Source organism: Canis lupus, chromosome 37, assembly GCF_003254725.2.
Source record: "Canis lupus dingo isolate Sandy chromosome 37, ASM325472v2, whole genome shotgun sequence".
In the NCBI taxonomy this organism is placed as follows: Eukaryota; Metazoa; Chordata; class Mammalia; order Carnivora; family Canidae; genus Canis; species Canis lupus.
In genome coordinates, this window is record NC_064279.1 from 9,397,614 (window position 1) to 9,541,792 (window position 144,179).

The 144,179-nt window shown below is 38.9% G+C and overlaps 3 protein-coding genes and 1 long non-coding RNA gene across 6 annotated transcripts; 2 read left to right on the forward strand and 2 right to left on the reverse strand.

The window, feature by feature from the left end:
* Window positions 1-24,156: 24,156 nt before the first annotated feature.
* On the reverse strand, window positions 24,157-41,283 carry LOC125754520 (uncharacterized). Its single transcript, XR_007409008.1, has 3 exons — window positions 41,151-41,283; window positions 37,038-37,105; window positions 24,157-24,421 (listed from the first exon to the last, which is right to left on the reverse strand). It is a non-coding gene; the product is annotated as an uncharacterized LOC125754520 (long non-coding RNA).
* Window positions 41,284-41,474: 191 nt separating this feature from the next.
* Window positions 41,475-55,634, forward strand: C37H2orf69 (chromosome 37 C2orf69 homolog). The gene is made up of 2 exons (XM_025441986.3): window positions 41,475-41,900; window positions 52,350-55,634. Exons 1-2 carry the CDS (start codon window positions 41,565-41,567, stop codon window positions 53,172-53,174), a joined length of 1,161 nt encoding a protein of 386 aa, XP_025297771.3. The 5' UTR covers window positions 41,475-41,564; the 3' UTR covers window positions 53,175-55,634.
* A 3,371-nt stretch (window positions 55,635-59,005) lies between these two features.
* On the reverse strand, window positions 59,006-79,261 carry TYW5 (tRNA-yW synthesizing protein 5). The gene is made up of 8 exons (XM_025441987.3): window positions 79,096-79,261; window positions 72,592-72,746; window positions 68,260-68,329; window positions 65,720-65,764; window positions 64,517-64,654; window positions 62,699-62,786; window positions 62,190-62,306; window positions 59,006-59,544 (listed from the first exon to the last, which is right to left on the reverse strand). Exons 1-8 carry the CDS (start codon window positions 79,171-79,173, stop codon window positions 59,288-59,290), a joined length of 948 nt encoding a protein of 315 aa, XP_025297772.1. The 5' UTR covers window positions 79,174-79,261; the 3' UTR covers window positions 59,006-59,287.
* Window positions 79,262-79,398: 137 nt separating this feature from the next.
* MAIP1 (matrix AAA peptidase interacting protein 1) lies at window positions 79,399-89,599 on the forward strand. Of its 3 annotated transcripts, none has more exons than XR_004812388.2 (5): window positions 79,399-79,960; window positions 85,519-85,590; window positions 85,998-86,124; window positions 87,312-87,413; window positions 89,210-89,599. XR_004812388.2 is itself a non-coding variant. In XM_025441988.3 (5 exons), the coding sequence occupies exons 1-5, from the start codon at window positions 79,511-79,513 to the stop codon at window positions 89,286-89,288; spliced, it is 876 nt and encodes a 291-aa protein (XP_025297773.1). In that variant the 5' UTR covers window positions 79,448-79,510; the 3' UTR covers window positions 89,289-89,599. The 3 variants fall into 3 exon arrangements, 1 of the variants encoding a protein (XP_025297773.1); XR_004812390.2 differs by lacking the exon at window positions 87,312-87,413 and adding an exon at window positions 87,451-87,604; XM_025441988.3 differs by having other exon boundaries at window positions 79,448-79,960; window positions 87,266-87,413.
* Window positions 89,600-144,179: the final 54,580 nt, after the last annotated feature.

A 144,179-nucleotide genomic window follows, 5' to 3' on the forward strand; every position in this document is an offset into this window, starting at 1 on the left:
CGCTGGAACTATTGGAAGAGCAAAATGTTGCAAAATTAGGGAAGATTGTGAAAGCTGATAATGTTATATAGAAAAAGAATAAGAATTTTTAATTGTGAAATTGAGAAATAGATCGACAGAAATATGAATATTTGTGCCTGTACCAGACCAAACTTTAAAAATTCCATTACCGACATTTTTTTAATTGTAAAAGTGTAATTGTGATTACATTTCACATTTCTTCTTCTTCCAACAGTTCATTCTATTATATCTAGCTTCAGCATCTGACAATTGTAATACTAAGCTGTTTGGCATTCAGCCTAAATATGTATTTATATAAATCTATTCTAAATCTAAAAGGAGAGTAAAATGAAAAGAAGATTATGTACAACATAGTATATTTGAAGTTTCTTCTCTTTTTCAAAATGTAAGTTTTCCTTTCTGACTTGAAAGAAAATATTCAGCACAAGGTATCAGGAGCACCAAATGCTAAGGGCAGTGTGGGAAGCCTACATGGGATTATTGATATAGAAAAAGCATTTATATTAATTACATTTATAATTAAATTCTAATTTTATAGGCAAATGCTCAATTGGTTATAATTCTTATTTGTTTTTCCCATCTTAATAGACAATCGTCCTCTCTGTCTCCCTGAAAGTAAGCAAAGCCATACCCTGAAAGGTTTTGTTACTTAATCATCTCCTTTGTTCATCTCTTCAAATGGAAACACCAAGAATGGCTAACGAGGTTCAGCCAAGGGCAAGTGGGTATCCAAAGTCCATTCTTCTCTAAGTTACCCTTATTTTGGAAAACAGGAGAAGGCAAGAGTGTTAAAAAGAGAACTTTTCCTGCAGGAATCTTCACATAATCGTTTTGACCCCAAAGTAACTATTTTATGTTACAAGAGAGTAGACTACTTTGCTTGCCTGTGTGCCTTAAAATAGAGCCCCAGCAGGTGGATAAAGGCGGTGAAATCTAACAACCACAACGACAATAATTGTAATGGCATTCAGGTCCCACATTACTTCTGTAAGAAGATCATCAATGTTATGAATAACACATTTTTGGTTTTGAATTGATACAGCTATGTCCCTGATTAGTAATACTGCATAGTGAAAAGAACTCTGGGCCAGTGATCAAGAAGCCATGTATTTATTCCGGCCTGTCAACAAGTGTATAACATTAGACAAATGGCTTAGGCTCTCTCTCTGCTCCTCAGTTTCCATATCTGTAAAATGAGGGAGTTGGACGAGGAATCCTATCATGTCCTTTCTAGTTTAATAGTTAAGTTTCTATGAAGTGCCCTATTGGGTAAAAACATAAACCCATTTTCATATTCTTTCTGAGAGTGGGAACCACAGGATGAATTGAATAGTGTTGCCCTGCACAGTTTAGGAATCTAACAAGATAAACCACCTATTCCTGAAGAGGTCCTACAGAGCATTTACTACCCAAGGTATAAGTTTTCCACAATGCAAACAAGATTGGGTCTCACCACATGGTATATTGTCTTCTTGGATATGTACAACAGCCACTACAATTTTAATGATTAGGAAATCCATTTTTATCTTTATTTTCTTATTATTCTTGTCTTGGGGTAGTTTATTCTGTTTTTCTTAATCTGGTGGGGATTTTTTTTGGTGGGGAAGGGGTGAGCTATTACTTCAGGAAATGGCTTTATCTTTCTAAACCTATCATTTTATCCTGACCTGACACAAGTCATTCCTGTGAAGGTGTGATGCTTCTTTGAATCTTTTTGTTTTTATTGTATTTAATTATGTCTTCCTAGAAACAAGTAAGAGCTTCTGAACTTTCTCTTTAATATGATGGCTGTTTAAAGATAAATGAACTACCTCAGTCCAACATTTATGTATTCCTAATGATTCGGGTTATCTCTTTTATTCATTGCTGCAATTATCATTTCTGTATTTTCTATATTTAATTCAAAGGTAAACTAAAAACATTTGAGACGAATTTGGTGGGTTCCTTTGTGCAACCTTGGTCAAACATGGTTTTGGTAGTGAAAATCCATGTGTAATATTCACTGGAATCAAAACTATTTGAGTCTGAGAACTTAATACACATATACGTACACGAAAGTTATCTATTTGAGAACTGAGGTCAGTGAAATAACCTAGAATCTGAGGCAATAAGAAGTGAGAAGGGACATTTTAATTTAAAAAATTTGTTTTAAGATTTATTTATTTGAGAGAGAGAACAGGAGCCAGAGGGGCAAAGGGAGAGAGAATCTCAAGCACACTGCACTGAGCAGAGAGCCCAAAGTGGGGCTCAATCTCATGACCCCAGGATCACAACCTGAATTCATGTCCTGAGATCACCACCTGAGCTGAAATCAATCAAGAGTTAGAAGCTTAACCAACTGTGCCACCCAGGCACCCTGAAGGAATAATATTTTTACGTAATGCTAATGTCACACCCTACTCTAACCTCTCACCTACTGAATAATACACTAACTTCATAAAACCAGAAGTCTGAGGTGTTTTATATTGAACATTTGTGGCAAAGGTAATGAGCCAGTTAATCTCAAAGTTAGGCATGATTTACTTTGAGATTAACTGGCTATAGACACATCATAATGAACAGTTTTGGGGACAACCAACATAACTTTTTTTTTCTTTTTTGGTATCGAACATGAAATTATATTCTCAAGTATTCTGGTAGAAATAATCAGTCAAAATATTTTTGATAAATGAACTTCACACCATTTCTATGTCTTTATTAATACTACCCATTTTAGTATTTTATGACATTTCCTAATAACAATTTTATTTCTATTTAATATTTAAGAGAAGCTTTAAGTTCTCTTCAAGTTATCTTATACACATGTTATTTTTATCTTATTTACAAATTAAGCACATTTAAATTACTAATCTACTTTTAAATTTTAAATGAGAAATGCTTTTAAAAAAAGCAACAGGAATTAGACATCGAATGCCCAAAATATTGAAAACATAATCCCTTTAAAAATATCCACCATCTCTCTCCTCCTTCTCCTTCTAATTCAAACTAGTTAGTTTCCTTTGAAGATGTCTTTTGCCAATGTTTCTGCAAACTATTTTTGTTTGAAAATTTCAGGGTGGAATAGTTTTTTAGATGAAGGAAACTGTATTTGCAATTACAGCTTATAAAGTAAAGAAAACCATAAAGTTCCTTTGGCATCAGTTTGACTCAAGGTCAAAATTAGATTTCCTCTTCCTATAATATTTGAATTATAAACCTCTCTTCTTGTAAGTAGATTTGAGAGGTCAGATGGAAACTGTAATACATTGTATGAATACGAGAGTTATGGTACAATTTGAAGTGAACAGCTCACTTAATTTTGGCTTTCTTCTGTTACAGTATGATTTTTCAGTCTTAGTACCAAACACACAGTGGGTGGGTTTCAATTGTACAATGATGCCATTGTGTATTTTCTTAATTCAATAAAAAGATAGGCTTAAAAATTTTCAGATTAACACTATTAAAGATTGGAATTATTTATTTTCACAGCAGGCTGTGTGGTGATAGTGATGGTTAAGAGTGCAAAGAAAGGTATTGGGGCCTACCATGCAACAGAATTGTTTATTACGTGCTATGAGAAAATTAAAAAGATCCCTGTGGAGAGATAATTCCTGCCCTTGATGACCCTATAATACATAGCTTTTTTTTTTTTTTTTTTTTTTTTTTTTTTTAAGTTTTCAAGCCAAATATTTGTAAATCAATCTCAATGAAAATACTCTTTGAGTAGGAAAACATGAGGATTGGACTGGAAAAATTACCTCATTTCCTCTCATCAACTCTTATTTGAATGCATCACATTACTTATGATGGTGCCTGAAGACACACTGAGAATTCAAACTCATTTTACCCTAATTACTTAATATATATTAGACTGTTTATTTATGAAGTTACAAATCACTGAGCTGAAAAAGACTTGAAAAAAAAATCCTCTGAAGAGGGAGGGAAAAACATGTGTCCCTTGTTAAAGAATTAGACTTTAAGAGAAAAATAAAATCATTAAACGGTTTGCTATGGTCTGAATGCATCCTCATCGAACTCATATGTTGAAAAGCTAATGCCCACTGTGGTGGTATTAGCAGGTGGAGCCTCTGGGGTATGATTAGGTCATGAGGATGGAGCCCTCATGAATGGGATTAGTGCCCTTACAAAAGGATTCAGAGAAGTCTACTGGCCTTAATTTGGAAGGGGGCTTCATAGAACCCAACCACACTGGCACTCTGATTTCAAACTTCCAGTCTCCAGAACTGTGTGAAACAAATCTCTGTTGTTTATAAGCTCCCCAGTCTAATGATATTTTTTAAAGATGTATTTATTTATTTTAGAGGTGGGAAGCAGGGGCAGAGGGAGAGAGAATGGTTTTAAGCAGACTCTGTGCTGAGTATGGACTTGGACCAGGAGCTGGATCTCATGACCCCAGAGACCATGACCTGAACAGAAACAAGAGTTGGCCACTTAACCAGCTGTGCCACCCATGAGCCCTTGGTATTTTTTAACAGCAGCCTAAATGGACTAAGATAAGGTTGTGAGGCCAGAACTAAGATTAATTTTATTTGACAGATAAGTCTGGCTTATGCTCAAACAATGAGAATAATGTAAAAGCACTTTAAAGTAATAAATTCCAGTGCCCAATGAGAGGGCCAAACCTAAGTCTTCTGCAAATGGTAGCAGTAAGTGGGTTTCCGAAGCTATCTTGGTTACTTGGTTACCTTCCCACTAACCTCCTTGACTTCCTCAGCCCTCATCTAGCTGAATGTCAAGATGTGCTGAGGATAACTTGAGCTTTGGGTAAACATAAGCCTATGCTCCCTAGCTTTCCCCCGAGATTATTAAAAACCTGTTATCAGTGATATGATAATGATTTACATCATGATTTATTGCATCTAGAGCTAAAAGCAATTTTTGTCATGAAGACAAATCTTTTCAAAAATTTTCTTAACCTACATGATATGAGTAGGCCCTTCTAAGATTAGACTATGTATTGGGCAATATAAATGTTTATTATGTCACGCTTAAGTGGAGGGTTGTGTGTTTGCTGACTTTTCAAGTTTCAAGCATAAAAGTAGAGAAGAGTATGATGGATCCCATGTACCCAGTTTCAACCACTATCAACATGAGTAAATTTGATTTCATCTATACCTCATCTATTTTTTATTTCATCTATACCTCATCTATTCCTCTCCACTTTAGCTCTCAAAGTATTATTTTATTTTATCTGTAAGATTTTATTTATTTGAGAGAGAGAGAGAGTGCATGAGCGGGGTGGGGTGGGGCAGAGGAATAAGCAGTCTCCCCGTTGAGTGGGGAGCCTGACCCACGGCTCCATCCCAGGACCCTGAGATCATAACCTGCGCCAAAGTCAAACACTTAACCAACTGAGCCACCCAAGTATCTGATCAAAGTATGATTTTAAAGGAAAGCCCAATTATCATATTTCATCCATAAATTTAAGAAGAGATTTTCACGTCAATAAATCAATGGTCTCTCCACAACTTACAACTACTGTGGAAAAGTTCAGGTTGCCCAAGTGGCCATTTGTTCTCAAGAATCCTTGATCCCAGCCACAGTTCTGTTCTCTCAAACATCTTCAATGTGTATACTTCCTATACCACTCACTGTCAGTGGGATTACCTTCAGTTTACCCATAATTATTAAGGTTAATATGGCAATTTGATTTAAAATATATCTAGAAGAATCACTGCATATTCATTCATCTATTCACTCATTTATTCATTTAATAAGTATTTGTGATTCTAGACACCAGAGGAGCAGTGTTGAGCAAATTAGACAAAGAACTTGTTCTCCAAACTTATATTCTAGAGTTTTGATTTAAAAAAAGACAACCATTATGTAGAAGAGTACTTCTTTGTATGAGCATTGGTGTTCCTGATTCTACTTTATTTTCCCTTTGGGAAACTCTTTATATCCTCCCAACAAGCCCACACATTTTATTTAAGAGTTAACAAGTTTTACATATGTCTATTGCTTCCTTGGTCCCCCAGCTCCCACTGCCTGCCCTATATATAGATTGCTCCAGAAAGGTCTGGGAAAAATGTGAATGACCACATCTTCATTTCAATTAATAAAGTATTAATAGGAAAAAAAGTAACCTGTGTCTCAAATTCATAGCTTTGAAAATGAAATTTCTACATAATTACATGACAGCATTCAGAAAATATGTATGCCTCTACATATAACTGTATGATTTAGTAACTATGATGTGTTATTTTAAAATGAATGACTATGCAAAATCAGTTCCCTTATATATCAATCTCTAATTTTATAAACTAGATGGTTAGAGCTACAAAAGTTATCACTGTTTTTTGCAACATTGAATACTAACTCAAATTCTTTAGAAAGCCATCTATAGTACTTTGAATTTTTGTTGTTCCAAAATGGCCTTTCTTTCTGGACAAGTACTTGATAGAGAAAAACTCAATATTTAAGCACGCAATATATAGCTGTCATTAAAAAAAAAGTAAAACAATAAGGACTCATAGAAGTTTTCTCCCTTTTTAGATTTAAATTAATGTGGTTTTAGCTGTTTATTCTTACTTCCTCAGTCAACAGAAATTAAATTGTAATATGCTATCAGGCCTGTTCTGCCATTGTTTCCTTGCAGATTGAGAATAGAAATGATTTCTAATTTTAAAGATTGAAAAGATTTAATAACTGGATGAATTATATTTTAAAATTCCCATTAATTTATTTTCAAATGAGGAAAACCCACAACTGGGAGAACTGATTATTATGGGGGGGGGGGGGAAGGCCTTGATTTGTAATTGTACCCAAATATGAAAGCCTACATTTTGTAAGCATAAAGATTACATTCTCTTCAAAAGATTTGCAAATTCTCATAGGCACATAACTTAGAGAATGAGAAGATTGTAATTTGAAAAATTACAGATTTCATTGTTTTTTTGATGTGTGAAACCTATAAACAAATATCAAGAGATTGTATTGCAAGACTGAAAATCCCTTGTTTAGTTTTGTAAGGGACATTGCCCTATGTGGGTTACAACCCTGACTTAAAAGAAAAATGCAGAGTAATGCAAAAGACACTCTAATCACTGCATCTAATTACAAAGAAGAATACACAGTAAAAAAAATGTAAGTATTCTTGGGCAGGCGTGTGGTCTAGTGGTCAGAGCATGAGATTTCAAGTCAGTAGTCTAAATTTCTATTTTAAACACCACTTCTAAATTTCTCCATGACTTTGGGCATGACATGAATTTTATTTTTAAATATGAATCTGAGATTCATGCTTGATAATTATAAAGTAGTCTTTTAATCCTCTATTAGAGGTATAAACCTAATGCTATAAAAAATTAACAGAGGGACAGGTGTTTTCTTGACTTCTTGGTAATAAAAAACTTACTTGACAGAAAGTCTAGGTAAATATAAATGAATTCAGAAATGTTTTCTTTACCGTTTCCCAGTAGCACTACTATACTCGTGTGTTATTTCAAAATTGGTTCAGGGCATTACTTAACAACCAACTCACTGATATAGTGACTAATTCTGATAACTTTCCTCTAAATTGCTCCTTTGGTTTTGAGGAAATAGTAGTCCTCAATGGAGCCAACGCTGCTCTTTTTATACTAATTGTTATTGTCACTCTAAGGAACTTGTACTCCACCGTGATGTGCCTGCTTTGTGTTTTGTTTATGTGTAGTGTTTTTTAAGTGTTCCTCCAAGTGTAATAAGTACAGACAAATTACCATGTAAGTTTTCTTTAAACTACTGCTAGATTTCTAGGGATGAATGTAGGTAAGTGATTCAAATTCTAACATACATCTATAAATCAATTAGCACAGTAATTTTCTCTGGGAATAATTAACATTTGAATTCAAGGAATGTGACCTGACTTACAGGACTGTTTTCTTTCTCTCTCTCTCCTTTTTTCTTTCTTTCTTTTCTTTCTTTCTTTTCTTTCTTTCTTTTTTTTCCTTCTTTCTTTCTTTCACAGAGCTTAAGTACTGAGAATACAATAATTTTCCCAAGTAAAATAATATTCTGATTTGCTTTTTAGTTCTTAGTTTAGCTAAAGAGTATCCTTTATCATTGGGAGAATCTACCCAGTCTAATTTACTAATATAGCCAGTATACAAATTAGAAACAATGAGCAAAATCAGGAATATCATGGGGTATTAGTACAGCATGCAGTAAGGTTATACAACATGTGGCCAAAATCTCAACCCCAACAAGAACCTTCAGTGTCTGACCTATTACACATTTTCCAGGCAAGAAGTGAGCTTTAAAAAACAGCAATTTATCAAGATAATGCCTCATGAAAGGAAATGGAGACCATTATAAGGAAAAGTAAAACAGCTTAAGGACAAATCTTGTTTTATGTTTCCCTGATTAGAAATGCAGTGTTAGAATGCCTTGCTAAAGTACTTAGAGCATGATTATATGGTCCAAATCTCAGGTGAGAAATCAGAGTTAAAGGATCAAATCCTGACAGGGTCAGTTTGGTCTTCTGGCATTATATAGAAGGAAAATTAGAATGGAGTTTTCACTAAATTTGTCCTCTGGGGGGATCTTCAAATGGAATCCTTGTGTAGTGGCTTTTAGTAGCTCTAATAGCTTCAGAGAATGCCTCTAGATTTTAACATTTATTTATGTTAAATTAAAAAAAGGGGGAAATCCAACCTATAAAGATCCTGAAATTAAAGTTATCTATTTTTTTTTTATAAAACTTGAACATTTAGGAAAATATTAGTAGTTTCTATTTTAAATGCAGAAATTTCGTCTTGCATTAAGTCCACTGAAGTCCACTTTGCAATTTGCTCTTTGGACCTGTTCAATGCATCTTGCATTCAAAAACAATAACAAGAAAGAGCAATTTCCTAAAATTTGTTACATTAGTTATAAAACACTACATTTCTCCTTTTTAAATCAAAATATTTGATTCTTCATGTTCTCTCCGGGTTTCCAAATCCAACCCTACTTTACCTATCCACTCCCTAAATATACAATAGATACAGATTAAAAACGACAATATCTTCTTACACGTGTGATGCTGTCCCTCTGAGAAGAGCAAGGTGGAAAAAATATTTTTAAATCATGGGAATAAATTCTGCTATGACAGAATTCGGTATAATGGGTCAACTTCTAGAATAGGGAATGAAGGATTTTCACTTCATTCTTCAGAAGATATTTTTCTAAGTATCAATTATAATGATAAACTGTGATTCTTTGACTGGCTTAGTTGATACTTGAACTTTCTCCAAGAGTTCATATTTCCTCCCATTAGTCCCAGTTTTATCCAGCATTACAACGTAATTCTTGCATTCCAATCCTAAATCTGCTAGAGTACTTTAAACGGATATAGGACATTTGGCTTGGTGCAATAGAGCCAGAAACCTGGAAACTGGGAAAACAGAGTTCCTCTGTTGTCTCAATGTATTACTCATCCTATAAAATTCAAATTTTGTTTTTGACATAGCAAAGTTATCTCTAAAAAGTTACCATAGAATCATAAATAATTATCTTAACAGCGGATTTGTCATTTTCATTTTGAGTTTATTTTAAATTTGAAGTGTGCTACAAACAATTCCTGTATGATTGCTAAGCACAAAACAGAATTTTAATAGCTATAACTGAGAACCAAAGAATGACAACATATGCATTATTATTAAAATATTACATTCTCATTGTTGATTTATCCTTTTGAAATAATACCAAGTATAGCTTTGTTAGCTTTTACAATCATTAACATTTACATGATAGAATTTGTTAAAATCTAGAAAGCAGTTCAGGGTGTTATGGATAGACATTCAGACTCAGACTTTTATTACCATCCTCAATATTCAGTTTCTAATTTGCGATTTAAGGTGGTGTCTCTACCTCTAGCTATTGCATTCGTAGTCCAGATAGCAGGAAGAAAAAAAAAGAGGCATTTCCCACACAGAACAATGCATTGTAAATTTTATGACCAAAACTTGATCGTGGTTCTTTGACGTAATTAGTATATTCATAATTTTTAATTCTTTTGTCATTGTATTTGATTATACATTTTCTATATTAAAAGATAATTTTCAAGAAAAAGTAAACTCATGACTCACAACAAAGCAATCTTGAGAAAGAACAAAGCTGAAGGTATCACACTTGCTGATTTTAAACTATATTAAAGGGCAGCCTGGGTGGCTCAGCAATTTAGCGCCGCCTTCAGCCCAGGGTATGATCCTGGAGACCTGGGATTGAGTCCCACGTAAGGCTCCCTGCATGGAGCCTGCTTCTCCCTCTGCCTCTCTCTCTCTCTCTCTGTCTCTCTCATGAATAAATAAATAAAATCTTTAAAAAAAATAAAATACATCATAAAGTTCTAGTAATCAAAACAATATGGCATTAGCATTAAAAACAGACACATAGATTAATGGAATAATAGCCCAAAACTAAGCCCATGCATACACGGTCAACTAATTTATGACAAAGGAATCAAGAATACATAATGGAGAAATAAATGATCTCTTCAATAAATGTTATTAGGAAAACTCCACAGCTACATGCAAAAGAATGAAACCGGATCACTATCATACACCATACACAAAAAATCAACTGAAAATGGATTAAAGACTTGAACATAAGACCTAAACCATAAAAATCCTAGAAGAAAATATAGGCAGTAAGATCCTTGATATCAGTCTTAAGGACAATGTTTTTTCAATTTGATACCATAAGCAAGGCAACATAAGCAAAAATAAACATGTGGGACTACATCAAACTGAAAAACTTTTGCACAGAAAAAGAAACCATCAACAAAATGAAAAGACAATCTACTGAATGGGAGAAAATATTTGCAAATTATGTATCTGATAAGGGATCGATATTCAAAATATATAAAGAACCCGTACAACTGAATAGCAAAAAACTAAACAACTAAAAACATGTGCAGAGGATCCGAATAGACATTTTCCAAAGAAGACGCACAGATGGTCAACAGATACACGAAAAGATAAATCACCACAATGAGATGTCACCTCATCCCGGTTAGAATGGCTATTATAAAAAAGATAGGTGGGGTGCCTGGCTGGCTCAGTTGCTACTCTTCATCCTGGGATTGTAAATTTAAGTCCCACATCGGATGCAGAGATTACTTAAAAATAAAATCTTTATATTAAAAAAAAAAAGACAAGCAATAACAAGTTGGGATAAGGATGTGGAGAAAAGAAAACCCTTTTGTACTGTTGGTAGGAATGTAAATTAGTGCAACCACTATGGAAAACAGTGTAGACGTTCCTCAGAAAACTAAAATTAGAACTACTATATAGGGCAGCCTGGGTGGCTCAGCGGTTTAGCGCCACCTTCCCACCAGGGCCTGATCCTGGAGACCTGGGATTGAGTCCCACATGGGGTTCCCTGCATGGAGCCTGCTTCTCCCTCTGCCTGTGCTTTTGCCTTTCTCTCTCTCTCTCATGAATAAATAAATAAAATCTTAAAAAAAAAAAAAAAAGAACTACTATATAATGCAGCAATTCTACTTCTGGGTAATTACCCAAAGGAAACAAAAACACTAACTTGAAAAGATATCTGCACCCCCACGTTCACTGCAACATTATTTACAATAGTTAGGATATGGAAGCAACCTAAGTGTCCATCAATGGATGAATGGAAAAATAAAATGTGGTACATATATATAATGTAATATTGTTCAACCATAAAAAAAGAAGGAAATTCTGTCATTTGCAACAACATGGATGGATCTTGAGGGCATTATGCTAAGTGAAACAAGTCAGACAGAAAGAGACAAATATCTCAGTCATATGTGGAATCTAAAAAAAAAGAAAAAGAAATTGAAGTCATGATACAGAGAACAAATTGGTAGTTGCCAGAGATAGGAGCTTAGAGATGGGTGAAATGGGTAGAGGTGGTTAAAAGGTACAAACTTACAATTATAAGATAAATAGGTGCTGGGGATATAATGTCCAGCATGGTGACTATAGTTAATAATACTAGATTATATATTTCAAAGTTGCCAAGAGTAGATTTTTCATTACAAGAAAAAATTCATAACTATGAGTGTTTATGGATGTTAACTAAGTTTATTATGGTGATCACTTCACAATATATACAAGTATCAAATCATTATGTTGTGTACCTGAAACTAATATAATGTTTATGTCAATCATAGCAATAAAAAAGTAGACATATTTGAGTGAGTTTAATCGATTCATGTTTTTATAGTTTGCAGTATACTAGGAGATGAATATAATCCCATATATATGGTAACATTATATCTGATAGCTATTTATGCAACATTTATGTTTTTTTTAATTTTTATTTATTTATTTGAGAGAGAGTGAGACAGAAAGAGCATGAGCTGGTGAGGAGGGGCAGAGGGAGAGGGCGAAGCAGACTCCCTGCTGAGCAGGGAGCCTGGGGTGGCCCAATCCCAGGACCCTGGGATCATGACTGGAGCCAAAGGCAGATGCTTAACTGACTGAGCCACCCAGGCATCCCTATTTATGCTACATTTAAAACATGTACCATGCCACAGTTCTTTTTTTTTTTTTTTTTTTTTTTTAAATTTTTATTTATTTATGATAGTCACAGAGAGAGAGAGAGAGAGAGGCAGAGACATAGGCTGAGGGAGAAGCAGGCTCCATGCACCGGGAGCCCGATGTGGGATTCGATCCCGGGTCTCCAGGATCGCGCCCTGGGCCAAAGGCAGGCGCCAAACCGCTGCGCCACCCAGGGATCCCCCCATGCCACAGTTCTTAAAATCCAGAGTAATGGAGGTAGGCATGGACTCTTTGTGTTACCAGCTGAATGACTTTGGCTCAAACCTCAGTTTCTCTACTATAAAATAGATTTAAGAAATCTAACTCAATAGATTTTTATAGAATTAATAATAAATAATAAATAATAACATGTCTATGAAAAAATAGACCACAATACTGGATGCACACAATGTGCACAAAAAGGTTAGTTACTTCACTACTTTAGGTAGCTGAGCTACAGTAGTAGAGCAGTGGCTTTTTTCTTTTTTTCAATTTTTCCTTCCTTCCTTCCTTTCCTTCTTTCTTTCCTTTTTTTCTTTCTTCCTTTCTTCCTTCCTTTCTTCTTCCTCCCTCCCTCCCTCCCTCCCTCCTTCCTTCCTTCTTCCTCCTTCCTTTTTACTTTACTGTACCTAAGAATGACTGTGGGGTTATTAAACATGGAGCTTTCTGGGCCTTATCCTTTGAATCTGAATACTTGGGTTTAGAGCAGAAAAGTGAGGAGGATGACTTGATGTAGGTAGTCCCTAGATTTCTCTTGAGAAAGAAGTGGTTCAGGTGATAGTGTATCAGGTGGTGATAGATATGAGGCCAGTTGATCCCTGACCTAATTTGCCTTTCTAACAGACTTAACATATGGCTTAAGGCAAGATATTTCCGTCTACCCTTCCTTTGGCTATCTGTAAACAAGAATGTAGAGATCAAATCTATTGGCTTCGCTCCCAGGGGAAACTTTTGTAAGTTTCAAATAATATAATAACTTATATATTTTGTTAAATTTTCAAATGATTGCCAAGAAAAAGGAGAGTTAAATTTTAAAAAGGAGTAAAACCAAGAGAAAATGTGTTTGGCAAAAGGCATAAAATTATGTTTGGAATGAGACAGGACAAAAATTGAAAAGAGATTGGAGACAGGCAAAATAAAGATGCAGCAAAAATAGGGGGCAGATTAGCAACCAAATACTAAATCTCTTATGTTTATTTTGGGAATTGGGGAATTAATAGCTACACACTCAGAAAAAGGAGGGAGTTCAAAGGAAAAGTAGCGAAAGGTATAGGGAGAAATAGAATGGATACACAAGAGAGGAAAACTGAAGATCAAATGCAAGAAAAGAAAGGCAAGGGGGTTCTGAAATTTGTCCCTTGCCTAATTATTACCTTAAAATCCATAAAAGAAAATTCTGCTGAGGGAAAAAAACTAAGCAGAATTTCTGAAGGGAAGAGCACAGAACTTAAAACCTAGAGGGCAATTTGTAGTTGGGAGATTTCTAAGTCAGCAAATACCCACACAAGGATCTCATTGAAGGAAATTCGATTATAAAGTCACGAGGGATGATTTAAGGCTCTTTTATTGACTCAGATGCCAGGATGAAAGACTGACTTTCAAGAATAGACTGATTTTTTAAGAAATTTTAAAAATATTTGTGAAGGGAGAGAGAAAAGCTTCTGGCTGTTAATGCTATTAGAATAGCATATGGCCTTTTTAAATGAACATATTATTTATAACAAACTGATAGGAAGGGATCACATAAATGGTAAAAATCCTGAAAAAAGTTGAATGGTAAGAGAAATTATAAATGTGTAATAAAACATCTATAGCCAGGTAATTTATTAGTTTGTGCTTGTCCTCTCTTTATTTCCTTATATTTTTCTTTCTCCATTTCAAGCAGACAGTCATGCTTTAGATTCCCTTTGTCAGGGAAGTTTTGTGGCTATAGTTCCCTTTGTCAGGTTGAATTCAAACGCAAAAGTTGCATATATTCAAACTCTTTCCATCTTTTGTAAAGGCTGAAATTCATAAATAATATTACGATAGGAACCCCACTAGAGGGGCAGCCCGGGTGGCTCAGTGGTTTAGCGCTGCTTTCAGCCCAGGGTGTAATCCTGGAGACCCAGGATTGAGTCCCACGTCAGGCTCCCTGCATGGAGCCTGCTTCTCCCTCTGCCTGTGTCTCTGCCTCTCTCTGTGTCTCTCATGAATAAATAAATAAAATCTTAAAAAGAAGGGAACCCCACTAGAGAGGACAGAAAGAAAAGTATGAACTGTGCCAGTTGAGTTTTGAAATGTTCTACAGGGTTCCTATGGGTGAAAAGGGCAGCAGTACTTAATCACTGTTGTGCTTTTAATAGCTGTCAATTTATTCAAGTGTAATGTAAAGTTACTTTTTTTTTAAGCTTTGAGACATAACTTGGAAATCGAATAAATTCACTTTATTGTGAATTTTTAAAATTATGAAGTAGTTCATGCTTATAAAAGAATATATGTATAGGTGCATATATACACATATATAAACTGATACATATAAAATAATATGCATGATTTAAAGAACAACAAAATAAACATCCATATAACTACCACCCAGTTTAAGAAAAGGAACATTACCTTCGAAGCCTTCCAGACTCTCTGTAATCATCCTATCACCTCTTCCAGAAGTAGCTACCTATTTTATTTTTGTGTTTACAATTCCTTTGCTTTCCATAAGTTTTATCTACAAATGAGTATGTCTATTCCTAAGTCATATTTAGCTTGATATGACTTTGAACTTATAGGATATCATACTTTATGTTTGTCTGTAATTTGTTTTACTAACATTACATTTCTGACAATCACCTAAGTTATTGCATCTGTATAGTTCACTCATTTTTCACTGCTATATACTATTCCACAATTTGAATAAACAACAATTTATATACCCATCCTTCTGTCAATGAACATCTTGGTTGTTTTCAGTTTTTGTCTTGTTTTGTTAAATGTTTTTTTGTTTTTGTTCTTGTTTTTTCAGAAAGAGGGAGAGAGAGCACATGCCTGAGCAGGGAAAGGGGCAGAGGGAGGTATAGAGAGAGACTCTCAAACAGGCTCCACACCCAGCAGGGAGCCTGACATGGTGCTAGATCTCACAACCCTGAGATCATGATCTGAGGTAAAATCAAGAGTGAGACACCTAACTGACTGAGCCACCCAGGCACCCTGCTATGAACATTCTTAAACACATCTCTTAGTGTATAGATGTATGAATCTTTCTTGGATAAATAACTGAGTAGAATCACTAAGTTGTAAGGTACAGCAGATTGTGTTCCAAAGGATTCCATCACTTTACATTCTCTTAAACAAAGTGGTCTCCATCCTCCCCAGACTTTTGGTATAGTCAGACTTCCTAATCATTATCAGTGTACTGGGATGGGAAGTAAAAATCCTTTATAAATCACATTCATTCATTCTTTGATGAATGTTCAATTAATTCTTAAGTTCAACAGATTAAAATTCCTTAAAAAGTTAGTCTCCATTTACACACATAAAAATAAGCCTTTTAAACTATATTGACAAATTTAAGACATCTGATTATCCCTGCTACTTTACATGACTGACAAGACAAACTTACAATTCAACAAGCACTACAGCTGCTTAAAAACTCCCCCAAAACTTAGTGGCTTAAAACAACTAAAATTTTGTTACGTGGGGTGATTTTTATAATCATAAATTCAAGCAGAGATTGGCTAAGAGGCTCATCTACTCCATCTAGCTTTGACTAGGTAGCCACTTGGTGGTATTCAGCTGATTGTTGAGCAGAGTTGGAGAGTGAAAGACAGTGTAACTCACTCATCGTGTCTGAATATGGATGTCTAGAAGGCTGGACTTAGGTGAACACTTTCCCATGCAGTTTCTCCTGCAAAGTAACCAAACTTCTTACATGGCTGCTCAGGAGGCCCCGACAGAAAGAAGCCCCTGAGCTTTTAATGACTTAGCCTCAGAAGTTCCGGAATGTCACTTCCACCAAATTCCATTAATTAGGCAGTCACTGAGTCCAGGCTAGATTCAAGAAGTAAGGAATTCAACTCAACCTCTCAATGACACAAATTTCAAAGAATTCGCAGCCATCTTCAATCCACATGGTAAGTAAGTTCTGCTCGCTAGGTCAACCCACAACCCTGTCTAACCCTATTTAACCTACAACCTTGTCTAACCCTGTCTACATTATATTCTAGAATTTGGTTTCCCAGAAAATCATGTGTGGCTAGGTATCTTTTTGAGTTTCACAGTTTCCTAATTTTTACTGTAAACATTATAAATTTAATCACCTGATCTGGGAAAATAGGATTCTGAACTTCTTACCCAGGTTGCAGTTAACCTCTTAGTATGTGACAACTTAATTTAATTTCATACACCATCACTACCCCCAATCTGGCTTGTATGGATTTACTTAAATTTTGTTTTTAATCTGCCTCTCCAGTCACAATTTTAAAATCATTGCATTACATTCTGTATTGGGAAAGGTCAGAGGTCCACAGATCCCAGAGTGTCCATGCCAAGTATATGAAAATGCATCAACAGGCATACAGGTAGACGGGATTGGGGCCATAGGAGCTATTAACTAGCAAAAGAGTCTTATTCCCAAAACATGCAGCAGAGTTGCCAGATCTGAAGGATGGCTCATGGGTTGGGCAGTGGTTATTTCAGTACTAAGCAGAATGAGCCAATAACTTAAATCTACTTTTCTGGAGGGGTCTCTAAGGTAGCGGCTTTTGTACAGTTCTCAGGGGAGGAGGTTGGGGAACCCAGTAATAATTGAGAATGAATTACTCTCCAGCTTTATTAATTTGAGGCTCAGAGGTAAATTTAAATTAGCTTAAAAAAAATAGTGTGGTATTTTCTGCAGACCTGAGTTTGTGGATAAAGATTCCCACTGGCCTCAGCCATAGCTATAATACTAAGTACCAATCCTTTCACTATTCCTTGGTGAAAATTCCGTCTATCATCCCACCTACCACCTCAAGCAGCTATTATAAACTTCTACCATTCTCCTCAGGGCCTCAACTCTTACATTCTCAACTGATGTTCTTGTTCCCAAGAACAATCTTGTTCCCAGATTTCCTATCCATCTTCTCCTAAACTTACCGATGCCATATGCATTCTTCCCTCCAGGGTCAGAGGAAGAAGCATTCCTCTGTCAGGAGAAGTAAGCTACTCCTCTTTAAAGCTGATTACCCTCCTGCCTTCTCTAGTACCTAGACTATCGATACTGTAAATTTCTCCAATCTGTTAGCCTCATCTATAAACTGGTGAAATCTTTTCCAGTCTTAATAAAATTTGTTTGGTCCTAAGTTCCCCTCCAACTATTCTGCTTCATCTCTCTCATTTTCATTGCTGAGTTTCCAAAAATACTTATTCTAAACTATTCCATGTCTTTAGTCTCCAATCCACTGTAGCCTGGCTTTAACACCCTTCCTACTTCTGCTAAGATTTCTCTTGGAAAGATAGCAAAGGCCCAGACCCTAACTTTGGATTCCTTTTGACAGTTTTCAGTGCTGCTTCTACACTGTAAACTAAACCTTCCTTAAAGATCTCTCCTTCCTCTCCTGTCTCAAGGAATTCCTATCTCTCTGACTATTCATTCTCAAGTTCCATCATTGAATTCTCTCCCTGGAAATAATTCTTATAGGTTCTTCAGGGTTCTGATCTCGCCCAACACTGTTTCCACTTATCCAACATTGACTATTTCCTTGGGCCATCTTATATGCCTCCGTATGTTTAAATTCTAATTAGCACACGCCTTCTCCTTTGAGGCCCAGATCAATATATTCAAGTTAAACTCCACAAGAGGCAGACATAAGCATAATAGGACGACAACCTACCTTCAATAGTGAAGCCAGGGAATACTTTAGAGAAGCGTTAAGTCGAAACCTTAAAAAATTAAGAGCCAGCTGAAAGAAGAGCAGAAAAAGAAGTGAATCAGGCAGAGAAAGGCCAAAAACAGGAAGGTACCAAGAGTTGGGTTGTTCTAGGAAACCAAAGACCAGTATGGCTGAAACACCACTGGCAAAAGAAAAAACAGAAATGAGTTTCCTAATACTGAACCCACTCACCCAGCGCAGTGCAGAATTAGCCTGCTTACCCAGCACAGTGCAGCACTGGGACAGACCAGGCCTCTTCCAATCTTTGCACAGGACAGAGCCTGCCTTTAGAGGGGCACAGGGGAACATGTGCTTTTTGTGGGCAGGTTTATCACCCACGGGGCAAGGAAAGAGTTGAGCTGAGCATGCTCAGTAATTCTTCACAAATTTTCCAATCAAATAAGTTTTTCTACCTCTCCAGGCAGAATGAATAAAGAGGCAAAGATAGGTATTATCAAAGGAGTCATCATAATAACTATGATTATTATAATTATAATCATATTATATCAATTATTATGATTATAATAATCTCTATGATTCAATAATCATAGAACTTAAACCAGGCAAAAAGGTAGAAGGAAAAGGGGATTAAATGATAATGAAAATGTGTGGGGTCAGGGTACTGGAAGTCTCAATTAAATCGACAAATTGTGGCTGTGGTAGTTCTACAGAAAAGGGGAAAGAATAAAAGGACAATGGCCCGGAGCCAGATATCTACAGCCCAGATTTCAGTGGTACCAAACTTTGGTTCTGAGAGATTCGAGAAATGGCTGAGGTAGTGCAGCTGCAATGGAACGGAGGACCAGGTGTTGGAGGTGAGAAGATCCAGGAATAGAGACAGCAAGTGGAGATAAATCACCCACATAAATGACACAGTTCCAGAGATCACATAGAAAGAGGTGAAGAGAAAAAATGAACCAAAAGCTAAAGTCTTCAGTGGTTGAGATGGGAAGGAGGACATTAAATATTGGTGATGACGAGGGGAAGAAATGGAAATGAGTTTTGAAGAAAGAGAAGGGCATGAAGTGGTTTGCAAGGAGCTATGGATGCAAAGCCATCTACTCCACCTCTTAGCACTGAGGTGCTTTGGATGTAAGAGGAAAAACAGTTTCCACATGGACAGGCTGCAAGAACAACAGGATATCAGAGCTTTCAGTTAATGCAAGGAATCATTTAAACAAGAGGTTGAAGCTGTAGGGCAGTTTGCTGATCACACAATAAGACATTCTGGAGGGCATTTTGAAGGTCACAGTGAAAGGATTTGGGAGTTGAGGAAGGGGTGAGCAGGGCATCATTCAGCTTGTACCCTATGTCCTATTTGCACAGAATATAATGTAAATAGTACTCCCTGAGTTTTGCATCCAAAGGGCCCTGGAGATAATAACTTGAGCAATATGAGGGTGAGCATTTGGGGAAAGCTTAGCCCAAATAGAGATAAACAGGTAAACAGAGGTGTGAGACATAATAAAACTAGTTCTTGTGGTCCCTTCCCCCCCCCCAAAGATTTTATTTATTTATGTATTCATTCATTCATTTGAGAGAAAGCTAGAGAGAGCATGAGCCAGTTGGGGCCAGGGAGAGGGAGAGGGAGAAGCAGATTCCCTGCTGAGCAGGGAGCTGGTGGAGGGGCTCGATCCCAGGACTCTGAGATCATGACCTGAGCCAAAAGCAGATGCTTTACCGACTGAGCCACCGGGGCGCCCCCTATGTCTTGTAGTCTCTTAAAGAGGAGGTGGGGTTTTGATTCTAACATGATGTTTTCAGTATCTTTGTTGCTAATGCAGCCTTGGCAAGGGTTCATAATGGCTTTCTCAAGAGGTACTAAATCCTGATATTCTTACTTTCCAGCTATTTCTTAAGTTAATCCTCTTCTCTCTCTCTCCCCACTTGTCACTGACTTAGCTGGGGATTTTTTCTTTTCTCTGGATTTTTGCAGAAACCAACATCATTACTAGCCCTGTGCCACCTGTTGAGTCCTTTATTTTGCCACTATGTCAATGTACATGGCATTTTCTACCCACGCCATCCTTCTACACCTCTGCATGCCTTTGGACTCGCTCCTTTCTGCACTGTCTTTGCTCTCCTTGTTTGCCAGATAACAAAAAAAATTTGCATTTTGAGACCCACTTTGAGTACCATTCTTTCATGCTTTTACTGACCACCTCCACTGCAGTCTTACAAATATTGTTGTCCCTGGCTTCTGACTCTGCTACCTTGCAGAACTGATTTATATTTCTCTCCCCAGTTATGCTATAAACTCCTTGGGGCTGAGAGTTATTTCTTACACATATTTCTATCCATAGTGCTTCATACATAGTAAGGTCTCACTAAGAGATCATTGAATGGGTGGTACGGTTCATCAAATAGCTCATCCATCTAGCGTGTTTTACACCACAGGGTATCTCTCAATATTTTTCCTTTTCCTGCTACATTAACATCAAAGGATGGTGGTCCCCTGATTTCCTGTCCTGTTCAATCACAAAGCCTTTACCCCCTAGCTTTTCAAAAAGATGCTATCAAGTCTTTTGCTCCCTCATTTATGTCATCATTCTTTCTTTTCAACTGCCTTTTTCCTCTCTGCTGTGAAATATATTCAGGTTTTAATTACTCATCCATGATATCACCACCTTGACTCTGCTGCTCCTTGTAAATATTTTATTGTTTGTCAGATCTTCCTACTAATGTGAGTTGCAAAAGCATCTCTTTATTTTATTTTTTTGCTTCCTCAGCAGCAGCTAACAATCAAGACTGGATATACAGAGAAACACTCAAAAACAAAAAATGCAACTCTTAAGGAAGAAAGGAAATATTTTCCTAATACTCCATAATTTGGCAAGGCTAATGTGCAAAGGAGAAGCCAAATTTTAGAAATAACTACTTGTTTTGGCCCATTTAACATTATAGATAAAGGCCATCTTTCTCAGGCTGTGACTTGTAGGTGATGTCTTTGTTCCTCCAGGCACATACATAAAGTCCAGAAGGATGGAGAGTTCTGATCTTTGAATGATAGCACTTTGCAAACCTGATGAAAGGTATATAGTCCCAAGGAAAATGCACATTGTCTTTTTTTTTTTTTTTTTTGCTTTAGCGTCAGGGGTTCACGGATCTTCTGAAACCCAACCACAGACCCAGTTTTGAAGTTCCAGTTTAAAATAGCAGTTATTAGAGATTGTTTCAAGGTTTCCTTTTTGCTCTTTATTTTCTAACTTTCCTAGAATGAAAATGGATTGTGTTAAAAATATATGTTTTCTAAAAACCACCCCATGCTATAGGTATACTTAAAAGATCTTGAAAAATAAATTCATTATACAGTGAACCCATCAAAGACTGACAGGTTTTGAGTTAGAAATGCTTGGCAAATGAGGCACTCAATTTTCTCATCTGTAAAATGGAGTAATTAATATTAATCAGTTGTTATGTTGTATAGATTAATACTCGCAAAATCCTAATAAATGTGATTTTTCTAAGCTCCCTCTGGGTAGTCTGTTATTTAGGTTGTACTTTTCTTCTCTGGATTGAAACAGATACAATGCCACAGCTGCTTCTTCAGCTATTCTGTTATTTTGTGTGTGTGTGAAAGAACACCTGCTTAGAATGTACCTAAGGAGTTATTTCTTTGTTTTTTGATAATTAAAGCACTGCTATGGTGATGGCTGACATCTGGATTCACTTTTAAAGACTTCACTGTGTTTTTCTGGCTCCTGGGAGATTCATGAACTATAATGCATTAGATGGAAATGTGGTGATGTGCTTCATTTTGCAACAGCAATTTTACTCTTGCTTTGTTATTTCCCTACTGCAATGAGTGAGAGCTGCCACTCTGTTACTGCTGCTAAGAGATTAAGGGAACAGAGTTGAGCTCTAGAAATTTAATATGCCATATAATGCCTGATTTATTTTGATTCCGGCTTTGACTTGAATTGATAAACTCACTTGGGACAGCTCTGCAGAATCAACATCCAGGGATTACATATATATATATGGTATGACATAATTTCTTTTGAGGGGAGCATGAAAATCTACTTCTCTTACTTATTTCCAACAGCAACAGAGAAACTAAAACTTGGCAGAAATATTCTAATATTACAATTTCCTCAAAAGTTATATTCCTCAATCTCCACTCATTTATAGCTCCTTAAATTTTTCTAAGATTTGCTTCCGAGAACTATGTGCTTTTGTTTAAGGCGATTATAACTTACATCATTACTGCCTCTACCTTGACAGTCTTCTTGGGATCTCACTCACAGGTATTAATACCAATGGAGACCTGTGGATCAGTCAGGGCTCACGGTTGTAAAGGACGTAAGCTAATTCTGGCTGAATGAGCAGAAAAGAAGCTTAAGAGGAGATGGAAAGACTCAGAGAGTTGCCGGGAGGCTGGAGGGACAGGTATGGAACTCAGCTTCCAGGAACAATGCTCACAACCGCGCTGTGGAACTGGCACAATAAGGAGGTCACAATACTACTAGCTACTGCCCCACAAACACTAAAAGCAACTGCTGCCAATTCCACTGCCCACTAAGGCCACTTCTGTACGAGGAATTTAACCTTGCAAGCACTTCCACCTCCAAAGGTCAGATGCCTTTGCCAGCAAATTGCTTTCCAAGCAGAATCTTTCCTTCCTTGAGCTATGAACTTCCAGTCAAAGTCTTATGCAGGTGTGCTGAATGTTGAAGGCCAGGTCATATGTCTGCGCCCTAGCTGTGAGAGTCTGGAAATCTCGTTTTCAGAGCTTACCTTGGGGAAGCAGCACTGACATTAAGATTGGGAATTCCCTAAATGTAGCGAGTATATTCAAAACAACCTGGGCAGCCAAAAAATCTGAAAATGTTTTTTGCAGGAGAGAATTCATATTTTGAGAATATCTGCTAAGGGCCAGGTGCTTTAAATAGATTACATTGTTTAACCTTCAGCAAAACAGATGTTTTAATCCTGTTTTAATGATGGGGACACTGAGGCTCAGAGAAATTGTTACTAGCTCCAGATCATTTTGTTGGTAAAATGGAGAATATAGATTCATGTCTAGACTTTTTACCTTCAGAATTTTTCTTGTCTTACGACATACCTCTAATTTCCACTTCTCAACTGCTAATTCATATATAAACATAAGTGGACCAAGTAGTGGAGCAGAAAGGGGGACTAGAAATAATAGCTCTAGGAGCAAGCAACAAGAGATGCATTAGTTGCAAGAAAACTTAAAGACAATAATAAAACAGACTACTTCCTCTGCCTGTGTCTCTGCCTCTCTCTCTCTCTCCCTCCCTCTCTGTCTCTCATGAATAAATAAATAAAATCTTAAAAAAAAAAAAAAAAAGGGCAGCCCGGGTGGCTCAGTGGTTTAGCACCTCCTTTAGCCCAGGGCCTGATCCTGGAGACCCGGGATGGAGTCCCAGGACGGCTCCCTGTATGGAGCCTACTTCTCCCTCTGCCTATGTCTCTGCCTCTCTCTCTCTCTCTCTCTCTGTGTCTCTCATGAATAAATAAATAAAATCTTTAAAAAAAAGACTAAAAGTAGGTCTACCTTATTATTATTATTATTACCATTAACATGTAACAGCAAGTCCAAAGAATGTCAACAATAAAATACTCCTTTTTGCTGAGGTGAACTGTTCCCTACATCTTGGTACACCAGTATATAAGAAGCCCTCTACTTAATTTCCAAGGTTTTAAAAAAGAAGGTTGTTAATAAATTGTCATTGAAGTGCCTTAAACAGTTATATCTTCCTACAACAGACCGTAAAGAAAAAAAATAGACCATTTAGCACATGATATGCCTGGGTACCTTTTAATATTATTTCTAAAAAAAAAATGAGTTCTAATTTTCATCTTAGAAGCACATCTCTCCTCACCACCACCCGCCCACAAAAGAAATACATCTCTCCCAAGTTTAGCAGTGCAAGCAGAGGCTCTTTTACCTTCTAGTAGCACCAGAAGCTCTGATAATGAGGCAGAAACTCCTTGGAGGGTCCCTTTGGTAGCAGATGCTGTTTTGGCAAGGTGGTCTCGGTGAAAAGGAAGAAAGAAGGAGATGCACTACAGTGGAAGAGGAAGAAGGATCTCTTTAGGTTGGCATGAGAAAGACACTGTTTAAATGAATCACAGGCACAGAGAATTTGAGATCTTAAAGAATTACTTTTACCCCATCACCAAGTTTTATAAATTCTGTCTCCTAAATATCTCTCAAGTAAGTTCTCTCTTCACCTTGGCCTATTCAGGTGCTAATACTATTTGATCTAGACTACTGCAGCATTCTGCTAGCTGCTCTTCCTGCCTGTCATTAGGCTCAGCTAATTCCAATCTATTATCCAAATAACTGTCAGAGTGATCCATGTAAGCATGAGTGAGATCATAGAATTTCCTTGCTTGAAAACCTTACAATAACTTTTCTGTCCTTCAGCAGATGCCATGCAAACTCCTTTGCATGGCTCAGAATTTTTTTTAAGATATCATCCTTCCCTACTTGTTTGGCCTCATCCCTTGTCGTCTTTTAACTCAAACACTGTAGTGTAGCTAATCCGAGCTACCTGCACTCTAAATGCTCTCTTAAGGCCTCTCTGCTTTGGCATGTGTTGTTCATTCAGCAGCCTATCTCCTCTTATTTGTTGACCTCCGGTAAGTCTTCTGTCTTTTCCTGATTCATACTGCATTAAGCACTTCATACTCTTTGCTCCATTCCACGATAGTGTAGGTTTATTTTCATATTAGAATGTAAGTTACAGAAAAATAATTGCATTCTGGTCTGGCTTCTCCTACCATACATTTTTTTTTTAAGCAGTGGCTATGCCTTTTATCTTTGCCACCCCAGTGGTCAGTGAAGCTTTTGGTATACATATTATATACTCAATAAAATAAAATAAAACATACATGCCAGGTTCTACTCAGTATAGAAGCTGTCAGGGTGGTGGCAGTCTAGTAGCAAGGGCAAGTCAAACTAAAAACACAAGGCATAAGATATGCCATTACTGAGGTTTATTATTATTATTTGAATATTTTATTTATTTATTTATGAGAGAAACACAGAGAGAGGCAGAGCCACAGGCAGAGGGAGAAGCAGGCTCCGTGAGGGAACCTGATATGGGACTCAATCCCAGGATCCCAGGATCACACCCTGAGCCAAAGGCAGACGCAGAACCACTGAGCCACCCAGGTGTCCTGCTACTGAGGTTTAAATGAAAATCTCTGATTACTTTAAGGAGAGAACTCTCAGCTCTGGTTTTAGGGTGAGGTGGGGGTACAAAATTGACAAGGATCAAGGGAAAAGATGGCATTTGAGGTGGACTCTGACAAGAGGAACTTTGATACTTGGAGATGCAGCAAGTATGAGGAATAGGTTAGGTTACATACTGATATAATAAAGCAGAGGGTGTAACACAAGATCATAGAGTAGTCCCACTGAGCATGTAAGAGAATGTAAGAAAAAATCTGGAGAATCATTTAGGCTTTAAGTGCTGGCTAAGGAGTCAGTATTTAATTTAGAAAGCAACCGTAGTGTAATTAAAAGCAGTAATTAGCAGAAGAAAACTATTAGAGCAACCATAATAGCCTGAGCGAGGAGTTACAAGGTCATCTTTGACAGGTAGTATAGTATAGACAGGCAGACAGACTTGGGTCACTTATTGGTGGTATGATCTTGAACATGTTATTCAAATTTACAAACCCCAAATTTCCTCATTTATTTCAAAGGCTGTTGTGATTAAATTTATGTGAAGAGATTAGCACAGTGCTTGGCATGTACCAAGTGCTTGAATTAATCAGTGATAATTCGGCAGCAACTGATAAAAATTCAATTCAAATCAGCCTAAGCAAATAAGGGAAATTATTAAAAGGTTACTGACAAGATCAATGGAACAGAATAGAGAGCTCAGAAATAGAACCACACATAGATAATCAAATGATCTCTGACAAAGGAGCAAAGGCATTACAATGGAGTAAAGATAGTCTTTTCAATAAATGGTGCTGGAACAAGTGTACATCCATATGCAAAAAAAAAAAGTCTAGAGTCTAGACATAGATTTTACACCCTACACAAAAATTAACTCAAAATGTAGAATAGACCTAAATGTAAAATACAAAACTAAAAAAATCCTAGAAGATAACATACGAGAAAATCCAGGTGGCCTTGGGTTTGGTGATGACTTTGTAGATACAACATCTGAAGCACAATCCACGAAAGATGATTGATAAGTGGGACATCATAAATATTAAAAATTTCTGCTTTGTGAAAAACACTGTTAAGAGAATGAAAAGACAATCCATAGCCTGAGAGAAAATCTTTGCAAAATACATATCTGGTAAAGGACTGGTATCTGCAGTATATATAGAACTCTTAAAACCCAGCAATGAGAAAACAGTTTAATTTAAAAAGGGCAAAAGATTTGAGCAGACCCCTCACCAGAAGATACAGAGACAGCAAATAAACGTATGAGAAGATATTCAACATCATATGTCATTAGAAAATTACAAAATAAAACAATGAGATATCACTACACATCTATTATAATAGCTGAAAGCCAAAAACACTGACAACACCAAGTGCTGGTGAGGATGTGGAACAGCAAGAACTCTCATTCATTGTTGGTGGGAATGCAAAATGGTACAGTCACTTTGGAAGACATTTTGGCAGTTTCTTACCAAACTGAACATACTCTTACCATATGATCCAGCAATTACACTTCTTGGTGTTTACGTAAATGACCTGAAAACTTTTTTTTTTAAGATTTTTTTTATTTATTTATTTATTTATTTATTTATTTATTTATTTGACACAGAGATAGAGCACAAGCAAGGGGAGCAGCAGAGAGAGAGGGAGAAGCAGGCTCCCCACTGAGCTGGGAGCCCAATGTGGGGCTCAATTCCAGGACTCTGGGATCATGACCTGAGCTAAAGGCAGAAACCAAACAGACTGAGCCATCCAGGCACTCCAGACCTGAAAATTTGTGTTCACACATAAAAACCAGCACACAAGTGTTTACAGTAGCCTTACTTAAGATCATCACAACTTGGAAGCAACCAAGATATCCTTCAATGGGTGAATGGATAAACACAGTGTAGATACAATAGATACATGGATACAATAGAATGTGATTCAGCAGTAAAAAGAAATGAGCTATTATGTGGTGAAAAGTCATGAAGGAAACTCAAGAGCATATTGGTAAATGAAAGAGGCCAATCTGAAAAGCCTATTTACTATATGATTTCAACTATATGATGTTCTGAAAAGGGCAAAACTTGAGACCATAAAAAGATCAGAGATTGCTAGGGGTTCAGTGGAGGGGAAGGGGAAGGTGAGAGATGGATAAGTGGAGCACAGGAAATATTTAAGGTAGGGTAACCATTCAGTAGGATACTGTAATGGTCAGTATATGGCATTGTGCAGTCAGCAAGCTCCATAAAATGTAAAACATAAAAAGTAAGTCCTAATGTAAACAAGCTATAAACTTTAGTTAATTACAATATAATAATATTGGCTCATCAATTGTTAACAAAAGTATCACACTAATGGAAGATGTTAATATCAGAGAAACTAACAGGGTACCTTGGTGGCTCAGTCCCTTAAGCATTTACCTTTGGTTCAGGTTGGGGAGATAGAGGGAATATGGGAACTCTTTGTACTGTCCATTCAGTTTTTCTGTAAACCTGAAAATGCTCTAAAAATAAAGTTATAAATTTAAAAATTCACTAAGCAGTATATATGAAATTCATGCACTTTAATACAAAATGAAAGTGGTGCTTTAAAAAAAATGCTACTGAGATAATTCCCAGAAACAAAGACAGCTCAGAGCTTTTGGGACTAAACCTGGGAATTTGATTCTCTTTTGTTTTTATTCTCTGATAAGCAGATTTTCTTCACATGTCAGGAATAATGACATTCCCCACTTCCTCCACCCAAAAATGTCTAGACTGATATCTGAGGTTGGTGACAGTGTGGGGAATCTGGGACACTAAGTCAACTGGGCAGTCATATTGAAGCCTTGAACAATGGTGACCTGTAACATGGTAGCAAACAATGGGCATTACTGTTGCCTATTGTAAGAGGATGACAAAGGAAGGAGCCTAATGAAATTTTTAAAAAACTGAACTTATTTTCAAATTGTAGATTTGTGTGCCTTTATTCCAGAAAGATATTTTTACTGGGTATAGGATTCTAGGTTGACAGTTCCTTTTCTTCAGCACTTGAAAAACATTGTTATTTCCTTCTGACTCCCATGTTTCTGATGAGAAATTTGCTATCATTTCCCATTATTTTTCTCCTATAGATAAGATGTGTTGATATAAAATGAACAAACCTTTTAGAATCTCTAGAAGTAAGAGAATTTTATTCAAGCCCAAGTTAGGACAGCTGCAGGGGATACACAAACTTTCCAAAGAAAAGAGTGCTCCTGCAAAGGAACATTTGGTGTAGGGTTATATACATCTTTTTACATTGAAAAGTTACAAATTGGGACGCCTGGGTGGCTCAGCGGTTAAGCACCTGCCTTCAGCCCAGGGCGTGATCCTGGAGTTGCGGGATTGAGTCCCACATTGAGCTCCCTGCTGAAGCCTGCTTCTGCCTCTGCCTGTGTCTCTGCCTCACTGTGTGTGTCTCTAATGAATAGATAAATAAAATCTTTTTTTAAAAAGTTACAAATTATTAGACAAAGGACACTTCAGAAAGTTGCAGACCTTAAGTTTCTAGTATATGTAGGGATGTATGACTTAGACAAGAATCAGGAAGTTTCTTTCTTTTTCTTATCTTTTGTGTTCAGAATACTCCTTTTTGGTTATGTAAACAAATCAGATGTACAGTGTGTGCTTGGGGCAGAAACAGACCCCATGCTTTGAGGTGTGGGTAACCAGCTGTGGAGTTTACCTGAGAACGGAATCTCATTACCCTTGGCACACTGAGGATACTTAAGGTCCTGAGCTTGCATACTGACTCTTGACCCTATTGTTCTCCAGATATAGCTTTTCTGCTCCCCGTCCTTGAGTTAATAGCCTCTTATACATCATATGGCATGATTGTAAAGTATTGTGTGGGACAATTCTTTTACTCTTTGATGTAAAAATGTTTTTCTCTGTTTCCCAAACTTAATCATTCCTATAGCTAAACAAGTAGATTCATGATGATTATTATCTACTAGCTCTCTTAATAATAGCTGGATGAGACAAAGCCTCAGGGTCTGAGTGTTCTCAATCCCCCCCACCTCCAGATTGAAATTCAGTTTCTTCATATCATCATCTCCAACTATCTTGGCTCCATGGCACTGAAATTTTGTTGGGTCAATTTGACCTTGGTTAATGTTAAAGGAGCCTAGGCGTAGGGCCCACAAACATTAGAAGTTGAAAATTTCCTTTATCAGGTATCAGTTCTTTTTCAATGCTGTCAAGATTTTTCCTTTGTCTTCAATTTCCACAAGTTTAACTATGATGTATATTGGCATAAATTCCTTTTGCTTTATCCTGTTTCAGGTTCATTTCAGATTCTTGAGTCTATAGGTTCTGGCTCTTGCTAAATTTGGGAAATTTTTAGCCTTTATTTCATTAACTACTTTTAAAACTCTGCTTTCTCTTCTCCTCCCAAACTCTAATGACATGAATGTTAGATCTTTTGTGAAAGTCTCACAATCCCCCATGGCTCTGTTTATCTTTTTCAGTCTATTTTCTCTTTGTTGTTCAGATTGGGTAACTTCTATTACTCTATACTCAGGTTCACTGACTCTTTCCTCTATTTCCTACACTGATTTTGAGCCCATCCTCTATGGCTTTTACGTAGGTTTGTTGTTTGTTTGTTTGTTTGTTTTTTGTCTTTAGTTTTCTTTTTTTTTATTTTTATTTTTTTATTTATTTATGATAGTCACAGAGAGAGAGAGAGAGAGAGAGGCAGAAACATAGGCAGAGGGAGAAGCAGGCTCCATGCACCGGGAGCCCGACATGGGATTCGATCCCGGGTCTCCAGGATCGCGCCCTGGGCCAAAGGCAGGCGCCAAACTGCTGCGCCACCCAGGGATCCCTGTCTTTAGTTTTCTATTGCATTGTTGAGACTTTCTTTGTTGAGGCTTTCTATTTTAAATTTTTTTTTTCAAATGTGTTTATAATTGCTTGGTGAAGCATTTTTATCATTGCTGCTTTAAAATCTTTACCAGAGAATTCTAACACCTCTGATATTTCACTGTTGGTATCCATTATTTGTCTTTTTAAATTCAGTTTCATATTTACCTCATTCTTGGCATGACAGGTAGTTTTCAAAAGAAACCTGGAATTTTTCATATTATATGATTCTGTATCCTTTTTAAATTTTTAAATTTTTTTATTTTTTGTATTTTTTTATTGGAGTTCGATTTGTCAACATATAGTATAACACCCAGTGCTCATTCTGTATATTATTTAAACTTTTGGTTTTAAACTTTGTCCAATACGACTATAGCAGGGGAGAAGGTTATTACCTTGCTACTGCCGTGTAGTGATAGAAATCCAGATTCCCTGCTTGGCCTGCTTTGATAATGGATAGGAGGAAGAGCTTCTCATTACTACTGGGTATAAACAGATGTTCTAGCTCTCCACATGGCCTATAATGACACTGTGGGCCCATTGTTGAGACCATTATTGCTGGGCAATGGTGAAAGTCCTGACTCTCCCTATCCACTGACAATGTAGGGGAAGGAGAAGGCTTACTACTGGTGATGGAGATAAAAGTCCAGGCTCTCTACTTGGGCTTCTCTGACACTATGCAAGCAGGGGTGTCGAGGCACCTCATTCAACCTGAGGGTAGAAGTCTAGGCTCCCCACTCAGCCTTTGCTTCTTGGGTGGCCCACAGTTTTTTTCTGTGATACTTTGCTGGAGTAGAGCAATTATTTTTCTCAAAGTTTTAAGCCTTGCCAGGCCTCCCCTTCCCTCCTGCTTTGTTTGGCAACAGCAGCCTTTTCTTGAAACAGTTGTTTGTGCCTATAGGAGTTTCTAAGTTGCTGGATTCTTTAACTTTAATTCTGTAATATATAAGGCAAAAAGAAAACCCAATATATTTACCATCTTGTTATTCCTTGACTCCCAAGGTCCCTAGCTTGTCGTCATCGTCGTTTTCGTCTTCTTCTTCTTCTTTTCTTTTTACCTTTCAGAGTCATTTTATATTTTATAGATAATGGCTTAGCTAACTCTACTTCACTTTTTATTTTATACCCCTTGTGCTTAAGTTCAAAGATCTCTGAATCCTAATACACCTAGAGTAGAGTCTGAGTATAGCTGTCTTAAAATATGTCCACAAGACTTTAAGCTGTATTACAAAGCTGTAATCATAAAGACAGTATGGTACTGGCACAAAAACAGACACATAGATCAATGGAACAGAATGAAGAACCCAGAAATGGACCCTAAACTCTATAGTCAACTAATATTTGGCAAAGCAGGAAAGAATATTCAATGGAAAAAAGTCTCTTCAACAAATAGTGTTAGGAAAATTGGACAGCCACATGCAAAAGAATGAAACTGGATCACTTTCTTACACCATATAAAAAAATAAACTCAAAAATGGATGAAAGACCCAAATGTGAAGCAGGAATCCATCAATATACTAGAGAAGAATTGATGCAGCAACCCTTTTGACCTTGGCTGCAGCAACTTCTTACTAGGTACATCTCCAAAGGCAAGGGAAACAAAAGCAAAAATGAACTACTAGGACTTCATCAAGATAAAAAGCTTTTGCACAGCAAAGGAAATAGTCCATAAAACTAAAAGGCAACCTATAGAATGGGAGGAGATATTTGCAAATATCTTATCAGATAAAGGGCTAGTACCTAAAATCTATAAAGAACTTATCAAACTCAACACCCAGGGCGCCTGGATAGCTCAGAGGGTTAAGCGTCTGACTTTGGCTCAGATCATGAAGCCCCTGTGTTTGGTTCCCTGCTCAGCAGGGAGTCTGCTTCTTCTTCTCCCTCTGCCCCTCCTCCCAATCATACTCTCTCTCTTTTTCTCAAATAAACAAATAAAATCTTTAAAAACAAAAACAAAAAACCCCTCAGTACCCAAAAAGTAAAAAATCCAGTTGAGAAACGGGCAGAAGATATGAACATTTTTCAAAGAAGACATACAAATGGCCAACAGACACATGAAAATTGCTCAAAATCACTCAGCATCAGGGAAATACACATCAAAACCACAATGAGATACCACCTCACACAGTCAGAATGGCTAAAATTAACCACTCAGGAAACAAGAGATGTTGGTGAGGATGCAGGGAAAGGGGAACCCTCTTACACTGTTGGTGGGAATGCAAGCTCATGCAGTCATTCTGGAAAACAGTATGGAGGTTCCTCAAAAAGGTAAAAATAGAACTATCCTTCAACTGAGCAATTGCACTACTAGTATTTACACCATAATGATTTGAACCCCAATGGACCCCAATGTTTAGAGCAGCTATGTCCACAATAGCCAAAATGTGGAAAGAGCCCAGATGTCCATCGATAGATGAGTGGATAAAGATGTGTACATATATATAATGGAATATTAGTCAGCCATTAAAAAAAATCTTGCCATTTGCAATGAAATGGATGGAACTAGAGGGTATTATGCTAAACGAAATAAGTCACTCAGAGAAAGACAAATACTATATGATTTAACTCATAAGTGGAATTTAAGAGACAAAACAGATGAACATAGAGGAAGGGAAGGGAAAATAAAATAAGATGCAAACTTAGAGGGAAGCAAACCATAAGAGAATCCTAAATCTAAGAAACAAACTGAGGACTGCTGGAGGAGGGTGGGTAGGAGATGGGATAACTAAGTGATGGGCATTAAGGAAAGCACTTGAATGTAATGGGCACTGGGGGTTACATGCAACTGATGAATCACTAGATTCTATATCTGAAACTAATAATACAGTATATGTTAACTAAATTGAATTTAAAAAACAAAATAAAATAAAATACGTCCACAAGAGCATTGACATTCCTTCAGAAGTAAAGCCTAATTCTCCTTCCCTTAATTGTGGGCTAGACTTAGTGAGTAGTTTTTAACTAGTCTCCCTCCTCTCCAGCTCTATGCAACCACTAATCTACTTCTGTGCTATATAGATGTGCCGTTTCCAGATACTTCATTTAAACGGACTCATACATTATTTGGTCTTTTATAACTAGCATTTACCACTTAGCATAATGTTTTCAAGGTTAATCAATATTGTAGCATGTATTAGCACTTCATTCCTTTTTATCACTGAATAATATTTCATTGTATGGATATATCACAGGTTATTTATTCATTCATCAGTTAATGGACATTTTGGTGTTTCCCCTTCTTGGCTGTTATGAATAATGATACTGTGAATATTTGTAAACAAGTTGCTAAGTGGATATGTTTTCATGAGTATATACCTAGGAGTGAAATTTCTGGGCCACATGGCAAATCTATGTTTACCATTTGGAAGAACTGTAAACTGTTTTCTCAAACACCTTCACTGTTTCTATCAGCATTGCATGACATTCCAACTTGTCCACATGACTACCAACCCTAGTTATTATCTGTATTCTTTATCATAGCCATCCTGGTGGGTATAAGGTGGTAACTCTTGGGCTTTTGATCTGCATTTCCCTCTTGGCTAATTATGTTGAGTATTTTTCATGTCCTGATTTTCCATTTCTATATCTTCTATGAAATATCTATTTGGATCCTTTGCCCATTTAAAAATTATTTTTTTAAAAAAAATTTATTTGAGAGAGAGAAAGGGAGGGAGGGAGAGAGGAAGAGAGAGAAAGAGAGAGAGAGGGAGAGAGAGAGAACAAGTGGGGAGGGTAGAGGAGGGAGTAGCAGACTCCTCACTGAGTAGGGAGCCCAATGCAAGGCCTGATCTCAGGACCCTAATCAGGCCCTGATCCTCATGACCTGAGCTGAAGGCCGATGCTTAAACAACTGAGCAACCCAGGTGCCCTGTTATTTGTCTTTTTATTGGTAAGTGGTAAGTATTCTTTGCATATTCTCTATATTTTAGATGCAAAATACAAATTCCTTATGAGGTTCATGATTTCCAAATATTTTCTCACATTCTGTAGGTTGCTTTTCACTTTCTCCTGGTGCCTTTTGAGCCACCAAGAGTTTTTTATTTAGATGAAGTACAACTTATCTATTTTTTTCTTTTGACTCTTGTACTTCTGGTGTCATATCTAAGAAGGCTTTGGCTGATGAAAGGTCATGATTTACTCATATTTTTTTCCTAAGACTTTTATAATCTCAGTGCATACATTTAGGTCTGTGACCCATTTTGGGCTAGTTTTTATGTATGGTGTAAGAAAAGGCTCCAGCTTTATTCTCTTGCATGTGGCTGTCCAGTTACCCTAGCACCACTTGTTAAAAGACTTCTTTCTTCATTGAATTTTCTTGGGACCCTTGTTGAAAATCAATTAACTATAAATTTAAGGTTTACTTCTAGACTCTCAATTCTATTCCATTGGTCCATGTATCTCTCCTTATGCCAATACAACACTTTTTCTTTTTTTTAAGTTTTATTTATTCATTAAGAGACACAGAGGGAGGGATCCCTGGTTTAGCGCCTGCCTTTGGCCCAGGGCGCGATCCTGGAGATCCGGGATCGAATCCCACGTCAGGCTCCCGGTGCATGGAGCCTGCTTCTCCCTCTGCCTGTGTCTCTGCCTCTCTCTCTCTCTCTCTCACTGTGTGCCTATCATAAATAAATAAAAAAATTTTTAAAAAAAATTAAAAAAAAAAAAAAGAGACACAGAGGGAGAGAGGCAGAGACATAGGCAGAGGGAGAAGCAGGCTCCATAAAGGAAGTCCGATGTAGAACTCGATCCCGGGACTCCAGGATCACGCGCTGGGCAGAAGGCAGGCGCTCAATCGCTGAGCCACCCAGGTGTCCCAGTACAACACTGTCTTGATTATTGTACCTTTGTAGTAAGTTTTGAAAGGGGGGGGGGATCCCTGGGTGGCGCAGCGGTTTGGCGCCTGCCTTTGGCCCAGGGCGCGATCCTGGAGACCCGGGATCGAATCCCACGTCGGGCTCCCGGTGCATGGAGCCTGCTTCTCCCTCTGCCTATGTCTCTGCCTCTCTCTCTCTCTCTCTCTCTGTGACTATGATAAACAAATAAAAATTTAAAAAAAAAAAAAAAGAAAGAAAGGGGGGAATTATGAGCCTTCCAACTTTGATTTTTTTTTTTTCAAGCCTGTTTGGCTATTCTTGGTCCCTTGCATTTCCATATGCATTTTAGGATCAGCTTGTACATGTATGCAAAAAAGTACAGGTGGGATTTTGATAGGGATTACACTAAATCTGTAAACCAACTTTGAGAGAATTGCCATCTTAATAATATTTTCTGATCTACAAACATGAAATGTCTTTCTATTTATTTAGGTTTTCTTTAATTTCTTTCAACATGTTTTGTAGTTTTCGGGATACAAGTTCGTCATCTCCTTTGCTAAATTTATTCCTAAGTATTTTTCTTTTTGATGCTATTGTAGATGGAATTTTCTTGATTTCACTTTTAGATTGGTTATTGCTAGTGTACAGAAATACAACTGATTGTTGAATATTGTTCTGGTATCCTACAACCTTGTTGAACTTGTTCATTATTTCTAATAGTTTTTAGTAGATTTATTAAAATTTTCTATAAATAAAATCATGTCATCCGCATGGTTTTACTCCTTCCTTTCCAATCTGGATGTTTTTTATTTCTTTTTCTTGCCTAACTGTCTGGCTAGAACTTCCAGTACAGTGTTGATTGGAATGGCAAGAGTAAACACTCTTATCCTCTTCCTGTTCTTATAGAGCTAACATTCAGTCTTTTACCACTAATGATATGAGCTTTTCATAGATGTCCTCTATTAGGTTGAAAAAGTCCCTTTCCCTTCTATTTGATAGTTTGTCGAGTTGTTGTTGTTGTTTTAATCATGAGAGGGCACAGGATTTTGTCAAATGCCTTTTCTGTGTGTATTAAGATGATCATGGGGGACACCTGGGTGGCTCAGCGGTTCAGCATCTATCTGCCTTTGGATCAGGGCATGATCCCAGGTCCAGGGTTTGAGTCCCGTGTCGGGCTTCCCACCAGGAGCCTGCTTCTCCCTCTGCCTGTGTCTCTGCTTCTCTCTTTGTGTCTCTCATAAATAAATAAATAAATAAATAAATAAATAAATAAATAAATAAATAAAATCTTAAAAACAACAAAAAAAGACGATCATGGCATTTTTGCTTTTTATTCTTTGGTATGGTATATAATGTTAATTGATTTTCAGATGTTAAATCAACCTTGCAATCCTGGGACAAATCCTTTTTTTTTTTTTTTGGTGTATTTTGTATGTTGCTCAATTTGGCTTGCTAGTATTTTGTTGAGGATTTATTAAGTTTTTAATTGATATTTCCTAACTTTTTAATAGCGGGTAAAGTATAATATATGTAAGAAGAGTTAGCTAAATCATTGCATTTGAGGGTTCATTGAGTGTTAAAGATAATCCATAAGGTCTTGATATGTTGTGATTGGATTTTGCTGAAGCAATGGATTTTGCTGAAGCATGTACTTAAATCATATGCTACAAGGGCAGTGGAAAGAGTGTCACTTAGCTAGCAAAATTAGCCAAAAAATAAGCTTTCAAATCCCCACATGCCTTTATTCTGTAATCTTGTTTTATTAGGCATTTTGGGTGGGGGCAAAATTATACACTAGAGTTGCATACCTCATCTGAAGCCTGCTCCTTTCAGTGTCCAATTCTGGTACAGAAGCTTATGAAAATACGCAACACACCTGTCCAAAGCCAAGAAAAACGGAAAAGAATTAAAACATAATTGGAATCTTTCAAAGAATATCAAATGGGATCCAATCCAAATTCAACGAAAAAATTTTAGGGGCACCCAGGTGGCTCAGTGAAGTGTCTGCCTTCACCTAGGTCATGATCCTGGAATCCCAGGATCAAGGCCCACATCAGGCTCCTGATTAGTGAGGAGTCTGGTTCTCTCTCCCTCTGCCCCTCTCCCTGCTCCTTCTCTCTCTCGCTCACTCCCTCTCTTTCCCAAATAAAGAAAATCTTTAAAATTAAAAAAAATACTAAAAAAAGAAAAAACTTTAAAAATCTTGCTTTCTTCACTCCTTTTCCATTCAGTCTCCCATAGGAACCCATATATAAGGTCTCCTTCCCACCTCCCCCACCCCCATTCTCTGCCATTCTGTACCCATTCATTTTATCTTTTAGGGGAGAAATTGCACATTTGTGGCCCATAGGCCAAATCTGGTCTATGCCTGCATTTAATTTAATAAAACATTTTTTTTTTCAACATTAATATTTTATTTTATTTTATTTTTTTATTTTTTATTTTTTTTTTTTGCAATTTTTTTTTATTGGTGTTCAATTTACTAACATACAGAATAACACCCAGTGCCCGTCACCCATTCACTCCCACCCCCCACCCTTCTCCCCTTCTACCACCCCTAGTTCGTTTCCCAGAGTTAGCAGTCTTTACGTTCTGTCTCCCTTTCTGATATTTCCCACACATTTCTTCTCCCTTCCCTTATTTTCCCTTTCACTATTATTTATATTCCCCAAATGAATGAGAACATATAATGTTTGTCCTTCTCCGACTGACTTACTTCACTCAGCATAATACCCTCCAGAATAAAACATTTTAAAATAAATTTAATTAGTTGGCAAGATTTATAAATTAGGAAATGACACATAAAAATCTATGTATATGATTTCCTTTGAAAAATTTGAATTTGGGGGAAAAAAAAAAAGAAAAATTTGATTTTGTCAAAACCTATTCGACATTTTACCACTGGATGGCAGTGAATAGTGACTGTCCCCTTGGAACATGGTATGTCCTCTAATTTGCTGTAGTCTTTACCACTCCCTATTGTATTACACATGGCCAAATTTACTATTTATGATACAGGCTTAACCTCTGTAGATATTGGGATTTATGACCTTTTAATGCTATCCTTTCCAATGTATGTTAATTACATTCTCTCAGATTCATTCCAATTTTGCAAATTTTTCTTATATTGAATAGTGTAACAAAAGCTCTGAAAGCCCCATAGGATCTTTTGAGCATTGTCTACTGTCTGGAGATAAGCTGTGGCCTTTTGGGCCCTTTAAGTATATTAAAATTCCTGTGGACACGTCCATCTGAAAAAAAGGAGGGGTAAACTCAAACAACTAGTTACACTAACTGCATATATGCAAGACCTTTTTCAGGGAGAAAAGCCCACCTCAGAGAGTGAATAAAGGGGAAAAGTGCTGGGCAGTCTGTGCCTGTCGTTGTTAGAAAAGTAGTGATTTACAATATTGATCTTCCTGGAAAGGAGAAGAGGGGATGGAGAAAGAAAACAGGTATTACAGTAATATCAATAGGACCTATGAAAAGCAATTACAATGTCAATGACTTAACATAAATGGCATGTATACCTCAACTGATGAGATAAGAGCTATCATTTTCTCTGGAAGTGGCTACTAAAGGCTCATGTAAATCCTTGACTGTGGGGGAAAAAATTGTACTTACTTCAGTGTTTCTTTACTCTGACCTTCAAATCTTTATTTGTATTTCTTAAAGACCTCAATTATCTTAAAATGACTGGGACAACTTTGTAGTATTTAATATTTAACACAATTAACCTTCTTTATAAAACACAAGAACTCGCCATCCTCTTCAATAGTGACTGACTCAAAAGGTCAACCTAAAAACAAGACTATAAAAATCAAAAGTTACATTTGGAATATATGTATATGGGTTTTTGGATTGTATTTCAGTAATCCTCTACCTAACAAGAAAATGTAACGATATATATGTGATTCACAAAATAGAGTGAAGGTTGGTTTCCTAAACGTGATTACATATTCATCATTATATACTTGGCCTGTTTCTTTTTAACTAGTAATTGTTAAAAAGCAGATCTACTTAGTAATAATTAATTTTTGATTGCTTACACTATTATGATGTCAGATGGAACCTAATAATTTGGACCACTGTAGGTTAGTATATTACACCTAGATGAATTCACTAAATATATATAATAAAATTATATTTTATCATTTTTTTCAGTTGTGTTCTTACTTCAAGACTGTCTGGGATTTTTTTAAAAATTATTTATTTGAGAGAGAGAGCGCACACAAGTGGCAGAAGGAGAGGGATAAGCAGACTCCCTGAATGCAATACGGGGCTTGATCCCAGGACCCCAGACCATGACCTGAGCTGAAGTCAGACACTTAACAAACTGAGCCACCCAGGCAAGCACCGCCCCCCCCCCGCCCCCCGCAAGACTATTTTAAAATTTTTGATATGTGGAGCAAAGAAAACAGTGTGTATACTTCAATACATACATATATAGACTCAGAACAATTAATAATACGAAGTGCCCAGTTTGTCAACACAAAATGAATAGTCTTTTAGAATTTCTCAAAGAAATGAAGAGTTTTGTTCCATCCCAAATTAGGACAGCTGTCCAGGCGCACAATCTTCATAAAGAAGAGAGGGCTCTAGGGTCGCATGGGTGGCTCAGCAATTGAACGTCTGCCTATAGCTCAGGGTGTGATCCCAGGATCCCGGGATCAAGTCCGGCATCGGGCTCCCTATAGAGAACCTACTTCTGCCTCTGTCTATGTCCCTGCCTCTCTCTGTGTCTCTCATGAATAAATAAAGTCTTAAAAAAAAAAACAAAAAAGGAGAAGAGAGGGCTCTAAGGAAGGAACATTTGGTGTAGGATTGTATACACTGTTTACATAAAAAGCTACAAATCACTAGATAAAAGACGTTTCTGAAAGTTACAGACTTTATCTTAAGCTTTTAGTACACATAGGGGCTGCATGATCTTAATGTTATGGGAACCAGGGACATGTTGTTTTTGTTTTTTTTTTAAACTCCTTTATGTATGAAATGCTGCTCGATTGATTGATTGATTGATTGATTGATTTTTTAAGTGAAGCAGATGTACAAGGGGTGCTCAGGACAGAAACAGAGCCCAAGCTTTGAGGTTTTTGCTGACTCTGGCAAATGTTAGATGTAACATTTCCCCGGGGAGCCCATGAGCAGGCCCACAAACATTAAAAGTTGAAAGTTCCCTTTAAGTTATCAAGTTCAATTCCTGATCTATAGTAAGGCATCGTCAGTACATGGCGGCCATAGCTATTATAATTCTCACCGCTATTGTCTCCTATAAGGCTTCTTAGGGTGCCTCGCCTCACAAACAGCTGCATATATGGAGGAGCCGTCCTCCTCCCATCTTTGGCATACACTTGGCCAAATCTTACTCCTACACACCTGGCCACAGACGGTTGTTGGACGTCTCATCACTTTCCTACTGTGCAAAGTGGTTTTTGGAAGCTCTAAAATAGCAGATCCCGGGCAGCCCGGGTGGCTCAGCGGTTTAGCGCCCCCTTCAGCCCAGGGTGTGACCCTGGAGACCAGGGATCGAGTCCCACGTCGGGCTCCCTGCGTGGAGCCTGCTTCTCCCGCTGCCTGTGTCTCTGCCTCTCTCTCTCTCTGTCTCTCATGAACAAATAAATAAAACCTTAAAAAATAAGATAAAAAAGAAATAAACTAGCAAATCCCGTTGGCTGCAAACACAGCAGGAAATAAACGCCTTTGGCCCACTTTAGCTGTCCCAGTCCATGCGTCCTGTTCCCCCACCTCCAACCAAAGGTGCGTTAGATAGATTTCGTATCTAACCATCAATTCCCATGAACCTAGAAATCTTGTCTATCTACAATGAAAACTCAAGCTTGTGAGAAAAGGGAGATTCTCTTTCTTTGGGGCTCCAAGAACTATATATTAAAAAAAAAAAAAAAAACAACACACCTCACCTGAAAGGTGAGCCTACAGAGACGGGGGCACAGTTTACTGAAAACCCTACCCAGCGACTGGACCCACTCCAGCTGCGGCCCCTCCTTCGGAGCCCGGAGCTCGCTCCCTCTTCCTTGGCTCTGCTCCCGCCCTGCCCCAGGCTGCCGTTCGAACTTCCCGCGCAGCAGAACCTACCAATCAGGAACGCCTTCCCTCGGGCCACGCCCCTCCCCAACCCGCGGGAGCCCCGCCCACTTCCGGGCACACCCCTCCCGCCCCGACGCACGCCGCGCGCGCGCGCACGTCGGCCTGTGACGCCGCCGCCGCCGCCGCCGCCGCCGCGCCCCGTCCGGCCGGGGACCGTTGGGCGGCCCGCCCGGGTCCCTCCCTCAGGACCTCCCCCCGCCCCTGAACCGCTCTCGCGGCAGCGACCCATGTGGGAGTTCAGGCTCCTGCGGTCGCCGCCGCCGCCGCCGCTGCTGCTCCTGCTGCCGCAGCTCAGCCTCGGAATGGCCGCGTCGCGCTCGCAGGCCGGAGCCATGAACCTGGGCGGCGGCGGCGGCGGCGGCGGCGGCTGCGCACGGGGCTCCCCGTTGGCCGCGGCGCGCCGGCCGCAGTGCGTGCAGCTGCCCCCGGTGCCGGGAGCCGACCCGCAGCGCAGCAACGAGCTGCTCCTGCTGGCGGCCGAGGCGGCGGGGCCGGCGCTCCCTGGGGACCCGGCGAGGGAGGAGCCGCAGCATCACGTTCTCTATTTCCCCGGGGACGTGCAGGTAGGACACCTGTGCCCTCCCCGCGCGCCTCTGCGAGCGGCCTCAGTCGCCCGGGCCCCGGCCCAGTGCGGGGTTCCAGGCTTGCCCCGAACACGCCCACACGTGCCCTGAGCCGCGTGGCCCCGCGAATCCCAGGGCCCGCCCCTGCCACACCCCTGGGCCCCCCGCTCCGGGAGCCCCGGGAGCCCCGGGGTGGGGGGGAGGAGGAGGGAGGTGCCCTTGGAGGGTGACGACCTCGGGCAGAGCCAGCTGTCCGTCCGTCCGAGCTTGGAGGGGGGGGCGGGGTGTGTGCAATCCGAGCCCGAAGGAATGAGGCCGCGCGGTGTATGCATCCACCCCTATAACCTGGCGGCGCAGAGGTGCGCGCGGGGGTTCGGCCGCAGGCAGGCGCGTGGCTTTTCAGATTAACTCAGCACGCGGGGTGCCGAAAACGCTGGCAGTCATTAAAGAGCAAACGAGCAAAACATAAAGCATGCATGCATTAATTAATTAATTAATTAATTAATTAAAATAAAAATTCTAAAGGTATGACCCCCCCTTTTTACTAACTCTAGACTAAAGAGGGTGGGTGGGGAGTAAAAGGGGCAGTAATCGCTAAGCCTGTCAGTATTTTGCGCTCAACCTGAATTCTGTACTTTTTTTTTTTTTTTAGCTTTATTATTTGATTTTAGATCTTCAGGCAAATATTCGTGGCTGTCTGGTACTGGGAAAGCTGGGTCTTAATTAAATTATTATTATTTTTTTTTTATTGGAGTTCGATTTGCCAACATACAGCGTAACACCCAGGGCTCATCCCGCCAAGTGTCACCCAGTCACCCCAACTCCCCCTCCCCCTCCACCACCCCTTGTGCGTTTCCCAGAGTTAGGGGTGTCTCCCATGTTTTGTCCTGGGTCTTAATTTAGGTCTCCATGCAGAGCTGTGTTGTCTAGTTTGGCGGCCGTCCCGTCAGTTAGTTAGTTAGTTGTACGTGGGCCGTTTGGTTTGCATTCACGAAATGCAAAATCCAGGCGGGAGCGTCGCGCCGACGGCGTCCGCAGCGCCCGGGGGCACCTAAGTTTTGCGGGGCCCGGGTGGGCAGTGTGCGAACCCGGGGCGTTTCCATCGTCAGAGCCAAGTTCTGTCGGGGGTAGTACGGGTCGGTGTGTGGACAGGGAAGCTAAAATGTTGGCCAGCTGGGTTTCTCACTCCCTGAAGCAGTAGTAGTAGTTTGGTTTTGAGATGGATGCTTCAGACTGATGGAGTCGCAAACTTTGTGCTCTGTGTCAAACGACGATGAAGATGCATGTAATTTTTTTTTCCCTCTTATCCTTAAAATAAGGAACCGGTCTCATTGACTGCTAATAGAAACAGTGACAAAAACAAAAACAAACCCTAGTATTTAGATTGCAGAGTAGGTCATTAATCCTCTGGTGCTCAGTTTGGGAGAAAACAGCGTGACATTACTGATATCGGCTTCCAGAGATTGGAGGAACAGCTACTATGTGCATCTATAATGATGATGATGATGATGATGATGATGATGACGACGAACCTTTGTTGAGAGTCTGCTAAATATTTATAAAGTGTTACATCCAGAAAACAATACAAGTCTTCAGATAAGGTCTAAAAAAAAGTGCTGAATACACTTAGTGTCATACCTCACCTTTTTTTTTTTTTTTTTTTTTTTTTTTTTGGTGACATCATCCATTTCCTTATGTAGCCTGAGATTCCATTAGCTTTTTGGACAGTGATCTAGTGTTGCTTTACAGAGAGTGTATGAAATGCTTTAAAAACCCAGGTCCTTTAGAGAAGAGTAAGATAATGCATCAAAAGGCTTTAATGCCAAATTGCCTAGGTTTGAACCCTGATTCTGCACTTTTTAGCTATGACATCTCTGGCTAATTTCAGCTACCTCAACTATAAAATAGCAATAATAATTTATAGGATATCAATGAGGACTAAATACGGGAATTCCTCGTGAGTAACAGTTCCTTCTCATCTTTCTGATGACTTTTTCAATTATTGGGCTACCCCAGTGCTCGGCTTGTGGACTTTTCTCCTCTACCTTTATCCCCGTAGTGATTTCTTGGAGTCTTGTGGTTTTACATTCCACCTGTACTCTGATGACCTTGGATATTTGTATAACTAGCCTAGAGAGGTTCCTGGAACTCGAGACTTACCGGTTGCATGTACAGTATTTCCTTTTGGATATTTAATAGATACCTCACACATAAAATCTCTGCATCTTTGCTTTTAAATCTGTTCTTCCTGCAGTTTCCTCATCTCGGCTAATGGAATTTTTTTTTTAGTTGCTCAAATTAGAGATCTTGAAGTTAATCTTTTAGTAACCTCTCTTTTACACCTCATACCTCGATCAACAATTAAAGCTGCTTTCCCTTCTAAACCTAAGTGATCAGAATAACCAGTTTAAAAGTAAGTCAAATCATGCCACACCACTGCTGAAAACTCTCCAGTAGCTTCCCATTACTCAGAGGAAAAGCCAGAGTACTCTTGAAGAAGGGCTCTTCACTATCTTTATCTTTTCCCACTCTTGCTTGCCTTTCTCCCTTTTCTGTCTACTCTGCCCTAACAGCGTTCTTCGTATTACTCGGGGTAAGCACACTTGACCTCAAAAGCTTTGCACATATTGCCTGGAACAATCTGCCTACAGATATCTGTGGGATTCATTACCTCACCTGTTTTGAGTTGCTCAAAAGTTGCCCTCACAGTGAGGCCTTTTCTGATCATCCTGTATCATAATCACATGTATACATACATGTGATCCCTGTCAGCTTTCCTCTTCTATTTTACCCATTTCATTTACTGTATTATTCATTTCGGTTTTTGTCTGTCTTGCAACACTACAATGTCAGTTTCATGTCTGTTTTCTTCACTAAGTATCTCTGATGCTTAGTGATTGGTGTTCAGTGACTGGCATGTAGTAGGTGTTCAGTAGATAACTTGTTGAATGAATGAATATATGTAAGTTGCTTTGAACAGTGCAGGAAGTGCTTGATAAATCATAGATGGCTATTGTTATATGAAATGCTTTTGGCTCACATTTCTTCATATCTTTGTACTTGATTTTTTTTTTTTAGCCTAATGTTTATTCGTGTGAAATTTACCCTGTTAGACACAGCTCATCTTATTAGTATATCAGTTCTTTCATAGAACCATTATTCTGGTTTGTATCATATATTAATTAAATAGGCATTCTTTCAATATCTTTATTTTTAATTTGGATAAATACCGAACAGAATTGGTCCAACAGAACTTTGTAGGGTACCATTAGAAGCTTTACTTCTTGTTGATACCGATTTGTTGTTTGGTATCAATTAGATCTGGTTGCCCAAGTAATTTTAAATTTTAATTACCATTACTTTCTTGATGTTCCTCTTGCAATCATTTTTGTTGGTGTTGTGTGTGGTTTTTTATTCTATATTTGTTATTTTCTCATTTGAATTAACAGGTGAGCTGAGAACATAGTAATTCATATTTCTTTAAGTACATTGATTTTTTTTTTAAATCCAGTAATGATTTTGGAGGGAACAGAAATCAGGATTTTTTTAAGGAGGCATTTTCCAATTTTCTTGAGTTATCTTGCTTTTTAAAGCTTCAGTATAAAATTATACTTATCTCTTTTTTTAAGTATAAGCTTACAATTTGATGAGTTTTGACAAATGTTAAGTTATGTAACCAACACCATAATCATGTTATACAACATCTCCATCACCCTAAAAAGTACCTTTGTGCCCCACTTCTGTTGGTCTCTTTTCTCAGCCATAGGCAACGACTGATCAGCGTTCTTTCACTATAGTTTTGCCTTTTCTACATTTTCATTAATTTGCAATCATAGTATGTAGTCTTGTGTCTGGCTTCTTTCACTTAGTATATGATGCTTTTGAAATTCATTCTTACTATTGCCTGTATCATTAGTATGTTCCTTTTTATTCCGAGGTAGTTTTCTGGTGTATGGATATATAATTTGTTTACTCATTCAGCACTTGGTGAACATTTGGGTCATTGCCAATTTTACCTTTAAAAAACCTGTTTTCCTAAAGACTAGGATATAGAGATGACCATGCCCTAAATGTATGTCCTGGTATGTCACGCCTTACTACTCATACTACTACCACACTCGCAACACTTCTGAAACCTATTACATGGGTTTTTCCTCCTACCATGTGATGCTCTGCACACCAGCTGGATATCCTATAACTCAATTCTGACAGTATCTACCCCGAGTTATTACATTTCACAAGTTAAGGGCTCAGTCCCACAAGACTGCACCCCCATTTCCAGCGCCAGTCAAAAGTCCCCAGTTGTCACCTGTGCTCCTGCAGACTGCCTATAAATTGGGGTTGCCATGATACCCTCCTTAGGTTCAGTTAATCTGTAAGAGTGACTTATGGAAACAATTTACTTACTGTTTACCCACTTATGAATGGATATGATAATGGATGAATATCTCGATGGAAGAGATGCATAGGGTAAGGTATGTGGGAAGGGGTGCAGACCTCTCTCAGTGTAGCACTCCCCTAGAACCTCCATGTATTCACCAACCTAGAAGTTACCTGAACCCATACTTTGGGGATTTTTTTATGGAGGCTTCATTGTACAGTCATGATCAGTCATTAACTCCCATTTCCAGTCTCTCTTTAGAGAATGGACGGTGAGACCGAAAGTTCCAAACTTCAGTCATGTCTTGGTTTTTCTGGTTGACCAGTTCCTGTTCAGAAGCCCACCAAGAGTCACCCCATTAGAACAAAGGTGTTCCTGTCACCTGGGAAATTCCAAGGGTTTTAGGAGCTCTGTGCCAGGAATATAGTTGTACTTGCTCTGCTGTAGGAATAATCCACCTAGCTTGAAACTTAATCATGAATGTCTCCGAACTGTTGTAGACACTTGCATGTTGTTTTCCTAAAGATCTTTGTACCTTTAACTTTAGTAGCTGTATGGGATAGGCCTGTAAGTTTTTGCAGGTCAGCAAGCATCTAACTGTGAAATAAGAACTCCTTAATCTCTCCCAAGAGATTCTTTTGCCACCTGCCTCATTGGTGATGTGGAGAAGCTTGCTCCCTACATGCCTCCCCACCGCCCAAGGGGAATAAGCGCATTGCATTCCCAATTGAGATAAAAATTCTTGAAAGAAAGCACTCTCTTCCCATAGTCTTTAGCCTTTTCTGTAGACTGGCCCTGGGTAATAGCCTGAGTTGCAGAACCAGTTTTGGCCACCTGTCTGCAAGTTCTATGGGGATGTCTTGTGTTTCTTTTTGGAATTTGGGAGTATTTATCCATTGTTTTAATGGATCTGGGTTTTGACACAACAGTAACAATACTATTTTTATATTTTAGTGCACACAATTCCTTTGTATAAGCATGTCCCCCCTTTGATCATGTAACTTAGGGCTAATCAAAGAAAATACCAAGTTTTTAGATTTACCTATGTGGTAGAGACTGAACTGAGAATTACAGAATCTTGAATTCATTTTGACTCATTAACCAAATAACTGTATAATAGAAATAACTATATAGTTTCTAGGCCCTCAGTTTCCATAGCTATAAAAAGGATTTAGCTGAGCTCTTTGAGATCTAAGTTCCTATTTTAATTTTATATCACAAATCTGAATATGCCGAGGGCAGTAGCAGCATCCATAAAAAGCTAAATGATAGCCTCCTCCTGGGAGTAAATATTTTTTAACATATGAAAAGCTATTAATGAGATTATGAACTGTAAGAAAGAATTGAGTATCTGGGAAAATTCTCAAAGGACACAAACACAGAATTAACAAAAAAGAACATTGTCAATAAACATTGAAAAATATTCATCCTTCTTAGGAATCAAAACATGCAAATTAAATAAAAAGTAAGGTATTTTATCATAGTAGTGAAGGTTTTAAAAAAATTAATGTTAGTAGCCCCTGTGGGTAAGGATGTGGGTAAATTCTTGTATACTGTCAGTGAGAGTGTAAATTGATATTAATCTTTTTGATGGGAAGTCTAAAAATTGTGATGCAAATCTATATTTATTGATATGGAACCATGCCTGAAATATATTGTTAAGTGAAAACTGGATGCATAAACTTGTTGAGGAAGAAGTAAGAATGCTGTCTAATATATGTATTTGTAAATGTGTATACTAGAGAAAACTGGAATGCTAGACTCAAATTTTAATGATTATTTCTAATTGGTGGTTTTATGGATGGCTTCTCCATCTTCCCTTCTACCTTTGTATATAGACTAAAGTTTTTTAGTGAATTTTACTTCTATCAGTTTTAGGTTTTTTTTTTTTTAAAGATTTTATTTATTTATTCATGAGAATACACAGAGAGGAGAGAGAGGCAGAGACACAGGCAGAGGGAGAAGTAGACTCCAAGCAGGGAGCCTGATGTGGGACTCAATTCTGGGACTCCAGGATCAGCCCTAGGCTGAAGGCAGCGCTAAACCGCGGAGCCACCCGGGCTGCCCAGTTTTAGTTTTTTAATAGAAAAATATTGTTAAAATTAAGTTTAAGACTGTACATTAGAAAGTAAATCCCCTTTTCATACCAATCTCTCCAGTCTCCCATTTCTCTTCCTCAAGGCTACCACTGTTGCTGATATATGTATTCTTCCAGAGACATTCTATGCTGATGCAAACTTTTTTTTTTTTTTCTTCTTAAGATTTATTTGAGAGAAAGAGAGAAGGTGCTAGTAAGGGAAGGGGCAGAGGGAGAGGGAGAAGCCAACTACCCACTGAGCGTGGAGACTGACATGGGGCTGAATCTCAGGACCTGAGCTGAATCAAGACTGGGAACCTCAGGGGATCCCTGGGTGGCGCAGCTGTTTAGCGCCTGCCTTTGGCCCAGGGCGCGATCCTGGAGACCCGGGATCGAATCCCAAGTCGGGCTCCCAGTGCATGGAGCCTGCTTCTCCCTCTGCCTGTGTCTCTGCCTCTCTCTCTCTCTGTGTGTGTGACTATCATAAATAAATAAAAATGTAAAAAAAAAAAAAAGACTGGGAACCTCAAATGACTGAACCACTGGGGACCCCACGAACTTTTTTATTTTAAAACACAAATGGTAGCGTAGCTTACAGGGGTTTTTTAGCCCTTGTTTTATAACGCATGTTGAGTACTCATAGACCTGCCTCATTCTTTTGAAACAAAAATAAATAACCTTATACATGTTTATTTATGCATATATGCAGTTATATCACTGAGATAAATTCCTAGAAGTGGAATTACTAGGTCAAAAGAGAAGTGCATTTAAAATTGTTCAGCATGTATAGTATATAGTGTTATAAATAAAGGAAAATCACAACTCTGTTTTTCTTTCTCTCATACTCTGTAGACTCTACTTTCAAAATATATTGTCTGACCACTTTTACCACCTTAATTTTTCTACCACTCAGTGTTCAAGCCACCTTGTCTCCTCAGGATTACACTTGTGTAACCTCCTGCTTCAACTCCTGATCCTTCAACATAGGAACAAGAGTAATCCTTTCAAAACAGAAATTACATCAACCCTCTGCTCCAAACCCTATCAGAGCAAAAGCCAAAGTTCTCACACCTCCCCCTCTCCCCAACAATCTTTCTGACCTTGGTGATCACTTTTTCTTTTTTTTCACACTGCTGGAGCTAGTCTAGCCTCATTGCTGTATCTTGGCTATACCAGTCATGCTTCCACTTCAGGGCTTTTTGTAGTTGCAATTCCTTATGCCTGAAATATCCTGCTTCACTCCCTTGGTTCCTTCAGGTCCTTCTCAACTATCATCTTATTGGAGACCACCCTGTGTTTCAAATAATAATCTTCCACCCTCTCCAAATCCTTGTATTCCTTTTGCCCTGTTCTTTTTATTTTTTTTTTTTAATTATACTCCATTGCACTTAACCACCATCTTAATATTTTGTGCTGACTTCTACCCACTTATGGCTATTGACCTTTCGAAAGCTGGTCTAACCAAGGAACTAAATTTTTAATTATATTTAACTTTAAATTTAAACCTGAAAACTGATAGTTCAGTTCCTAGAAAACTTTTAAGTATATTTGAACAACTTGGATATGTGAATCTGCTTTTTCAACTGTAAATTTTATGAAATCTAAATTCAGATCCAGTATTTCCAGTGAAAATTTAGCATCCAAATTGAGATGTGCTGTAGGTATAAAATACACACTGGATTTCAAAGACTTAGTAAGAAAAAGAAATGTAATCATCTCTTACTAGTTTTTTAAATCAGTTACATGTTTAAATTATAATATTTTAGATATTTGGGCTCAATAAAATATATTATTCAAAGTAGTTTCACCTGTTACCTTCTTTTTAAAATGTAGCTACTAGAAATTTTTTTGCATGGATCATGTTATATTTCTATTGAACAGTGTTGCTCTGTTTACTTATGGAGTTGTTTATTGTGTATCTCTGTACTAAATGTGAGCTCTGTGTGGGCAGGAGTTTAGTCTGTTCTGATCCATACTCAATCAGTAGGTATCCAATAAATCTCATAGAATAAATGAATAAATTTGAATGAATTTCTCCCTTTTTAAAAAAAGCTACTGTGAATTAAAATGAAAACAAAATTTATATGCATATCCTGGAACCTAAACAAAAATTTATTAATATATATATAGAATGCTTTTAAATAAACAAGAACCAAATAAAAAAGGACCAAAGTTATGCACAGACACAAGTAGAAATCCAGATGGTTAATAAACAAAATTATAATTTCATTCAAATTTTCAATAAATCCAAATTAGAATAAGCTGTCCTTTGCCTAAGAAATTGAACGAAAAGAAGAGCTATACATACCTTTCTGGAAGATAGCATTGGAGTCTGTATAACTAATCTTAAATTATGAATATTCTTTGACACAATCTTTCCATATCCAGGAATTTATTTTTACTTATTTATTTTAAAAGGATTTTAAAGCTGGGGGAGGGGCAGAGGGAGAGAGAAAATCTCAAGCAGGCTCCATGTCCAGTGTAGGGCTCCATCTCCCCACCCTGAGATCATGACTTGAGCTGAAATCAAGAGTTGGACACTTAACTGACTGGGCCAGCCCCATATCCAGGAATTTATTTTTATTGCTGTAATCTCAGATATATAAAAAGATTTTTCTAGAACGTTCATTGCACAGTTGACCCTTGAACCATGCAGGGGTTAGGGGCACTGACTCCCACACAGTTGAAAATTCACATATAACTTTTGATTTCCCCCAAAACTTAACTATTAACAGCCAACTGTTGACCCGAAGCCTTACTGATACACAACAGAACAGTTGATTCAACAGATATTTTGTATATGTATCATATATTGTATTCTTATAATAAGATAATCTTTTTTATTTTTATTTTATTTTTTTATAATCTTCTTTTTTAAAGATTTATTTATTTATTCATGAGAGACAGAGAGAAAGGCAGAGACACAGGCAGAGGGAGAAAACAGGCTCCAGGCAGGGAGCCTGACGTGGGACTCGATCCAGGGTCTCTAGGATCATGCCCTGGGCTGAAGGTGACGCTAAACCGCTGAGCCACCAGGGCTGCCCAATAATCTTTTTTTTTTTTTTTAAGAAAATGTTATTATGGAGGCACCTGGCTGGCTCAGTTTGTCGATAGAGCATTGGACTCTTGATCTCCAGGTTGTGGATTCGAATCCCATGTTGGGTGTAAAGATTACTTAAAAATAGAATTTTTTAAAGATTTTATTTATTTAGTTGAGAGAAAGAGTATAAGCAGAGGGAGAGGGTAAAGCAAACACCTGGCTGAGCGGAGAGCGGATATGCGGCTAGATCCCAGGACCCTGGGATCGGGACCTGAGCCAAAGGCAGATACTTAACCAACTAAGCCACCCAGGCATCCCAAAAATGAAATCTTTAAAAAAAAAAAGAATGTTATTAAGAAAGAGAAAATACATTTACAGTATTATGCTGTATTTACAGGAAAAAACTTACTTGTAAGTGACCTGCACAGTTCAAACCCATGTTGTTCAATTGTTGTACCCAAAATTGAAATTTGGTTGTATCCAAAAAGGGAGGGATTCAGGATAACAGCTTTAATGAGAAAATATTTTAAGGTTTTGTGTTATCAAAAAGTTTAATAAACCAATTTTTATTTTCAGTTAATGTGTTTAGGAATAGGAGATTGTATGTATACTAAATAAAATTTATTTAAAAATATCTAAAAAAATAAAAATAAATAAAAATATCTATAATCCCTTTAAAGTAAGTTTAATTTTTAAAATTTCTACTATGCTATTTAGCTATATCTTATAACCCAGTCTTTTGATAGATTTTAAGTTTAAATTGGGAAATTATTTGTTTAAAATCTTAAGATCAGAAGGTAATGATAGACATACAGTTTTCATTTTTAGTACATTAACCATTGGTCATATAACATCCCAATTTCCTCCACAATAAAAATGGGAAACTATTTTGTGGAAATAATTTTATATAAATATGTATTTAATGCTTGTTTCATCTTTCTTACCTTTCAGAATTACCATGAAATTATGACTCGTCATCCTGAGAATTATCAGTGGGAAAACTGGAGTCTAGAAAATGTTGCCACCATTTTAGCCCACCGGTTCCCCAGTAGTTATATTTGGGTGATAAAGTGCTCGCGAATGCATTTGCACAAATTCAGCTGCTATGACAATTTTGTGAAAAGTAATATGTTTGGTGCTCCAGAACACAATACTGACTTTGGAGCTTTTAAGCACCTTTATATGTTATTAGTTAATGCTTTTAACTTAAGTCAGAACAGTCTGATATCAAAGAAGAATGTAAAAGATTTGAATAAGGACTCCAAAGCATCTAATTGTAGATCCAGTTCTCACACTACTAATGGTTGCCAGGGAGAAAAAGAGAGGACCTGTGAAGAATTTGATGAGTCCACCCTGAGTTTTTACCCACCATCACTAAATGGTGCTTCTTTTACTTTGATTGGATTCAGTAAAGGTTGTGTTGTTTTGAATCAATTGCTTTTTGAATTAAAAGAAGCCAAGAAAGACAAGAACATAGATGCTTTTATCAGAAGCATAAGAACAATGTACTGGCTGGATGGCGGTCATTCTGGAGGAAGCAATACGTGGGTTACTTATCCAGAAGTCCTGAAAGAATTTGCACAAACAGGGATTATTGTTCATACCCATGTAACACCTTACCAAGTGTGTGATCCAATGAGATCTTGGATTGGAAAGGAGCACAAGAAATTTGTTCAGATTCTTGGGGATTTTGGTATGCAGGTGACTAGCCAAATTCATTTTGCAAAGGAAGCTCCTTCCATAGAGAATCACTTCAGGGTTCATGAAGTATTCTGAGACTATAAAAGTATTAATATACTTGTTCAGTGGAAGAGCAGAAGCACTTTGAGTGTTATAAATACAGATAATGAGATATAATTCATAGATGCATTGTCAGTTTTTTTGGGGAGGGCGGGGGGAGGAAGCACACATTCCTAAAATGAGTATAATGTGCAATAGTATTCCTTGCTTGTGAATGTGAACGGTTTTTAATTTGGGTTGGGTTAGAATTAGTTCATTTGAAAAGTAAAAGATGGTTTGTGATAATCCTACAAGGAGAGAGATAAGACCCTTAAGAATGAAAGTTACAATATAGTCCTTATATAAAAGGTCTTGAAAATTGTTGGAAAATTGTTGGAAATAGTTTATTTTCTGAGTAATGTTTGGGATTAATTTTGGTGACGCTAATGGTAATTAGCTATTTGGCACTCAAAACTCCATTTCTCTTCAAGTAAAGCAAAGGCACACTGATGTTTTCCATAGTTTTGGAATTAACTATACCCTGCTTCATATGTTTTGTAAACTCATAGTCATTCTTTAATATGCCACCAAGTATTTTTTTAAGAGTCAAGTATATTTGTTTCCAAATTTCCAAGAACATGCAGTAGTGTATAGTTGGTTTTTGAAAACATTACACTTAAGCACTATGGCTTAATTTTTAATTGACAACTTTTAGATAAGTTATTTTGTAGTTTCTTGACTCCTGACCAAAAACCAGTTCTTTTGGAAAAATTGTTTTAAATTGAACATAATTAGGTATATTGGGTAAAAATATGCTACAGATTTAAAATCTTTTCATCATATCAGTCTTTTGAAAGAGATCAACTTAGGTGAAATAAATGTGTAACACACTATTTGTTACTGCTCTATTGAAAAGGAGACAGATTCTAAAGATCTAACTCAATGTTTCTCCAGAAGTATGATTTTGTCTGCCAAAAGAAAGCAGCTCTCTTTGGCCAAAATGCAAAATTATATTGCTATAAGAAAAGTTACAGGGAAAGTTTGAAGACACAAATGATTTAATTTGGCTCAAAAACTGAATTTGCTTAACACTGCTACATAATTTGGGTGAGGTTTCCTTCTGCCTGTTTTTCTTGACCTAGATAAATACATTTTCAGAAACCCAAGACCTAATGAATGTCAACCAACATTGACAGCTGTGTGATTACAATAAAGGATGAACACTTTTTAATTTATTAAGAATTTAGCTTTTATAGGTCATGAAATAATTAAGCAGGGAAGTAACATTGATGCTTTCAGACTGAAAAAAAGACACTGAAGCTTAATATCTTAATAACCCAGAGGACCTAAATTTATAAAATACAGAATTAAAATGTTAATCTCTTGGTTTCTTCATAGAATTGTATTTTAATGACTATAATACATTCCAAATATTCAGTTATGAGAAAGAATTCTTACTCACCAAATGCTTAAAAATAACATCCCTTAATTCTATAAAGTATAGAATTGTATCACTCAATTTTTTTAAAGGACATGTTAGTTTATATTGCTTCAGTTTCTTTAAATACATGTTTCTTTTGAGACCAAAAATTCCCAACAAAGAAACATGTCAGCCTGATTCTAGCATTTTATTACCTAATCTTAAAGTACCATGATGGATTGGATGGCTTCTTTCAATATTTAACAATCCTTGGTTAAATTCATTTGGTAGTGAATTCATAAGGTAGTGAATACACTAATGAGGGGGGAAGGAAAGGCACTTATTTTTACAGGATTAACATTTGAAATGGAAAAAGTAGGACTTCCTGCAGGATTCATTTTAAAAACCTGAGATATTTAAAAATCTAGGTTCTTTAGCTATCTAGTCATGTGATTGCTTAATTATAATTGTTATATGTTCAGTGAATATTGAGAATAACTTACTGGACACCTGGAACTGCCACTGCAGCAAAACTAGTGTTGAAAGTAGAAGTATTTTTTTGAATGAAAATATATTCCAGCTGATCCATATTCAAATATTTTCAGACTTCAAATTTGTCTTCTCTACATTTACTTAAAACTATTGTAAATGTTAGTGTATCCTTTTAGACTGTGCCTTTGTGTTTGTGTCTTGAGAGTCAACTGAGAAGCCACACAGATAATGTGAAAGTTGTTACCGCCACAGCATGAATGTACAATTGTATTAAATTTAATCCAGAGAAGTCTGTTTGGATGTGCTTTATGTTACTAGATTTGTTAAAACTTCAGATTGTTACTTGGAAGAAAGCTATTTCTTCCACTTTGCCAGTTTAGGTTTGTATGTTTTCATTAATCCTCCATGTTTTTCCTTTCATATGAGCAATGTTGAACCTCTCCTTGTAAATATATTTTTCTCTCCTTTAAATTGCCCCACAAGAATTTCGTATCTTCTGTTAAATTTCTTGAAGAAAATTACTCAAAAACAAGTTTTTCCTTCTATGTGCTAATCATTTCAAGTGTCTGTATTCCTTTTGCTGTCATTAAGAGACTTACTGAGAATATGGTGTGATCTGTTTTTCATTTCATTCATGTAATACCTAAGCACCCAGGGCAAGGGCAAGGGCAAGAATGGTCTAGGCACAGACAAAACAATCCCAAGCATTTGAGTATAGAAATGTGTAATAGACTAAGACTTAAAAGCAAAAATATGAAACCAAAGGTAGTATTCCTAAAATAGCTATTGTTATACTTAAGGGTCCTTAAGAGAAACATGTTTTAGAGGGTAAGATATACATGTAGATAGATGTCATCTGTAAATTCAGGTTGGTCTTTACAATGGCAGAGAGACCTAGCAGTTCTTAGTGGTAGAGACAGGCAGTCACTTAGGATGGTCATTTTAGTATCCCATCTAATGGAACTTTAAAAAAATAGAATATAACTTAGGTGTATTTAAAACACCCAACACTTAGGGACTGTATGCTTGAAACAAGACTTTAAGGTAATACCAGAGATGTGTGGGTGACTGCCAATCTACATTAGTTCTTCCTCACTACATCTGTGTTTTAGCACTGGAGGGAAGGAGTCAGTAGCACAGTTCCAATCCATCCAGACCTGCATTCCAGCTTTCTACATTTTTTTTTTTTTTGTCAACTTAGATTCAGCTTAGATGTCTGTTGGCAACTTTAGATAGGTGAGAGAAAAGCCTCCCTACTAAGGTTCTTTCCAAATGTTCACATAGCTGCTGTTCAAAAGGATAGAAAGATACAAAATAAGCCTTGTTGACTTTATTTCCCTTTTAAAAAATGAGTGAAAAGTTTTAATTACTGAATAAATAGAATTCCAATGTAATTATATGCCTAGACAAACACTGTTAATGTTCACAAAAACTAATTAGTCCACACATGTATTTCAAAAAGTTACTTTGAAAGAATAATAGAAGGGCAGAAAAAATACACAACTGCAGATTCTAGTCTGCCCACCTAACTTGTCTAACTTCTCAGAGGCAATCACCCTCACGGGTTTCTTGCATATTTTAGCAATTAATTCTATGCATACACCTATGTTTACTTAGAGCATACCTTTGTTTTACACAAATGGCAGCATACTATACCTATAGTTTGCAACTTTTTTCTCATTTAATCACCTTGGAAAAATTTCTTGCCAGTGCCACAATACTGTCTCATTCTTTGCATAGTGTTCCATTTTTATAGAACTCTCTGCTACTTGTTCATTAATCTTATTTTGTATCCCTTTGTCTTACTTTGTATCTTTTGTCTGTGTGGTACAGTGAGTTTTGCTGACAGAGGAAAAAAATTCTTTTATGAATCATGTCAAGCCCCTAAGCTGTAGCCAAAGAATAACAAAGATGAGCTGCACCTAAGGGAGAAAGCATGGAGAATTACTGATCTGGTCACAACGTGATTGTAGGTTCCATCACCCAGCTGTGTAAGCCTGGACACTCCCTTAAGCAATCTGGATTGATGAAGTGATTTCTAAGATCCTTTTCAGCAATAAAGTTCTAAGATTTGGAATTCCTGAGAAGTTGCAGCTAACACATACTGCTTAATATTTTAAAGTTTTAACATTAAAAACGTCTCATTTGGTCTCAATCAGGTCAGCTAAAAAGATAAAAATATTTTGAATTTAAAATAAACTCTTAACATCAGAAATTATGACCAAGGAAATAATTTTAAAACTTCCTAAAGGGTTTATTTTCTAGTTTTCTAGATAGAATTTAACTGCAACGAGAGCCATCTCAAATCAGAAAGCTAGCATCAGCTCTCAACTGTCCGTGCCCTGAATTACCTCTGTAGTTTTGCAGCAACCCTATAAAGTACAAGTTTAAAGATGAGGAAAATAAGCTTCATAAAGATTAAGTTTCTTAACTTGCCTAAGGTGATCCAGTTTGCTTCCCAAATAAACTGAATTAAAATGAACAGTCATTGGAAGATTATAATCTCAGTTTTAACTTCCAAGTTTTCTACATGATTCTGGATATATACTTTGCACCAATTCTCTTAATGGTTTAAAAGAAAAAAAAAAACAACCAAGGTTTATCTAAAAGCTGACTGTAAGTACTGTTCCAACAGAGGTTTTGTCTTTTTTTTTTCTTCCCAAGGGAAAAGCAATCATTAAACAATTTCTTTGCTTAATGTAAGTAACCAAAAATGAAAAAAAAATCTAATAATCTGGCTAAAGTAACTTCCTTTTCTAACAGACCATCTTTACACTTTTTTTGACCTGAGTAACTTCAGTATCTCTTCCTAAAGACACCTAGGAAAGAGAGTTATTTTTCATATACTTTTCCTTTTTTATTTATTGTAATCTGCTTTTTATATCTGAAATTAATCCAACTCCAAAAACAGGATATGGATGAATTATTTTAACAGAAAATTATTTTCTCCATAATTTAAAATGCACCAACTTGACGCACTCAGATTGCTTTAGATGAGCACATCTGTGTTCAGTAAATATATCTGGTCTTTTTTCAATGATGCTGCAATAGAATTACTAGGTACAAAACAAAGAATGGCACAGATCCACATACAATGGCTCATTGTCTTCAATGATGACAACATAATTGGGATCTCTCCTGTATTTGTTCTTGAAAATTTTTTTCTCTTTAGAAAAGGGTAAGTGAAAAGCATTTAGTGGGGAAAACTAATTGGGTTGAAGTTTAGCTGTAGGTATAAATTAAAACATCTGAATATTTTCTGACATTGAAAAAAAGGGGGCGGGGGGCAGTGAATGCCAAGAAAAACCAAGATCAGATCAAACAAACGTGTTTTGGATGAATCACAAAATAATCCAAATTACTATCATCTGATCCAACTCAGTCCTGATTATACATCAAAACAACCTCAGAGGTCTATCAAATACATATACTATATAGCAAACCCCAAGCATACTGAATCCAAGTCTGCAAAGTTGGGGCCTAAACATCTGTGTTTTGAAAAGCTCAAAAAGATATAGATGTCGGTTGCTCACCTTTTCCTAATCTGAATCCTGATTTTAAAAATTATCCATGCTGATGTTCCCATGTGCCTCAGAGGGAGAGGATTCTATTTAAAAGCTCCAGGAGACCTGACTGGCATGAGTTATTTCATACCTTTTCCCAGTGACTGTTCAGGGATGGACAGGTCTAAGCCACTTTAAATTAATGAGACCCAAGGATTTGGTGGCAAATTCTGGGAAATCTTTTGCATATTAAAAGAAGGCCCTTGGAATCCAGCCTGACTCCTCCACTGCATGTAAATGAAGATGCACATGGCTCAAACTGCTATTGGCAATCATCCCATGACCACGAGGGTAGCCAGCCTTAGGATGATGCCAATGCTGCAGTTGAAAATGGGAGAAAAAACCCTAGAGGCTCTTGGTCTACTGAATCACTGGATCAGAAATACTGAAGCCCATTCTATCAGTAGACTATATAATGATTCAATACATTTTATTAAGTCATTTTAAGTTGGATTTTTTTGCTATTTGCATCTGAAAACTAGAGTGGTCCCACCCAATACAGCAGTCTTTGAATCATAAAAATCTGTATTAAATAGAAACCATAAATAACAATTCCTATTTATTTAATCCATAAGCCTAAGATTTTTCTTTCCTATTTTAACAAATAATCTTCTAAAAAATAATTTGTTATACTCTTCCAATATTTGAACTGAATTGTATTTTAAAGTTTATATTCATTGCATTCACTTCATTATTTATTCCAAGTTTTTGCTATAGGCTTTATCTTGAATGTGTAGGACCATTCGCCGTGCATAGAAGTCCCTGTATTCCTCTGGTAATTCAGCCAGTGTTTTTAAAGCTCTGTCCAAAATTTGTGCAGCTCTTGATGCTGCTGTAGGATCTTTGTTTCCATAGGTATCTGTTTTATCATAGCATTCAGATGGAAGATGCTTCCAAAAGACATTCACTCCCACTCCAAACTCTTCAGAAATTACGTTATGGAACCATAAAGCTGGAGAAAGTTTAAAGAAAAAAAACAAGTTAAAAATAAAACCTAGAGTAAAAAAAAAAAAAGAAACAAACCAAAATGTCAGTGAAATATCACAAATTGCATATAGCCAATGTAAGAAATTCTTGTAACTAGATCCCTTCGTTAGCACACTCCTGATTTTAACAGAATCATTTTAACTTTTATGAATTGCCAACCAATTTAAAGTGTCAATAACACAACTCTACTTTTAAAACCTTTGGAAAATAGCAATTTTCCCCTTTAACTTGAAAGACATAATAAAGTTATATTTGTTTTGTAAGTTCTGTAATTTGGGGCTATGTTTTGTTACTTGTTTACACTTCCTGAGTCATACAACCACATCAAAAGTGTTTATTTTTTGTACACAGAACATTTCAATTATTTGAGGAGTATCTTTGACCTTTTCCGCCTCAGCACAGTACTTTTGTTCTCATATTTTTGTTCTCAAAGACCTCCTATTCAAGCTGAATTTGGTTTTCTAACTTGCTTAAATTTGCATTCATTGTAGCTTCCTTAGTTTTATATTAAGCTAATGCAATTATAAATATCTTATATTTCTTTCGGCTCCTGTACAGTAAGTGTATAAAACTAAAGCAAATATTGTGGTGGAGAGGATGAATAAGTATCATCATATGATACAGCTGATTAATTTTTCACTTCCTTTAGAACATTTATTTCTTTGTTTTCAATTGAATCTAAATGTTTTCAATCTATAGGTGCCATAGGAATATGAAAGCAACATCACAATATATAACCAAGATGAAATAATAGTCATGTCAATGGGGTACTTGGGTGGCTAAGCTGGTTAAGCATCTGGTCTGCCTTCGGCTCATGTCATGATCTCAGGGTCCTGGGATGGAGCCCTGAGTTGGGCTCCCTGCTCAGTGGGGAGTCTGCTTCTCCTTCTCCCTCTGTCCCCCAACCCTGCCCCAGCTTGTGCTCTCTTTCTCAAATAAATAAAATCTTAAAAAAAATACTAGCCACATCAAAAAATGTTTAATCTTGTGAATGGGAGAAAGTAAGATGCTAAATTTTAGAAACAAATTCATTCTAAGAGTGCTCTAGGAAAAACAAAAGCTTAAAATATTTTGATTTGCAAAACTAGTTTCAAACATGGATTTAATCTTAACTATTCTTTCAGAATCTTTTTTCCTTATTCAATATAACAGGAAAAAAGCTAACCATTCTGTTAAATTTAAATGCAAAGACAGGGGTTTTGCTTTTATTTCAAAATACATGCAAATGTTAAGTATTTCTGGCTTTTTAAAGTAGTATACAGAATAAGAGAAAACCGCATAGCTCTTAACCACTCTAAAGATACAAAACCAAAAAAATTTAAATAATGGCAACGCATTTAAGGACTAGTATGCTGGTTGTTTACAAAGAACTTATGAATAAGAAATTAATGATTCAATTTTTATAGATAGTTATGTTAAGGACATTGTATCAGGCCCCTTGGAGAATATAAAGATTACCAAAACATAGTTCCTTGTCCTCAAGCAATTTATAAGGTAACCCTAAATGAGATAATCATATATATTTTTAAAGATTTTATTTGTTTATTTCACAGAGAGAGAGAGAACACAGAGCAAGGGGAGCAGCAGGCAGAGGGAGAGGGAGAAGCAGGCTCCTCGCTGAGCAGAGAGCCTGCACAGGGCTCGATCCCAGAACCCTGGGATCATAACCTGAGCCGAAGGCAGACACTTAACCAACTGAGACACCCAGGCACTCCGAGATCATATTCTTATTAATACTTCTTAAAAAAAAAAAAAAAAAAAAAAAAAAACTTCTTTATTTAATTCTGTCACTGAAAAGAGGTATTAATGATTAAAATATATTAACTTAGATGTGAGAAATACGACTATATAATTTGTTAATACATTCCTTTTATCTTATGATTTTTATAATCTTCAGGTATTCACTTTTGAATAATTAGATGTTAGTTGCATCACTAACAACTAATGCCTATTAATTGTGCAAAGTGGCACTAATTCAGACCACAGAAAATAATGCACACAAAAGACATTACAGGTGTTGAGATTTTAACAATCTCTAGTCTGTTTTGGCTTTGAAATATATTTACCGTTTCTTGGTAAATATTTAAGTGACAGTTCTAAAATTTGCAAATATTTTATTATTTTTATAAAAGATTTATTTATCTTAGAGAAAGATGGGGGGGTGAAGAGGGAGAGAGAAAGGAGTCTTAAGCAGACTCTGCACTGAGTGTGGAGCCCGACGTGGGGCTCAATCTTAGAACTCTGAAATCAGGACTTGAGCTGAAACTAAGGTTTGGATGCTTAACCGACTGTGCTACCCAAGAGCCCCAATATGCAAATATTTTAGAAATGATTAAAAACAACCAGCAGGTATAATCTTCTCCCAGATATAATGTATCTTGTTTAATGTCATTTAATAAGATAGAAGTATAATGTTATAAGTTGCCTTTGAAAAGCAAGACTATTAATTTTATAAGAATGTGCTTAGCATACTTTAAACAATGGTATATAAAAATCAACTTGTATAGAATACATATAACAAATATACTTTTGAACTAAAACAGTCATATAATGGATGAGTGAGAGTACAGATTTTATAAATAGGAAATGAATGAAGTCTAGAAATCTTACCAGGAATGAATAATACATCTCCAGCTTTAAGGGAACATTCATACCTTCTGGCCTTGGAAAACAGTGGATATTTAGCTAAGTCTGGGTTATCTATATCCAGGACTTCTGACTTAGTACCTGAAAAGTTCCCAAAAACATGATGATAGAGATTAAAGCAAAGTTAGCGTTTCTTAAAAGGTAATCACAAATATAAACTTGAAAATTTATTCTTTTCTGTACAATTATTTATTGTATCCACAGTGTAAGAACAATTACTATTCTCCTGAAACCTAAAACAATATTCAATGACCACCCCCCACCCTTTATGACTATTGACATCTATGTAGTATAATTAAAACTTAAAATTTTATTGTTCATATAGCCTATCATTACATATATACCCATGGAGAACACAAATACATGATAATTAGAAATAAGCCCTACAATGTTTCTCTATGAAAGTAAAAGATTTCTCAAAAAGAGTAAGTGAATAGACTAGACTTTAGAAATGTAAACTTAAAAAAAAGTACCTGATAAATATAAATACTGGGCATCTCGAGGACTGAATAGTACAACACGTTTTTTTCCTGTCACTTGTATTAAGAAGTTATCCATTACCTGAAGGCCAATAAGAACTTATGGATAAACATTATCTAAAATTTAAATAAACAAAACTAATGGTATTCCAAACAGTTAAATGTAAATCTCATTCCTTTAGTAAGACTTGATTCACATTATCTACAACTCTTACAGAAATATTCTAATCTAACAATGCAAACATTTGTATTGTAAATGCAACTGCGCCTTTATTAAATATGTTCCTGCAGCTCTGCCTTAAAATGGGAAGGACTGGAAATCTGAGAACTATCTGCTCTTGCCCCACCATTCTGACAGAGAGGGTAGTTTCACCTATTTGAAGCTCCCCTTGGTTAGTACTTACTTAACTGCCAAGGAATGCTATACAGCCAACATTAGAAACAGATGGAAAGCACTTAGAAAAATTAAGTGTTGGGAAAACACAAGGTACTACTGTAATCAACCACTGCTAAACTCTTTTAATATATGGCCAACCATAATTTAGTTATAGGCATCTTGATTTCCAAATTATCTCTACAGAATTATAATCTGGCAAATTTTCTTGATGTACTTATTAATGGAGTAATCTTGATTATTTCTGCATACTCAAGGGTACACTTTATGGAAAATAGTAAAAGGCAGAGTTACATAATTCTCAGCAAAGGAATTAAAATATATGCTAAGCAAGATATATTCATAATTACTTACATACTGCTCCCACCTAACCATTTCTCTTTTCACTACAAACCCTTTTCTTATGTAAACCTTAACTATATAACTATGTAACAAGCATTTCTTTGAGTTATTTTTAATAAAAGTTTCATAGAATTCTATTATAAATCTAGACAAAAGTGATACTAGTTAAAATTTAAAATAGTCACATAATTAAAAATATTATTTAAGTTACCACATCATTTTCTCACTATATCATTTATATAAAACCTTTAAAAAATATGCTAAGAATTCATGTCTATCTCATTTAGTTATTATGTTAAAAATCTTCCCAAGGGGCCCTCGGCTGAATTATAACATGCTTATAAAACTTAATATAGCTTGATTTAGAACTTCTTAAAAAATTATTTTATCTTTAGAAACCTACTAGGTATTGCTTTAGCTTCCTAAATTTCTCCACCCAACACCAAACCATACATAATACTATACTTTTAGTGTGTTTAAAATATTTATATATACATACTTGATGCAAATAAAATTATAATACCCCAGAATAAATGATCACGGACAATATTCTATACATCTTGTTGCTCAAAAAATATAGTGGACAGTTCACATTCTCCAGGGATGTATAATCTAAGACCTTCAGATATCCCCAAATTCTTAGAACTGGAAATCGCTCTCCATAAACTTCTGCCTTTCTCTTGAATAACAGTTCCATCTAGTCATGTGTATCATTTCCACATCCTCATTGTCACAACTTTATTGCTTCTTCATTGTACAATTTTCCCCCTCATCTGGTGGCCATTTATCACATATAAAAAAAACCACTAAATAAAACTTCACACAAAATACAATGAATCAAGACCACTCCCACAAAGAAATGCAAATGTGAGAAAACTAACTAGGCTGTAGCATTAGCTAAATCATTTACTCCCGTATCATCAACTTGCAGAGCACCAGTTTTCAAATCTCATCTTTCAGCAAATTTTGCCTCCCAGATCTTCAGGGTATTCTACAGAAAGTTGAAACTGTAAATGTTATATCTATAGATGCTAAATATCTACTATAGATTTGGATTTCTCATTTATGTAGCATACATCATAGTGGGTCCAAAGCTGTAATCCTGGCGAGCTAATTCGAAAAACACTGGAAAAGAACTGCTCCTCTTTGAAAAATTTTGGAAACTTGATATCTCCTTCCAGTAAAGGAAACTGCTTTCTGATATCTGCAACATCCTGTATTGAGAGAAACACTGTAAAAATTTTAATAATAAATGCAGTATTGGTATAATACTTGTTTTACCTCAGGCTGCCATCAGAGCCTATGCTATTAAGGAGGAACGGAGTAAAACTCTATTCATTGCTTTAAAATACTAGTTGGTGACCACAGTCAATATATGATCTTTCTAATGAAGGAACAACAGACTATGTAATAGATTGCAGATTCAACAATATTGTACAGTTAAGCTTAATATGCCTCATTAATAATAGGTTCTTCTTATTTAAGCAACAATCATACAATCGCCATCTACTCCAATATTAAGTATTTAAAATTTAGGAGTTAACAATTTTAACTATGTAAAACCTGTGGATTTTACTGAGAGAGGAGACTAAAAGCAGTTAAAGAACTAAATAAGGACATAATAGGAAAAAACAGAATATTACTTCATCATTTTAGGGACCAATACTTAATACTGCAGCCATATTAATTTGATTCTCAATACATGTCAAAGCTTATATTAGTGAATTACTCGATATTTTAATAATTATCTTAGATTATGTTTTATTGGCTAAATGACCATCTGTAAAATACATAGTAGAAAAGATTTTTTAATTGTGTAAAGGTTAGAGTAGACGACTTTAATCATCTATTAAAAGATACTATGGTCCTGCTTAAAATTAAAAGCTAAGTAATCAACTTTTAATAATTTTACTTTTTTTCTTTTAAAGATTCATTTATCGTAGAAAAAGAGAGCATATGCGTGCAAATGGGAGAGGAGAAAAAGAGAGGGAGAAACCTCAAGCAGACTCCCTGCAAAGCACAGAGCCTGCTTAGGACTTGATCCTAGGACCCTGAGATCATGACCTGAGTCCAAATCAAGAATCGGCCACTCAGCTGACTGAGCCACCCAGGCACCCCTAATTGTTTTATTTTTATTCAAGGGCACAAATCATTGAGAAAAGAATGGGAAAAAAAGAAGCAGGTCGTATGTCAGGCAATAAGTATAAAAAGTACAGGGCCAGTTAAAATATATACATCCATTAGGTTTTAAGCCTTTGTTTTACATTCAGAATTCTTACCTTTCTAGGGTCTTCTCCAAGTGACCGTAAGTAGTACTTCTCATCCTTAAACATCCCAAAGAAAAGTAACATAAATATTCATTTAAAAATAACAGAAAGTAAAAGACGGAAGGAATTAAGTCTTAAAAACCTAACCCAGTTGTTTTCAAAAGAGCTCCATTTTCTTTTCCTTTCTACTAATGCTCTCTGGTGGCCATATAAAGAAATGTCTTTATATGCTGCTTGTAATAATGGCTGGATCCACAAAATATTATATAAAATAAATTTGAAAGGCAACATATATTTACTACATCTAAAACACAATGCTTAATTTGGACTTTAACTTATTTAGACTCTTAACAATAAGACTTAAAAAGAATTCTCATTTGTGTAACACACAAGATCTCAAGGTACTGTTGTGGCCAATAATAAACTTCTTAATATAATGCAAATGCAGAGTAGGAAATAAATATGATAATTTATACAGTAATACATTTTTTAAAAATCTAGAACGCTGCATTTTATCAAGTTAAGCCTATCACTGATCATATAGATTCTCAAGCCAAATCCTTTAGAGTCAACTCATATATGAATTAGAAATGTCATTTCACAAAAAAAAAAGAAATATGTCATTTCAGAGTAGTAAATTTATGTTGATACTTTTAAAAACTGCCAATTATTCTTCACTTAGTAGCTATAGTAAGGAACTGTCTGAATTATAACACACTACTGTTATCTGCGTTTCCTCTAAGAATTAGAGAACTCAGATACGGGGTCAAGCACAAAAGCAATCCAACTCAGAGTTCTGCCTCTTTTATACATATACTGACTATTATAACACAAAATTCAAAATCCATGTTATTTACCTTAGTAACATATTTTAAATCTATGGCTAAAAATTTAAATCAACTCTCAGATCCAGTGTTTTTTTAAGTAGCATCAGATAATTTCTATAAATTTATTATTGGCTAAATAGGTTTCAAAGTATGTTTTTCAAAATTCTGAGGGTTTTTTTTTTTTTTTTTTTTTTTGCCAGTTCTAATGTTTTCGGATTGGGAAAAAAAAAAATGAATGGGGCAGACACAGAGATATACTGCTCAGAACCCCTTCAAGAAAGAATTTACCACTAGTGGCAAAGAGTGTGATTAACTGACAGGTGCTAGCTATGAATTCTTTCAGGTCCACCTCAGCCTTTTATGCTCTTCTTGGGGTAGTCCCAAGCAATGACTGAGCAAGATGGTAAAAGGCCAAGACCTTGTCACCCACACAGGACTCCTCAGACAGGCAGTCTCTGCTCAGGGGTCCACAGTGAGCTAGCAGAGATTCTGCTAGACCTATGTTACTGTCTGATGGCTTCCTCCCACCCAATCCACTCCTGTCCTTTCAAAAGTATTACTCCCCCATAAACCTGTCTGCACTCCTAATTCCATCTTAGCCTCTGCTTCCTGGAAGACTGAGCGGACAGTCTAAATTCATCTTATTTACATACTTTCTCTAATTTTAAGACACAAATATACATGTGTATGCAGTTGACCTTGAGAACTTTCCTATCCAAGAGTAATGAGCAGTACAGATTTAAATAGCTGTGAACAAGAGTAATGAGCAGTACAGATTTAAATAGCTGTGAAATGTCAAGTGAAGTAAAAGAAACCAAGGCAAGATAAAGGATTTACATCTAAAAAGTATGGAAAGTATGTAAATAAGATGAATACACAGTTAGTTCAGATACAGTCAGTGGAATCCGTTTCAGCAGACAATCTAATCATACTGTAGACTCACAGACCTGCAGAGCTTGAGGGATCCCGGTGGTAGTCTAGTATAACCACCACCTGTTGTGAGAACGGTGAGTAGCAGCACCTGTCACAACCAAACCGGCCACCAGCCTGGCTGGCTCAGATGCAGACAACAGCTTTATTCAAAGCTTAAAAAGCAGTTTATTTTTAAAATGTGCTTTTGAGATAACAGTGAATTTTTTAAAAATATATATATGCCTCCATGCTTTATCTCAAGAAACTTAAATTGGATTATTTAAAATTGGACTATAATGTAAATAAGTAGAATTCTTCTGCATTTAATCCTGAATAAATGTTATAACAAATACAACAAAAATCACGTTGATAATAATATAGAAGTAGTTTTAATAGCCAATAAGATATGTAAATAAAGTTCTCCTTCAGCATTTGAACTTTATGTATCAGACTAAAGCATTTTCAAAGAGAGTATTATTAATCACTAACATTTAGTGAGTAGTTTCCACATGTCAGGCATTGTGCTAAGTACTCTACAGATTTTATTTAGTTAACTATCACAAAAACCTTATCAAATAGGAACTATTATTGTTCCTATCTCACAGATGAGTATACTGAGGTACAGAAAAATAATTTAGTCAATGTTTGAGATCTAATAAACAGCAAAACTACATCTATGGCATATACAACTGAACCTTAAAAACAGCTATCAGAGAAGGCTATAGCTCTTGTATCTAATGTTCTTGTATAAGAAAATCCAACTAGTATATACATATTAATGCTTCTTAAAGAAAATCCATTCAAAGCACTTACCTTTGAAATAAAGAATTCTTCATGCTTTTCTTCAGCTGCCCTCTGAACCAACTTATCAAAAGGTAAAGTTCTGAAATAAACACAAAAGAAGTCTTGGACCTAATAGTAAATCAACTAGTCATACCCTTATCAGTATATATATAGGCTTGTTGGAGTTGTATATATCCTTCTATTTTACAATATCCATAATTTTATTATAATTATGTGTAATTCTAAACTTTCAAAATTCATTTAGCAGTGTGCTTATTTGACCTAGATTGTCTAAAATTATGATTTCAAAAATTAAAGACTTTTAAATCTATAGGACAGATGAATCCTTTTATGTTAATATCTGCCTATTCCAAGTTACTGTTAGAAAAAGGTTTCTATGGTATCTGGTTACATCTGGATATAAACAAACTTTCAAACTTACTACTTCAAGTGTCATGGCAAAACAAGTCCTGTGACTAAGGAATCGGACAAAATACTAAGTGCTATTTTGGAAGAGACAGTAGGCAAATGATCCAGTGAAGATCAAGTCCTTCACTCTCTCACTGATCTTCCTGCCTTTTGGCACTACCACAGAAAACAGAAGCCCACAACATTGCTCTCAATCTTCTTCACCACTCCATCATTTTAAGAATTCTGAGGAAAAAAAAAAAAAGAAAAAAAAAAAAAAAGAATTCTGAGGAATACCTTAAGGAGAATTCAGAGAAGTGACCGAGTTTTATTCTTCCTCCATATTTCTGTTCAAATGGCTATCTCCTAATCTCATTTTAAACAAGGTTGAACATCACAGAAGGAGTTCATTTCCTTTTAGCTCACTCTTGAGAACCTGGAGGGCTACCATTTCTTTGGTTCCATCCAGTCCCTTCAACATTCTAGAATCAAAAGTACTGACCCCTATATGAAGATGACAACAGTAACATCAAGACAATGAAGTCCTCAAAAGCATCTGGGTCAAAAGCCTCTCCCCACAACCGCCACTGCACTCCAGCTTCCAAACCTCTGATTAAGAGTAGTGGTCTTTTCTCTCTCTCCTTTTGTTTTAGTCCTTTCACTCTTACCACCAAATCTTTCTACTTGGAATCTGTACTGAGGAAGTGAGGAGAAAGTGTTAGCAAAAACCCTTTCTCCTTATCTATAAGATGACCTTGGGCTTACCTTTTCCTAGCAATGTTTTTGTAGAAACCTACTGGGTTAAGATAAATGTGAATGCCTGCTGTGATATCAGTTAACCATGTTTATTGTAAAAATGACTCTTGATTTGGACTGAAAGGCTGATGAGTGGATTATAAGTATTTGTTAAAAAGTAAAGGATCTGGCTTCCCTGTGTGTGGTATAACTCTTGTAATTGAGTTTGTCCCTTGTAGGAACACAGAAGCTAAATTTATGTGCCATTTCATATCACTGGTTTCTGTGGACTATGTTGCTTAATTTAGCTAATATGTGTCTGTACCCATCTTTATAATCTTGTTCCCTTGGAAGTAAGCTGTCAGTTGGTGAGACAAAAATGGCTCCTGGATTGGCATAAGGAGTCCCACTGATACTATACTGCTAGTATGTGCTTTCCTGCCTTGTATCTTTTTACAAAGCTAAGTGAATCTAATGCCAGATTATGGACTAGTGGGTCCTGTGGGCGTGAATGTCAATCTGAACTTGAAGACACTGCTGATGATTATGTAGAAGAGTGAGCATTGCAAGAGAGGAGTCTACCATCTGCTCAGACCCATTTGCTACTACAGTTTTTAGTTAATTATATCAACAAATTTACTTGGCATCTTCCTATGCAATGTTTTCCATCTCTGACCTCACCATATACCCTTCATTTCTACCAAAGCAACTCTGCAAGAGTTTGGGGAAAATATGGAAGCCTCTCAGGTCCAGAGCTACCCCTGTAATTGGTGCCGTTGCCCAGGCTTATCTTTTTATGAGGGAAAACTCAAAAGTGTTTCAAAACCTTTATAAGAACAGGGCAGATAGAGTGAAAAAAAAATCCAGAAGCAGAACTTGGGTGTTCTCAGCAATCTTTTTCCTTAGGAAGTGGTGCCTCTCAGAGCTTCTGCAGAAGCAAAGCTGAGAGGGGGGAAATGAGGTATGAATTAAAAGTTTCTTAGACTCAAGGTTTTATCTATCCTGTGCATGTTTCAAAAAGAAGGACATCTGTTATTTAAGTTTCATTTGTCTGGACTGGGAGACAGACTAGTAAGGGAGATAATATCAAAGAGGGGTTAGGATCATGGGTTCTGTGGAGTCAGGCAAATTTGGGTATAAGTTTGGTTCCATTATTTCAAGCTATATGATCTTGGGCAAGTTACTTAATGTTTTTAAGCCTCCATTTTCTTAATTGTATAATTACTGAAAACAAAACTACCTCATAGATTGTACCTAAATTAAATGATTAATATAACCTAGGATGCATGGCACAGCACCTGATATATAGTAAGTGTTCAGTAAAGAACAAATGGTGGGGTTAACAACGATACTAAACCATTTCAGCAGCATGAAAGCAGTTACCAACATTTAAAACAAGGAAAAAAATCTTCACTCTTGTGTTCCCCATTTGCAAAAGCTGCTTTGCAAACCAAGATCAGGAATGATAAAAGTATAATAAACAATAAGAGCAAGATGATGACATGAATTAGATGATGTGACAGAGCAGTTAAGCTTATAAGAGTCAGACTGATTTATTTTTTTAAATCTATGACCAGAAGAATACCAACAGTATTTTTTCACCACACATGACTCCTCCCGTTCACAGTACCCTGATTCAGGAAGAACAATGAGAGCCACCCAGAAGAAAGAAGTAAAAGCTAAGACTTGGAAATGTATTGCTCCTCAAATATTTAATAAGCAGACATGCAACTTTAAACTGAAGTGATGATGATGATATATGTGTGTAGGATTTCTTCCTTTCTAGACTCTCTCTGACCTAGATGTCTCCCTTTTTTCCTACTCCCTGGTAACTGCCAAAATGACTAAATCTATTTTTTTCTTGCACTAAGAAAATAATCTTGCAATTCTTCAGTTGCTCTAGTGAAAGGCTTGGAGAAAGCTGGGATAGGAACTATTACATAATGTATGTGATTCAAAAACAAGTTTTGAAAAGTTTATGGAACATGACAAAATAGCAAAGCAATTTTAGATGAAGTTTCAATACCCATTTGTTATGGCTTTGGACTCTCTGGAAAATAAACATCATTAACGGCCGACCTAAAAATGTTCATCATTCCAGCACTTGCTTCCACCTTTTTGATTTAATAAAAAATGAAAAGTTCTTACTCTTAGAAAAACTTACGGCAATTAAATTCAATTCACGGCCTATTAAAAACCAAAACTATAATGGTGGATATTCAAAGGATCAAAAACTAAGAAATGTTTTGGCAAGCTGCTATATGAGCTTGGAAAACTCTAATGAGAAAGGAATGACTCTGGACATTAGAAGCTCCATTTACTCATCTCTAAACTCTGGAAGAACAGTGAGAACTACCTTTCTTTAAAAATCAGTCTTTTGTGAACTACATAGTTTTTCAAAAGACTGAATTTGCTGGAAACTGCCCGTGCTCAGAATATAAAAATTTGTTTTTTTAACATTTTTAATGAAACTTCTGGGAATAAATAACATTAAATCTATAAGATTATTGACATCTGAAACTTTCAAGTTTGGACACTCAGCATCTTTTAACTACCTTACTTTTAAGACATCTCATCTCTAAGCATAAAATGACAACCACAAGGGAAATTAAAAGTATTTAAGGTTATTTTGTCAAAAGAGAAAATTTAATATGATTTTTTGAAAGCTATCCAAGTTGATGAAAAACTATACCAAACATAGCAACTACATGTCCTATATATTACTGGAGAGAGCAGAAAAAGAAAACATGGGCTTACGCTTCTCTCACAATTAGGAATTAGAAAATCTTCTAAAAATGAGTGCATTAAAAATCAAAGTAAGTTATGAAGGAAAACTTCAGAATTCATTACTCTAGATAATAATTACTAAATGAGGGAAGATCAATTAATTAATAAAGCACTGAATGAGTACAGCATATCCAACATTAGAGGTAATCTAACTCCAGTTCTAGAAATCCAGTTCCTTCCATGGCTCCAGAAGGTATCAGGCATACACCCTATATGAAAAATGGTCTTTGAAAATGTCTTTATATAATTGTAACAACTCAGAATTCTTGCCTTTTAAAAGCCACTCTTTAAAAATTAGTAAGCTGTTCCATGACTATATCAAAATAGCCAAAAGATGAAATGCCACACGGTCTTTGTATAATACTATAAAAATATCTTAAAGATTTTAAAGAAGTTATTTGTAGTCCCAGAGTAAACCTCAGAAGAAAATACCTATATACAAAGTTCTTACTAATGAAGTCCATCTGAGCAACTGCAGCAACATGAATCTTTACTTCTTTGCTCCCTCCAACTTGGCTCAGGTAATCCACCGTCCATTTGCTTGTACATGCCCCCAAATCAATTCCTTCCAACACTAGAGGTTTTCTCTGTAAGTTGGAAAAATATACAACAAAAAATTAGGGAAAATGAAAATATATATGGAGTTATATTTGGCAATAGAAGAACAAAAACAGTAAGAAATGATTCTTGATCCTAAGATGCTCAAACAAGTCTTTTGACAATTCATGCTATTAACTAAAATAGGAATAACAGCAATGTAATATACTTAGAACAAAATTTTAACACTAGGAAAACAAATAAAAGGAAATAGTAGTACCATCATTAGCTGAGGACAAAAAATCAATATTATTTAAAGAATTATCAGGGCGACTGGGTGACTCAGTCAGCTGAGCATCCAACTAATGATTTCCACTCAGGTTGTGATCTTATGGGTCATGGGATTGAGTCCTGCTTCTGGGGCTCCAGCACTCAGTGGGGAGTCTGTTCAAGATTCTCTCTCTGCCCTCCCCACCCGCATGCTTGCTTTACTCTCAAATAAATCTTTCTAAATCTTTAAAAAAAAGTAGTTTCACAAGCATTATTTATGACAAAAATATAAATGATTAAAATGTATATTTTATAGTCAATATTGTTCTTAACCTTTTATTTTGATACTATTTCAAACTTGTGGAAAAGTTGCAAGAACAAAGAACTCCCATATACTCTCTACTCTGATTCACCAACTGTTAATTTAACATTTGCCCCATTTATTTTACCGTTTGCTCTCACTCTCACTATGTGTGTATAGAGACAAACATATTATTAAAAATTAAATTTTCCTTAACTACTTGAAGGTAAGTTGCTGACATCATACGCCTTCATCTCCAAAAACCTGAGTATATTTCCTGAGAACAAAGACATTTTCTTACTTAGCCACAGAATAATTATCAAAATTACATTTAACACTGACATACTACTACTACTACTACTACTACTTCACAGTCCATATCCAAATTTTGCTAACTGTCCTAATAATATCCCTTATAGTTGTTGGGTTTTTTTCCTCTTTCTGAGATGCCACATTGCATTTAGTTGCCCTGTCTCTCTTATTCTGTAACAGTTCCTCAGCCTTTTTCTTCCATGACCTTGACATTTTTGAAAAGTATAGGCCAGTTATTTTGTAGAATGCCCTTCAATTTCAGCTTATCTGACGTTTCTTTAATATTCAAGTCACCTACTTTGGGAAGGAATGTGCCAAAGAAGCAATGTTGTGCCCTTCTCAGTGTAGCATATCAGGTAGCACATGATATTGTTTTCTATTTGTGGTGTTAACTTTGATCAACCAGTAATTCCTGCCTGAATTAAGTATGCTATGATGAATGCAAAAAATCATGATTTTTAAAAATTTCATCATCTTCTATATTAGTTGGCATTCTAATGTCAAAATGCTCTAATTTACTTATCTCCACTTATTATTTTTATTCACTTGGTTATAATCTACTGATAAAATGTTGATGCTCAAATTATCTTAGATTTGGCCAGGAGGATCCAAAACAAGCTGGCTATTGTGACTTTACCTGAACACTTCCTTACTTTATAGCAAAAAAAAAAAAAAAAACCAAAAAAAACCAAAAAAAACACAAAAAAAACAAAAAACAAAAAAACAAAAAAAACACAAAAAAAACAAAAACCAAAACCACAACACAGATTCCTTTTATACTTTTTCCATCCCAGCCCTACAGTCATTTCTTCAAGCAGCTCTGGCTTCTTTTAAAGGGAATGCTACTTTGAAACCATGATCTGGGTGTTAAGTGTGTTCATTGCTACTGTGGTATCATTACTTCTATGCTTTCTCAGTGAACAGAGCTGGGAAATACGTGGAAGTCTGTGTATACTCATTTCCCCCTTTCCCAAATACGTGTACACACATACACACACAGACATACACGCCACATAGGTATATACCATATCTACTTATCTCTCTCCAAGCAGACATACATACTATATATACATTTAATGCATGTATATATGAGCCATAATACTGATACCTCCCTTCTGATCTTTTACCATAAGATTCATTTTAATTTTTATTTATATCTCTCTTAACAGTGAGAAACTTCACTTCCATCATCCTCCATGTTTAATCAATTGCACAAATTCACAATAAGTACTTTCACAATTGCTAAGTCACATCACTATATAAAGCAAGTCTATTAACTAGAGCTCAGTATTTCTTTACAATCATTTTAGTCTTTAGACTGAGGACATAGAGTATTATATTCAAAAGTGACTTGGGTTACTTATCTTTCTTCTCCTTGTTTTTACATTCTATATTAGAATTTTAGGTTTTTAAATCATTCCTCATCCTTGTTAATTTTATTATTACTATTACTTTAGAATTGAAAACATTAATGTGATCCCCAAAGTCCAAACTATACAAAAAGGTCACACCAGTCACATTCTTCCACCTCATACACAATCAAGCCCTATAATTAGTCTCATTTCTGGTTTATCAATCTGGTTTTTTGTTTTGTTTTGCAACAAGACCAAAAACATATATACTTCTTTATTTCCCCTTCTTTTTTACACAAAAAGGTGGCATGTTATGTATTTTCTTTTGATTTTTTTTAATTTAAAAATATATCCTGGAAATCACTGCTATCAGTTCATCCTTTTTTACAGCTTTGTATACCACAGTGTAAATGAACAATTTAATCAATCACTCTCCTATGCAAAGTTTTTTTTAGGTTATTTCCAGTAATCCCTAAAGTAAACTCCTAAAAGAGGGACGGCTGGATCATACAGTAAACACAGAGACATAGATACCAAATTCCCCTTCACAAGGGTTGCACCACTTGGCATAAAGTATTTGAGTGCCAGTTTCTTCACAGCCTCAAGTATTACAGAGTCACAGAGTATTATTATTAAAAAGTGGCCTTCTGATTTTTGCCAATGATAGATAAGAAATGGTATGTTCAGTGTGGCTTTAAGTTCTGAGTAAAGCTGAACATCTTTTCATGTTTAGAGGCTACAACTGCTCACATTTTATCAGACTTGTGGCCTTTCACACCCACCCTTTAATTTTTAAAAGTTCTTTACATACATGGGTTTTCACAGCCCTTTTATGAAACATGTTGCAAATAATTTTTTCTCAGCTTGTATTTTTTTTTTAAGATTTTATTTATTTTATTCATGAGAAACAGAGAGAGAGAGGCAGAGACACAGGCGGAGGGAGAAGCAGGCTCCATGCAGGGAGCCTGACAGGGGACTCAATCCCAGGACCCCAGGGTCACACCCCAAGCTGAAGATGCTCAACCACTGAGCCACCCAGGTATCCCCCCAGCTTGAATTTTATGTATTCAAATTTTAATCTTTCACTACACCTGAATTTTCAGTCACAGTTAAAAAGTCCTTCCACAGATCTACATTATAGAGGAATTTACCCATGTTTCCCTCTGGTACTATATAGTTTCTTTTTTAAAAAATATATTTGCATCTCTGATCCATTTAGAGATAACTCTTGTGTATGGTGTCAGACATAAATATAATTTTATCATTTTTAAGTGACTATCCAGTTGCCCCAGCATCATTTATTATTATTTATTATTTTATAATAATAATAATTATTATTATTATTTATTATTATTTAAAAGTTCCTTTGCAGGACTCCTGGGTGGCTCAGTGGTTTAGTGTCTGCCTTCGACCCAGGGAGTGATCCTGGGATCGAGTCCTGCATTGGGCTCCTTGCATGGAGCCTGCTTCTCCCTACGCCCGTGTTTCTGCCTCTCTCTCTGTGATTCTCATGAATAAATAAATAAAATCTTTAAAAACAAAAAAATTCCTTTGCCCCAGTGATTTATTATAAATTTATTTTTTATTGGTGTTCTATTTGCCAACATATAGAATAACACCCAGGGCTCATCCCACCAAGTGCCCCCCTCAGTGCCCGTCACCCAGTCACCCCCACCCCCCGCCCACCTCCCTTCCACCACCCCTAGTTCGTTTCTCAGAATTAGGAGTCTCTCATGTTCTGTCTCCCTTTCTGATATTTCCCACTCATTTTTTCTCTTTTCCCCTTTATTCCCTTTCACTATTTTTTATATTCCCCAAATGAACGAGATCATATAATGTTTGTCCTTCTCCGACTGACTTATTTCACTCAGCATAATACCCTCCAGTTCCATCCACATCGAAGCAAATGGTGTGCCCCAGTCGTTTTTAACATATCAAGTTCAACACATACTAAATCTCCATATAAACGGAAATTTATTTCTGGATGTATGTGTATCTCCAGACATTTTATTTCTCTGGTCTATCTTTTCATGCACCTATATCACACTGTTAATTATTAAAACACGTTAAAAATCTGAAGACTGGGGATCCTGGGGTGGCTCAGCGATTCAGCGCCTGCCTTCGGCCCAGGGCCTGCCTGATCCTGGACATCCAGGATAGAGTCCCACATCGGGCTCCCTACATGGAGCCTGCTCCTCCCTCTGCCTGTGTCTCTGCCTCTCTTTCTGTGTCACTCATGAATGAATAAATAAATCTTTTAAAAAATGCTTCTCCCTCTGCCTGTGTCTCTGCCTCTCTCTCTGTGTCTGTCATGAATAAATAAAAATAAAATAAAATAAATATTAAAAATAAAAGGTCAGCCCGGGTGGCTCAGTGGTTTAGCACCTGCCTTCGGGCCCAGGGCCTGATACTGGAGTCTCAGGATGGGAGTCCCACATTGGGCTCCCTGCATGGAGCCTGCTTCTCCCTCTGCCTGGGTCTCTGCCTCTCTCTTTCTGTCTGTCAAGAATAAATAAAAATAAAATTTAAAAAATATTTTTAAAAAAATCTGAAGACTATGCCCCCTCATAGATATTCTTCAAGGTTTCTAAGCAGAAAGGCCTTATTTTGCAGTTTCACTCACTTCTAAGTTTATTACATTGTGACCACAGTGCTGTTGGCAATTTTCCACTTTAGGAAACAGTGATGCGGGATCCCTGGGTGGCGCAGCGGTTTGGCGCCTGCCTTTGGCCCAGGGCGCGATCCTGGAGACCCGGGATCGAATCCCACATCAGGCTCCCAGTGCATGGAGCCTGCTTCTCCCTCTGCCTGTGTCTCTGCCCCTCTCTCTCTCTCTGTGACTATCATAAATAAATTTAAAAAAAAAAAAAAAAAAAAAAGGAAACAGTGATGCTTTCTTTGTGACACATTATGTATCATGTCTGGGAAGATCACGTTAAAAAAATGCCCTTCACCATGTTTCTTACAAAGCATTTCCACATACATCCCTGCCTCTCCTCAGTGCTCTACAAGCATCTTATACCAACACAGTCCTGAGGTGGAGATGGTGAGGGCAACCACAAACCATCCAGCACTAGACCAACAAATAAAGGCTTAAATCCTCTCTGTAGGTTGCAAACTCCTAAAAAACAAAAACAAAAACAAAAACATTCGTGCTTAAAAAAAAAAAAAAAAAAAAAGATTTTATTTATTCATGAGAGACACAGGCAGAGGGAGAAGCAGGCCCCACGCAGGGAGCCCGACGCAGGACTCGATCCCGAGACCCCGGGGTCACGCCCTGGGCCCAAGGAAGGCGCTAAACCGCTGAGCCACCCGGGCTGCCCATCCCTGCTTTTTTCAATAGTGAGAACTCTAGCTCTCTGACCACCCTTGTAAACATCAAGCAAAATCCGTGGGGAGCGAGGGGGTCTACCATAAACCTACTTCAACCTTGCGGATTATTGTTTCTTTAGGGATGGGCCGGGCTCTCTAGTCCCAGTTTTCCTCAAGTAGGGATCCCCTTACAAAGCACTGCAGGTAAAAATACTTCGCTCCTCCTTAATATTTTCCTCTTGAGGTTTCTGTTAAAGAGCTGAGGATCAAAATCACACACACGAAGAAGAGTCCAACCCCTGCACCGTTGGAACCCGGGGTAGTTGGAATCCAGGACCGGGGCAAGCTTCCCGACGGATTCCCACCGCTTCCTCCCCTTTTGGCTCAGTGCAGCGCAACACCTGCTGCTGTGAATCCAGCACCGCGAGCGGACTCCACGGGCCACCTTTCGGCTCGACCAGCCGGGGCGGGGATACCTGCCCTGAGCTTCCGGAAACCCGGGGCGAGAGGCGGAGGCGGCGTGGGGTTGGGAGAAAACCAACCAACCAACCAACCAGCCCCCCCCCCTTGCCATGGTAACGGAAGGAGGCCTAGCGAGCAAGGGGGTCCCCCGAAGGCCACCTCCGCAGCGGGCCGTGCTTGTCAGACTCGCCGTTTCTCGCACTCAGCTCCCCGCCGTCGTGCTGCCGTCCTGCCCGCGAACGTGGAGCTGTTCTCCCCGGAGCACGGAGCCGATGGGTCCGCCCCACGCCCCGCGCGCCCCCGCGGCCCCAGCCGCCCGCTGCCTCCTCCCCATACCCTGGGCCGCAAGGAACCATTCGGAGCCGCGCTACGTGGTAGGGAGCGCCTTACCTGCGGGTAGAGCTGCTGCATAAACTGGTCCTGCGAGACGCCCTCGAGCCGGGGAACCGGGAGATGCTGCCAGGCCATGGCCGCTCACGCCCGTCCTCCTCCGAGTCCAGGAAACCTCGGTGCGCTGCGCTCCTCAGCGCGCCATCCGCCCGGAAACACGAGCCGGAGAGAAAAAAAAGGTCCGCGGAACGGCGGCCCCGCCGAGCGCGGCTGGCTGAAGAGCTGGGTCGCGGGCGCGGAGGCCGCTGAGGACGCGGAGGCCTCTCGGTGAGACCCGGAGCGGGGCTGACTCGCCAGAGGCGGCGGCAGCAGCAGGCAGCCCCGCTTTATCGCTAGGCTCCTCCGGAAGCCGCTCGGCTGGTTTCCCGCCGACGTCCATTCGGCGCAGCACAGACAGGAAATGGGGTGAGAAGTCATGAAAATGGCGCTGGCCGTCCGCCTGCGGCCCCGCTTGCTGCTCTCGCTGCCGCCGCTGCCGGGCGGGTCCGCCGGCCCCCGGGCCCCCGGGGGAGCCGACGTGAGGCCACCGTTGGCTGGACTTTGTTGCTTCTGTCGCCGCCGCCTCGGCTCCGGAGCGGCCCCGCTTCCTCGCGGGGCCGGGGCCTCGGCGCTGCTCGCTCGGGGCCCGCCGCGTCCGCTGCTCAGCCCCCCGGGCCCGCGCGCGGCCCTCTCCGCCTTCCCCGCCGACGCCCGGCGCACCTACAGCGCCGAGGAGCCGCCCCAGCCGCGCCAGAAAACCAAGATGATCATCCTGGGATTCTCCAACCCCATCAACTGGGTTCGGACTCGAATTTACGCCTTCCTAATCTGGGCCTATTTCGACCAGGAATTCAGCATCGCGGAATTCTCCGAGGGAGCGAAGCAGGTTGGTTTGCGGAGTTGGGGGTTGAGCTGTTAACACGCAAGAAGGAAAAAAAAAGGGGGGGGGGGTCCAGCGATGCGTTTTCTGCAGTTAATCCGGCGGGGGGGCGGTTAGGGACCCAGACGCGGAGCCCGAGGCTCCTTCTGGGGCTTCATTCATTTCAGCTTCTGTTGATGCTTCGCAAGGTCGCCGAGGAGCGCGGGGTCCGGTTGGGACCGCCTGGGTGGAGCCCCCCGGTTTCTTTTTCCGTCCTACAGGTTTTGAATCCGATAGAAATGGATGCGATTCAAAGCCCATCTCTGCCACTCAAAAGCTACCCCGGCTTCAATCGTTCCTGAACGCGATTCTTCCTCTACACGGTCGAGGAGGCGGTGCCTGGCGCCCAGTAGGCAGCGCGCAGACCTTTGCTGGATAAAGGAATGAGTAGTTAACGATTGTTTTTGCAAGAGTAAGACGGTGCAACGGTGTAATTTGGGGGAGAAAAACAGAACTTTCTCTTTTTTCCCCTTTTTAAAAAAATATTTATTTATTTACTTATTTATTCATTCATTCATTCATTCATTCATTCAGAGAGAGAGAGAGGCAGAGGGAGAAGCAGGCCCCATGCCGGGAGCCCGACGTGGGACTCGATCCGACGTGGGACTCGATCCCGGGTCTCTAGGGTCACGCCCCGGGCGGAAGGCGGCGCTAAACTGCTGAGCCACCGGGGCTGCCCCTTTTTTCTTTTTTTAAAGATTTTATTTATTCATGGAGACATACACAGAGAGACACACACACACAGAAACAGAGAGAGAGAGACAGAGACCCCGGCAGAGGGGGAAGCAGGCTCCATGCAGGGAGCCCGACGTGGGACTCCATCCCGGGTCTCCAGGGTCGCGGCCTGGGCCCAAGGCAGATGGTTAACCACTGAGCCACCCAGGCTGCCCAAACAGATCTCTCTGTGAGCTCTTTGGTAGAGCTTCCTTGCCGGTGTCCCGACCCCCTCCCTAATCCTTCCCCCACAATACGCTTTAGAGAAGAACCTAGGGATAAGCAGTTTTCCCCTTTCAGAGAATTTGCTGAGACCAACTGGTGGCTGATAAGCGCACAGCACCCCGCACCCTGAGAAATAGCCTTTGGCGATTCATAGCCCTGACCTCCTGCCTATTGTGTCTCTTTCCAAGGGACTGATAATTCCCCAGCCTGACCCTTGCCACATAAGGGTCACTTTGGGTCCTGAGATTATTTACAGTTTTTTTTTTTTTTTTTATCTGTTGGTTTTTTTAAGATTTTATTTATCCATTCATGAAAGACACAGAGAGAGAGGGGCAGAGACACCGGCAGAGGGAGCCCAACGTGGGACTCGATTCCGGGTCTCCAGGATCACACCCTGGGTTGAGGGCAGGCGCTAAACCGCTGAGCCAGCTGGGCCGCCCTTTACGGATTGTGTGGGTCCAGGCATTTTTCTGGGAGGAAAGTCCCTCTATAAAAATTTGTTTTGGATCACCTAGAGAGTTGGTCATTCCCAAACGTTTCAGAAGTCCTAGTCTGCTTCCCAACTCAAAACTGTCGTATTGCTTAAACTTGTAGGTGCAACCATTTCACAGTACTGATCGTATGCTGATAGTGATATAGTCCTAATTTATTTCAGATTGTTTCTGTAAACACAGTCGTTTTTATATTTATTTGTACGATCTGTCAGTCCTAAGTTGTTTCCAACTTTGTATAATCAGTGTCGATGTTAACTCCTGGTTCCTGCTTCCTTGCGTCACCTCTTGACTGCTTTGTGTGTTTATAAGAAGATTAGAGAGCAAAGGGCAAGCTTGATTAATAGCATTATAAGAGGTAAATCTCCGCTTGTGTCAGTTCTCAAAGTCTTTTGTGCATGCAGAGGTCAGTTGGCACGATTCCACTGTCCGCCTCCGTACTCACCAATGATATGTGAGCTTGTCTACGTCATAGCATTACATAACTGTACCAGCTCATTTATGTGTCAGTAAGGAATGAAATCTTCTCGCCTCCATGGACAGGAATCAGGCCTTAGGCCCCATATCTTCTGAACAGAGAGGAACATGGAACACTTTTTAGCCACTCTGGTCCTATTTTAGCCCTCCTCCTTGCTTTTAAGTAGTATCTCCACCCCTTTATCAGCCAGTCTATAAACAGTTTTTGCCTCATCTGTCAGTTTTTGCTTTAACCATTTAACCATTGTGACTTTCAAAAGGAATGTGTCATCCATGGCGAATATTTACCAATTCCCTAAAGCCATTGATTACTTAACATACCCTTTTGTATCAGGCAAATCAGTTCATCAGCACCTAAGATTTAAGAGGACACAGCCGAAAAACCTTCTCCCTACTAGATTTCCTGATACAACTGTATCTTTCTTTGCATGGGTATAATTCTAGGGCTGGTGCAAAGACATTAGCTACTTCCATCTATTCACCTGGGCTCCACTCGCCCTTTCTCCTTAAGCTAACTTCCCAGCAATAAAATGTTATCTTGGGTTGTGAATATTAAGTTATCGTTAGATCATGTTCATTCAGATTTTTTTTTTAACCAGAGAATATGAAAACAAAAGTCTTTTTTTAAAACAAAAGATCATATTCACTTATTTGACCGAATGAGAGGGCACAAGCATGGGAGAGCAGCAGAGGGAGAGGGAGAAGCAGTCTTCTTCCTGAGCAGAGAGCCCCGTGTGGGGCTTGATCCCCAGACCCTGGGATCATGACCTGAGCCTAAGGCAGATGCTTAACTAATGGGACTACTCAGACACCCCCAGAAAGGCATCTTAAGGATCATCATTCTAGTCTGACAATCCTTTACAGATGATAAAACAATTGGCTCCAGGATGCATTATATGTACTGTCCTGTGACCCAGTCTACAAGCAGTGTTGGTCCTCTAGTCACTAGCAGTTGAGATAGTTAAGTACAGTCTAGTCAAGCTTTTATTCATTGCATGAGCCAGAGAAATAGGTGGTCCAGTGCTAACTAAGCTTTATTAGCTCCACAGACCCTGCTTTCCATTAATACGTACAAATAACATGATATATTCCCTATTACTGCCATTAAACCACATTAATCATATACTGTATGTTTTCCTATAATCTTGTTTGCAAGATTTAGCCTTTTCTATGAAAAAGAGGGCTATTTCCTAGAAGCCTCTCTAGGCTAGACACTCATGTGTCATCCAGGCCTCATTAGGGCAGCCTGCAACAGTCTGACACTCTGGAGTTAACGCAGACCCCATAGGTTAAGGGCTCAGTCCCAGAGACTGCCTCCACTTCAGATGCTACTCATAAGTATATCCATTTGGATATATGCATTTTCTCAATTTGACTGGCCAGTTATAAATTGGCCACATCGCCCTTCCTGAAGTTCGATAATTTGCTAGAACAGCTCATAGAACTTAGGAATGCAATTTACTTGGCTATTTCCAGTTTCTTAAAAAGGACACAATTCGGGAACGGCAAAATGGAAGAGATGTACAGAGAAGGGTGTGGAGCAGGGTATGGCGCTTCCATGCTTTCTGGGCACATCACTTTCCCAACACCTCCACGTGTTCACCAACCTGAAAGGTCTCCTAATCCCTTTGTGTAGGGTTTTTATTTAGGTTCCATTATGTAGGCATGATTGATAAATCACTGGCCATTGGTGATTAATTCAATCCCCAGCTCCTCTCCCCTCCCTGAAGTCTTGGGGTGGAGCTGAGAGTTCCAACCCTCTAATAACAAGCTTGGTTCTTCTGACAACAGTCACCTCATTAGCCTAAACTCAAGTATGTTGAAAGGGGCTTATTTTAGGAGCTCTGTGCCAGGAACCAGTAGGAAGAATAAATGTGTATATACAGCCTTATCACAATATCACACGATTGATATGTGCATATGATTGAGCTTCCCTATTACATAACACCATCAAACCACATTAATCATCTAGCGTTTATTTTCCCGTATCTTGCTTGCATGCGTTAGAGGGCTATTTCATAGAAGCCTCTTTGGGTTAGACAATCTTATATTATCAAAGCCTTGTCAGAGCAGCCTCCTAATGGTTTGTTAATATCTTATCAGATCATTTGTTCTGGTGGAATCTTTGATCACACAAACGTCATAGCTTGGCCAAACTAGAATGTAATGATTGAGTTTCACCATGATCACTATAGTCTTTGTTTCTTCTTACCTAAATACCACCCATCTTCCTCACATGAAGGCTTATTGACATATAATAGTGTCTCTGAACCCTCAGAACCTTTAACGTGTTTGTAAGGGGTCCTTAAATCCATTTAGCTATATGCATTTTCTCAGAATTCAACTCTATTATTGTCTAGTTTTCCAGGGCACATAACCAAATACCACAGTCTGGGTTACTTAAACTGCAGAACTTTATTTTCTCACAGTTCCGGAGTATAGAAGTCCAAGATCCAGGTATTGGCAGGTTTGGCTTCCTTCTCTCCTTTGCTTGCAAACGGCTGTCGTCTGTGTCCTCACATGGTTTTTTTCCCTCTGTGTGCACGTTCCCTGGGTGCTTTGTCAAAATTTCCTCTTATAAAGACACTAGTTAGATTGGATTAAGGCTCACCCTCAGCTTTTTTAATCACTTCTTTAAAGAGCCTTTCTCCAAATATAGTCATCTTCTGAGGTACTGGGAGTTAGGGTTTCAACATATGAATGTGGGGGAAACACTGCTCATCCCATCCTATCCCATCCTAAACAGTTACTGTCTGCCTGATATGTCTGCACATCCTTCTTGTCCTGCCAGTTATTAAGATTTCATCTTAGATCTTTCTTTAAGAGGCTCTCTCTGGTCCTCCCAGATTGGCCTAAGTGACTTTTCTGCTCAGGTCATCCTGTCCTTACCCATCATAATTCTTGAACTTGTCAGTTTACTCACTTCCCTTCTCATGTCATCTGAAAGCTCCTTAAAGATAAGTGGAGTCTTCTGCAGTTTCATTTCTCACTGCAAAGGATGTGGAGGATTGCAGTTCATTCCCCCCTACTTTAAAATGGGATTCTTCTACTTCAGAGTTGGTAACCACTGTATTAGACTGTATAACCTCATTATCTTTTTTCCCACTTTCTCAAACCTGCCTTACCAATCTTCATGAGGTTCAGATTGCAACCTAAATCTCTAGACTCCCAGTACAACCTAGATTGTACTGCTTCTCAAATTCTTTGTGGTCATGGTTAAGAGGAGGGTTTCATATTATAGTCATTACAGTGATAACAGTGATTACTTCATTATTTCAAAAGGAAATCTTTAGAAGGATTTTTATTTAGGAGCTAATGTGTACACACACAGCATCTTTTCCCAGGTCCTGAAAGTGGATACGTAATTGGCAATCAGCTCACCACTGTATATGGTAGGGGAAGTCCATACAAGAAGAGAAAAGCCAATCAATTTGAAGGAGTCATGCCTAACAATGATATCATAGTATTTGACATTATTTATTTATCATAAAATAGTCTTTGTGATACTAAGCTACTTAAATATGAGCATTGTACGTTGTATGGTATTTTGCATGGTGTTTTGCAATAACGATTACCAACCTCTTTCCATCCTTTTTTTTTTTTTTTTTTTTTTTTAAGGCTTTTGCTCATGTGTCCAAGTTACTGTCACAGTGTAAATTTGATCTGTTGGAAGAACTTGTGGCCAAAGAGGTAAAGTATACTTTTAATTTACTTTAAAAAATAAATATGTTATTCTCCTATGATAGAATGATGCTCATTACCCTTATCTATGCTTAAAAGTAGTATGTGTGCCATTAGCCAGTGTCCCTGTGTCTTTACTTTGGTACTTTGGATTATATAAAAGCACAGAATAGAATGACTTGCTACTTAAGGCATAAGTAACTATGTCTTTCATTTGTCTTTATCCTAAGTGTTCTATTCGGAATCAACTGTTGAACAATTTGATGCATTTCAGCCTTGCTTTTGAATATGAGTAAATATGGTAGTAAATTTTAAAATAGGCTTAGAAAAATTCCTACCATAAAGAATTCATCTGCTTTTTGAAAGGCATTTGAAAATTCAACAAGTGAACTATGGTTTGCTTTTTCCGTACTCAGGTGCTACATGTATTGAAGGAAAAGGTTACTTCACTACCTGACAACCATAAAAATGCCCTTGCTGCTGACATAGATGAAATTGTATACACATCGACAGGAGACATCTCCATTTACTATGATGAGAAAGGTAATGCTAAAGCATAGTCAACTTTAGATGATAAATAGTTGGCCAGATAAGCTAAACTAGTGGAGAGTCATGGAATAGGGGGGTTTGTTGGTACAAGCAGACTTCAGGGAAAATAATACATTCATTAAAGACCTGACTCTGGGAGAGTAGAGATAGGAGATAGTTACTTAAACCCTTGTATCTGGGACCATTGTCTACTATTATTTCATTCATAAGAGAGGGCATAGTCACTTAAGTTGATGAAAATTGTCTAAGGCAGCTATCATGTCTCAAATAGAAAATATCTGTGTTTCATATTTCTTAACCTGAAGGAAACAATTCAGCATTTTAAATGTCCAGCTGTATATTAAATAGGAGTAAGATGTGAAAGAAAAAATAAATAATATCGGTTAATGACTTTTTTGAAAATAAGACTAACTATGGAACTCCCAAATTGGATTTGTTTGGAGAGCATGAAAAAGGATGAAAGGAACTTTAGTCGTTGTCTGGCTCTTCTCGTCTAATGCATACCTTTTTCCCTATGCATCCCTATTCCTAAAAATCTATTGACTCATTTACTTGAGTCAATAGATTTGAGTTACAAATACTTGCAACTGTATCATGTGCCAGGCACACAGGAAATCTAGCCTTTGCTTACATATTTTCCAAGGCACTTCTGATATAGAGTCTTAAATAGTTAAACATTTTTCATATACATGTTAATTTGAAATATTTCTATAGGTACTTTTACTGATAAATATTATCTTCTCCCCTGATATTTCAAATTGCATCTCAGCACCATGATCATTAACTGATTGTATTTTATTTATTTATTTTTCATTAACTGATTTTAACACAGGACATTGTAATAATCATTAGGCACATAGCAGAGTGAATTAGGATAAATGGTACATGTTCAATAAATCATAACTATTCTTTCTGAGATGCAGAGAAAAAGCCAAATATGTCACAAACCCTAAGAGAACTCTCTAAAAATAAAAAGTATCAATATAAGTATCTTAAGTTAGAATAGAATAAGTACAAAAAATTATCTGTAACAACTGTGTAGCTGCTGCCAATTTCTAATTTTCATTGTGGATACATGGATGATAGATTTTTGTGATTTGTATTTGTATGTGTGTGTGTGTGTTTTTTTTCTAAGGAAGGAAGTTTGTTAACATCCTGATGTGCTTTTGGTATCTAACCAGTGCCAACATCCCCAGTGAAACTTTAAGTGGAGCCAGTGTATTCCAGGTTAAGTTGGGGGATCAGAACGTGGAAACTAAACAGCTTCTTAGTGCAAGTTATGAGTAAGTCTAATCTCATTTCATTGTTTCCTTTCTCTAGAAAATGGAAGGTAGTATGAAGGAAGTATGAAGGTATGAAAACTAAAGGGAGCTTTAGGAAGAAAAGGATTGAAATTTGACAAGTTATTTAAGAAGAGAGAAAGTCATAAAGACATACTGGACATGAAACAGAAGTGTTCAGAAATTAGAAAGAGGTAATATTGCTGAATTTAATTAAAAGGTATTTGAGCTGTCTTACTACATTATAAACCACTCCCAAACTCAGTCACTTCAGACAGCTGTTTATTTTCTCTGCTGTTTTACTGCTCAGAAATTTTGGAAAGACCCAGCTGTGAGGTTTTCTTTGCCTCGTCTGTCATCAACTAGGGTGGTGGGGCTGGAGGATTCATTTCCCCAGTGGCTTCATCACACACATGTACACCCCCTTGGTGCTCCTTGACGTCTCCACATAACGTCTCATTCTCCAAGGCCTCTCTTCATGGCTTGGGTTTGTGGTAGCTCAGGCTGTTCACATGTTTTACATGATCGTTGGCTAGACTAGTGAGGGGCTTTGCCTGGGATTGGAACATCATTTCCACCCTAGCCTACCTGTCAAAATAGTCCTAGGACCTGTGGTTGAAAGGGCATGGAGAGACTCCACCTTTTTATGGGCAATAGCAGGGTCACATTGCAGAAGAACATGTGGGATGGGGCATATGGTTATAGCCATTCCTGGAAAATAAAATCTGCTACAGTTGGCACATGGACCATCCCACTCTAGATGTTTATTGATCATTTCTTATCTACCAGGTACTCTGGTAGGAATTCAGATACAAAATTGAAGGGTTCCTGCATATGAGTAGGTACTATCTACTAGGTTAGAAACTGATTTAAAAGAGACACTGTCATGTACTTTTGTGCTAATAAGATTTGGAACAGCGAACCAATCGAGCCAGTCAGTGGAGAAATAATTATATATTTATTTAAAAGAGAGTATGTTACCAAAACTATATAAACTTGATTTAAATAACAAACAGCCCAAAAATGACCTAAGAAAGAAAATATATTGTTTCACTAAGGTAAAGGTATCTTATTTTTTTTCACTTTTCTTGAAGTGTGCTTTTTTCTTTTTATTGAATTTTGCTTTGTTATAGAAAATCTGAATCATCTCCTTTTCAAGACATTATTTATAATTAAATAACAATATGATCAATGCTCACCTCTGTTTTTTCTGATGTTCCCTACTAAAACTGTTATTTTCAAAATTGACCTAATGTCTATAAACCAAATTCCATTAAAGTACCCTTTTCATTACCATAGTCCCAATTTATTTTTCCTCACATTAATAAACATTTGTTATAGCTAGTATTTAATAGAATATTGAAGAACTGGCAGATGTTACAATGTATATCAGTTCATTAAAAATACTCATTTTAGTGGAGAATGTTCTAATTTTGTGAGGATATTTTTGACTGAATTGGTAAATAAAACTTTTTTGTTTTGATTTTATTTATTTATTAAGATTTTATTTATTTACTCATGAGAGACACAGAGAGAAGGCAGAGACATAGGCAGAGGGAGAAGCAGGCTCCTCGCAGGGAGCCTAGTGTGGGACTGGATCCCAGAACTCCAGGATCCCACCTTGGGCCGAAGGCAGACGCTCAACTGCTGAGCCAGGCGTCCCTTGATTTTTATTTATGATTAACCATTAGCTTGTTGCTAAAAACTGCCTCTATTGTACATTTGCAAATTATGTAATTTATCCAAGAAGTATTTGGATTAATGTTAAGATTCACATTATTTGTAATTTTTTTCCCTAGATTTCAGAGGGAGTTTACACAAGGAGTAAAGCCTGACTGGACCATTGCACGGATTGAACACTCAAAGTTATTAGAATGATCCTTCTTGGAAAAATCAGCTTATTGGACTTCTGGCAATTACTATGAAAAAATTAAGGAAAGTGATTTTTGGATGAGTTGATCTTCACTTAGTCAAGTCTGTGGCTTACTTTTGTATTATTTTGAAATATTCCTTGTAGTATACTGGCATGATACAATAAAGCATTTTCCACAGATTGTTATTACCTTCTATAAAAGAGATCAAAGTAAAAAAAACTGCAACAGCTCATTGTTGGTCTCATATTCAATATCATTTCTAATGTTAACTATACATAAAATAATTTTGTAGACAATAAAGTATTGAAAAAACTACACATTTCTAAATTAATAGCCCTTAAATATTTTATTTGTAGTTAATACATTTAAACTAATTCAAGTACATCTAAGATTTATTTTTAAAAATCAGTGCTGCTATTTGATTACTTCTGGTCACTAGCTAGATGAGAAGGATGAGATGGGATTACACTAGATTGGTCCCTGCAGAACCGAAGCTTACTACAGCACCAAGAGAAAAAAAATACAGCTACCGTTGTAGCCACCTATGGGATAATAACAAATCTTCTAACATACTTGTATCTGGATTCCTAGAAACTGGGGTAGGGAAGACAAAATATAAGAAATAGTATCTGAAATTTTTCCTAATTGATGAAAACTATAAACTCACAGATGCAAGAAATTGAATAAGCAGAGTGACACATAAAACCTCACTAAGGTATACCATAATCAAATTGTTGAAAACAATTGGAAAGCAGCTGAAGAAAACAAAGACACATTCCATACAGAGAATGACTGTATTTTTCTTTCCTCAAAGTGCAAATTAGAAACCTTGGTATAACATCTGTAAAGTGCTTAAAGAAAAAGCCTGTTGACCTAGAATTCTATATTCAGCAAAAATATCTTTCAGAAAAGGTGAGAAAAGATTTTTTTCAGACAGGGAAAAGATGAGTGAATTTTTTCTCCAGTAGACCTGTTTTATAAGAAATGTCAATGAACAGAATAGAGTTCAGAAATAAATTTGTACCTCTTGGATAATTGGTTTTTGACAAAGTGCCAAAGTAATTGAGTGAGGGAAAAGTAATCTTTTTAACAAATGAGATAACTATACACTCAAATGAGAACTAACCTCAACTTTTGCCTCTCACATATATAATATTAGTGCAAAATTGGGAATGCAAAATGAGTCATAGACTTAAAAGCTAAAATCCTAGAAATTACAGAGAGAAACTTACAAATTGCTATCTTGGGATAGACCAAGGTTTCTTAGGATACACAAAGCATGAATCATTAAAGAAAAGTAAATTGGAATATATTAAAATTAAAACTTAAATGCTCTTTGAAAGCAGTAAGAAATGGAAAGCTAAGTCACAGATTGGGAGAAAATAGTTGGAATAGATACATTTGACAAGGGACCTATATTTGGGAAATACAAGTAATGCTTATAGCTCATTAATGAAAAGTTAAACAGCCCTTTAAATACTGGGCAAAATACTTGAATAGATTCTCCATGAAAGATACTCTAATTGCCAGTAAACACATAGAAGGATGCTCTACATCCTTAATAGAAAAGTAAAACTAGGGACCCCTGGATAGCTCAGTGATTGAGCATCTGCCTTTGGCTCAGGTCTTGATCCCAGTGTCTTGGTACCAAGTCGCACAGAGGCTCCTTGCATGGAGCCTGCTTCCCCCTCTGCCTATGCCTCTGCCTCTTTCTCTGTGTCTCTCATGAATAAATAAATGAAATATTTAAAAAATAAAACTACATGGAGATATCACTACAAGTACAAAATATTGGTGAAGATCTGAAGCAACTGGAATTCTCAAATATTGTTAGTAATAATGCAAAATGGCACAACCATTTAAAAGATATTTTGGCAGTTTTTTTTTTTTTTTTTTTTTTTTTAATTCACTTGGGAGAGAGGGAGAGACGAGAGAGATCACAAGCAGGGGAAGCAGCAGAGGGAGAAGCAGACTCCCCAGTGAGCAGGGAGCCCAATGCAAGATTCTATCCCAGGACCCTGGGATCAAGACCTGAGCCAAAGGCAGAGCATTGTCTGAGCCCCTAGGTGCCCTTAGCAGTTTCTTATAAAGTTAAACATAGGTTTATCATAGGATATGCATATAGGATGCATAGGATATGATAAGCATACAAAGTGTTGTATATGAATATCAGCTTTTTTTCTTAATGACTCCAAACTAGAAAGATCCCCAAATGTTCAGTAGATGAATGGGCAAATGAGTGAAGGAAGCCAGATGCAAAAGAGTAGTTACTGTAAAATTATATTTCTGTGAAATTCTAGAAAAGTTAAAACATGTTCTTTGTAGCATTATTTACAATAGCCAAGATATATCAAGTTGGGGGGGGCAGTTATTTTATCTAAAGGGACATAAGTTTGGTTTGACTTCCAGCTAGTTTACTTCTTAAAGCTCTTTAAATGTTCAGCTACATGTTGGAACTCTCCAATTTGGCAATTTTCCATTTCATTGTACTCTTTCTGATTAAGTTCCCTATTTCAGGTGTGAGCCACTGACACCAAGAGAACGAAGCCCCTTTCTGTCTACTGTTTAAAAGTTTCCCAAAGTTCATTTTTAAAGTCTGTTATTAATTTATCATTACTTCCTTTACAATTTTGAGTCTGCCTTCAATTATCCATAAAGGAAAGACTACACGTCCCTATGTAGTGCATTTAATATGTGTATTTTCCCATTTCAAAGCCATTTTCTTATGCACCATTGGGTTATTTAAATCTCTCCAGCTGTTCCCCATCCTGCTACTTTTAATCATTTTTAGCTTTTTGAGAGGGTAGCAATAAGCAAGCTAACTATAAATTAGATAGCCCAGGAAGATAGATACATTTATATCACTAAAATACGGCAGAAGCCCCAAGGAGGAGTCAGTGCTGCAGTTTAAGTCAGAAGATGGTCTCCTGACACAATTCATACTTGTAGCGGAGGGGTGTCAGTCTTCTTCTATTCGGGCCTTCAGCTGATTAAATGAGGCCCACCCACATTACGGATAATCTACCCAAATCTGCTGGTTTAAATGTTAATCTCGTCTAAAATTGTCTTCATAGAAACTTCTGGAATAATATTTGGCCAACTATCTGAGTATCATGACCTAACCAAATGACTCATAAGATTAACTGTCAGAGCTGCAATATAGGATTATATACTCCCCGCCTTAGAGTAATGAAACATGAACATTTTGCCATGTTGTTTCACTTTTCCACCTCCCCCTCTACACAGTTGTTATCTAAACCATTGGAAAGTAAGTTTCAGAATTGTGTATCTCAATCCTAAATATTTCAACATGCATTTCCAAAAACTAAGGACATTATCCTATATAAATACAAGAATATTAGCCATAGTTCCATAATATCTAATATTTAACCCAAGTTTAAAATTCCACCATCTTTAAAATACATTTGAACCAAGATCCAATCAAGGTTCACATATTGCATTTAGTTATTATGTCTTAAGTTCTTTTAAAAATTTTAGACTATCCTCCATTTATTTTTATGACACTGTAACTTTGAGGAGTCTAGGATAGTGCACATATAGCATGTCCCATATGTGCAATGTATTTGATTATTATGCTGTCATTTCTGTAAGCTGGCTGGAAGTTGGCACTAAATATTTGATTAGATTCAAGTTAAACATTTTTGGCAAGAATATCTTACAAGTGATTTGTATACTTGGTATTATAGAACACATATATACATATACCCAGAACACACACATACACACATATATGCCACCGTATACAGTGTAGGCTGTGTAATAGTCTCCAGAGATGTTTATATCCTAATATCTGGAACCTGTAAATATGTTATCCTAACATGGCAAAATGGGAGTTTGCAGATCTGATTAAGGATCTTGTGATGAGGAGAATATCCTGGATTTTCTGGGTAAGCCTGGTGTTATTGCAAGAGCCCTTATAAAAGGGAAACAGGTCAGAGCCAGAGAGAAGAAGATGCAATAATGGAAGCAAATGTGGGAATGATGTGGGGCCATGAGAGCCAAGGAATGTAGACAGCATCTAGAAAGTAGAAAAGGCAAGAAACAGATTTTCCCCTGGTCTGCAGAAGGAGAGCAGCCATACTCACTCATTTTAGACTTCTGACCTCCAGAACTGTTAAATAATAAATCTGTGTTGTTCTATACCACTAAGATTGTACTAATTTGTTACATTGGCAACAGGAATTAATATACAGGATGATCCTTTCATGAATTCTGCTATAGTTTGCAAATTAATGATTCTCTCTATAATACCTTCCATTGGCATTCTATAAAACAGAGCCTCTTCCCTTAAAAAAACAAATCACCACAAATTCATGAATTGTAATCAGCCAATGCAATATCAATAACAGTTACTATTATCTTGATGCTTGAATAGTTCCCAATTTGACCAGTGGGAGTCCCTATAATTTGTTTGCTGTGACAGGTAAAAACTATCATGACCATAGTTGTTATTAGTCTTTGAATGCTGCATTTTTTGTCATAACGGAAAATGGGCTCTTCATGTTCATTTCCTGCCTCAGTCCTGAAAAATCAGTGTTTTCTCTGAAGAATCATGATTTCAGGATGGTTGCTATAGACTGAATGTGTCCCTCCCTAGTTCATATGTTGAAATCCTAACTCCCAATATCATGTTATTAGGTGGAGTCGTCATGAATGGGATTAATGTTCTCAAAAGGGAGACCCCAGAAATCTCCTTTTGCCATGTGAGGACACAAAGAGATGGCCATCTACAATCCAGGAAGGGGGTTCTCACCAGGCACGGAATCTGCCTCACCTTGATCTTGGACCTCCCACTCTCCAGAACTGTGAGAAATAAATGTTTGTTGTTTAAGCCACCCAGTCTATGGTAGTTTTGTTACAGCAACTAAGAGGACTAAGAGGATAATGTTTAAAAACCAAGTTTTTGGGCATCTGGAAGCATTTTGACATTTACTATTTGCAAAGGAATGCTCGTGTTTATATATATTTGAGATTTTGGATCATTTTTCCAAAGTAACTTTTGGAGGGTTAAATGTAGACAGTTTGCCTTTATTTTTGTCAACTTTATTTAAAATAATTCCCCCCCACCCCCCACTCTTTATGCCCTAGCCCAGATTTATTCTGGTTTATAGGACTTATCATATCTGCCATTGTAGTATATATTACTTTGTTGATTTATTCCATTGTCTATCTTTGCAACTCAGGCAAGGACTTTGTCTCCCTTGTTCACTGCTGTATTTTCAGGCCCCAGAACAGTATCTGGTATATAGCAGAATTTAGTAAATATTAGTTGAATGAATAAATAAATGAGCAAATCTCACTACTATTGAGTTTCCTGGCTCACATGACAGGAGAATTTCCCCTCTTGCTTTTGATTTGGCATCCTAGCAAGCTGGATATGGTTTCTTTTATCATGTACACAATCCCTTTCTCAATGAGTAAATGATATTATTTGGTAAGTGACCTTACTTTTATAATCCTATGACAAATGTCACTTATTGTGAATACCACACGGTGGCGCTAACTGTGTATGGAATCTAAATGCCAGGCTGGGCGGTAATTTGATGGGGTCTGAAGTCACTGAGGAATGGGAGGATTGCTTTGCTTACGGACAGATTTTTGTAGCTATGTTGTAAACACTGCCTAACAAAAAAGTTTCATGAGCAGAATTTATTGATGTTAAAAGGGTTAAGTGCATGATTCAAAGCAGAGGGAACTTACCTACGTCTTTTCTCTGATTGTTGGAACCATAGATTATATCATTCAGTTCTCCCATGATTATTTCCATCTTCAGAAGGTTTTTTTCTGGATGATGTTATAGTATATCAGTCAGGATAATAATTATGCTGCAGTAAGAAACAATCTCCAAATATCAGGGGATTGAAACAAAAAAAAATTACATTTTTGTTTACACTACTTATCCAATATGAGATACCCAGGGACTCTGCTCAGCACTGGCATCGCCTGCCCTCCTGGACAAAGCTGATGAGCAGCCACTACCTGAAACGATGGTAAATGAAAAATACAGCTCTGAAGGGTCTCACCTGAGCAATTAAATATCAAGCTTGGAAGTGATACAGCTCATTGGCCAGAACATGACCCTACTCAACTACAGAGAGCCACCAAGTATAATTCTATTGTGTGGCTGGAAGGCAGAGCTTGAGAAGCATTTGGTGAATAGTAACAGTTATTTTCCCATGCTGCAAGGAACTACCTCTCTTGTTTTAATTCTAAGAATGACTACTGCAGAGCCAGTCAATTCATACTCTTGATTTTGAAAGATCAGTAAGCTCAGTACAAAAAGGGACTTCCCAGATCCTCTGGTGACTTCTTATTAGCTGAGGATTATTAACTACTCTGGTATAAGGGACTGAAGGTGAGGGGCCTATTTCTGTATATCAATGATTGCAGATGTCTTAAACCAGTGCAAAATGAAAAAGGCCATTGAACATGTGAAGAATTCCATTCTCTTCCTTTGATGAGGCCTGCCAAGGTGATTTATTTTTTTAATTTTGATTTTTTAAATGTAAATTCAATTAATTAACATATAATTGGTTTTCAGAGGCAGAGGTCATTGATTCATCAGTCTTATATAATACCCAGTGCTCATCACATCACGTGCCTCCTTAATGTCCATCACCCAGTTACTCCATCCCCCCACCCCCTCCTCTCCAGCGACCCTCAGTTTGTTTCCTATGATTAAGAGTCTCTTATGATTTGTTTCCCTCTCTGATTTTGTCTTGTTTTATTTTTTCTCTCCTTCCCTAAAATCCTATTTTGTTTCTTAAATTCCACATATAAGTGAGATCATATAATTATCTTTCTCTGATTGACTTATTTCACTTAGCATAATACCCTCCAGTTCCATCCGCGTCATTGCAAATAGCAAGATTTCATTTCTTTTGATGGCTGAGTAGTATTCCATTGTATGTGTGTGTGTATATATATATATATATATACACATCTTTATCCATTTATTTGTCGAAGGACATCTGGGCTCTTTCCAGAGTTTGGTTACTGTGGATATTGCTGCTATAAACCTTGGGGTGCAGGTACCCCTCCTGGATCACTACATTTGTATCTTTGGGGCAAATACCCAGTAGTGCAATTGCTTGCTCTATTTTCAACTTAACAGAAGTACAGAGATAGTATACTTTGGGCTGGTATGTGAACTCCACAGAGTCTTTGGGGGTCCAGCCTCCTTCCAGTCAGTATTGCCTTCCTTCAAGTATGACCCTTGTCCTCATAGTACAAAATGGCTGAGCTCCAGCCATTATATCTATATTCCAGCAGCAGAATGGGAGAAGAAAAGAATAAGAAAAGGATACCCATCAGCTGTCTTTTAAGATGCTCTCTCAGAGATCACACAAAACACTTCCATTTAATTTCATTGGCTAGGAATTAGGCATATGGCCAGACATAATTTTGTTAGGGCTGGGAAATACAGTCTTTTGCTGGGCACAATTTATTGCCCAAATAAAACTAAGGGTCCTAAGACTAAAGGAAGAGGAGGAGGCAACTAGTAATTTGCCCTAATTGGGTTCCTTGAGTCATAAGTCAGTGTGGACTCTGGTAGATGGCTGACAGGTTTGCTTTGCCAGCTTCACTGACCAAGAGCTAGCTTTTGGAGACCCCGTCACACTTTCTAAGTAGGGTCTAGTAATAGTCCTAAACATTGCCCAGCTAATTTTTAAAACCTAGATGTAATAGAGCACCCAGAGAAGACTCTCAATCCAGAGCTGCTTAAGAATGCTCCAAATAATCTGTCCAGACCTCTGAGGGCTCACTTCCTGTTGTTTATACCATACATTCCTGCCTGGAGGACTCTGGAGATAGTTTATCCCCTCTTCAAAAATAGAAACCTCTTGACTGTCCTCCCCTCCATCCTATAAACCAATCAGTCTTTGGATATTTTATCAAAATTTACTTCATTTGCTTGCTTAATGAATTACAACTCAATTTCAATTTTGTAGGAGAAGTTACAGCATCTTTTGCCTTCATGTGAAGAAATCCATCAGGAGCACTGGAAAAAGTAGATAATCAGGTCCTTTGATGAGCCTTCCTTAGCCTCTGAGTGCAGAGGAGCTATGGGCAAAGCTCTATGGGTTTAGCAGAGCACCTCATCTGCCCTCCTCCCCACCCCCTATCCTGGCTTTACTGATTCTCAGAATATGCATTGTAATATGACACCCTACTCAGGGAAAAAGCTCCAATAGAAAAAAAAATGCGGTTTATCTCAAACAGAAATAGCCAATTCCAATAACTGACCTTGTTAACTAATTTATTGCTAGGAAAGAGATTTCCTAGTATTGATTCCTAAAGGGGGAAAAAATCCAACTTTAAAACCAACTTAAAATTTATGCCACATAACAAATCACATATTTTAGTTACCATCAAGTTCTTTGAGGCCACATTTTTTCCTAGGGAGTACATCAAGGGGTAGCATTGTCCAAAAGAAGCCATTCTGTGTGGCCTGATTGGAGTTTTACTTGATTCCCTACGTCCTTCCTTATAGCTAGTCTCTAGCCTCCCATTCCTTCTGTTCCCCAGGCACATGGAGGTTCTCCCTACCTTGGCACCTTTTGAAGAACTATCCCTTTGCCAGCTATATGCTCTCTGTTCAGATCTTCAATGGCTGGTCACTTCTTGTCATCTAGGTTCCAGTTTCAATGCCACCTCCTCTGTGAAGACTTTCTGCTCGTCCAATCTAAAGCCGGCTGACCCAATCATGCTCTGGTGTTTTTTTTTCTCAGAGCATTTACTGTCATCCAATGGTCTCTTTTTTATTCGTTTGTTTATTGTCTGTCCTCCCTCTGCTAGGATGGGGCCTTGTGGTTTCAATCTAGTGCCTCATCCTATCTGGCAAAGTAGCCTTTATCTCCCTGTTGTTCAGTTCAGGGCAGCGTTTCTCGATCTTGGCACTACTGACACTTGGGGCTACTTACTTTTTGTTGTGGGAGGAGCTGTCTTTTTCTGTGGAGGGTACTTAAAGGAATCTCTGGCCCCCTGGTTGTGACAACCAAACATGTCTTCGACATTGCCAAGTGTCCCCTGGGGAACAAAATCGCCTGCAATTGAGGAACACTGGTCTAAGCTATCGGCTGCTGTGTTGCTGTGTTGGTGTTCAGGAGGCAATATTGTCTGAGAGTGATCACCCCTATCATTTATTGATTGCCTACAGATGGGTTTCATATATAATCAATGCAACATCCCTTACAATAGGTACTATTATTATTCTCATTTTACAGCTTGGGAAACTGAAGCACACGATGGATTAATTTTTCTAAGTTCACACCATTAGTATATGGTGAAGCCTGGGATTCAAACCAAACAACAGTCTCCAGAACTCTGTGCCAAGAGGAGTGGGCACTGTTGTGGGCATCTCACTGCCCTGCCTCTGGTGGCGGAAACAGGGCATCAGATGGGCTCCCATCCCTCCAACCCACACGGCTGTTCATTCAGTGACCGTGGGCAAGTGACAACATCCCTCTCCAAGCCTCATTTACATCTGTATATAAAAACAAATAAAAAAGTCAATTAAAAAATGCAGAGTTGCATTAGGCATTGATTGCAATAGCATATCTGTAAACACCTGGTATGTGGCTCACAGTTAGTCCTGAATTCATTTCTGCTCTCCTTCCCTTCCCCTTGGCTCCACACTCCAAGTACCGAATGCAGGTCCTAAAGATCTTGGTTAGACAAGCCCATGGTGGAAATCTAACCTTTAACCAATCTGCGGGGGTTTTGTCATTATTGGCCCCCTTAGAAACAGCTTGCTGGGCTGGCATCTCATCCTCTTCTGCTAATGACCAACAGCCAGCCACAAACCATCAGCACTTCCCCATTAAGCCAAATGGAGCTTTTAAACCTATACTGATTAGATACCCCGGAGCCTGGCTGACAAGTAGCTTTCCTGCTCCATTTCTTGATGTGAATGAATTAATTGCCAGACCTATTGTTTTCTAACATGGCCAATTAAAGGAGTTTTCAGATGACTAGCACAAACCCTCTGGCCAGCAGGGGGCCTCCTTTGCCAACATAACTGTGTTGGTGCTCAGGTTAGCCCGCAGAGCCCCACCAGAAACTGGGTACCTTTGAAAAGTTTGCTTAGAACAGGGGTTCTAAATTTCGGGGCCACCGATCTCCATTGATAGACTTCTGTGACCTTAGATAGGGAAAAAAACTATGGTTTATTTTCACTATCCTCTTACTAAAATGTAGGATTTCTTTCAATTATGAAGTGTACGCAACAAATCACATCAGATATTTGTAGATCCACCATGGGTGCTGCAGAGATCTTGAAATATTGGTTGTATCCCTCATTACTTCAAAATTACAGAAGCAGGAGGACCTCCTGCTGGATCTTGTGATTTAATACCTTAAAAAGAAGCACGTATGGACTATATCACGAATTTGTTGTTGGTATTTTAATATTGGTGTCAGTAGTTTTATTTTATTTTATTTTGTTTTTTAACATATTCTGAAAAGAGGCCCATGCACTTTATCAAGCTGTCAAAAGTATTCATGGTATAGGGGTGCCCGGGTGCCTCAGTCAGTTACACATCTCTTGATTTCAGTTCCAGTCATGATCTCAGGTCATGAGATCCAGCCCCATGTTGGGCTTTATGCTGGATGTGGAGTCTGCTTGAGATTCTCTTCCTCTCCCTCTGAGCCTCCCCCCACTGCGCATGCTCAGGTGTGTCAGCATGCTCTCTCTTTCTCTCAAAAAATTATCCATGATATAGAGAAAAGGTTAGGAACACTTGGCTGACAGCCCACAGGCTAGTCTCTGGAAGAACGAAGTTAGTCTTCAAGGGAAGACTAATAATAATAATAATAATTAATAATTTTTAGTTGTGACTCATCTCTCTCCCCTCCATCTCCTCTGATGACATAAAGGTGTGTCAAACATACCAAAACTATTAGTTACAATGCTTGGCAGTGCACAGTTTGTATCAGAATGAAATTTTAGTGTATTCAAAATTGTGTTGACCTAATTTTAGAACATTCAGGATGCCTGTCATTTTGGCCTTGGGGAGGAAGGGGTCTAGCTTTTCCAGCTGTCTCTGACTTCACATTTTTGCTATCCTTGGTTGATTTCCAGGGTTCGGGAATCATCTGGAATCATGAGTTTCTCTCTATGCTCAGCTCTGAGAGATAGAGTCACTTTTCAGTGAGAAGCCCTCAGCCTGTGGGAGTGTTGCTTCCAGAATCTGTTCTTCTTCCACTCCTGTAAGAAACATTCTGAAATACATATACTAGAAGTGGGGATGTGGAGAGTTCCTTTCCCCAGATTCTTCTGTTTCTCTTCCCTCAGGGAAATAAAGCCAAGCCGGGCCAGGCTGAAGAGTCTAGTTTCCCCAACCAACGCCGATAGCTTATCCTGGGTCTTGGCCTCGGGCGGCATAGAAATGAAGCAAGTCCACATAGTAATCATCACTTTAGCACTTTCTCTCTGCTGGGTCTCTGTGCTGTCCTTTCCCCTACTACTCCCCAGGCCTGCCCTTTCATTCCTAGATCAAACATTTTGTTTTGATTGCCTAGGAAAACAATGGCTCCTACGGTAGCAATAGTAATAAAACCAAAAACCATCCCTTTATTTATTCAAGACCTATAACATGCAAGTATTGTGTGAGATACTTCTCATTTAGCCTCCTAGTCAGCCATCATAGGTTGATAGTGATGTTTCCCCTTACCCGCCACACACACCAGAATTCATGTCCACTTGCAACCTCAGAATTTAACCTTATTTGGAAATAAGGTCTTTGCAGATGCAATTAGTTAAGAATCAAGATGAGATCATCTGAATTAGGGTTGGCCTGAATCTAACGACTGATGCCCTTATAAGACAAGAGACAGAGGGAAGGGCACGTAAAGATGAGGCAGAGATTGGAGTTATGCTGCCATAAGCCAAGGTATGCCTGGGGCCACCAGAACCTGGAAGAGGTAAGGAAAGATTCTTCCCGAGAGCCTTGAGAAGGAACGTACTCCTGCTAATACCTTGATTTTGGACTTGATTTTCCAGAAGTATGAAAGTCAGAATTTCTGTTATTTTAAGGTTGTTTTTTTTTTTTTTTTAATTACAATAGCCATAGGAAACTACTATTCCAGCCAACAAAAGCAGTTTTATCACTCACCTTTGTCAAACGAAGACACCCAGACTCAAGAGGCTGTGTACCTGTATAGATTTATAAAGATGGTGGAATTCCTGGGGTTTGGGCCCTGGTCTACGAAACCCCCAGTACCTTCCACCCTCCCTTCAGAGATAATATTGGATGCAATTAGTTGTTGACTTTGATAGTTGATTAAAGTAATTCATTTTCAGGTATGAGGGAGACACTGGGTACAGGCTGTGGCTACACTGAAGAGGGCATGGCATTCTCAAAGGACCTCCAGCCTATCTGCGGAGGGAAGAGGGGAAACAGGACCAGCTCTCCCCACTCCTTCTGCTTAGCTGTCCCTGGAGTTCTGACATGGAACCTGCACCCGGGACCATTCCTTGGGAAGGCTTGCTCTCCTCCCTGTGCTTGCTTTCTTGCCCTCACTTTTTCTGGGGCTCTACAGATGTGCAGATGAAGAATCAAGATCTCTCTCTGAGGCAGGCGTCTTGTTATTACAGTGAGCCCTCTATTTCCCAGCAGGGGGGGTCCAAAAGCCTATGAGGGACTTCATCATAAGCCCAAAATGGCACTATAAATGTTGTAGCTAAAATCATCTGATGGTGAACAGAAGAGGCTTGCTTTAGCCCAGGTGCACAATTTTTTTTTTTTTTCCACAGGAACGTTTCTAAGAAAATGAGTGTCTGTGCTTATAAAATCACTCCATTCCTGAGACTCTTAGGGGTTCAATCATATTCTACAACTCAGGCCCAGTGGTGTGGTGTGAAGTTTCTGGGGATGTTGGACACCTGTGGACCCCATCAGCATGGTGGGCGGCTGGCCTATGACTTGCTTTGGTGACACTTCCAGGGATTCAGTGGTGTCAGGTCATTTGGCCGAGGGTCTGGCAGTGTATTAATGTCCCTATCCCTGGCTCGTCAAGAGTTACAAGGCTACACACTGACAGGAGAGTTTTTATTTAAAAAATAGGATTTCTACGACAAGATCAGTTTTAGTGTTGGCAGTCCCGGTACTGTCACTATAGGTAAAACTCATCACACGTTCAGATCCCAGCTCAGTTCTTACCAGGTGGGTGTCCTCAGGCAAGTTCTCAAGCATCCCTGGTCTCTGGACCTTTCCATTTTGAAAATACTAACTCATCTCAAAGGCCTGTGATAGACTGAGAATTTTAAAGTCAAACAGGATATAAGAATGGGAAAAAGCAAAGTAATAAAAAATGTGCATTATCTTCTTCCCAATTTAATATTAAGGGTTATAGTCAAATGTGGGATGATCACACACCTACACGCCAAAAGCAAGAAACAGATTATCCTAAATGACTTTTTTTCTGAAAAGCTGTTGATCCTCTTCCCTTTTTTTTCTCATCTAATTCCTAGCAGGAGAATAGATGATGGTGAATAATAACCTATGTCGAGTTGGCAGTTTTTGTACTTATGTAAAAGTTTGTGCTATTATCAGTCTTGAGAGATCAGGGGTCTATAAATATGTGAGGGAGCTTTTCTTTGTAGTTATGTTTTAGTCAGGACCTTTGAGTTCCTTTGTGTTAGGATCCTAGTGTCTTGCAGAAATAGCCTTCAGTATCAGCTGGTCCAACCTCCTCAAATGGACAGGGAAACAGAGGCCAGAGAGTCATAGTCTAACAGGGGTTAATTCTTACTATTGTTATTTTATTTTATTTATTTTATTTATTTTTAAAGATTTTATTTCTTCATTCATGAGACACAGAGAGGCAGAGACACGGGCATAGGGAGAAGCGGGCTCCTTGTGGGGAGCCCAATGCGGGATTCAATCCCAGGACCCCCGATAATCACCTGAGCTGAAGGCAGACACTCAACCACTGAGCCACCCAGGCATCCCTTACTATTGTTATTTTAAAAGAGATGCATAGTTTATATACCATCGCCCATTTAGTGGCAGAGCCAGAGAAAGAATAAAAACTGTTCGCTCCTAACTACATGTACTCCCTACCAATCCAATGTTCCTCTCCAAGGAGACTGGTTAGACATCAGCGCGGGGTCCACTTCTAATGTCTTTGAGGCTGTTTCTGACTCTTAGGATTAGGAGAGAGCTGAACTGTTTATATCACCCACGGGGATCATAGGGTTTGCACAACATAACTGGTAAGCTGTGAATAAGGTTCACCAACACTGTACACAGTTCCCTGGCACAGCTTTGCCATCATCTCCATTAGGGGGCATGGGTGGTGGGGGAGAGGGGGAGAGAGAGAGAGAAGGGTGGAAGGAAGGGGAAGGAGGAAGAGCCAGCCGCTCCCTGCTCTTCTGTTCCCGCGGGGGTGGCTCAGCCAAGGCCCTCCTGCCTGACTCTCCCCTAGTCATTGATTTCAGTTTTGAGGTTTCCCTACCATCCCTGATACCCCTTGTCAGAGATCTGAGTTCGCCCTCTGAGATCCCGAGGCACCAGGGCCAGCCAAGTTCCCTTCCAGACTCTTAACATATAGTGATTGCCTACCTCCCTTTGTTCCCCAGCCCCAAGTGGTGGGTGCTCTGGGCAGTGATGACCTGTGTGATACTTCGGTGTTCCCTTTACGCTTTTGAAATGCTTTAACACCTGGTTAAAAATTCCTATGTTAAATTCTCACTGTTAAAATAATTGCAGTGGTTTATTTCTTCGGAGACTCTGGCAGGTACTCACGTGAGCATGCATTACAAAAATAAAAATAATCCACGAATGGGGCAAATCCAAAGTCCTCAATCATCTCCCCCCTTCTCACACTCCCTACTGGATGTGCTCATGTCAGTTAGGTCTTCTTTGAGTGTCTCTCAGTTACTCCATTCCCTGGAGGAAATCATAGTTATTAACAGGTGTCTTTCCCTCCAGAATTAAAAAAATAAATAAATAAAAATTTACATAAGTATATGTACACAGGCAAATATTGTAAAGTAGGATTACCTAGTGAAAACATAATGAAGTAACCTAGCATAAACACAAACCATATATTAGCATTTAAAGTCCTTTTTCTCTTTTCTAAGAAAATTGATCTATTCCATTTTCAAATCTTAATTCGAGTTAGATCCCAGTTCTCTCATTTTAATCTGTTCCTGCTTTATTTCCCCACTCAAAATGCCATAGTCTGATTTTTTTCTTTGCTCTTGATACAACTTACTTTAGGTATAAAGTAAACACCCAATAAATGATGTCACGAAGAGAAGAGAATGCCAGAGGAGTTCAGAATAGGAAGCAATCACGTTCAACCAAAGAAGTCAACCAAGACTTCTTAGAGGAGATAGAATTTGGGTGAATCTTGAAGGATGTGTTGGACTTGAAATAAGAAAGAAGCCACAGGGAACATTAAGAAGCCTGATGTAGGTGTCTAGATTCTCTATCATGGTGAGACGGCTTGCTTTCTGCGTCATGGGGCAGGATTACACAAAATCTGCAATGAGGTTGATCTAAGAAGAAACATATCCATACATAAAACTGTGAGATGGACCCAAGGAGAAAAACAGCTATTTCTCCAGTCTAGGGTGGGATGAGTCTATACGGCCATGTCCAAGATGCTGTAAGATTCATTTTCTTCTTTGTTTCTCCTTTTCACAGTTCTCACAGTTGCTCCATTGTCCCTACGCTGCTCAAGGCCCTTCTTCCCCACTTCAAAAGGCCCACGACCTCCACCAATGAACAAACAAACAAATAAACAAGAATTTTTTTTTTACATTTTTAAAAATGCACCTGAATTTGCAGACCCTGGTCATACATTCAAAATCAAGCAGCCCTGTTGCATGATCAGTTGTAATCCCTTTAGATTTCCCCTTAACATCTCAATGAAATCCACTCATAAATTCCCTTCTTTGCTGACCAAGTGCTGTGCAGTTGCTGATTTTGCAAGATACGTGCTAATGTAAAGTATGTCTCCTTTGAGTCTCTTTATCACTTGGTTGCTCTCTGCTCCACCTTCTCCATATTTATGTCCTTATCAGAGCTGCACACAGTATTTCAAATGAGCCTCAGTGTTCTTCCTGCCATACCAGAATATTGACTGTAACTCGATAGCCTATCTCAAAATTGGTTTGGGGAAGTGGGGGGGGGGGGTTGGATTCTTTTCCTCATTGTGGTTAAAATAGCTTGCCTTGTAAATGCCAGAATATATTTTTGCAGATTAGGGTTTTTACAAAGAATGGTGTCAAATGCTTTCCGGAAAGGTGTTTAAATGATTTGGGTAGGCAGCTTCAGCCGTTAACATGTTCCTTTACAGGTTCACCTCGCAGGTTTGCAAAACAGTTTCCCAACTGAAAATCTGTGCTGATTTCTTTGTAATTAAACATCACTTTCTTAGCAATTCCTACGTTCAGGCTGCGGCCTAGGGCTTCAAAACACTTTTCCCCTGCTGCTGAAATCCTGAAGCCCGTGGCCTCCCGGATACTTTCTAAAAGCCTCTCTTAACAGAGAAGAAGCCTTCACAGCTTCTGTCTTATTCAGCTGTTGCCACTGATAATTTCAAAGACACATTCACAGACTCTGCTCTGCATCAGGCAGCTGTTATGTGGCTCCTGAGTGTGTGTGCGAGAGTTTGCGGCTCTGTGTCTCCTTTCAAGTTTCCACTTGCATGTAGGATTGTCTGTGCGAGGAAGGTTCTGTGCTTTCCCCCAGTGCAGAGTGTTTCCTGTTTTCCTTGGGAGGGCTCTGCGCCATAATCATTTTTCCATTCCAAGTGCCTTCGAGGCCCGTTTACTTAACTGTTTTGACGCCTTCTCTGTGTCTCAGTTTGCATTTCTGCAACACAGTCTTGGCGCTTGTTCCCTACGGGCAGAGCCCAGATCACTCCCGCCTCGTCCCTCTCATTTCTCTCTACTTACTTTCTCTGTGCACATGCCGCCTCCTTCCGGACCCAGCGTCCGAAACCTCAGCTTTGCTTTTCTACTGCTTGGACTGATGTCAGGATGATTTATAAAGCGCTCCCGTCCCCGTGCCATGGCCAATGATCGCATCAGTTTAGCAGCTCCTGAACTGCTTACCTGGACTTGCCTATTGATTAGGGCCCTACCAGACGCAGCTCATTCCCCATGTTCCATCCTGCAAGCCCTGGTTCATAAGCCGGTCGTTTACGATGAGCATCATTTCAGTCATCATTGCTCGATGTGCCTTTGGCACTTTTTTTGATTCACATTCATAGACTGCAGCCAGCCGTAATTAAATCCTGTTGCTGTTGCATGAATTATTTTATCTAGTCGTATTTAATTCACCTCTCTCTTCTTTTGGAAGTCTCTAGTGAGCTTCAGGCTTCATCCTGTAGATCTTTTGTCTATTTCTGAAGCTAAAGCTAGATTGATTACACATTCTGGCCTTTGAATACTGTGTGCTAGTCCTCATGCCAGGAATAAAAAGCAACCTATAACCAATCTCATTTTCTTCTTTCTTTCTTTTGCACACCCCAAGGTCTTTCAGATCACTGCAATCCACCTGAAGATGGTTAAGTGGTGCCCTAGACCAGTGGTTCTCAACTGGGATGATTTTGTTTCCTGGGCACATTGGATGATTTCTGGAGGTATTTTTGGTTGTTTACAACTGCTGGTAGGGTGATCCTAGCATCTCGTGTGCAGAGGCCAGAGATGCTGCTAAACTTCCCACAATGTGCCTGACAGCTCCTCACAATAAAGAAGTTTTCAGCCCCAAATTTCAATAGTGTGGGAGCTGAGGAACCCAGCACTAGACCATATGGTTCTAGATGCACTTAAGTGTGGTAATGATATATCTGTACACGTACCTTCCCAGATCCCTGATACCTATTCTCTGGGTTCAGGGGCCATCAGACTATCCCTTGATAATACATCTATACTTCCCACTCCAGTTTTAGGTTTATGCATGTGAATGGTTGAAACTGCGTGAAAAGCCCAAATTTGCTGTTAATCCTTGCTACGTTCTTTTTATTTTGTTGTTGTTTTTAGATTTCACTTATTTATTCATGAGACAGAGAGAGAGAGAGAGAGAGAGAGATTGAGAGAGAGAGACAGAGACACAGGCAGAGGGAGAAGCAGGCTCCATGCAGGGAACCCAATGTGGGACTCGATCTTGGGTCTGCAGGATCAGGCCCTGGGCTGAAGGCGGCGCTAAACTGCTGAGCCACCGGGACGGCCCTCCTTGTTACCTTCTTAATTTAGTCACACATGATTCTTTTGACCAGAAAAGAAATAATACAGCCACCCAGTATAATTCATTCATTCATTCATTCATTCAAGCATTCATTCATTCACGGGTATTTTTTGAGTGCCTATTGTGATGAGCACTGTGCTAAGTGCTGGGAAACAAAATCGAAATGCTGTTTTGCATTCTTGGAATTTACAGTCTAGTCAGGAAGACTGACAAAATTGAGGAAAGTATTATGAAGAAAGCTCAGTGTGGTGATACAGAGTAATGGGAAGGAGGGAGAAGGGGGGATGGGAGGTGGTTCTTAGGGAGGTCAGAGAAGACCGCCCTGAGGGGGTGACATGGTGGCCAAGGAGGGTTCAGTCATGCAGAAGCAGAGATGGAGGGCAGAGCATGTGCTAAGGGTCCTAGGACAGAAAGAGCTCGGCTTGTGGGAGGGACCAGTGTGTCCACATTGGTCCCTCCCACAGTGAGCAAAGGGATAGTGGGTCTATTCGAGGGCAAAGAGAAAGAGGAGGGCTACCCCATGGAGGTCTTTTCAAGCCATAAGATACAATAGATTTTATTCAAAGTGGTTTGAGGTTTCCTCCACCCCCCATAAGCCCATTAGTCTTTCCTCCACACATTCTTTAATTGCTGTTTCCACAATATTAGGTAAATGCACGACAGTCCTTCTTCTAACCTGTATAGAAGTTCTGAAGCTGCCAATGCATTGGAGGCTTTAGCAGGACAGAGGCATCATCTGATTTGCATTTTAAAAGATCATTCTGGCTGATGTGTGGAAAATGGGAAAAGAGAGAAGAGAAGGAAGCATCTGAAATTGCCTTCACATCAGTTGAGGTTTGGGCTGGGCTGGTGGCAGTGGGAATGGAGAGAAGGAGGTGGCTTTGGGAGATCTATCTAAATGTCTTGCCTATATACTGAATTTGGAGGGAGTGGAGGAAAGGGAGGAATCACATCAGTGCCTGTAGTACTACAGAACTAGTCAGGGAAGGAAGGAAAGGGACTTCAGGTCACTATTGACTACAAACATCAGTCTAGAAGCCCCCTAAATCCTTACTGTTGGATCTCCCAAGTGAGTTACGCCTGAAAGCAGAAGAGAAGAGACTGAGTAGGAATTCCTTTAGTCATTAATTCTGATCGAATTAACCTCCACTGACCGAATCTAGCAACGTGGCATTCAAGAAGGCAAGAAGCAAAGGAGGGTCTGATAGAAGTGTTGGTAGTAAAAGCCATCCAAAGAACAAGAGTAGAGCTGTCCTCATCAGAGAGACCGTGCCTGGCCCCTAGGCAGGCCCCAGCTTTCTTCACAGACTTAGCTTACAAAGGAAACATGTTGGAAGAGGCAATGAGCTGGGGACAAGGATTGGCCCTGTTTGCCATCTGTGGGTAAGAGGAGACCCACAGGAATAACAACAACCCCTTGTTTCTCCACCTTGCCACGGATGGTGGGACAGTCCTATCTCTATTCTTTCTAGAATACTTGGCATGTGTCTTACTCAGTGACCCACAGAAATATTGATGCTGATTATTCCATTTATAACCCCATTCTCCATTAATTAAAGCAAGCCAGTAATGGCTCAGACCTCTCTATAAAGTATGAATTCCTCTGTATTTAGAGACCAGGTTTTCTCAGCCTGAATGGTCTAGAATATATCAACTTGTACTTAGAGTACAAGAAAACCTACTTCAATCTCAGAGTGAAGTCTGAGAGTGCACTTTGCTCTGAGCTCTAGGGAGTCAGCTATTATGTTCCCTGGGTAATCTAAACATGACCTTTCCAAATGTTTTCATCTAGAGCAAATGATTTCAATCTCTTTCACCAGAGGAACATAGTCCTTTTATTATTTTCCTTATTGTTTCTGAGATGTATGAGTTCTCCTACGTGCTCAGAGTTATTCTTTGGAAATCAAGTCCAACCAATCCCAAGGGTATTCCATACTTTTACATCCAAATGAAGATTCTTATTCTTCCTTGGATCCAATATTAACTGGGATTTGTGTGAATGTCTTTAAACCCTTTCCCCAGCTCACACTCTACCAGACTTGGCTACTTGGTCTACATGAGCCAATGTATAACAGGTACAGTAAGAGAGAGTAGAGGTAGGGTGGCTGCAGACCCAGAGAAGAAGAATTTTTGTTCAGACTCCAAAGTCATGACTCACTGAGAATCAAGGTCATGGGCCTCAGGCCTTTCCACAGGAGTTCTTTGGAAAACCAAAATAATTGCCCAATCATCTCTATCTCTGTCTTTATTTCTATCATCCCTCTCTCTCTATCACTATTAATGTAGGCACTTATAGCAATAAATATACTTCTTTTAATTGGTGCACAGTATGAGTATGTACAATAGAATTAAAAAGGTTTTTTTTTTTTTTTTGAATCACAACAACCTGCAGTCACTCTGTTTCTTTTTATTTATTTATTTTTTATTTTTTTTGGGTACAGTATACTTTATTGATGGTACATGACAAGGTAGGGCTCCCCAAGCCCCTCCCCTTCCTTGGAGGTTTGGGATGTAAATTGGAGGTCAGGAGATTTTCAGTGTGTTGGGGGATTAAGTTGGGGCAGGGACTCCCCAGCAGCTGAGGGCCTCTCTCTTACTCTTGTTCTTGCTGGGGCTGGTGGTCCAGGAGGCTCTTACTCTTTGGAGGCCATGTGGACCATGAGGTCTACCACTCGGTTGCTGTAGCCGAATTCATTGTCATACCAGGAAATGAGCTTGACAAAGTGGTCATTGAAGGCAATGCCAGCCCCAGTGTCGAAGGTGGAAGAGTGAGTGTCACTGTTGAAGTTACAGGAAACAACCTGGTCCTCAGTGTAGCCCAGGGGGCCCTATAATGCCTGCTTCACTACCTTCTTGATGTTGTCATATTTGGCAGCTTTCTCCAGGCGGCAGGTCAGATCCACAACTGACACGTTGCGGGTGGGGACACGGAAGGCCATGCACCAGAAGATGCAGCTGTCTGTCGAACGGGGAGGAGCAGAGAGCTGCCACTCTGTTTCCAAGGCACTAGACTATTTCTGTGTTTATTTGGAAGTGTTACTCACCCCCCATTTTGCTTCCTCCCACCACCCTTTGGTTTAAAAGAAGAGGAAGAGAGCACTAAGCTGTTGTCCAAAAGAAATGAGGGGAAGAACAACGGGAAAGGAGAAGAGGCCAGGCCATGAAATGTCACCAGTGAAAAATCAGCAATGGCAGGGTGGCAGTGGTGGTAGCTCCAGGACTTTTAAGGACAAGAATGTTTAATGTTGAAATTTAAAGCTGTTTGTTTCCTAGTGCTGTAGTGTAAACACTGTTGTTTCTCTGGCTTCTTCTTCTGTATCCCAACTAATGCTCTAACGCATCAAGAAACTCTACTTTATCCTCAAATGCCTGGTCAGGTGATGTTTGGGGCCAGTGAGAAAGAGAAAGCTGTTTCTCATCTGGAATATGTTGGAGCAGAAATCTAAGAACAGCTTCATGAGAAGAGATGTGAACGAGACTGAGAATTTACAGGAGCAGCAAATTAAGACCAGAAGTGCTCTTGAGAGCATAAGACCAGGAATTCATAAACATCCTGAGGAGGACATTAAACTTTTGCAGGAAAGAGAATTACTCTCAACCGTATGTAAATCTGAAAGAATGGGTACCTAGAACTGATATCTGAGTTACTTAATATTCAAATATTTGCGAAGTTGGACCAGATATTTCAAGAATGCACATGTAACTTGACAGGTGAAGCACATCTGAGTCATTCATTCATTCTTCAATAAATACGGTTTAGAGCAAATGCTGATACCTATACCAGACCCAGTAGCATTGATGGTGAACAGGATAGGCACAGCCTATGATTTTATGAAGTTAATAAACATGCAGGAGGAGTAGAGAAAGAGGTGGGGAGGGACAATAAACATTTAAACAAATGGTCAAAATAATAATAGATTCTACTGAATGTTAATAATGGTAGTACTGTAATAGAAAATACCAAGGTAAGCTGTTCAATGAGATCTCTTGGAAAGTGATATTTAAGCTGAGACATAAAGGTTGAGAAAGAATCTTCCATTCAAAGAGCAAAGAGAAGAATGAATACTCCTCGGCAAAAGGAGCAGTGAATGAAAAGGCCCTGAGGTGGAAGGAAATTGGAAATTTCTAGGTATCCATGGAAGACCAATAACTAAAAGTTAATGAGAAAGTCTGAAAGATAATGAAATGAGATCCAAAAGTTAGAAATAGCCATTCAAGTTTTTGTAGGCCAAAGAATGGAATTCATATTACCTTGAAGCCCAATGGGAAGCCTCTGAAAGATTTTAAGCAAAGGAGTTGTATCATCTGATGCTGTAAAGAAAACAGATTGGCAAGGTACAAAAGTGGAAGCAGCAAGACAAAAAGAAAGGCTATTTCAGGCATCCAGGTGAGAGATCATCAGAATGGTGGCCATGAGATGAAGAGGCATGAGCAGGTGCATGTGCTGGTTTGGATTGGAAGTGTAATTAATCAGGGGCACCTGCGTGGTTCACTGGTTGAGCGTCTGCTTTTGGCTCAAGTCGTGATCCTGGGGTCCTGGGATGGAGTCCCACATCAGGCTCCCCACATGGAGTCTGCTTCTCTCTCCCCCTATGTCTCTGCCCCTCTCTCTGTGTCTCTCGTGAATGAATGAATAAATAAAATCTTTTTTTTTTAAAAAAGGAAGTGTAATTAATCAGATTTGCTGATGGATTGGATGTGGAGCATGAGAAAAATTAAAGAAATCATTTATTCAATAAATAAATATTGAGTGCTAACTATGTGCCAGTCACTGTTTGGGATACATCAACAATGAAAACAAAGATCCCTTCCCTTGTGGAATGTACATTCAACAAGAATCACTGGCCTGAGCAACTAACTGGGTAGAAGTGTTATGCCTTTTTCTTGGTTGAAGAAGGCTGAAGAAGAAAGAGGGGCTTAAGGGAATCAAAAGTTCCATTTTGGCCATTTGCAGATACCTGTAAGATCCTCAATGGATAATTCTAGTAGTGAGTTGAATATGAATTTCAGAGGTGAAGTTTGAGAAATATTTGTGAATTGAGGAGTAATCAGCATATAAATGGTATTTAGAGAGATCTAAGCCCACAAAAATAGATGAGACATATCTGGCCCTCAATAGAGTGTAAAGAAAAAAAACAAGGTTGTGGGCTGAGAAGTGAGGAACTCCAGTATTTAGGAGTTGGATAGAAGAGGGTAGACTAGCAAAGAAGCTAGAGAGAGAGTGATTAGTGACTAGGGACAAAAATCACAAGAGAGTTGGCATTATAGATGCCAAAGAAGAAGGACAGTGGTCAACTGAAAGCTGATGTGAAGCTAAGCAAGATGAAGGTAGAAAATATTCCCCAAGACCTGTCAACATGGAGATCTTTGGAAGTCTTGATAACCACAGTTGCAGCAGAGAGAAAGGAATGGAAGCCATAATGGATTGTGTCATGAAGGAATGAGAAACAGGAGAGTGGTTGGAAGCAGAGTGAGGAGAAAGTCTCTTTTGTTTTGTTTATTAACTGGGAAATGGCAAAGTATGTTTTCATGGTGTTTGGAATGATCCAATCCAGAGGGAAGCATTCATAATGAAGAGGAGAGAAGAGGTAACAGAAGGAAACCAGTCCAAGGACTGGGAAGTGAGCCCAGCAGAGGGCTGGCTGTAGGGGTCCTTGCCCTGTGGCTGGAGGAAGAGGAAGAGAAGGCAGATTCAGATCTCCCCAAGTGTGTCTTACTGAGGAAGCAAGTCAGGATCAGGAGCAAGTTCTTCTGTGTCTGCCAGTCTAAGGCCTCCAGTGTTAGCTGGACTCGGTGTGGCCAGGCTCCTCTGGCCAGGGCGGATGTCACCAGCCAGAGGTAGATGAGGGAGGAATAAGGAGGTTTGACCTACAAATATATGCAACAGCCCAGAAGGAAATGTCTGGGGTTCCAGTTTCTCCAGTCCACCCTGCATCTTGCTCTGATCCAAAAGAAGATTTTAGTCACTGTGGGGGTGCTTCAGAGGGGCTTCAGAATCAGGGGATGCTCAGTTCCTAGGACCACATGTTTTCACAGCTGTGGATTTACTGTCAGGACTAGCAGGCCCAGGTCATCTGGGCTGAGCTATCACTTAGCCAACAAGCAGTTTTTTGTGGTAGGAGAAATTAAAGACTTCCTCCATAAGTCTCTCTGGGGCAGGGAGAACTTGATGTGGGCCAGGCAGCTGTTGAGAAAGGACATTCTGTGACTGGTGAGAACGAATTGGATAAGTAAGGGTAGGGCTCAACCGGAGAGTCAAGAATAGCAGCTGAGAGGGAATTTGTGGCTGGGCACAGTGGGGATGGGCAAGGATTATTAGATGCAGCGGGTTCTCCTGGGCAGGCCCTACCCAGGCTTCAGTGCTTGCAGTGGGGGACAAGGGACGGAGGAGGCAACTACAGCTTGTATGCATGCATGGGCCAGAACCACTCCAGGGGTTAATGCGGACCATCCTGATGGAAGTGTCCTAGCTACCCTATGAGGTATTTCCCTCTCCCCTCCATCCTACAGGTAGGCAAATTGAGGCTTAGGTTACTATGATTATGACTCCGGACCTAGTAAATAGCAGCTCCGGAATTTTAACCTGGGCTCCATTTGGCCCTAGACCCTGCGCGTTGGCCAGGATGCTGCTCCCCCGCCTGGGCCTGCAGTTCGGGGTAACTGGGGGAGAGCACGGATCAATGGGGTCGCCGAGGACTTACCGGGTGGGGCAAGCTGGTGCTGGGATGCGGCCCGAGTGGCCCCTTTGCTGGTGCCCCAAGGGGTCTGCAGTGCCCTGGACTCTCCTTCCCTGACCTGCTGCCTCCTGACGCCCGGAAGCCCTTGACTTTGAGGGGCTCAAAGCACAAAGGCAGAGGATAGACTCTCATTGGAAGGCTCTGCTTCTTACTTTCCTTCCTCTTCCTCACTTCAATGTCCCCTGGTTCCCGAGCTGCCACCTGGGCTGGTGGCTGCACCCCCAGGACCGGACGCAGGGCCTCTGGGGCAGTCGCGGACCGGGTCCCCAGCAGCAGGCCCTGCACGGCCCAGCCCCATGTTGCACGCGGCACAGTTGCTCATGTGCTCTGCACCCGAGGGCCAGTCAGCTTCCAGAACTGCTAATCCCCGGAAACTTCTCAGCTTGCGGGGCCCAAGAACAGCCGCAGCTCGCTCAGAGAGACAGCCAGCCTTTGATGAGCAGAGCAGGGACAGGTGAAGACTTGACTGTCACCCAGAACCTCCACAGGGGCCGACTGCTCGGGCTTCACTTGAAAGGCCCCAGTGCTGGCGGTGGGGGAGGTCTCCATCCCCCCCAAACAGCAGCAGAAGGACCAGGGCGGAAGGGGGGGCCGTACCCCCCAGGACTTCTCTGTGCAGCAGAAGCAAAGAAAGCCTGCTGCTCAGGCCACCCCTTTCTGTTACCTCTTCCCTTCCAACCTGTGGCAGAGTCTCTAATTGTCCAATTGTCCTTGGATTTCCATTCTATGCTCCAGTAATGGAACCCCCTGTTGAGAGGGGTGAGGAGAGAACCCTAGCAGACTGGAATAAATGCTGTATTTCCCAGCTTCTTGCAGTCGGGTGTGGCCATGAGATGGCCAGTGAGATAGATGAAGGTAGACCTGCCCCGTACGGCTTCTGAGAAATGTCCTTAAAGGCGAAGGCGTGTACTTTCTTCTTCTTCCTTCCAGCTTGCTAGGATGTGGTTGCGATGACTGGAGCTTGAGCACCTACCTTGAACCATGAGGTGGAAACTATTATTCAGAATGATAGATAGAGGGAGCCTGGCTCCTGGTGGTTGTGATGCCAACTTTGCAGCCCGACTGCCACTACATAAGCCATTGATATTTTTTGGCACTTGTAGTCAACCCTAATCTAGCTCAGTGTGCCTTCCAGCTGCCCCAGATGGCTCCTGGAAAGCCATGTATCTTATTAAAACAGCCTTACCAGGAGAGGCAGAGGCAACCACCTTTGCACTATTAGGAGCAGTGATTCCAGGGGCACTACAATGCTTCCCTGTTTTCAATAACTTTCTACCATCTGTCAGCTGGTATGGGAAATCCCACTTAATTTTCTTTCTTTAGCTCTGTGATGTTCACGTTTCTGCTGATTGTGGTTCTTTGACCAAACTTTGTAACCATGTTCCTAAAGGCCTATAGGACAGCTCCACATAGGACAGCATCTCAGGTTGGACACATTTAAAGCCAAACTTCTTCATTATTTCTCTCCTAACAGCCTCTAGGCCTGGAAGAGAAGTCCTGCACCAGACCTCAGGTGTTATGGGCTCATTCTCTCCCTTCCCCTGCTGTGCCAGTCCCCACAGGGCAAGAAATCCGTGGTCAGGGGAACTCCCCACATAAAGCCCACATCCCCTTTTTTAGACCACATCTGCCTGGGTATCCAGGACCCCAGCCTGACCCCAGCCTCAGGCTGCTTACAGGGCCTGTGCCAACCTCCTCCCTGGCTTGGTCACCTCAGAGATGAGGTGGGCAAAGGTAAGATGTTTTCAAAGAGTGTGGATGAACCCTGGGCATGAGGAGTGGGATGTCCACATGTCCTTTCAAGATCCCTCCTCATGTGGAGCAAAGGCAGGTCAGAAGATGAGGAGGTTGTGTGACAGGTTGAAGACTAGTTCTTATGGGCCTCCACATCCTGGCATAAAGCTCTGAGGAGTTTAGTAAATTGAATTTTCAATCTGGACTTCAAGGACACCAGGAAGGTACATTTGTCCAGGTAAGATAATAGACTGTGTTTTATTTAGCAGTTGGTTGGCTTAACGTATAACTTTAAAACATTTAGACATACTATACATGGAACTGCATTTGTACTTCTACTGGGGACCCATGAGACACTGCCTGAGACACAAGGGCCTGTAGGCCTGGGGGGGGGGTGTATCAGGAATCCCACCTCTCCCAAGTGGGAGATGATTAGTCAGATGCTCTAACTGAGTGAGCAAGAGGGTACGTTGGAGCTCAGGTCAAAAAGGAGTCAGGACACAGCGTCTGCTAGAAGCAGGGAGCAGAAAGAGCAAACCAGGGAAGATAACCATGGATCCAGGAGTTCTGGGCTGGAGCGATGGGATGGAAAAGAGTTCCCAGCCACAAAGGTGGAAACCGAGGACTATCAAGCCTGGAAATAGGGAGGGCCAGGCCAGAAAGATAGGACCCTGCTTACATCAAAGTCTTGCTTCTGTTTCTCTGTGTTTGCATCTAGTCTATCCATATAGCCAGCCTGATGGTGGTTCAGTGCCCAGGAAGTGGATGGGAATCCCTGGGACACAAGGCTGGTTCAACACCCGTAAAGCAATCAATGTGATTCATCATATCAGCAAGAGAAAAACCAAGAACCATATGATCCTCTCATTAGATGCAGAGAAAGCATTTGACAAAATACAGCATCCATTTCTGATCAAAACTCTTCCGAGTGTAGGGATAGAGGGAACATTCCTCGACATCTTAAAAGCCATCTATGAAAAGCCCACAGCAAATATCATTCTCAATGAGGAAGCACTGGGAGCCTTTCCCCTAAGATCAGGGAAGAATAATTCTAGACAAACTCGATGGGGCCCATGCCAGTGGTTGGGAGGAACTGTGGGGATACAGGCAGCAGGTTTTACCACAGTAAGGCAGATAGTGGCACTATGCATCTGGGTAATTTTATTGACTGAGGCATCCAGCCCCTTAAAGAGGAGCTGGGAAGAACTTGGAAGGGTGTCAGGGCTCCAGTCAAAGACGCTGGGGGGTCAGGGAAGAGTTCCAGTTCCAGCAAGTCGCCTGGGACAGAGTGTCAGTTGTATGGACTTTGCCAGTGTAGCAGGGAGAGGGACAAGCTATGAACAAATATCAGATAGAGAGAGAGATGCCAGCTCCAGGCAGAACTATGGCCATAGCAACTGCTCATAGTCTGTGTCTATTTTTACCACTGATGGTTGGATGATTGGATGGTACTCATGCCCTGTTCATTTCAAAACAGCTTTAAGGTCCCTCCTAATCTCTTCTTGAGTCATGACTTTACTTTTGAAGTTGGGGAAAGGGGAGTGGTAACTGTGAGAGCTGAAGACCTCAGGGATCCCAGTAAGTAAGGCTGAGGAGTCTACAGGACCAAAGGAATGCAGCCATGAAGAGGGCCCATGACTTCCCTTCTGGACCATACTCTAGGTATCTAGGACCCTAGAAATGTCTGCCCAAAAGTCCATACCACACTTCCAGGGCTCATGCAGAACTCTTACTGGGTCTGCCTACTGTGTGTGGACCATATTCCCTAGCACGGTTCTCAGAGCAGAGGCCAAAACCACTAACTTTGTGGGAAGTGTGGGTGGAGCTGAGGCATGAGGACAGAGATGTCTACATATGTGTCTGAGAAGTCTGAGGAATTCTAAATTTGAAATTAGCCTTCAAGGTTAGTGTGAAGGTATATTTGTCAAGATAGGAGAATATAATATATTTTACTTAACCGCCATATGAGTTTATGTGGTACTTCAAAGATATTCATACATAGGGCATGCGAATTTCCATTCAGCCTCTTGCCCTGGGCCTCGCAAATATCAGGGGGTGCGTATAAGAGGAGTGTGGATACATTTCTGGTAGAAGTACACCCTGTAGGCATAGAAATGGTCGAATGATCTAATGTCATAAATAAATGCGACGCATGCTCAGAAGATCTCCCCCACCATGCTGACAGAGAAATTCTGAACAGAAGGTGGAGACCACTGCCCAGGGAGGGCAGGTGCCCTGGCTTCCTAGCTGCCAGGGAACCAAGGCCTGAGGGCTTTGCGTTGGCTTCTTCTCTCTGATAAGCGTGGTAGCTACTGATTCACTAACATATTACTGTGTAGAGGTGAAATTTTGTCATTAGAAGCAACTTTTTATACACAAGGCTTCTGTTGCCTGGTGAACACTTGATAATGCTGACACACGTAGCTTTGAAGTTTTTGTCTTGAGTTTTCAAAATCTCTTCAAGAGCATGACCTCATTTATTCCTCACACCCACCCTGTGAGTGGCAAAGCAGGTTTCATCATTCCCATTAGCAGATGGGAAAGCTGAGATTTGGGGTGGGTTAAAGAACTCTAAGATCTCACAGAAAACAGAGGGAATGGCCTCACTAGGAAACCAGGCCTGTCTACCCCTACTTGAGCACCCCGGTCACCTCACATAGCTCCCACTGAACTCAGAAATAGAAGTGCCAGATGAGAACTCCAGCGTTTCTCTTCTGAAATAGCCTGCAAACTGTATTTGCTCAAAGGTTGGCATGCGTATTTACAAGACTTCTTTATTCCCCTTGGTTAATGATATTTAATCACACGTACCTTGCAGTAAGCCAGCATAATGGGGAGAAAAGCAGAGGGGTCAACTAACAACATGTAATTTGATAAACCCTAAAGCTTTTAGGGAGCAAAACTGATGCATTACATAAGGTTTCATAAGCCAAAGGTAAAATTAAAGTCAGAGTAACTGCCTAAAAATGTCAGGTAGGTGTATTGGACCGTGAAGTTTCTTTCTCTCAAGCGGTTTCAGGATCTGATAACTTAGCAAGATTGAAACCTTTATGTGTAAAAGTTGGATATATAAAACAAGCCAGTAATCAGAGTGGCCAGTGTTCCTTTGGATAAGCTGGGAACTTTGATGTCTCCAGTGAGCCAGATAATGAAGCCTTCTGCAGTTCTATCTGGGGAACTTCACAGTGGCTGTTCGTGGTGATGAGGTTCCTATCACTGAGAGCTGTAGAGTTACTACATAGGTTCATCTGTGTATGTAACGAACCATCTCCAAAACTTAGTGGATTAAAACAGCCACCGCTGATTAGCGCATGATTCTGTAAGTTGGCTACTTGGGTTGGACTCACATAGGCAGCTCTGCTGGACTTCCGCATGCTCACTCACTCATGTGGTTGCAGGTCAGCTTGTGGATGGGTTGGATGGCTGGATGGCTGTGGCCTATTTCCACATCCTCTCCTTTAGAAGGCAAGTCAAGCTTGCTTACAGGGTTTCCAAACAATTCTGAATCCCAAAGTGCAAGCACATTTCAAGCTTATTTTTGTACTTTGTTGGTGTCGCACTGACAAAAACAGGCCGCAGGACCAAGTGTGGGAAGAAATTCAAAGAGATTGTGACCTTTTTTTGCAAATCTACTACAGTCTCAAAAGTCTCATGTCATTATGGTATCAGACTTGAAGTCCAGGATTATTATCATAGTCAAATCCAGCTGCCGATGAGGTTCTTCAGCATATACTCCTCCAGTATAGTGCCTCTCCACCTAGAGACCTATGAACTAGAAACACAAGGATCTCCATCCCCTCCCCCTACTCACATCCTACATCAATGGTGAGATGAGAAGGACATACCAAACACTCTCATTTATAAGGTGGAAGGATGAGGGGTAGAGAACAGTGACTAATCATAGTGATTTTGAAATCCAGCAGGCCACATGCCACCAGGTTCCCCATCTCTGGAGACAGCAAAAATTCTTGACTGCCACCAGGTTCCAGTCCCTGGAAGCAGTTCTTCCCATCCCTTGTTCTCCATTCCTTCTTGGGAGTGCTCACCAATTGTTTACTAGTTCCTGGGAGGAAGCCCAAGATATGTTAGAAAAGATCCCTGCCCTCAAAGGGCTTAATGCTTAGATTATGCAAAAGCCACAGGAGGTCAATATTAAATGTTTAATGTGCAAACATTAAACATGAAACATTAAAACATTCCATGAAACATTAGAAGTATTCTAGAAGGTCAGAAGCACAGAACAGAGTCGGATCTGATGCCATGTTAGCGATTTCTCAGGTGGATGCGGCAACCTAAAATGGTGAGCTCTTTCCATTCTGGACAATTGATTAAAACCTGGCAGGTTTGATCTGTATAGGTTTGGTACATGATTTAGGTTGTCAACAACACAGTTACTAGTTCTCTAGATCAAATGTGTAGTTTTTATAACATTCTCATCTGCTCTTGGCTTAAATTATTTGAGGGACCCTCCTGTTGTCCCCTCTCTCCCTGTGCCCAGAGTTGAGTTTTGCATGCTTGAATTTTTTTACCATTAAAACTATGAAGATACTGCATAAGGGCCAATTAATTGACTTGTGTTTTAAATGATATTTCATACTAAGATGCCCTCGTACGGTGGCTCTCAGAGACACTTTCCCCTAAGACCATTTGGAAATGTGGAGGAGAATTTTCGATTGTCACAATGTTTAGGGGAGATAATGGCCATTCATGAGCTAAGTGTCAGGGATTGTGTATCTTCTGCAATATACAAGACTGTCTTGCATAGCGAATAATTGATGCATGATCTACATGTCTTTTAAATGTCCCAAAAGACATCAGTGAAGGTGAGAAACCTGTTTATAATTATCTAAGCCTAAAGCCTAACTCTTCTTTATGTTAAACACAGACTACATTGGGTACACTTTAAATATATACTGAATTTCCCATGAGTGCAGCTACCATGCAAACGGATGGAAGATTATACTTTGCTTTGTTGGGAATTTAATAAAAGTTGTTAGCCACTTCAGAAAATTATATCACTGACAGCAATACTGCTTGGGGCACTTGAGTTGCCAACACAGCACCTATAACTGTTGGCATTTTTAGCTGTTGCAATCATAGTAATTCTACATATAGGTACAAATATCTGGCTTTTTCATTCTTTTAATGCAGGCATGTCTGAGCTTTTACATATTGAAATATGTATTTTTTATTATAAATTACTTTCTATTTATTTCTTAAAATTACAGCTATGGCATTATATTGATTTTTTTAAAAAGTTACAAGTGAAGTTAAGATACATTATCTGTGATTATCATCTCAAGATAGGAAAGGAGATGTTACAAAATACTTGCTCTAAAAAGAGATACTGAATCTGACAGGGTTTAGAAGCACTCACCTAATACCTGAATATCTTTCAGAGGCTTGGATGGCACAGTTTAAATATGATAGGGGCTGTGCATCCCATGAAGTCATACCCCAGGTCATGGGTGAATAGAAAGGTATCCTTTACATTGGAAAAGCTTAGAAACTAGGTGAGATTCTGATAGGTTTTCTTAGCACACTGCTAAAGCACATGATTTTTTACAATAGGTTTAGAAAGATATTTTCTTATTCATTTTCATTTCATTATGTTCCAGAATTTAGCCATGCCTTTATGACCTCCTTTGATTATTTCCAGTCAGTGACCTTGGGTTCCAGATGTGTGGAAGCAAGTGTCCTGCACTCAGTTCCTCATCCTCTTCCTCCAGACTCAGGCTTGGTTGTAAGATTGGTGCTGCTCTCGCTCCAGGCCAGGAGGAGCAGTGATTTTCAGCCAAGCACTTGCCTTTCGCGGTGCTCAGCAAGAGGGTGAGCCAATCTGATGCCCCAACAAGCCAACTCTGGCTTGGAAACTGGTTTGCCTCCAATCCTGCCTGACATCTTGTTTCCTGGGTTTGGTCCACATTTTGGCCATAGCAACCCTACTGATGCTAACCTTCACCAAGTTACAGCTTCCTTCTGGGGCTTTTGGTCTCTACTCCATAAAGGGGGACGTGAATACATTCTCAGAGGAGACTAATGGTCTGTGATATCCTGAATTTAGATAAGAGGAAATTTGATTACTTAGTTCCAGAATCATTGTTTGTCCCAATTTGTGAAAATGAAACTTAAACAATCTGGATTCCCAAATCTTGACTGGCTAGATTCTATCATGATGGATGGCAATGTTTTCATCACAATAGAAAGAAGTTGGTCAATCTGCTCACCCAACCCCTTTTCATCAGTGTGGGTCCAACAGGAACATTTCACTCTGCTCTTACCTCCTTACTTGCCTTGGCCTAGCAAAGCTGTTAATCTTCTGTAGAGAGTAAATCAGCTATTTTACTTTTTTGACACCTTCCTTTTCCATCTCTGCAGCACTGATAGAGGCTATAAACTAACCAGCTGGCATTTTAAAAGAGCCCTTCTCCTTCTATCCTAAATTATGTCTTCTGGGAGGTAGATGTATCTTACTTGGCTTTAGAAGTTTCTTTTTCAGAACTTAGTCTATCACGCTTGGTAGGTATATTGTAATCCATTGCTAGCTTTGCACTCTGTCTACCATGTCAAGGTGAGCCAAATAACATTTCTAAAGCCACAAAAGCATTTGGGCTGAAGAATGTGCCATTCTTTTAGGATGCAGGGGCAATGCTTCTAGCCATTGTTGGAAGTATGATGGAAGAGTATTGAAGAAATGCTTGCCAGGCATGGTTCGGTTCAAAACAATGGACAGAGAGGTTCCTGAGCTTCAAATGCCTCCTGCTGTCACCTCTCAGTTCAGGGCCATTTTCCCTTTCCTTTCAAGGAAACGCCCTATGGGAAGAGTGGGCAGCCCTCAGCAGCAATGTTATATCAAGTTGCTTTCCCTTCTGGCTGAAGCTGAATGATACAGCAGTGGACACCTGACCTAAGCTAAGCAAATCAGATTCCAGAGGGAATCTCCAATTTGGGATTTTGAATGGAGACACACAGAGATGGGACCACGAGTTGCTGATTCATGGGGTAGAAAGAAGGTCCATGGAGTCCTGCTGCCAACATTTCAGCCAGCGGGCTTGGCTCTTTTCTTCATCCTCAGATTTTGAGAGCTGCTTAAGCATCTTTTCAATAAGTTACTTTTTTGACTTAACTTAGCCAGAGACTGTTCCTCTCACTCCCAACCAAAAGAATGTTAACTAACATACAGACTATGGCAGAGAATACCAATGTAGCAAAATGTCTGCCACACTTAATGATAGAGGAATGAAGACAGACAGCCTGTACGAAACAGGGCCGTCTTTTCATCATGGGTGTACTAGTGACCTTGGTCTCCAAATGAAAAAGCAGGAAACATGATCTGACTGATATGAATATGCCGATGGGGGAAAATACATAACATTTGAAAGCAAAAGTCTCTAGAAATAATGTAAGATGTGGTTACTTGATGTCTAAGTGTACGTATGAGACAAAGAAAAACATAATGGGGCATAGAGAGGAGGGAAATAATAGAGGATTTGACAAGCCATTCTAAAATTAAAATGAAAAAACCCACTTTGCTTCACCCTGGGATGGCCCTGCTTTCTCCTGGTAACCCCAAATTCAACTTTCTCTCAGGAGTAAAGCAGGAACAGCATATTAATGAGAATTCGACTTTACATTCTTATGATCAGTGAGAACAGCCTAATATTCTCTTGATCACATGGGGTCACCTTCCTGTGCTGTTTGTTTGTTTTAAATGCAGCAGAAAAGCTGCTTTGTCTACAGCTCTGGAGGTCACTGGCTCCAAGGAGAAAGGACAGGGAGACAGAAGGAGCCTGTCACGTGTTGCTTGGAAAGGTGCCTTTTCAGATGTGAAGGGTAGTTTGACTTCCTAAACCTGATTATAGGGGGTTGTCCCTAAGAAGAACATACCCTACTCCCCGTCCCTTGAAAGAGTTAATATTTCTCCCACGCCGTGACTCAAAACAAAAGAGTACCATGATGTAGATGCCATGGCAATATTTATGATTTGCCAGGTGATCCATTTTTCTTTGTAAGTTTAATGTTTTCAGTTCGATAGGTGATAACTCTGATTGGATTTATGCATCCAATAATCAACTGGGAAATAGTCCTGATTCAATAAGATACATTATACGGTTGCATCCATTTCAGTAAGTAATGTCTCTGGATTCCTGTACACTACTAGGGAATTCATCAAATTTTTTTAAAGAGGGCTATATCAGATTTTTAGGACAGTATATCTATCTCAGAACAAAGACAAACTCTTGCCAGTAATATAAGCTGGCTAAGTTAATCTAGTTTGCAGTAATGTAGTCATTTTGAGGTCTAATTCATGGATACCGTTGGTAAAATCTGAAGTGAAATGAAGATGTTCATAGCCTTTGATCAAATGAAGGATGAACCAATAAGAGCAAATGCACTATTCAATATTCCACTAGTAGTCTCACTAGCTATAGTTTATGTAATTTGGAGAAAACAAGCCGGCACAGTAACCACTTCAGTTAATGGGATGTTTACTTTATAGTCATTGGCATGAGAAGAAATGCTTATAACCCCAATGGTCTTTCCCACCCAACTGTGGTACGCAACATAGTGAAACCGTTAATACAATTCACAACTTCTTGACTCCCTGTGAAAAGTTCAGAACTATCTCTTCTCTGAATAGAAACCACCATTTTCAGAGAAATATATGGGCAGTTTCAAAATTCCAAAAGTCCATATATCTTTTTTTTTACTTGATATGTTAAAGCTTGTTAGAGCGAGTCTATGCATGAAGATCCACTTTAGAGTTCTTTTTTTTTTTTAAAGAACAAGATTCTAACATTTATCAAGTACTTCTTACATGCCAAGCACTTTTTGAGAGCCTTGCATGTGTTAAGTCACTTAATTCTTATAGTGATCCCACTAAGTGAGTGCTCTCACTGTCACCATCACTGTTTTATAGCCAAGAGGTTAACTCATTTGGGGTCTCATATATTTCATGTGTGCTGGAATCTCAAGGTCAATGTCTATTACCAGAGTCTCCAGGGGAAGCAGATATACTAGGAACCCTGGAGTTGAACAACAAGCTGGAGCCTCTTTCCTCTGAATGTATCCCCCTCCGTTCTCCTGTTTTACCGACTCTGCCTTAGTAACTGTTTTTGCCCTCATATATTTTTTGATCAAATAATGTCTTTACTTTTCTCTCACAGTAAAGCACACAGATTGCAAGTTCGATGAATTTTGACAAATGTATGCAATTGTAAACCAGTATCCTAATCAAGTTATAGAACATTGCCATCACCCTAGAAAATTCTTACCCTAGAAAGTTCTCTTCAAAGTCTGCAACCACTCCCCTCAGACAACCACTGCTCTGATTTATGTCTCCATATATTACATTTGCCTGCTACTGAATACACCTTAGGGTTCTAGCTCCTTTCACTCAGCAGTCGTTTCAAGATTCATTCATGCCATTGTGTGTATCAGTATTTTCTTCCTTTTTATCACTCAGTAGCATCCCATTGTATGAATGTGCCATAACTGGTTTATCCATTTTTTTATTGATGGACAGTTTGTTTTTTTTTTTTAATTTTTTTTTATTTATTTATGATAGTCACACAGAGAGAGAGAGAGAGGCAGAGACACAGGCAGAGGGAGAAGCAGGCTCCATGCACCGGGAGCCCGATGTGGGATTCGATCCCGGGTCTCCAGGATCACGCCCTGGGCCAAAGGCAGGCGCTAAATTGCTGCGCCACCCAGGGATCCCTTGATGGACAGTTTGATTTTTTTCTGATTTTAGGCTACAATAAATATACTGAAATGAATATTCTTATTTCAGTATTTTTCTGTACATGTTTTCATTTCTTTGGGGGTAAATATCTAGGAGTAGAGTTGCTGGATCAAAAGGCAAATATATTGTGAACTTTATAGAAAACTGTCAAATAGTTTTCCAAAGCGATTGTATCATTTAACAATTCCATCAGCGATGAATGGCAGATCCAGTTGCTCTGTATAATCCCTACACTTGATATTAATATCACTTAAAAGAAAATAATTTAAAAATTCTTGACAACTTCTATCTCCATAGTGTTGTAGTCCCACTTGTGAGTAGAGTAAGCTGACTATGGGCCATGTAAAAATAATGTTCACCCACTGCTTCCCTAAACTGATTTGGAATCCAAACCAAAATGTACTGAGGCAACTACATTTCTGATATCTTCTTTGCTTGCTTCTCTCAGAAATTCTGGCAGAAAAATGTAAGTTACTGCCATCTTTAGAAGTCTTGAAGATTAACGTAGTGGTTGAACCGTTTCTTATGCGTGGTTGCAAGAAGAAATCCATTTAAGCTGGGCTAATTAAAGAGAAGTTTATTGTAAGGATATAGATGCATTTCAAGACCCAACTTTAGCAAGTAGAGTCAAATTTTACAGAATCAAAAAGTGATCAGTAAAATTCTTTTTCTTTCTCTCCCTCCCTGTTTCTCTGGCCTCATGTGCTGTCTCTGCTGCACCTGCTTGATGCTTTTGTCTTTTGAAAAATATACTATTACATATGTCCCTAAAAATAGCAGCTTCCATCTCTGATTACAAATGGCATTCTAGTTTGCATATCCAAAACCAAGAGAGAGAATGTGATGGCCTCAGTTTTGGAGAGATTTCAACCTTGGTCCAATCAGCTCACACTGTCTGCTAGGCAAGGACACATTGTTCTAAGGTCCCTTCTGGTCACAGCCAGACATCTCCAAGAGGAGCAAGTGGGCAGCAAGAAAATGATTGGTGGGTAGAATAGTAATCATCTCTAATATGAGGTTTTGGCAAGCTGGTATTCATTTAATTTCTCAATTGCTGTTACCAATTATCAGTAACTATCTCATCTTTAGCTTGTAATTTGGGACAGATTCACCAAATACTGAACTACTCACCTATTTCCATCTGTCAAGAAAATGTGATTGTATATAAACTTTGATTATTATTCCTTCTAAATTATTATATTTCATAGATATTATGGAAAAATATATAAATGGCTCATATCCTTCAATAATAATCCTATCTATATCTTAACACCTACTCTCAATACCTCACAACAGTGCTTTGTGAAGCCAGAATGATAATTATGCTTATTTTTATTGCCAGTGTAAGCTTTGATAAAAATCATGAAAATGATCATTCTTGATGAAGTCAGCTGAGAAATGATACCTCATATGTAATATATATGTTCTCTTTCTGGTATGTGACATTAAAATCATTTACTTAAAGATTATCATCGAATTTTTTCCTTTAAAAACAAGAATTCTCACATATTTGAAGTTAGAGAGAGGCTAAAGAGAATGATTTCAATTCCTAAAAGCAAGATTTTGGTAATTACCTTTTAGTGCTAAAATATTACCATAAAATTATCATAAAATTCTTCTTAATTTCTCTCTCTCTCTCTCTCTCTCCACACACACACACACACACACACACACAGAATTACAGCTATCACAGGCATTTAACAATTGGCTCCTAACAAAAAAATATATATTTAAGGATTCTCAGTTATCTGGGTGTGAATCAACCATTTGTAATTATTTGTGGCAAATGGCTAATCCTGGGCTAATGCACCACTGCCAACCAGCATATCTGGGCCATTCCAACACTTATAAATTAGTGTGTGGTCAGGGATAGCAAATGAATTTGAACATTAACCTAGGGAATATGCAATTAGAAAGACCTAGCTGCAAGAAGAGGAAGTAATTGATTATGCTCCCAAACTAAAAAGCAATGCGTTTTTGAATGATCTACTGTTGGGTTTATCTCCATCTTGGCTCTCCCCTACGAATGCAGCTGAGCAGGGGGAGTGTGTCTCTGACAACAGTACCTAAAACCAGTCAGATCTGTTCTTCATGGCCTGCTTCTGTGCATATCTTAAGCACTGCAGAGTTAAAAGTTATATTTCCTAAATATCAAAATTTTCTTAGATTTACAAAACTGATTTGATATCCTAACAACAACAAAAAAGCTTCTCCCACAGGAGAAAATGTCCTTCTAGTTAGTAGGACCTTTTCAAGTTCCTGTATCTTAACTTTCTGCATAGTATAGAGTGGGATAACCATGCAAGAAAAAAAAAAAACGGAGAGGAAAGCGATATGCTTGGACAGACTCTGTAATTGCTCATACTCTGGCTTTTCTTGGATTTCTTGGTGAAAATAATTCACTTTGATCACGTTCTTCAAAGCTTCCAATTACCTACAGGATAAGGATTACAGATACCAATTTACATTGATCATAATTTAGAGACTCTAAGTATTTAAATGTAATACTATAGAATGAATGAGAATAATTAATATTAATATTACATATTTATAGCACCTCAGTTTTCAGAGTGCTTTCATTATTGAATTCAATTTCCAAACACTTCTTTGTGATAATCCAAGAACATAAAGATCTGTGAAAATGTACCACTGGTTTACCAACAGTAAGTATGCGCTTTGGACTGTTTTGCCAATACTCCATTTCTTCTCCAGCTATTTCTTTTCTTCTTTTTTTTTTTTTTTAAGATTTGTTTATTTTAGAGAGAGAGAAAGAGAGCAAGCAAGGAGGAGTGGCAGAGGGAAAAAAATCTCAAGTAGACTCCCTGCTGAGTGCACAGCCGCTGTCCTGGGTCTATCTCATGACCCTGAGATCATGACCTGAGCTGAAACCAAGAGTTAGACATTCAACTGACTGAGCCCCTCAGGCGCCCCTCTAGCCAGTCTTGCAATTGCTGCCTGATTAATCTTCCTTTTATCACTTCTCTCTCCTGCTCCTTGTCACCTGTCCTGGAAGGTAAAGTCTAGACTCCTCAACCTGCTCCATGTTTTAAGTCTTATTTCTCCCTCAACCTCTTCCAGTGAGCCTCGGTTGTAGTCCAGGTGACCATTTCCCAGGACAAGCACTGATCGGGTAATTTCTTTTTACTGAGACTTCCTCCTTCACTCTATTATCTTCTCAATCAGTTCAAATCCTGGTATTCCTAATAGTTTTGGATTAGTAAGTTTTGATATTATTCTGAGGCTCATAAGTCAGTACTCTTAAAGCTTTTAATAGTTTCTAGCTCTCACCGTTATCAAATAATCCTTTTCTTTCATTTAATGCACTTCAACTTGAGTTTTATTGTTCAATAGTCATATTGCCATTGCTATTTTGTTGTTTGGTTTGGTTTAGTGTAGTTTTCCCAGTTCTTTGTTTTAAAAAATTTAACTAATTTTATTTTAAGGTGTTCTTTCCTCTCTTGCTCTCACTTTCACTTTTGCTCCCATTCTTCCCTTGCTTTAACATAACTTAAGACATAAGAATCTCTTTTAATTGAGGGATTTAACCCATTCACACTTATTGAGATAATTATATGTTTGGTTAAAATAGTCAATACTTGCAAAGCACTCCAGAGAGTTCCCAGGACAATGCAGGTGCTGGGTCTTTGCTAAATCTATCCTTAGTCACATTCCTGCCTTCTTGTGTCTTCTATTTTGCAAGACTCTTGACTTTGTTTGGTCTTGCTTATTATTTTGCAATTGTCCTTGTTTTTCCCTTTTGTCAATAAAGTTTTCTTTTTCTCCCCATGGTTTCTGAAATTTCTAAATCTTGCTTTTATTGCCTAGTATTCTTAAGTTTTCAATAATTATATATAAATGTACATGTTCTCTTGAAATTGATATTTAATCCCTATCTAAAATCCCATTCCCTACAAAACTAGTCAAATCTTTTCACTTAATTTCTCACCCCATTCCTTTCCCCTGTTGAAATTACTCTGAATTTTAAATTCTAATTATTATTAATTATTTTACATTATGCATACCTTTTCCTAAAAACTGTAGTGCATTTTATAGACACACTATAAATAGTTATTTAACTTTAATTAAAACGTCTTTTAGTTTCTATTTTTTTCTTGAATTGCACGTCTTTCTTTAAATGAAATATACAGTTTGCCCTATTTCATCTTCTAATAATTACTCTAAGAAGGGTTCTTAAGCGGTCAATGAAGACCTTATAGGTCCAAACGTTCTCTTCCCTCCACATATAAATGCCAGTTATTTTTAAAAGACTTATTTATTTATTTATGATAGACAAAGAGAGAGAGAGAGAGAGAGAGAGAGAGAGGCAGAGACACAGGAGGAGGGAGAAGCAGGCTCCATGCCGGGAGCCCGACGTGGGACTTGATCCTGGGACTTCAGGATCGCGCCCTGGGCCAAAGGCAGGCGCTAAACCGCTGAGCCACCCAGGGATCCCTAAATGACAGTTTTGCTCAAGAAAGAATTCTATATTTAAAATAATTCCCTTCATAACTTTGAGGGCATCACTCCATTGTTTTTTCGTTGTTGTTGTTATCATTTTTTGTTTTTAGCATCCTGTACTGTAGGTAAGATGTCAATATGATTAAGTAATCTATTTTTCTTGTATTGTGGCTTTAGGAGTCTCTCTTTAATCTTAGACCAGAAAATTCAGTTTGAGGTGTCTAGGTTTATTTCTTTTAAAATTATTCCTGCTCAGCACTCAATTAATTCTTTCAATCTGAGACTTTTAAGTTCAGTGAAATGTTATATAATTTTTTCTTCTTAAAAATGTCTGTTTAAGTGAAAAAAACAGTATGTAATATATTTTGTTTTGCTTCAAAATTTGCATAACATAAAAGTTACCATTTTGGCTATTTTTAAATGTACAATCCAGTGGCATTAACTATATTCAAATGATGGTGTAAACATCACCACCATCCATCTCCAAAACTTTGTCATCTTCTGAAACCAAAATTTATAACCATTCACCAATAACTCCCCATCCCCCTTTCCTCCAGCCACTGGTGATCACTACTTTACTTTCTGTCTTTACGAATTTTACTACTCTAAGCACCTTATATACGTCGAATCATACAATATTTGTCCTTTTGTGCCTGGCTTATTTCATTTAAACATAATATTTTCAAGGTTTTTCCATGTTGAAGTATGTATCAGGATTTCATTTCTTTTTATGGTTGAGCAATATTCATATGTATATACCACATTTTGTTTATCCAATTATCCACTGATGGACACTTGGTTGGTTTCTACTTTTTATTTACTGTAAAAAATGCTATTGTGAATAACAAAGTTCAAATGTCTTTGGAGTCCTTGCTTTTGATTCTTTTGAATATATACCTAAAAGTGGAATTCCCGGATTATATAATTCAATGTTTAATTTTTTTGCGAAAACACCATACTGTTTTCCACAGAAACACCACCATTTACCTTCCCACTAGTAATGTGCAAAGGTTCCAGTTTCTCCATATCTTTGCCAACATTTGTCATTTTCTGTTTTCTGTTTTGTTTTGTTTTTTGATGATAGCTATCCTAGTGCATTGAAGCGATTTCTCACTGTGGTTTTGATTTGCATTTCTGCAATGATTAGTGATGTTGAGCATTTTTTATGTGATTGCATAATTATTTATTTAATAATTTCTTCTTGGTTTTCTTCCCTTCTGGAACTCCAATTAGACAAATGTTGGATCTCCTGTAACTATCTTTCCTGTCTCTTAATTTTGCACCTATTTTCATCTCATTATTTTTTATTGCATCCTGAGAGATTTCCTTGGCCAGATATTTTAATTTACTAATTTTATCTTCTGCTATGTAAATTCTGTTATTTGAGCCATCTGTTGTTTATTTTGGGGATCATGTTTTTAATTTCCAAGGATTCTGATAAATTCTTTTTAAAGCCATCTGCTCTTCTTTTGGGTGTGACATGCTCTTGACTCTCTTATGTTTCTTCTATTAACTTTGTTTCTTCAGGAAGTAGTTCTTTCACTCCTGCTCTCTCTCTTTCATGTCCTTCATTTTCTTCAAATGATTGATGATCGTTGGCTGTATATTCATATTTATTAATGTTCTATATTGACCTAGGTAGGTAGCTAAAGTGCATTTCCTTAGCCCCAGTGAAAATCTTTGCTTTTCTGGCATTGACAGGTTCTGAATATAGCAAACTTTCTTTTGGCAATTATTAAGTGAAGGTGAGGGAAAGATGTACAAGTTGCTTGTTTCTTTTCTACTGGCAATCACATAGTGATCATATATTATCTAGGAAGCTCCATGCTTTTCTGGTCCCAACAACTACCCTGAGAATACTCTGTATTAGATTTTCATTTATTTGGGCAAGAGAAGAGTATATCCTGGGACAAACAACAGAGCCAGCAACTCTGAGAGCAGAGCACTGGTGCAGCTGTTCTGTAGGCTTTAATTATTTACCCAACTTACCTTTCCATACAGGCAAGCCCTCTTTTAATTCCTATTATCCTTGATCTTAGGATTTTAAGATTCTTTTGAAAAATTTATTTCCTTCCTTCCTTTTAAGATTTGTTTTCCTACTTTTTCTGTCTCATTTCTCTTTTTCTTTTTTCTGAGGGAGAATGTTCCTCTCTTTCAACTACATGGAGTTACAGGTTCTTCAGCTTTGGGGGGATTTTCCATTTGCCTTATATCTTCCAGAAATTCTTTATTCACTCGGAAGTACTCCTTTCAGTTTTTCAGTACTACAATGGGTTTGTTTTTCCTTTGACATTATCTATATAATTTTGATGGGATTTGGGGGAAAGGGAGAGATAATTTAGATAAGGAAACTTAATCTGAAATGTTTGGTTTAAACTTCATCTACACACTTTTAAGTGATAGTCATGACTTTAAGTCAAATTTCTTTCCCAAAAACGCTTCCTTACCACTTGGCCCACAATCTTCCCTCCTTCATAGGCCTGCACAAAGCGGTTGTAACAAATATTAAAAATATTAAAATATTAAGATCTAGGCTAACCATAACCATTTCTGCCTCCTTCCTTTTTTTTTTATTTTTCTCTGCCTCCTTCCTAACTCTCAAGGATGGATGGTAAGATTAATATCCCTGGGGGAAAAATATTTATACTGGCCCAGTTCTCTTGTAGAGACCAATGAGAAACTAGATGACCTATTGTCCAACAGCTAGAGAATCTTTGGATGTGACAAGGGGGACACACAGTTCTAGATACCAGTTGTTTTGCTTTCACACACACACACACACACACACACACAGAGAACACAGTATATTCAGACTTTGAATCATTTTTTTTTAAGATTTTATTTATTTATTCATGAGAGACACAGAAAGAGAGAGAGAGACAGAGATACAGGCAGAGGGAAGCTGGCTCCATGCAGGGAGCCCAATGTGGGACTTGATCCCGGGACTCCAGGATCACGCCCTGGGCTGAAGGCGGCACTAAACCACTGAGCCACCCGGGCTGCCCCTGGAGCCTACTTTAAAAAATTAAACAAACAGACAAATAATTAATTAATTAAATCCATAACAATCTGCCCTATAGCTAGATATTGAGGCATTAAAAATGCTTCATTTTAATTAAATGTAAAGATATGTATACAAACAGAAAAATACACAGGAAGTATAACCAACAAGTGAACTAAAATATGACTTACTTGTTTGGTTTAATAATCACGGATATTCTAATTCATATAATATTTTTTTAAAAAATCTCTCTAGAAATGGGTACTTGTATTTTTTGTTTTGTTTTTACCTGCCCAGGATCCCTTCCCCTTTCTTTGGATAAACAATCATTTGATTTTCCTTTGAGAAATCATCCCTTACCTATTGCAGATTTGATGGGGCTTTGAATCAGTGTGTCCCCCATTCTTTGGCCAAGATTTAAGTAGTGCCATTAAGACTCTTCTTAATTTGAATGTTAAGCCAATGACTGAAGTGTTAGAGTGGATTCATTTTACTATGCTGCCCTTAATAAGAGTGTCCATTCATTTCTGTTGCCATGATCCCAAGAGCTTCCCTGATTATTGTCTTTTCTGAGTTCTTTAGGTTGTTTGTTTGTTTGATTGTTTTTTCTAAACTACTCAAATGAAATCCAACAAATTCCTTTTTTTGCTGAAGTCAACCAGGGTCAGTTTCTGTTGCCTGCAACCAAAGAACTCTGATATAGCTCATATACTGAGGGTTTCTATTCAGAGTTTCTATAAATATTTGATAAATTAATTTTAAAAATGGATGGCAACATCTGCTCAAACAAAAATCGGCTTCCTCAATCAATAACTCTAAGTTTCTGGTTATTGTGGCCTTCCATCAAAAGGAACAGAGTATTTTCCAAGGCTTCATGAAGAAAAGGGGAAGGACAGGTATGTTTACTTCCAGAGCATGTAAGTTGAGAGAGTAAGAACATATACAAATCAAAATTAGTATTATTTGTATTATGTCTTCTCTACTTTTGTTCATTTCATTAATGACATATCCTTGTGCAGTACAAAGGCTAAAACTAAGGCCTAATATTATGTGTTCCTTGCTTGACTTCTGAGGAAAACTGAGACCTAATCACAAATTTACCTCCCTGCTCTGCTCCTGTGGGTAAGGTCTTCCAGCCAGCAACTTCTCAACACAGAGACCAGGCATAGTGCAGACTTTAGTTCCCTGTCAGCTCATGGAATTATTATTATTCAAATAAATCAATTACATACTCCCATGGAAATCAAGGGCATCTCACCTTCTTCATACTACTGTGCGTGTCTCCCACAGCCTGCCTGGTTTTTCCCTCTGCTCCTGAGTGAACCCTCATGTGGCCATGTGTGATGTACAGTGTCTTCCTTTCCTGGACTGTGAGTGTATGTGACTCACAAACTTCTGTTGACCTCATCTGTGCAGTGTTGGCTTCATGTGTTTAGTCATCCACATAACTTTAGGGTGGCAATCCGTCCTTCACCAATGGGGTGAAAGAGATGATTAAAACAACTGCCTCTAGAAGAGCTCAAGGCTTTCTCCCTCAAACCAAGAGAAATGCACTTGAGTGTGAGACAAGGACATAATTTGGCCAAAGGCATTCCCTGTGCATCCTTTCTTTCATTGGGAAATAATGCTAATGATTGGAACTGAAACTCCTATGGGAGAGGCAAAAGCTAAAAGCTGTCACTCTTCACAGAAAACCTCATTTGTAATAGGGCAATGAGAAAGCCCAGGATTATCTTCTGCTTGGCTGCTCTTAGAAGACCACATGGGAACCAGGACTCACAGTGGCCCATCCTACCTCTCAAAGAAACCACATTGGGCTTTGAAGTCAGAAACCAGCCCTGTAATCAGAAAAGTAACTTTATTTAGAATGTTAACTGTACGTGTCCTCCTCTCAGGGAAGGATTAAAGGATTCAACGTCTTGGCCATCTTTCTGTTGATCATGAGTGGCACATGCCATTCACAACCACATCAAATGAGTGGCTGTCAAACTCTATGGTTGACTAGGTTTTCTATCCTATTACTTTCACTACTTTTCCCCATCGAGGCCAATCCCGCCTTCTTTTATGTCCTGACTATCAAGATGCCTAGAAGGTGTCAGTATCCTTTTTGCTCCTTTGAATATTATTTTAATTTTAATCAGGGGTTTGTTTCTAAGATATTTACTTTATAGCTCACTTGCTTGATCTTGTAGTGGCTCAAAAATGGAAGTTGGAGTCTGCAAGATTGTGCTTGAATCCTGGCTTGGTGAGGCTGTGAAACTGTGAGTAGGCTCTGGATGTGGGTTTCCTCTAATGTTAAAAGGAGATAATACACCTTCATGGGTGGGTTGCTGTTAATATTTAAGGAGGTCATATATGTCAATCCCTGGCACAGTGCTTGGTACATAACAGATTCTCAGCTCATGTTAGTTTCTACTCCTCTCCATCCCTTTAATTTTTAAATCTGTTTCTTACTCATCAAAGGTTATTGAGTATAAACAGAGGCAAGAAGACTGTTCCTATATGGAGTTTAAGACCCAAAAACGTGGACGAAAGTGTATTTGGGGAGGAGGTCTAAGAAGAATGTATACTACTGCCACCCAGAAGTATCAATAAAGTTAATTCAGCATAAAAGAATGGTCAATGAGTAAGGCCAGTCCTGTGTGGGTATGAATGCCTTTTATAGGCAGAGGAATAAAAGTAGGCTTGCTCTAAATCTCTTCAGCTAGACTTGGCAGCAGTCATAGGGACTCTGGTTATAGCCTTCTTACAGACTCCCAAAGCCCCTCCACAACCTCATTGCCATCCTTAAACTTCTCATACTCACTCCCCTTTGTTTCTTTGACACACTTTCTCTCAGCTTTTTATCAAGTTATAAAGGATTTGGAAAACTCACTGACACTGGAGTTGGTGATTAGTAATACCATAACACCTGAACATGTAATCCCCTTCAAATGAGATTGCCATTTAGTAAGGGACTGTATCTTATCCAAGCAAGTGACTTTCTAATATAAAGTTTAAGAGTAAAGAGCTCAGCATATGGTTCAGAACTTGGACTCTGCAATTAATCATGCTCACATTTGAATCTTGGATCCATTAGTTAGTAGCTATGAGATATGAGGCAATTTACTTATCCTCTCTAAGCCTCAGTTTCATTATCTATAAAATAGGGATGATTATACTTACCTTATAGGATTATCACAAAAATTTAAAGAAATAATCCCTGTGAAGCATTTAAGCCTCAGGCTGGCACTTAATAAATGTTAGTTGCTACTGTCATTATTGTTTTTATTATGTGGAATCCCATTTCATTGGCAACGATCAATTCTATTTCTATGTAAGGCCAACCCAGTAACCAGGAAAGGTGGGGAATTCATTTAATCTGAATTACTTGTGGAAAGTGGCATATTCAGGTCATTTGCATCCCTGCCTGCCCTGGGTTGAATTCATGACTCTTACAACAGAGCCAGAACATTTCTTGTTTTTCTGGACAGAGTAAAGAAGCCGCATGTTTCACTGCTGATGACTTCAATTCTAAGATAAAATATCTTACCTGTTTAGCATATTGTTAAATTCGGCTGGTTCCCTATCTTCTAAAATGCACATGTTGGGGTTGATGGATTTAGACTCACTTTTTCTCTCTTTTTTTTTTTTTTTTAGGTTTTGCTGAGTCATTAAGCCTTTTCATCTCCTCTTACATGGATAAATATTGACAAAAATATAATCATTGAGTGGCCCATTTGAATAAAATGAAACCATCAACCATCAACCATTATATCTTCATTAAGATATAATGAAGCTTAGGGTTTGGTGGTTCTTAGTTTCCAGGTTACTTTTTCAAGTATAGCTAGTCGGTGGTTGGGGATGCTAGATTTGCCCTTTGTGAATGAATAGACAAACGACTTGGTCTTTCATTTGGCCAGGCCTTGATCTCTTGAGTTAAAGAAAAGAGTGTAAGTAATTCCTCCTTTGGAGCAAGAGCTTCCAGAGACAGCTGTTTTCCAGCTTATGGGGAAGAATTTCTGGCTGCTAATCTAGCTTCAGCTGAAGGCTTTGCAGACTTCCTGCTCTTCCCTCAGTTGGCACTAATGCATTCCTGATTGTCTGCAGTCACTGGACTGTTCTCTTCATTAAGAGAATAGGGATAAGGATCAATTTTCAAAACCACAGACATCTATATGTTTGCAGAATTTGGTGATTTTAGACATTTGTACCTAAAGCCTCAAAGGTAGCAGATTATGATTCAAGGTATGGAGTAAACTTTCCTTCTAAAAGAGCTGTCTTAAAGAATAAACAAGGCCTTAAATGAGAGAGAATACCAATTTCAAAGCTTACATTTAGACTAACTTTACTGAAGCATTTTGACAATTCCAGTCTCTTCATCTCTAACATGAGTGCTATCATTTAAGCCAGACTCACAGACCAGTTGTGAGAATGGTATGATTTCATCCTATTATGTTTTTATTTTTGGAGACAGAAAAAAAATTCTGAGCGAAATGAAAATTCCAGAGAAATGAAGACTTAACATTCACAGAAAAACATGTGCACAAATATTCATAGTAGCTTTATTTGTAATAGCCAAACACTAAAACCAACCCAGATATCCTTCAATAGGTGAATGGATAAACAAACTGTGGCGCGTTCACACCATATAATACTTCTCAGCAATAGAAAAGAATTGCTATATGTAACAACTTGGATGGAACTCAAGTGAATTATGCTGAGTTTAAAAAGCCAATCTGAGAAGGTCACATACTGTATGATTCTTCCATTTATATGACAGCCTTGAAATGACAAAATCTTAGAGATGGAGAACAGATTAGTAGTTGCCAGGGGATAGAGATGAGGACTGTGGTCATAAAAGGGCAGTACAAGGGATCCTTATGGTGATGGATCTCTTCTGTCTCCTGACAGTGGAGGTGATTATGTGAATCTGTATATGCAATATAAAACTGCATAGAGTTAAATGCATGTTTGGGTGCTTGAGTGACTCAGTTGGTTAAAGCCTCCAACTCTTGATCTCTACTCAGGTCATGAGCTCAGGGTCGTAAGTCCAAGTTCTACCTAAAAAATAAATAAATAAAAATAAATAAATAATTAAATACACGTGAAACTCATGAAATATGTTAAGATTGGTGGATTATACTAATGTCAATTGTCTGAATGAGATATTATACTATAGTCGCATAAGGTATTATTGGGGGAAACTGGGTAAGTAGTAGATAGGATCTCTCTATGTTATTTCTTTCAACTGCATATGAATCTACAATTATCTCAAACTAAAAAACATTAAAATTTAAAATATATAGATGGAAAAAATCTCTTTTCCATGACTGGCCCAGTAAGATATTAATCTCTCCTTTTTAGGTCAGTTGAATTTTTTGGTACTTTCTGTACTTTATCCATCATTGCTATGTGTTTGGAGCAGAGTGAGTTTTCAAAAATGAATGCACACTGCTATATTAGCCTAGCAGACCTAGCTTTAATGAACTAGAGAACCATTAAAAACAGTCCTAAGGCTATAGTCAGTCAGTTCTGGGCAGCAATTCCATTCAGACAGTTCTCCCATGGGGTTAACATCTTCATGCTAATTCGAAGTGTTCACAATTTACTAACTTCTTTACAACAGTTTTATTAAGTTACACAAGTAGTTCATGTTCTCTATAGAAAAGATTGAAATTCAAATAAGCAAACAAAAAAGATCAAAGAAACCAACTAACTTCTAATCTGATTTTAGAGCATAAACTAGTTACCTGAGAATAAATTCCAGGACCACTTGCTCTTAATTGAGACTTTTAGCGAAAGTTTATCAAGCTAGAACATGGATTTTCTTAAACAGAACTCAACTTACAGCCAGCGATGATTTGACTCTTTCCTCTTACTTTCTATTTCCCACCTCTCAATAGAAGTGGCTAACAGATTTTCACAGATCCAAAGGAAAATTTGTGCAGACTGGTAGAGTCCAATGTAAGTGATAGGACAAAACTTCATAACATGGAGTATAATCTTCTGGAGAAATACAAAATAAATCAGGTAGTTTAACTGAGATATTCAGAAAAGTACTGCGTTAATGTTCTGGGCCTCAGTTTTCTCGATGGTGAAGGACAGCTGTTAGACTTAATGAACATAATCATATGATAGTAGTTCTATGAGGGAGTGGCATGTTGATATCCATAAAAAGAGATAGAAGACTATTAAAGATTCAAACGAGGTAATAATTCTTTAATAAGTTCTTCTAAGGCTGTAACATTTAGCCATTAGAAAAGAATTTGATGAGCAACTGTCAAGTTTCCAAAATAGTTACTAGTATTTGTATCAGAAGCAATCAAGCACATGTCCAAACCCCACTGTTGTTACCAGAACACGCAGGGATGGAAATGGCTCACAGGGAAATGGCTCACAATCTTGGCTTAAGAACAAATCATCATCCTATGATAATGAAGTGGGGTTGATGCTGATGCTAGACATATGTGGAAATGCAAGCAGGTGTTTCAGGAGAGGCTTATCTGTGGGGAAATGCTGGTGTCCGCAAACAGTGAAGAGATGATGGGGCTGCCTGTTACCTGACTGGCTTGTGGAGATGCTCTACTTGGTTCTGAGGCCACAACTGCCTAAAGGCTATTCCTGGCAAATGCTGACTCTCTAATAAGCATCTAGGTCTTGCGGTTTGAACCTCTCTAACTTCTGTGCTGGCTAAGCAGACAGACATCTGGGACTCTGTTTACCCCCCATTAACTTAAGGTGGAGATAGATAGGCCTGACAGTAGGCTCATGGCTCCCTTTCTTCTGGGTCCTGCCCATTGCCCACCAGGCCCTCAAAAAGGAGAAGTACTTCTCAAGCATGTGGCACCAAGCCCCTCATCCACCCCAATCTTACCTCCAGTTGCCTAGGAGGAAAGAAAACTGGAGAGAACCAGAAGAGGGGGTTTAACTTCATTTTGCTCCTCCTTCTGAAATACCTATACCCTTAGTACCGAAGACCCCTTATACCCTCTTAAACAGTGAGTGTAAGGGATGGTGTCTGGGTGGCTCAGTCGGGTTGTGATCCCAAGGTCCTGGGATCCAGCCCTGAGTTGGGAGGGAGCCTGCTTCTTCCTTTCCCTCTGCCCTGCACTCTGCTCATTCTCTCTCTCTCTCTAATGAATAAATACATTCTTTAAAAAAAAAAAAAGTGAGTGTAAGGGAAGGGAAGTTATAAATGTGCCCTAGAGCCCTAGAGGTTGAAGTATTTGATCAAAAGTATAGGAGGAGGGAGCCATTCTCTTCCTGTCCCCTTGTCTATATGTCACCAGCCTGGAGCAGGACACTGGTGAGAGTCTCACGTCCTTTGGGTCTCTCCTGTGTGGGTCTAATGTGTCAATGGCTTGTGTTAAACCTTGGCTCACTTTCTTTTACTGTTTGGATTTGTCTGACTTGAGAAGGAGTTGCTTCATAGAACCTGATCTTCTATAGCTACTTTAGACCTTTACCTGCTGGGAAGGTCTGCATTTCTCCAGTTTTTTAGTTTCATCAGTGGATGAGTACAAACTGAAGTAAAAGGTCAAGTGTCTGTACACGTTACTCATATCAACTTTGCCAGTACTGTGCTATTTCTCATTTGACTTCTTAAGTCTATTTATAAATTGGTTACAACTGACAAATGAGGAATGAGTGACTGGTCCCTCTCCACTTCTAACAGCAAAGTGAAATAGGGGTGTCATTGAACCTAAATGGGATCAACAGCTCTTGAAAGAGAAGGAAGGAGCCAGCTCTGTTAATTGGAAAGAGAAATCTGACTGGGGCATGGGGAGAACATAGACATGCTAATGTGGTAGCAAACTTCAAGAACTACGTGTAGATGGAATGCCACGTTTGGGCATATTTGGGAAAATGTTGGGTGGGCCACCCAAAATCTATTTAAATGAATTTAAGGAACTTCCTGAGAGAAAACAAACTCATTCTAGAAAAAGGAATCAGTTTCGATACGCTGAATTAGAATGTTACTAATTCTTAAATATTAATGGGAAGGGCGATTCTGAGTATAGTAGAATGTTCATCTTTTGGATTTGTCTCCCAAGCCAGATCTCCACTAAAAATATGTCTCGGTCTGCTGTATTGCCTGCGTGGTATTTTTTTTTAAAACAGTTCAATATGAACAATGCTATATCTGTGTGAATTGATTTCAGCCTAAATCCAAGGGTTAGTATGTTTTTTGTTTAGCATTTGAAATTTCTTTATCTTTAATCCAAACTCCAAAAGTGATTAAGAAAGCATTTCAAATATCCTTATCAAAGTACAGCCAAGCACACCTCTTGAATACTACTAATTTCACCATTGAAAATTTATTTCCAGTATCCTTTATGCTGATTAATCAAGTCACATTGCCCTAATGTCCCTTAAGAGAATCTCACACTGAATGGAGAAAGAGACATTTCCACCTACTTCCCAATAGCAGCCTGGGGGTCACGTTCCCCTTAAATTGACACTGGCAGAAGGCCTGTTGGATGAGTGGTATGACCAAAGCAGTGAGAGTGTCCAGCTGAGGCAGTGACACCCAGAAGAGGGAATAGAAACAGCAGAGACAAGGAGAAGCCTTGCTGAGTCCAGTGGGTTCAAGAGAGTCTGATGAACATGGCAACTCCCAGGGGAAGGAGCAAGACGAGAGGAACAAAAATATGAGAAGTCACTAATGAGTAATCTCAGAGAATTCCCAGAAATACTTGGTGGATATTTTGTTGGGAGTTGAGGGTCAGAACCCTCAAACATGGATTGCATAGATATAATTGCATTGGAGTAGGAGGTTAGACGTGAAAATACTTAGTTGGCATAGAAATACAAAAAAAATCTCCAAAACACTTCCAGTTACACACACGGGCCAACCAAAAACAGTTGTCTCAAATCCTTATAAAGAAAGAACGAAAGCTGCCTGATGGAAACAGGTTGTCATCGATGTGTCTAGTTCCCAGGAAGGCGTGTAGCTAATCCAACTGAAAAGGTGTGCGGCTGTGACTCCAGGTATCCCGTGAATGACTCGAGGCCTAGCTTGGGGTACCCACCTAAGGTCAAAGCAGTGATTTTTATTTGGGAGGCAGGTTGGGATGGAAGGGGCAAGTATTTGAATCACCTGGAGAATCTTCAAAACACAAATTCTTCAGGCCTCACTCTGAATACTGAATCAGGATTTCTGGTGGTGGGATTGAGAATGAGTATGGGAACCCAGATAATTCTAATGTGTGTAGCCTACTCTCCTTCCCTACTCTTGTGGAAGACCAGTTTTATGTATAATGTACCATTATCCAAGGAGAGGGAGTTGCAAGAGGAGAAGAGAGAGAATAGATTCATAAGGAAACAGTCAAATCATATCAACAAAGGGAGAAAGTTTATATGTATTTTACAAACATAATCTCCAAAAAATATCTTTCTATACAAATATATATGCCAGAAGCAGTTTTCTTTTTCCCTTCTCTCTCTCTCTCTCTTTTGGATGCAATATATTGGATTAGTTATATCTATTTGCTTGTTTATGTTTTTTCATTAGTCCTAAAATCAAAATAAGTATATTATCTCAAATTTACAGACAAGGAAACCAACAAGTATAGAAGGGTGAGTAAGGTGTTCTTGTTCACACAGCCAGCCAAGTGGTGGGATTGGACTTTGAACATAACTTTACCTAATGTTTAAGACTCTATAATATAAATGTGAGAATAAAATGAGCAACATAGGGAAATATATTTTTATATTCATGAGAAACACACAGAGAGAGGCAAAGACATTGGTAGAGGGAGAAACAGGCTCCCTGGAGGGAGCCTGATGCAGGACCTGATCCCAGGACCCCGGGATCATGACCTGAGCTGAAGGCAGATGCTCAACCACTGAGCCACTCAGGTATCTCAGAAAATATTTCTTTAAATATTAAAGTAAATGTTAGATATTAAAAAGAATATCCAGAGAAGGCAGTAATATCCAGAGAAGGTAAAAGTGAGAGCCAATAGCCCCCGAGTGTCTCCAGAATGAGGAGGTAAATGGAAGGCCAGGGAATTTCAGGGGAGAGATGGGGAATATTGAGAGGGGGAATATTTGCTCATGTTGATGGATGGTAGGGGAGAGGAGGAGCAGACAGGAAATTCAGAGACTGGGATTCCAGAGGCGGTGGGAGGGAAGAAGGGCAAGGACACAGATGGCCTTAAAGGGAACAAGAGGAGTGGCATTCCATTTTTTTGGAATAAAGAGGCAAGAAAAACTGTGGGTGTAGATGGGCCTGAAGCTGAGAGGGGGAGCAGAGAGTCTGAGGCATGCCTGGGGGCCCCTGTTTTCTCTACACATGAGCAGGGCTGACGGCGGGCAGGGCAAAGGGAGGCTCTGAGAGGTGAAGCAATGTCCTCCAACTGCTCCCGGGCCCAGCGACTAATCCGCACTGCGAGCAGGCCTGTCCTAGTCCCGATCCCGGGTTTTCTCTGACTCTGGCAGTGGCCTCCGGTCTTCTCTCAATGCAACATTGTCTGACCGAACCCTGCTATCACACCTTTCTAGGCAAGTACCTTCCTTGAACAGTGATTTTTGTCACAATTAATTTGGTGGAGGCTGGAGACAAAACCACTTTTTACATTAAACTGCATGGTTCACGGGTCTCTACCCTGTATCTCTGCCTCCAAACCAGGCTTCCCCAGGTCCCTGGTTAGTTAGATCTGTGATCCTTGTCACTTGATGTGAACTTGAATTGTAAAGGAATCCCTCACTTTCTTGGTAACCATGTACAATCGCTGTACATTTTTGGTCTGCCCCTCTCTTCAATTGTCCTTCTAAAGGGAAATCTTTCTCTCCCTCTCCTTCTGTCTCGATCTCTCTCTTATCTGGGATTTTTGGCTGCTCTTTGATTCTGAGAGAGCACAATAGGAAAAACAAATTTTCCGTTCCTACCAGCCTAAGCTTTCTCTAAACAAGCCACAGGGCACAGCCTTGCTTCCTCGGGCCAGCGTGTATTCGTAGCCCCAGAGAAGCCACCGGACTTTGAATGCTGAGTCCCTGCTGCCCACCC

Excerpts from the sequence above, each read along its gene's own strand:
- C37H2orf69 (XM_025441986.3), top strand. The coding sequence starts at position 41,565 with ATGTGGGAGTTCAGGCTCCTGCGGTCGCCGCCGCCGCCGCCGCTGCTG. Across the intron at positions 41,901-52,349 it reads ATTTCCCCGGGGACGTGCAG|AATTACCATGAAATTATGAC; the intron begins GTAGGACACCTG and ends CTTACCTTTCAG.
- TYW5 (XM_025441987.3), bottom strand. The coding sequence starts at position 79,173 with ATGGCCTGGCAGCATCTCCCGGTTCCCCGGCTCGAGGGCGTCTCGCAG. Across the intron at positions 72,747-79,095 it reads TGCAGCAGCTCTACCCGCAG|AGAAAACCTCTAGTGTTGGA; the intron begins GTAAGGCGCTCC and ends TCCAACTTACAG. Across the intron at positions 64,655-65,719 it reads TTGGAGAAGACCCTAGAAAG|GATGTTGCAGATATCAGAAA; the intron begins GTAAGAATTCTG and ends CTCTCAATACAG.
- MAIP1 (XM_025441988.3), top strand. The coding sequence starts at position 79,511 with ATGAAAATGGCGCTGGCCGTCCGCCTGCGGCCCCGCTTGCTGCTCTCG. Across the intron at positions 79,961-85,518 it reads TCTCCGAGGGAGCGAAGCAG|GCTTTTGCTCATGTGTCCAA; the intron begins GTTGGTTTGCGG and ends TTTTTTTTTAAG. Across the intron at positions 85,591-85,997 it reads AAGAACTTGTGGCCAAAGAG|GTGCTACATGTATTGAAGGA; the intron begins GTAAAGTATACT and ends TTCCGTACTCAG.